Source organism: Equus quagga, chromosome 17, assembly GCF_021613505.1.
Source record: "Equus quagga isolate Etosha38 chromosome 17, UCLA_HA_Equagga_1.0, whole genome shotgun sequence".
Lineage (NCBI taxonomy): Eukaryota > Metazoa > Chordata > Mammalia > Perissodactyla > Equidae > Equus > Equus quagga.
The window spans coordinates 54130675-54274853 of NC_060283.1; the positions used below are offsets into that span (position 1 = coordinate 54130675).

A 144179-nucleotide genomic window follows, 5' to 3' on the forward strand; every position below is an offset into this window, starting at 1 on the left:
CATTCATTCTAATACCTACTATGCCGTTGGTGCTGTTCTGGGTGCTGGGGATGTAGCAATAAATAGACAGAAATCACTGCTCTCTTGGAGCACTCATTCCATAAAGAGATACAGATAATAAATTAGATGAATAAGTTAAATGTGTAATATGTTAGCTAGTGATAACTGCTAGAAAAACATAAAGGTGGTAAAGTAGGTAGAAAATGATCCTTCAAACCAGACCCTGGTGGACTTGTGATGTGAATGTAAAAATCATGGCAAAACCAGCGTCAATTCCATACAGCAGTTCTAAGACACACTGAAGGCACAAGGCAAGACTCAGTTAGTTCAGAGTAGGCATGGAACTGGGGAAAGGGATTCTCCCTATTTGAGCAGATCAGTGTTGACATGGAGAACCTTCCAAAGGCAGCAGCGAGAGACAGTTTTGGATAGGAGGGGTTGTGGGGCCCAAAGGAGTGAGGATGTCAAGACCTTTGGGAGTGCTAGGCTCCTGAGCCAGGCAGCAGAAATGACTGCAGGGCTCAGAATCAGAGCCTGAGAAGAGGGGAAAGTTGGATGTCATATTGCAGCCAATACCACTGCATTTGTGAGTAAGTTTGAAACAGCCTGAGACTTCCACAGGGGGCAGGCGGGAGAGACACCAGAGCTGACACAATGGGGAGATGCACCGAGGCGGCGGTGAATGTCGAATGACTGGCTTTCTGAGTGCAATTCAGACACATATGCTGGTTGATATTCCTGTTAAATTAATGAGTAAGACAAAAGTGAAACTTGCTCCTCAATGACGTGAGTGAATTGTTTGCTGAATCAGTTTTGAATACTGCAAAAAAAATCATCTATTTTTTGTGCAATACGAGAGCTGCAGACATGACATACTAATCTGTATTATTAGCATCTTCTTCATCTAAGTCTAGAATAAACAAACAGCAGAACAATATATCAAGCCCTAATTTGTAGCATTGACCAATATCCATGGTATAAATACTCTTACCATTGCTGATTTCAAGCTACCAAGGTGATGTGATGAAACGTAGAGTTGGCAAGAAATGTGCAAGAGCACACCATTATGTACTAGAGCATTCTCACTATAGAGATTTTAAAAAATGTAAATAACATCAGGAGGCTAGATAAGAAAAAGTCGTACAATATTTAGGAAGTGATGATATTAAGTATTCTTACCTTTGCTTTAAGAAACAATTTATTTAATTCTAAATTTACATAATATGATTTTTAATAAAGGCTATGTTTAAGAAACAGCTAGAAAAAAATCCCTGCAAATTTAATATTGGTTCTTGTGGGCGTGCACAAACAGCTCCCACACACCATTGGTGGACGACAAAACTATGCAAAGGTGGGTTGTTATTATTAATAATGCAACTTAATTTTTAATTCTCAGGCTCAAGTTACCCTGAAAAGGTAAGTTTTTAAAAAAAATATTTCAGTCTTTTAATTTTGCTCTATTTGCTTTTTGATAGGACTTGGGCTTTTCTTTGAATATCTAAGCAACATATTTCCAAATATCTCTTCGGGTGCATAAATGGGCAGATAATAATCTCAGTTATTATTTGTTGATTCCCTTTCAGAAGGTGATTTTTCACTGATTCCTCCCCAAATTCTAGGAGTTATTGCATTCAGCTATTATTGCATTCAGCTACCTGCTATCCATAATCACCACATCTAATACGTATTAGGTTGAGCCAGATAAAATTGCTGTTATCTGACCATTTTTGATCCACAAACCGTAATTTCATAGGTGTCAATCTAATATCTTTGGTCCAGTCAAACTGGTGCTATCTACCCTATACTTTGTGTCTCTGTGTGCAGGTGATTTTGCCCATTTGAAATAATCCATCTCCTTCCTTCTACTACTTTAAAGCTCTCTGTCTTTAGACAACCCCCACTCCCAGCTCTCCCAGAAAGATAACCATGACCACTCCAATCTTCATTAAGCAATTTTAAGCATTCTCTCCCCTGGGCTTTTATGATACTTATATTGCATCACACCATTGAACACTTAATTATAATCTGTCTCATACTATTTGTACTGTTTCTTATATTAGTCTTGTCTGTAACTACACAGTAAATTCTCTGAGGGGAGAGACTATAGGTTAAACTTCTGTAAGCTTACAATGCATAATTGTACTGAAAATCAGGATGTACTCTGGTATTTCAACTGATTTGCCCCTAAACAATGTCCTTTGAAGTTGACCTTAATTAAAACAAGGTTATGTAGGTTCTTAAAACTTGAGCTTTGAAGTCAGGCAGACCTGGATCTATTTCCTCATTCAGCCACGTTACAAGCCTTGAGTCCGTGAGATAGTTATTAAAAAACCTGACACCTCTTTTCTTCTTCTGTCAAATGGACAGGTAATGGCTCTATACCATTGGTGATTCTTAGGGTTATATGATAAATGTGGATTCTATAGACTCTTTTCTGGAAATTTAAAACCAATGGAATATATTTTTCTCAGTGATTTCAGTCATTCAGGGGAAGGAAAGATTATCATTGCGTATGTCTGGCTTGAGAATGAAAAGTGTTGTCATAGTTATTTTTAAGATAATGTTTTCTGGTTTGACTCAACTTCCCAATCTCTCAACTTAATATCTAAAAATGGCACAGATATATATATTTTCGGGGGGAACACAGACATTTTTAAAAGTTGAAACATACTGGATTGTGGTCTAGTTGAGTATCCAGAAGGATATTGTGGTTCTTTTGTTACCTGGGAATAAATTCTTGATCATTTTGTTATCCTTGAACCTAGAGCTTTTTGCACAGGAACAAGTCCTAGCATTCATTAAGAACTTCTTACCGGGTAACGGCCCACCACCCAACACGCAGAGAAGCCAATACTATGGCGCCTGCTTTTGAGAAAAGAAAAGACATTATTGCAAGGTCGACCAGCAAGGAGACAGGAGACATGGCTCTCAAATCCGTCTCCCTGGGCCAAGGTTTTGGGTAAAATTTAAGGGATTAGAGAGGGCAGACTGGTATTCGGAAGTGCTGGCAGCATGTTTCCATTGGCAAGACTCCAAACAAGACCGTTTGTGTTAAGGTATGGAAAGAGGCTTCCTGGACAATAGACCTCCCTTCTGGAAAGGGTCTACCTGTCAAGTTCCGGTTGGTCCCAGTCATTGTGGTTCCTTGGCGGGGAATCTTTGGTTCCACATGTTATTTCAGGTCAGAATTTTCTCTTCTACACATGCTCCAGCTACATGACTTGCAGTTTGGGCTCTCACTGCCCCTGCCAAACAACTTTAACATTCCGTTGTTGATATCATGGGGCCAGTTTTGGGGCTGGCCAGTGGCACAGCAGCTAGGTTTGTGTGCTCTGCTTCAGTGGCCCAGGTTTTCACTGGTTTGGACCAGGGCATGGACCTATGCACAGGTTATCAAGCCATGCTGTGGCAGGCATCCCACATATAGAAAATAGAGGAAGATGGGCATAGATGTAGGCTGAGGGCCAATCTTCCTAAAAAAAAATTATATATATATATATATATATATGGGGTCACTTTAACCTGGTCCTGTAGCTACAGACTTACTATTTCCAAGGACATTGCTAAGTACATTAGTTTATTTTATCCATACAACAGCAATGAGGTATTTTCTATTATCCCTACTTCACAGATGAAAAAATATATATTATGTTTTGAGATAGTGAGAAAAGTAACTAAACAAAGGCATATGCAAAAATACTGAGGAGAGATTTAATAAACTATCTCTCACAGTGACTTTATAACAGTAACTAAATTTTAATTCAGCTTTCTATGCTCTAAAATGGATTGCTGAAGGGCTTTTAAGGTTATTACCAATATTAGGAAAATGAATCCAATACGAACATGGCATAATTTCCAAAACAGTGTATGTGGATGGAAAAAAAAGCTGAAATGCACTTTCTAATTGATCATTGCTTTCAGAAATAATATTATATAGTTATTTCCTCATTTTTTCCCATGTGTATTGAACACATACTGTGCATGAAGCATACTTACATGCACTGGTTACCTCTTGTCCTTTGAAAGAAATTTAAATTATTGCATGAATTTTGACTAAGCTGATTACAAAATTTTGAAACACAATGCAACCCAAACTAGGGCCAATGCTCATTTCTGAAATGAACATTTTATGTGCAAACAAACAGCTGCTGGAATTCAACAGAATTTAAAACAAGCTGTTTGTAAATTTTACTGACAGCTGTTTTTGGTGATTTTTGTCAACAGAATTTTCCTGCTTTGCATCACAGCATTCTTTGATTATAGTGTCCCCTCAAAGAATAACTTGCTTGCTCTAATCACGTTTACAGAGATTTATAACTTGTTACTTATTCAGTGGTAGAACGTCTCAACACAAAATGTCAGTGAGCCTGTTATAAATTGCTTCTGGCATTCCTACTCTATCTTTTATTTGGCTGGGAGTATTTCCACCTGAAAGTGATAAATTCCTGCTATAACCACTTTATGTGCTTCAGTAATTACACTGTACAGAAAAAGGGGGTTTCTACTGAGGTGTCTCCTTAAAAATAGCAAGCAATAAAAGGCAGTGGAATGGGCTGAACTCTGAAGTCTGTTGCACAAAAAACAGTGACCAATGAAACATCTGTGTCAGACTGAATTTGATAAATGACCAGGAAATATAGAAGATACCAAAACCTTTAAAATCACTGCTGTAGGGACATATTAATGTAACTATGTCCTTAGACTTGTTACTTTTGATCCTGTGACGGAAATTTGGCAGGTGCTCACAAGAATGGAGTTAACCTCCTTTCAAAAGCCATCTCAAAATATCTAGATGCTTCTAGAGACTTGGGTATTTTTCAATAAATGCCAAGGTCTACATGACATCGAGACTGTGTCTATAAGGGCAGGTTAAAGAGACTGCAGTATGTTAAAACATTTCAGTACGGTCCACTGCAGCCAATAACTTAATCAATATATCTATGCATAACTGTACTGATCAGGAGGGGATCCACATTCATCATTACGGCATCCTTGGGTGGTAGGTACTGATGAGCTTTTTGCTGAGGTTTTTTTGCTTTTAAGGGAAGAACAAAATGTTGTAAATGAAAGCTCTCCCAGTTGACTGATCAAAAACTACAGGGATTTTCAATACCAGATCCTAACATCAGGCCAAAGATGGTGTTAGGAATCCAGTGGATACGTTATTTGCGATGATACTAAAAGAGATTATGATCATTAGATAGAATTCAAGCTTTCTTTCAGAGTTATTGCATCATTTTTTCAAAGGAATTGTTACAGTACATATCTCTGTTCCAACAGTCATGGAAGGAGTGGCTCCTGCTTGCTCAGAACATGTACTCTTTCATAAGAGAGTTTTAAAGCAAGTATAACTGGCTGAGTGCAACTCAACAATGCTAAAACCAGTCCTAAAAATGGGAAAATGTATTGAGTGCTTATTGTGAGTTAAGCTTTAATATAGGATTAAAGCTCAGTATAGTCCATTGTGAAGGGATTTCCATTCGTTGTGTGACACTACTGGTTTAGAACAGTTTCATAATTTGTAATTCCTTCTCACAACCGCCCTAGGAGTGTGAGGTTGGTATATTTGAATTCTAAATTTACAAAAGATGAAATTAAGTTCCAAGATAGGTTAAACAACAGGCCCATGGATGCAATCCTAAGAAATGGCAGGTTTGGTTTATAACCTAGTTCTGCTTGACTCTAGAGCTCGATGCACTTAATCGTTGTGCCACATCAGATTCCAGAAAACATAGCACAAAGCTTATGGCTTTAACTTAGCTTAGCAGCATTTTCACATAGGAAGGCTAGCTCAGTCAAAAGTAGCGAGCAGCTACCACACTCCTAGATGCTGTGGAGATTGGTTCCACTTCATCAAATACCACATTCAATTGTTCTTCATCAATTGTTTTTAAACTGCATTTTTTGGGGAGGGAACTCTAGGTCTCATAGAGGTCCTTGCAAATAAAATTTATATCTGACAAAGAGAATGCACTAAAAAAGTCAAAGTAGTCCATCCCACCGCATGACACCATAATTAAAAGCCACAGAAGAGTGAATGTACAGGCTGAACGTGTGAGATATCTTCACCTTCCACAGGAGCAAAGTGTGGGTATTATCTATGTTCCATTCTGCTTGTTATATTTGTTTATCCAAGTGAATATGAGAAAGATTTACTACTTTGTAAAATACTTCACAACACAACAGAAGACAAAAATTAGCATTTAGACTGCTTTCAATAAACCATTATATTGAGCCTGTAGATCAGGAAAGAGATCCAGGTCACCTTTGGAGGATAGCAGCACACAGATGATAATCAAAACAATGAGGCCACGGAATGGAGAGAGAAGGAAGGGTAAATAGGCTATAGCAGGATAGTTTGTACGCCTGAGAATCTGCCTCCAGGACCGTAGTGTTCCCCTGGGGTAGGATGGATAATTCTGAAAGAGTTTAAGGTACTGAGGAATACTGCTTAACTGAAAGAGGAGAATAGACTAGAAGTGAAATGGAGCAACAAACCAAATCTTGATGTACTCAGGAGGTCCTTGCAAGGAAAACAAAAAGGAAATAAGACACAATTTGCCCTTTCTGAAGTGGGGAGAGGATGTTGTCGATGCTCTAAGCTAAGACTTTAACAAGACCTATGGATGAACTGGATTTCCCTGGGGAAGTTTTCCTTTGGGAGCAGAGTTCCAGGATTTTACACTTTGATGGCATACCTCATCCTGGATAGGTGGGCCATCTTTTTTTTTTTTTCCTCCCCAAAGCCCCCCAATACATAGTTGTATATTCTTCGTTGTGGGTCCTTCTAGTTGTGGCATGTGGGATACTGCCTCAGCGTGGCTTGATGAGCAGTGCCATGTCTGCGCCCAGGATTCGAACCAATGAAACACTGGGCCGCCTGCAGCGGAGTGTGTGAACTTAACCACTTGGCCAAGGGGCCAGCCCCAGGTGGGCCATCTCTTACCTGCACATATAAATGGGCATGGGAGAAGGAATTGGCTCTTGAAGTTCAGGATCCAGGGCTGAGAGATGAGTTGATTCAAAAACACATATCCTGTCTCCACTGAAAGCAAATCATCAGGTGTAGCAGAGCAGGGCGGGGAGGGAGGAAATGGATGGAGAAGTTGCAAACGGAGAATAATCTTGCTTATTCCCTTGATGAGGTTACTGTGACCACCATCAAAGAGCTGCCGAGAATTTCATGGGCCTTGGAGAGAGGTAATGGGGCAATGACAGAGGAAAGGAAAAGAGGAAAATAAGAGGAGAAAGTGTTACTGAACCAGGGTGCTTTTTGCCTGTCACCTGGATTGCGGCAGAGAGAGGGTTTAATCACGAGGCAGCCATGCGAGGAAGCGAGAACATGAGTTTCAAATCCGCTTCCCTGAAAATAGGGGCTCAGGGATATTAATGGGTTGAGAGCAAGGTGGTCTGAAATGTGGAAATAGATGATTGGAAAGGTGGAGATGGAGGAGAGGTGAGGTAATTGATGATTTGCACAACGGTAGTCAGACTTCATGCCTCTTCACAGGACCTGTGTTCACAAAATGGTGTCATTAGCATGATCTGAGAGTGGAGTTTTTAGCCTCTTGATGTCAAATGGTCACTTATTGGGCATCTGTGTGGGCCCATTTGATGAACTGGTGGTCTCAACTGGCCTGAACTGGACAAGGGGTCCTAATTCCTGAAAAACAGCTCACACACCCATTATCATGGTGACCCAGGCTCCAGGGAGATGCTACCTATAGGAACCCAGTGGGAGTCATGTAGTGTATTGCCTAAACAGCACAGTTAACAATGGGCAGGTGAACAAGTAAAAACTATAATCAGTAATTGCAAAAAGAAAAAAACCTAGTCACTAGCTACCCAATCATCAATGGCTGTTTACCAGTTTCAAAAGAACTCATTGCGCCAGCATCGTAATTCATTTAATAGCATGGTACAAACAGGCCAGTAGCAAGGGTTTGGTCCTTAAAGCATTTTACCAAAATGCGAAATTCTCATTTATTCTATTCACAAAGTTATACCCTAGTGAAAATGTTCAACATTGTTCTATGGTAAGTGAAGCATTAATGGTACTGATTATAAATATAATCATCTTCATATTAACTACTATTTATTGAGTACTTCTGATGTGGGTGATTTAACATTTATCTCATTTAATAAACCCCTAATCTACAGGATAAATATTATCTCCACTTTGCAGATAAGGAAACAAATGTTTAGAGAACTTAAGACTCAACTTAAATCACACAATTATTTAGTGGAGGAATAAGGATTAAAAGTGGGACTCTCTGGCTCCTGAAATCCCCAATTTACACCATTGACAGCAGACACAATCTTTAACAAACAAAAAAAGTTTTTTGAAATTTTATTCCAATCTTATTGTGGGGGATCAGAATTTGCTACCCCAAAATGTGTTTCTTTGACTCGATTATTTTTAAGAACAAAAGACTCAGAAAGAACTTTGACCTTCCTCTCAACTGCCTAAAACAATTCGGGATAGAAGGCATGTCCCAAGAAGGAGCTGTCACCAGAGATAACTCTGGGTGTAGCAGACAGGAAGGCACCTAGCAAGGCCCATTCTAATCAAATTTCTCTCTATAATGGCCCAGCAAACATGTTTACCAAACATTTGCTTTTTCATCTCCATGTAAATTGCCTTCCACCCCTTTAAGTCCTAAACTACTACTTCCAACATCTTCCTTTGTTTTTACCTGAAGATGGTATTTAAAGTGGTGGCGTCAGCCATTTTCGTGAGTTAATCAGTTAATCTTGGTTTCTCCCCTTTATACATATTATTAAATCTGTTTGATTTTCTCCTGTTACTCCATCTCATGTCAATTTAATTCTTAGACCAGCTAGAAAAACTTAGAGAGTACAGGAATAGTTCTTCCTTCCTACAATATTTCAAAAATAAACCAGAGCGTTTTAAACATGCCTTTGAGCAGACATTTGTAACTAGCTAATATTACAGAGAAACTCTCCTTGTTTTTACTCAACTCTTACACTCCATAGCTGGGGAGAAGACAGAAAAGAAAGCACCTTTCTTCAGAATAAAGGGATTGGTACCTTGAGCGTCATAAGCTCACGAGCAAAGCTTTTCCAAGCTCAACAGTCTGGAAACAGCACTGTTTATAAACAATGCTCAACCAAAAGTTTCTGGGTTTTTGATTTTCCCTCGGTTAAGTTAGGCAGAGGGTCCCTAGAATCCTTGCTCCGGGAAAGCAAGGACTCGTTTTTCTCTTTTCGGTGCCTTTATCCCTCCCGAGTGGCCCCACGGGGCTTTCCGCCAGGAGGAAGGGGCGTTCCCTGGACCTGCCCCCTTTCCCGCCAACCTTGAGCGCGCTGCCGCGCCCCGCCCACAGGCTGCGGCCCCGCCCACAGGCCCCGCGGCCCCGCCCCTAGGCCCTGAGGCGTGCGGCCGCGGCCCCGCCCCTCCCGGGCCCGCGCGCTGAGCCGCCGCGCGTTTCCGCAGTCGCGCCCCGCCCCTCGCGCGCCCCGCCCTCCTGGCGTCCCGCCGGCCTAGACGCGGGAACTGCTGGGCCGGGTCGGTCGCAGGCCGGCCGCGTCTCGGTCGTTGCCCGAGTCCGCTGGCCTCCCGCTCTCCGAGGAGCCTTTCCCGCGAAGGCGAGGCGATGCCAGGCAACCGGCCGCCGAGGGTCCGCTCCGGGAACGAGCCTCGACCCGCGCCCGCCACGGAGTCGGCGGGGCCCGGGGCCTGGGCCCACAGCCGCGCCGCGCTCGACCGGCTGGAGAGGCTGCTGCGCTGCTCGCGTTGGTAAAGAGCGACCCTCGAGGGGGCGGGCGCGGGGGGTCTTTTCAAACCTCCGGGTTCCTCCTTCCATGCCCGCCCCACGGTCGGGCCGGCGAGCAGAGTTACGACCCGCCTGGGCCTCTGGGGCTCGTTAGCCCCTCCTGGGCCCCCATTCACATCCTTTTTGGGCGGCTCTCTGGCCTTTTCTTGCACCAAACCCGGCTAAGACGGTAGTTCTCCAACTTTGGCGGGCTTAAGAATCGTCTGGAGCTGTGGTTCAAAATTTCGATCTCTGGGCCCGCCTCCAGTTTGAATCTGCAGAGCTGGGGTGGGGCTAAGGCATCTGCACTTTTTACTGGCTCCGGGTCCTTGTGAAGGTAATTTCAGAAACTTACGCCTAGGGCTGCCAAGTTTGAAGAGGCCTGCGAAGTTTGAAGCAGCTGTCACTCTTTGCTGAGCTGGCCCCTTTGACTTTTCCCCGTAGCAGCTTTTTTTGGGGGAGAGGGGAGAGTTTTGGCGACCCTTGTTGGGGGTAGATTGAAGATGGCAGTGTGATGGACACCACCATTCTATTTATCATTCAATTTCTCATTTCCTTGTTTTGGGCAAAAGACTGTAATGATCTGGGGTTCCAGCTCTTAGAGATGCTATTTATTATCATTTTTTGCTGTTTGTTTTTCTTCATGCTGTTACACCGTCAAGTCCTCTCGGTTCAGGGTTTTTATTCCATCTGAAGACATCGTTCTGACCAGTACTCCTTACTTGTCTTTTTCCTGTAGCTCTTCCTAGTATAGAAACCAGAAGGTTTGTAAAACCCAAGAAGGGCTTGTCTCATTTTTCATTTCTTACAGAAGCGTTTATTGAGCACCCGCCCTCTGCACAGCTCAGTATTTCTGCATCGGTATCACCCTGGCAGGTTTTCTTTCTGCTTGTAGCCGTCTCGACCATATTTCTTTTTTGGACTCTGTTTTGATGTTTGTTTTCCTTCTGATTTTCAGCTTGCAGAACTTAATTATACATAGAGTATAAGTAACATAGCAGCTTTTTCTTTAAAAATGAAAATGACTGAACTGTCACCGTTTTGCACTTCTATTTTGTTTTACGAAAACCTTAAAACCTGTGACAAAATGACGTCATTGCACTCCTTAGAAAAGTGGCACTTTTGCTAGAATGAATACATGAAGATATTCTGAGTTGTGTGTGTTTTCCCATAGCACATGGGTCATCCATTTGAGATTAAGAAATTTAAATCTGACTCTGTTAGTTGCTAATACAAGTGATGCTAGTCCCACCTTAATAGTTCAACAAAAGTTAGATATTCCTACCTGACGTTTCTGTATGGAAGGCTCTAGGGCAGCAGCTGCGCTTCGCTTACCTTGTAGAGTCAGACTGCCTGAGTTCAGGTTCCAGCTGTGACACCATCGAGTGGCCCAAGGCATTAACTTCGCTGTGCCCAGTTTCCCCATCTGAGTGATAATAGTGCTCAGCTCATCCTCCTGTGAGGATTCGTTAATAATAACAATAATAAATAACTGAGCACCTGCAAGGTGCTGGACACTGTTCTAGGCGTTGGGTATTAGTGAACAAAGCAGACAACCCCTACCCTAAGGAAGCTGGCATTCTGTGGGAGGAAAGAAACTAAATGAAATTATGCGTGTAAAGTGTTGAGTATTGTGGTGGTTTTAGAATAAGTGATAAATAATAGCTGTCTTATAAAAATTTTAAAAAGCATAAGTTGCTTGCTGAATGCTTGGGGGAGACAAAATACGTGATCTATATTAATAATCTGTAGGTGGTCCTGGAATCTAATAAAGCCAGTTTCACTGTTTATCCCATCTCAAATATTTTTTCAGTTTCTAATGGAAGTGAGCAGATAATAAGAGCCAAAGGACTGAAAGGCGATATCAGTAACAAGGTCCAGACTTTTCGTATAACTCATCCAGTTGGCTGGAGGATGATACTGAATTCCAGTGGTTTTTTAAAAAAAGTAATATATGAACCACTGATGGATTAACTAAATCTCATCTGTTCTTTGAATGCATATTTTAACATAGGGCTATGTAAACTTTTTCTGTAAAGGATCATATAGTAAATATTTTAGGCTTTGCTGGCCACAGACAGTCCCTCTTCTTCTTTTTATTTTTTTTGGTGAGGAAGATTGTCCCTGAACTGACATCTGTGCTAGTCTTCTATTTTGTATGTGGCACGCCACCACAGCATGGCTTGATGAGTGGTGTGTAGGTCCACACTTGGGATCTGAACCCATGAACCCCAGCTGTTGAAGTGGAGCTCACGAACTTAACCACTGTGCCACTAGGCTGGCCCTTATTTTTGTTTTTTTACGACCGTTAAAAACCATTCTTAGCTCAAGGGCTGTGCAAAAGCGGACCACTGGCTTGATTTGGAACATAGGCAGTAGTTTGCCAAATTTTGTTTTAACAGGTAAAATGTCTTAGCTTAAAAATTATTTTTGGGGGCTGGCCTGGTGATGCGGCAGTTAAGTTTGCATGTTCTGCTTTGGTGGCCCATGGTTTGCTGGTTTGGATGCCAGGTGTGGACCTGTGCACCACTCGTCAAGCCATGATGTGGCAGGCGTCCCACATATAAGGTAGAGGAAGATGGGCATGGATGTTAGCTCAGGGCCAGTCTTCCTCAGCAAAAAGAGGAGGATTGGTGGCAGATGTTAGCTCAGGGCTAATCTTCCTCAAAAAAAAAAATTCTTTTTGGTGTAAAATTTTATGTCACATGGGGTTTGATATTTAGAAATGATTTTGTGTTCCTCTTGGTGTTTCTGCACATTTGACACTGTCTGTGTCAGTAAAGCACGGCCAGTGGCTCCTTACCTATGGGGAAAAAAGCATTCTTTCCACCTCTGCCTTTACTTAGTAGCGACCTGACATCATTGCTTGGAAAGAGCAACTCAGGATGGTCTGCTTCTTGCTTTTGCTACCAACCATTCAATGCAATGTCATATTCTTTGAAATTGTCAGTATGTCCTTTTACAGAGCTTCGGAGTTCTACCCCGCGGGCCAGTGGTGACCCCGATTACCCTCACATTCAGCCAGCAGCTGTCATTGTCTGGTGTTCCCAGCTGTCACCTGCCTTGTGTAGCACACTGGATCTGTCTTATAGCAAGAATCTTGTGGTTGAGGGTGGATTGGCCACATTACAGGGCATCCTTTCTTGACGTTTAACATAAGTATGGCTCCAAGGTGAAGCTGATGAAATTGTTCAAGAGGCCACATGTGACATTTGTGTTAGGTCCAAGCCTTGCAACCAGAGAGAAACTATTTAAAGATTTGGAAGAATGAGACAGGAAGACTATCATATGAGAGGTTGGCAGCAGGCATAGTAATGTGTTCCTAAAGGAAGCAGGAGATGATAATAGGGGCTGCTCTGTAAAAGCCCAGGTGCCATATGATACTATTTTGTGAACTACACTAATTAGGTACCTCTTGACTTATTTTTGGGGGGGGGCAGGTTGGTATCTATGACAGTTGTATCTTGGAGTTCTAGTACCTTTTAAATCAACTTTTAGTAAAATGTCAAAAAGTAATCTTGTGATTTTTAGGATAGGTGATTTTGTTTTTTGAATTCTCTCTTGTCGTTTAAAAGGTGATGAGGATTAAAGTTATCTCTTATATTTTGAAGCAGCATAGTTTCGTGGTTAAGAGCATGGATTTTGAATCCTGACTTCAAATCCTGACTCGGTGATTTTGGACAAATTATCTCATCTTAGTATGCTTCCCTTCCTTCATCTGCAAAATGAGTTAGTAGTAGTTTCTACTTTGTAAGGTTGTTATGTGAATGAAATGACTTCATATGTATTAGGTACTTAGAACAGTGCCTGTTATGTTCTAAGTGCTGTGTGAATGTTTGCGAAATAAAGGGGAAGTTTCCTGACCCCAGCATTCAGCTTTTGCCTTTCTTGAGGAGCTTTGAGTGTTCAGAGGCATTTGGACAGGCCAGTGATCCGTAAACGGGACGAACACTCCCTCCGTTTGCTCTGGTGCAGGTTATTCATCAGGACCACAAGCCGTCACTGAGGGCATTCATTAGTGGTGAGACATTGTCTACCCTTAAGGAGCCTATGCTTAATTATAAGGGATAAAGTGTGTGTACAGTCCCGGGCACGGTTACGGTGAGAGCCCAGGGGATGCAGAGGAGTACTGGGGTGGAGCCAGCGGAGGAAAGCTTCATGGGCTTGTGAACTGGGCCTTGGATAGATTTTTATAGGTGGGCCGGGTGGGGGATTATTAGCAAATAACAACATGCTAAAAAGTATTGCAGAGTAAAAGGGGAGTGGGTCAGGTGGTCAGGGAGTTAAGACAGGGCCGGACTGTAGAGTGGTTAGTAGGCTAACAGCGGACTGTTCAATTGGTTCATATAGTTTCTTAAGGAGAGCAGTTCATGTAACTTTTCTGAGACTTCAGCATCCTCATGTATAAAATGAGGAAAATGGGTGAATTGATTTTTAAGGCTCCCTCCAGTTCACAGATTCCATAATTATTAGTGTCCATTGGATGCAAAATGTTGTTTAAAACTTTTGACTGAAGTTTAATATTCATATGCCAGCCCTGTTGGTCCAGCGGTTAAGATGCAGGGCTCTCACTGCCCAGCCCGAGTTCGTTTCCCATCAGGGAACCACACCACCCGTCTGTCGGCTGTCATACTGTGGCAGCTGTGCGTTGCTGTGATGCTGAAAGCTATGCCACCAGGATTTCAAATACCAGCAGGGTCACCCATGGTGGACAGGTTTCAGTGGAGCTTCCAGACTAAGATAGACTAAGAAGAAGGACCTGGCCACCCACTGCCAAAATTATGGCCATGAAAACCCTGTGAAGATCAGCGGAGCATTGTCTGGTGGTAGAGTGCTGGAAGGTGAGAGGATGACACAAAAAGACTGGGGAGGGTTCCGCTCTCCTCTGCGCAGGGTCGCTAGGAGTCAGAATCCACTTGATGGCACTTACAACAGCAACAACATACGTACAGGAAAGGGCACAGACATTTGCTGTTCAGCATGTATCATATATCCCTCCAAACTGTGAGCTTTATTTACTCATGTGGTATTTTGCTTCTTTGATTGATGTCTCTCTCCTTCAATTATACCACATGTTTCATAAAGACAGGTTCACATTTGTAGCCACAGTGCTGGACACATGGTTTCTTAATGTTTGTTAAATTAACACGTAAAAGAATTTAGGTTAAATTAGGATCACATTTAAGGAGACTTTGTCGGTGGAAGTACCAGAAGAATGTGGTTAATTCTCTGCAATCACCAAGAAGCCTCCAGAGGTCCCTGGGGTTAATAGCCTATCGTAAACGGAGGTAAGGTCTCAGGGCAGGTATGAAAGGGACAGGTCTTTCTCCCTGGGCTTCAGAGCTGGAACTGACATGCACAGCTCCCTTACAGACCTGCACACAGCTGGTGTTATATAGGGCTTTTGACTGCCAGAAAAACTTCCCCGACACTGAGCACTCTTCCCTCCTGTCCCCTGTAGCATAGGGGACGGGCTTGCAAGTGAAGTTATTGGGGATAGAAGACAGAATAACCAACACAATTTGATTTGGGTATACATGATGGTCTCTGTGGCTTATCTGTTTCATATGGTAGATTCTATTATAATTAGTCATTGATAATTAGAGTAATTAATTAGTCAGTAATAGAATTCTATTGCCCATTTGACTTTTGGGATATTTGACTCACTGATTTATTCAATATTTGTTGACACTAAACAAATAGACATGGTTTCTTATTTTTCCCATGTGGGTTACTTGGATCCGGTATATAAAATAACTATACAAAATAATGTGCTTCCATGTCGTTACCCATATCCCTTACTTGTTAACAATTGTGTTTATTCTCCTAAAGATAAACATGAGAAATTGTTTAATTGGCTTGGAGAGCCTGTGCATTTTGGTGTTAAATATGTTGCTCCACACTTAAAAATGCCTTGGGGATTTTCTCAAATGCACAAGCACCGTGGTAGCTCTCTTGCCTCATATTAAGTAGCTGTTGATATCTCATGGAAGCTCAGGGAGCCATTCAGTTAAGAAATAGATCTTCCTCGGTGTTGTAATCCCAACCAAATTTTCTTTGCAAAGAAAGTTTTATATCAATAGGACCTTCTTTTAAAAAAATTGTTTGTTCTCTCTACTTAGTTCTTGCCCAAGTTATAATCCTCTGGCTGCACCCATCTCTCCAAAGCAGCTGCGTCTGAAGTGGGAGACATGTGAGTGCAGACGGGAAGGAGAAGAGGAGCTGAATGTTCACGGCACAGACATCCTGCCACCATGCACATGTCTTCTCGTTTTCTCCTGGAGTTTTTCTTTCTAATATGTATGCATATCAAACAAAAAATAGGGAAAGGGTAGATAGAATTGTTAACGTGCATGCATTTCTTTGTGTAGTCTTCCATTCAGGTCTTCACTAAGGACTTACTGAAGTCCTGCTGTTCCTATGGCGACGTGCTAGGAAGCTGTGTTGGGGAGCTCAGAAAAAAATGAAAGTCGGGATCTCTTGTCTTTAGGGCTACAGTCTATTTTGAGACAAAAATAAATAGATAAATAAAAAGGAATCAGGCAGATCAAAGATAAAGTACTTTGTTTTCAACATTGATTTCCAGAGCCCCCAGCTGGTTGCCGTCTCTGTGGAACTTTAGAACATTTTGTCCCTCTCTGAAGTCATATAGTCACTTGGTTTATAAAACTACACAGCAAGATTATAAGCCCCTTAGAAAAGGGCATAACACAGTAACTTTGTCTTGTCTCATGGCTGGGGCAGAGTACAGATTTTGCGTAAGTGATGGCATGGAAACTAAAATCCAAGAATTCTTGTGCTTTTTTGTTTTACCATCCTGGACAGTATGTGGATGCTGTGTTGGGCTTGAGTAGTTTCTGGGGAGGAGGAAGTGTATTCTAGGCTGGAGAAAAGAGTCTGATCAGTCCTCGGCTTGGAATGGGACTTGGGGTATTTGAGAAATGTGACAGACACTGGCCTGAGGAGCACACAGGGTTTTCATTGAGGTGCGGTGATCAAGAAGGGTGCCTGGCTTGGAACTTACCAGATGGTGAAGAACTTTTTAAATAGTAAGTTTTTAAAAATTGAAAGTAATGCATGCATATGTCAAAGAATTAACACGCTATGTGGTCATTAAATATTTGTTAAATGAATGATGAGTAGGTCTGAATTGTTTTCTTCAAGAACCCACTATTTTCTTGTGTATCCTTTAGAAGTTTCTCTATAAAAGCATTATATACTTCAGTTGAGAAGCTAACATACATCAGGTAGATGTGTCATGATTTGTTTAACCATTTCCTTCTTGGTAAAATTTAGATGGTTTCCAGTCTTTTGCTGTAATAACCAGTGCTGGAGTGAATATGCTTTTCCATGTGCTTTTACATTTTTAAAGTTGCTTATTAAAATTAGACATGAACATAGTTGACAAAGTCAGTAGGACAAAACTGTAATGAAAACATTCTTTTGCCTCATCCTTATCAAACTTGAGTTCTATACTCCAGACATAGTCTCTTTCATCTTTTTTATTTCTTCAAGTATTTACTTCTACATTTCCAAATAGTACATTTTTATTGCTATTTCTTGATTTTTTTCATTTTAAACATTATTAACTTTCTACTCTGAAAGATGAATTTTTTATTGTTATCTGTAAACTTTCTACCATGGAACATGATGATACAGAATTAGAATTACAAAATAATTTTCAATCTTTTTTTTTTTTTTTTGCTGAGGAATATTAGCTCTGAGCTAACATCTGTGCGAGTCTTCCTCTGTTTTATATGTGGGTCACCACCACAGCATGGCTGATGAGTGGTGTTGATCTGCACACAGGATCTGAACCAATGAACCCAGGCTGCCAAAGCAGAGTGCACCAAACTCCACCACTAGGCCATGGGGTGGGACTGTGAATCATTATTTTGAAGGCCAAGCATCCTTTATTACCCTTGAGATGTCTTATGCTATTTTGATTTCGTTAAAAGAAAATTTATATGTGACATTTTAATTTTATTATTTCTTAATCTCTCAAAGCTTTTGGTATGTTGTCTACGTATATTTGGTGTTTCGAAGTTTCAGTTTTGCAAGCATCTGAGTGCATCTCAAGGATAAATTCCTGGTGGTGGAGTAGCTGAGTGCATTTACAGTTTTGATAGATATTCCCTGGTTGTATTAAAAATTCTTTTATTCTAGTATGTCTTCTCAGCTACGCTCTAGACATTGTCAGGAAGTCTAGCTTTGACACAGATGAGTGCCACCTTCTGTGTGGTGTATCTACCCTTTGAGCACTTCCATGAAAATTCTTTTGAATTTGGCACTACCATCTCCCAGCTTTGGCTCTAAGACTCCCCTCCCCACTTCTTCCCCCGATATACACACTGCACATGCTTTTCCTTCACTCTTCCAATGTCTTTCCTTGTCTATTAATAGCAACAAAAAATGCATTCTAACTCACTAATTAGAGTAATTAGTGCAACTGATCAGTTATTCATAGATATTAGCTTTCTTGCTAATTACAGTGTACTACCTTATTGCCAGGGTGAAGGGTACAGACTATAGATAAAGCATTCAGAGTCATCTTACGAAGGAAATTTAAGTTTAGAAACAGAAGAATTAAGTGTTGAGTCAAATATTGCCAGAGAAAGCAGAAGGCTGTGGACCGCATGCCGGGGGTGGGCCTACATTGAGAGACAGGAAAAGCAGCAGCTAAGGAAAGGCTGAAATAGCATAAGAAAATGCCAAAAGAAAATTAAAACTCCGTGGAAGGGGAGGTTTCAGGAGAGAAGGCGAGCTCAGTGTTATTTCACAGAGAGGTCGGGAGAATGAGGGCCACAAATGCTTGGCAGAGCCGTTTCAGCAGAGTGCTGGGAGTTGAAGCTGGCAGGTAAGGAGATGGATTTAGCGGGTGCAGAGCACTTATTTAAGACCTCACACGTGTCTACAAGAAGAGGAAGAGCTGGAGCAGAAAGTGGAGCGGGAGGCACGACCTAAGCAGCTGTTTTTAGGTGGAAGGAGAGATTATCTGCACGTGTTGAGGTGCAGGTAGAAGAAGAAAGGCGACCATAAGGACGAGAGTGGACTCCTGTAGGAGACGGGGAAGATACGCGGTCCAGGGACAATGGAGCAGCATGTCTTAAGGAGGAGGAACGACTGAAGGAGGGCTTTTCCTGGAGAGAGGGGTAGATTATAGCTGAAGAGGTAGGATATGAATCTGCGTGGTGAAACGCTCACACTGTGGGCTCCACTAAGGTTAATGGGATTTAGGAGCATGGAGAGTGTTTTGAATAACCATCTATTCATTTGTTTGTTTACTCACAGAGCATCTAATACATCCCTTTGGTAGAGGTACAAAGGTGAGAAGTTACCAGATAAATGTATAGAGACATGTTTGTTTATCTTTCTATTTATAATGGTTATTCATAGCCTGAGAGCAGGCATGGAAGGGGTGGACTTTGGGGTTTATCTAGCATTATAGATTGGCATCCCTGAGTATCTAAGAGATCAGCGGAAGGATGGTGGGGAAGATGGCCCTAAAGTGGTTAACTCTATGGCCTGGGCTAGATAGGGAGTCCAGGGAGCTAATGGACTGACTGGAGTTCTCTCGGGGTGGAGAGCAACCTGACGATGGGGGATTGGTCAGGGTGATGGAATAAAAGAGATAGCGGGAGGATATTTTGATAGAAGGAGGGGAGATAACACCACTTTTGAGATCTTAGAGGCAGAGTTTGTAGGGAAGTAGAATTCAACACACTTGATGGAGAGATAAGAGATTAGGTTTGTAAGTCAAATAACAAACAGAAATTATAGAAGCAGCATGAACATTGTAACAGATATCATCTTAATTGCCAGGATCACAAAAGCAGCTGGCACATCCAAGTCATCTTTTTATCACTATGTTCTACTTAGTGTGATAGAAAAATCAAATATTTTGAGTTTTTAAAAAGTAATGGGCTTTATAATGTCAGTGAGCACCATTTTTGGTATCTTGAGAATAGCACTGTGGGTGTACACTCTGTTTTCAGCACTCTTTTTGAAAGCTCAATTTCACTTTAATGTTCCTATCTATTAAAATGTGCAGTGTGATACTTTTGATCTTTCAAGAAATGTGGAAAACTGTTTTTATTGCCATGTAGTTTGTGTACAGAGGTAATTGGATAATAATGGTGTAAATACCTAAAGGTCCTAGGGTTAGTGTAATAAACCAAGCACAAAAATGTTCATCCTTTAAAAGCTTTATTTCTCCTGTTTGCTCTTGCTACCTTAAGCCCTCTGAACATAATGGCTTGATATGTGTTTATTAGTAAGTACCATTTACCGTTACCTTTTGAGGATTATCGAATATCGCAGGTGTTTTGATGGGCAGTGTTGGGAATACTTGTGTTTCTGTGCCATGAATCTCATTCATCTGCAGACTGCCCACCTGATGATTCATTCCTGTTTGCAGTTGCTTAAAGAACAAGACAGTTAACTTCCTGTGAACTGAAAGAAGGGCTATACTTGTGACAAGGCATCTATGAAAAATAGGTGACTACTTAACAATGGCCAGAAACCAAAGTTTTCTTGTGGGACACCATAAATTCTTATGGTCAAGGTGACCAGATGTCCTGGTTTTCCTGGGGCAGTCCTGCTGTCCCAGCATCTTATCCAGTTATCACTCCCCTTCATTCTCAGAAATGTTCTCTTTTGGACAATACGTTATATGGTCATCCTGCTTGAGAGTCTCATTTTGAGATTTATGGTCTACCGTTGGAATCATTAGGTGAAGATTTATCTTAGTAGTTGAAAGAAGCAACCTGTAAGAGGTTAGCCTGTAAGAGGTTTAGAAATGCTTGAACAAAGTTGCTGCTTTCTATGACTTCACAGTATATACATTATGAAAAGTGTTAGAATTTGTACTGAGTTTGATACTTGCTATTTGAATTCGGTGGGTGTGTGATGATACAATATTTAACCTGGATGAATACATCCTTAATATCTTCTGCTTTGAGGAAGAGAGCAATATGGTAGTGTTGGGCTTTGGATATATGAAATGTTGGGTATAAAATTTTTATCTAACAATGACCTAAGTCTTGATTATTTTCTTTTCTTCAAACAGCACTAGTATTCTGAGGGAGCCTGTGTGTTTAGGAGGATGTGAGCACATTTTCTGTAGGTAAGTAATTATGTATATAGTATAACTCTATTTTTTCCTAGGTCATAGTCATGTAATCATATTGATAATAATGTTACATTATGTTTGTGTAACTCTCATAAACTGCAAAGTAACTTACTGTACATTATCTCAGCTTGATCCTCATACCTGTCTTAATTGACAAAAAGAAAATCAGAGCTCATAGAGGATGACTTGTCCAAAGTTACAAAGCTTGGTAAATAGCTTTGCTAAGCCTGGGGAAAAAACATTAATATGTACATATTATATAATTCAAATATGTCTTTTTTATTTTTCCAGTTAGTTTTGAATGTAAACTTTCCAAATTATGAAAGTCTAGTTCTTAGAGTTATTGTATTAGTTTCTTAGTGCTGCTGTAATGAAGTACCAAAAACTGAGTGGCTTAGAGCAACAGAATTTTATTGTCTCAAAGTTCTGCAGGCCAGAAGTCCGAGAGCAGGGTGTCAGCAGGGCTGGTTCCCTCTGAGGGCTGTGAGGGAGAATCCATCCATGCTTCTCTCCTGCCTTCTGGTGGAGCATCATTGCTTTCTGGCAGTTGGGCGTTCCTTGGCTTCTGGATACACCACTCTGATCTTAGCCTTCCGGTTCACATGGCATTCCCTCTCGTGTACATGTTTCTCTGTGTCCAAATTTCCTCTTTTTATAAGAATACCACTTATATTGGATCAGGGCTCATGATGATGATCTCATCTTAACTTGATCATCTGCAAAGACCCTATTTCCAAGTAAGGTCACGTTCACAGGTACTGGGGATTAAGACTTCAGTATCTTTTCAGGGGATGCAATTCAAGCCATAACAGTTATTTCATGTTATAATATGAAAGCCCTGGCTTATAGATTAGAATATTAGATTTTCATCTCATCCTATTTCTTAATTCAGGAGAAATCAATTAAAGGACTGAATATCTTAGTTTAATTGTCTGTGAGACAAGGTTAATATGGCCTCCTTCGAATCAGTCTTTTAATTATTTCAAGTTACGACCGACTGTCTGGCCTGAGCAAACTGCAAGATGAGGTTGAAGCATATATGAAAATAATTTACTGTGTGATTTCAGTGGGTTGGGGATGTGTGGGAGGCAGCTGTGCTTGGGGTCCCAATTTGGTTTGTAGAAACGTAGGTCTGCTATAGGGGGCATACCAGCAGAAGGATGGGGTAGGAAATAGTACCTGTTGCTTACCTGATATCTCCCTTTGGGTGATGAAAAGCCATCTCAGACTTGATGTGCTCAGAGCAGATCTATCGATCATCCTCCCCTTCAACTTGTGCCTGCCTCACTCATCTTCATAGCAATAAATGATACTACCGACTGCACAGGTGCTCAAGGCAAAAACCACAAGTCTTATCTGATTGCTCTTTTTCTTCCTTATCTCACATCATTAAGTTCTGTCAGTTCCACCTCAAAGTGTGCCCTGAATCTTGAATTTCCCTTTTTTTCTGTATATTAACTGCTGTTTACCCTATGGTCCAGGTCACCATCATATTTTCTCTCCTCAGACTGTTGTAGTAAGTTCATAACTGGTTGTCTTCCCCGTTTTTACATTCTTGTCAGAGATCTTTTAAGAATGTAGATCATCCATATCATTACCCTTCTTAAAATCCTTCTTCAGTGGCTTCCTGTTACAATTAGAATAAAACTGGAAATTTGCACTAAGGTCCACAAGACCCTGTACAGGCATAACTCGGAGATACTGCAGGTTCGGTTCCAGACCACTGCAATAAGGCGAAGAGGGAAATAAAGCAAGTCACACGAATTTCTTGGTTTCCCAGTGCATATTAAAGTTATGTTTACATTGTATTGTAGTCTGTTAAGTATGCAATAGCATTATGTCTAAAAAGAATGTACATACATTAATTAAAAATACTTTATTGTTAAAAAATGCTAATTGTCATCTGAGCCTTCAGCCAGTCATGATCTTTTTGCTGGTGGAGGGTCTTGCCTCCATGTTGATGGCTGCTGACTGATCAGGGTGGTGGTTGCTGAAGGTTGGGGTGGCTGTCGCAATTTCTTAAAATAAGACAACAATGAGGTTTGCTGCATCAGTTGACTATTCCTTCCGTGAACGACTTCTCTGCAGCACACAATGCTGCCGTTCAATTACATCTTCAGGTTCCGCTTCTAACTTTGGTTCTCTTACCGTTTTCACATCTACCGTTACTTCCTCCACTGAAGTCTTGAACCCCTCTAAGTCATCCTTGAGGGTTCTAATGAACTTCTTCTAAACTACTAATGTTGATATTTTGACCTCTTTGCACGAATCATGAATGTTCTTAATGGCGTCTAGACTGGTGACTCCTTTCCAGAAAGTTTTTAATTTACTTTGCTCAGATCCATCAGAGTAATCACTGTCTATGGCAGCTATAGCCTTACAAAATATATTTCCTAAGTAATAGGACTTGAAAATCGAAATTCTCCTTGATGCATGGTTTGCAGAATGGATGTTGTGTTAGCAGGGATGAAAACAACATTAATCTCATCGTACGTCTCCATCAGAGCTCTTGAGTGACCGGGTGCATTGTCATTAGCAGTAATATTTTGAAAAGAGTCTTTTTTTCCTAAGCAGTAGGTCTCAATAGTAGGCTTAAAATATTCATTTGGTAAACTGTGTTGTAAAGAGATGTACTGCATCCAGGCTTTGCTGTTCCATTTGTAGAGCACAGGCAGAGTAGATTTAGCATAATTCTTAAGGGCCCTAGAATTTTCAGAGTGATAAATGAGCATTGGCATCAACTTAAAGTGACCAGTTGCATTAGCCTCTAACAGGAGAGTCAGCCTGTCCTTTGTGGCTTTGAAGCCAGGCAATGACTTCTCCTCTTTAGCGATGAAAGTCCTGTCTGTCATCTTCCTCCAATATAAGGCTGTTTTGTCTACTTTGAAAATCTGTTGTTTAGAGTAACCACCTTCCTTAGTGATCTTAGCCAGATCTTCTGGATACCTTTCACAGCTTCCACATCAGCTCTTGCTGCTTCACTGCACGTTTATGTTATGGAGACGGCTTCTTTCCTTAATTCTCATGAACCAACCTCTGCCAGCTTCAGACTTTTCTTCTGCAGCTTCCTCGCCTCTCAGCCTTCACAGAATTGAAGAGAGTTAGGGCCTTGTTCTGGACTAGGCTTTGGTTTAAGGGAATGTGTTGTGGCTGGTTTGATCTTCTATCCAGACCACTAAAACTTTCTCCATATCAGCAGTGTGGCTGTTTCACTTTCTTATCCTTCGTGTCTTCACGGGAGTAGCACTTTCAACATCCTTCAAGAACTTTTCCTTTGCATTCACAACTTGGCTAACTGTTTGGTGTAAGAGGCCTTGCTTTCAACCTGTCTTGCCTTTTGACCTGCCTTCCTCACAAAGCTTAATCGTTTCTAGCTTTTGATTTAAAGTGAGAGATGTATAACTCTTCCTTTCACTTGAACACTGAGACACCATTGTAGGGTTGTTAGTTGGCCTGTTTTCAATACTGTGTTTCAGGGAATAAGGAGGCCCAAGGAGAGCAGAGAGATGGGGGAACTGTCAGTTGATGGAGCGGTCAGAACACACACAACATTGATTGATTAAGTTCGCTGTCTTATATAGGTGTGGTTTGTGGCACCCCAAAACAATTACAACATTACAGGACCTAGTTCCTGTCTGCTTCTCAGACCACTGCCCTCTAGTTCACACCGTTCTAGCCACCTTCTCCTTTTAGCTCATTAAACGTGCCAAACTCACTCCTGCCCCAGGACTTCTGCACTTGCTATTTCTTCCATCTGGAATGTACTTCTGCCAAGTTTTTCTGAAACTTAACTTTTCATCAGTTACACTTCAGCTCAAATGTCACCTCCTCTAGAAGGCCTCCCACGATCCCTTTATGAAATGATGCCTGCTCCCTGTTCCTACTCCATAGCAGGCGCATTTGTTTTGTTTCAGCTGATGCACTTGCTGTATATAATAGATCAGTGACAGAGCTACTTGGGCCTAACAAACTCCATGAAAGTATACGTAAAGCTGTGTGTGTGAGAGAGTGTAAGAGAGAGAGAGAGAGAGAGAGATCCATACCTTTAATTGGATAGAGGGGTCTGTGACTTACAATGGCCAAAGAGATATTATGAGAGGCATGAGGACATCTTAAAAGAGAAAACAGTCGTCTGTTTATGACACAAACACAGGAAAGAATGGATCCAGTGTGGTTTTGGTTCATTTTAAATGTATCACGCCAAAAACTAGGGCTGCTGTTTGTGTTCTTGGCAGATTTGGAGCTATGTAAAATGGCCGAGCAATGCTGTTAAGTACCATGCCGTTTTTTTTTTTTTTTTTTTTTTAAAGATTTTATTTTTTTCCTTTTTCTCCCCAAAGCCCCCCAGTACATAGTTGTATATTCTTCGTTGTGGGTCCTTCTAGTTGTGGCATGTGGGATGCTGCCTCAGCGTGGTTTGATGAGCAGTGCCATGTCCGCGCCCAGGATTCGAACCAACGAAACACTGGGCCGCCTGCAGCGGAGCACGCGAACTTAACCACTCGGCCACGGGGCCAGCCCCCAGTACCATGCCGTTTTTTAAAAACTGGTTTGGCTGTATTTATCCCAATCTAACTGAAGCGTGAGCGTGCGGGGGCGTTGGAGCGGCACAGACTTTTCTCTCATTGACAGTGTGGTGGTGCTTTCTGGTACGTCCATGCCAATCCCTGATAAAAGTTGTACATGGACTCTAAGATAGAAGTCGTTGATGACACCTGGCGGGGGACTCCAACTTTGCTCTCAGACCACTTTACACTCTTGAAAATCGAGGACACCAAAGAGCTTTTGTTTGTGTGTGTGTGTGTGTGTGTTTACCATATAAAACTGAGACATTTAAAAAATACTAATTCATTTAAAAATAACAATAGTAAGCCCTTTACAAACTAACATAAATAATGCTTTTTTAGGAAAAATAAATATTTTATAAACCAAAGGAAAAATAGAAGAGTGGCACCGTTTTACAATTTTGCAAATCTCTTTATTGACTTGCCGAAGAGAAGATGGCTAGATTCTCATGTCTGCTTATGTATTCAGTCTGTTGGGGCGTTTCCGTTGAAGCGTGTGTGTGTGTGAAATCTGGTTTTACACATCCCTATAGTTGGAAAAGGAATATTTTAATAACCTTTTCAGATAATTATGGCTATTCTTTGATACTACACCACCACTTGTGAAGTGCCAGTTTCTTCGGATTTGTTGGTGTGAAATCTAAAACCGTATCAATGAACTTTTTTGCTCTGTTCTGTTAAATTGCATCCGTTTTTCCCGCACTGTGACTAGATCTTCTACCCAGCATGACTTGATGGCATCATACATCGGTCATTGGAAAATACTGACTTGCTGAGTTGTGCAGATCTATTGAGATATTTCCCCAAAGTTCTGCATTAATGTATATAAAATAATTGGAGAAGAGTCATGAACAAACATTATGGAATATATGAACTAGACTGATCCGAAAACTAGTGTGGTGCTGGGTCAGTGTCTTAATTAACTGGATCTCATTTTCTTCGTCTGAAAATGAGTTTGCGGTCCTTGATGAGTGGATTTTGACTATATTTCACTAGTGTTCCTCAAATAAGTATTGCACAACAGTTGACAATTTAAATTCCTGAGGAATCGGTTTACATATTTTACTTGTTGGAGTTCCAAGTGAGCAAGCAAACTCACAGAAGTCCCTTTGTTTGCTAGAGAGTTGCTGTTTATTGAACCCAGTGATCGGGAAGGTCCCTCCCAGCCCCGGTGTGGTTTATAGATTCATTTTACAACCTTTATTGAGTTACTTTGTGGCAGGAATTACGCTAGGATCTAAGGTTGCAAAGATTAGCAATGCCATAGGCTTTTTCTGAAGGAAGCTCATGTTGTAAGAATCCTCTGTGCCTACAAATGAGTGAGTCACCTGACAGGGATGTAGTGTTTGGGGGAGATGTGGCTTCCGCAGTGGTTACATTACCCAGTCTTGCTGGAGACCACTGGCAAGGCTACGGAAGGGTGGGTTTGTAGGTCTCGTTTCAGAATTCACAAATAGGCTTTAGGGGGGATTGTGAACCCCTTTTCTTACAGGAGCTTGTGTATATCTTCATTAGATTAGCAAACACTTTGTAACCTCAAAGTTAGGAAAACCCTTCTAACTCCTGGACAGATAACCCAAGGTAATTTAATTGAGTCTACAGGTTATAAAATTGTCTGGAAGAATCAGAGAGCTTTTCTCAAAAACTGCGTTAAAGCCTTTAGACACTTGTCCAAAAACAAGACAAAAAATACCTTTCCCTGTCTCTCTGCAGTGATTTTGGGGGGCTCCATGCAGTGCAGTGTTAGGGTCTGGGCTGGGCAAGGTTGCGATCCATGGCTGCTGTGCATTGGGTACTAAATGTGTTTGTTTATCTCTCCCTCTCTACTCTCACCCTTTGGAAGCTATAGAGTTATTTGCAGGGAAAAATTAGGTAGACTAATGTCTGGCCAAGTCTCTTCATAGCAAATTACGTAAGCAACTTTAGATTTAGATTTTGTGTGTGTTGTATATCACACTCTTTCAAAAACATTATTTTAACAAATGTTTTATAATTGACTGTTGTTTGTTACAACAACCTCTTCATTGACTTCTGTTCAGACTCTTTATTTTTTGGAATTCCTTTTCTGCTGCATGTGTTGATAAATCTGTATATTTTTTAATCCTTTTTAAGTAATTGTGTAAGTGACTGCATTGGAACCGGATGTCCAGTGTGTTATACCCCAGCCTGGATACAAGATGTGAAGATAAACAGACAGTTGGACAGCATGATCCAGCTTTGCAGTAAGCTTCGACATTTGCTGCATGGCCATGAGCTTTCAGGTGAGAAAAATCACTGTCTCCCTCTGGTAAATAACTGATGAATTCATACTCGTCACATAAAGTATGTCAAATATGAATGACGTATTTCAGATTTTAAGATTCATGGTGTTTGGAATCATTTTGAGAAGTGGCAGACACCTTAGAGGTAATTAAGTCTGACTCCCTCATTTTATAGATGAGGAACCAAGGTGCAGAGAGATTCAATGATCTTGCCTAAAGTCACACGTGTCGTTAGTACCAGAAGCAGGAGAAATGGAACCTGTTTCTTCCCATTGTCAGCCCAGAGACTTTCACCACCTGCACTGCCTCCTTTTTACAATTATGATAGTTTCTCTATAATATATGTGGAATAGTGATTTTGTCCTTAATAATAGTGATTTTGTCCTTAAACTCACTTAAATATACTTTACAAGATAGAATACAACCTTTTGTGGATTGCTTTTCTAGACTGAATTAATTAACACGTTTTGAAAGAGCAAAAATCTAATATTCATTTTCTTTTCTATTTAAATGGGGGTTAATGTCTTTCAAATTGCTCTTAGACTCTGTGTATTAACTATACGTCTTCCCATTGTGCGTTCTGCTGAGAACCCACTAGCTGTGGAAAGAAAGTAAAGTGTTTTCAATCTTCATAACTACATATTAGAGTTAGCTTTTTATTGACCAGATTACGCCATTTTAGCACGTGTTTATAGGAGAACCTTGCCTTGACTGCCAGGATGCCATGAATGATCGATAATGCTCACAGAGAATGGTTGGGTTTATGTTCATAAATCTTTTGATCTTAGATTTCTGGCTTGATGTATTATTGTCAGCTACTAAAGGTGCAGCTGATTTGACAAAATAAGGAAACAAGGCAGATACTTTGAGTCTTATTGACCAGGTCTTTATTTTTAAGAAGAATTTCAGTCATAGTCCACCTATGAAAAGTTTTCTTCATCTAGTTATCAGTTTGTTGTATTAGACTCCATTCTTTTATGATAAAAGGTGCTATCGTGATAAAGTTCTACTTATTTTCACATGTAAATATGCGTGTATGTTAAAAAGTACTTACCTTTTTAAAAAAGTCATGTTGTGTTATAAACCTCTTTAAGAGCACAATGAGCAAAATTTCATTGTTTAGTTCTCTGTATTCTTTTCCTTCTTTTTCAAAGGCAGTGCTGAGAGTGTTTATTTTCTAGTTTAAAAGATTGGGGTGTGATCTGGCTTCTCACCCCCTCCCCAGACACACACACAAACACACAGTATCCTTGATGGAAGCAGGAATTCTTAATCAGGAGTCGTGCATCTTCGGCAGTGTTGGGGTGGGGGAGGGGAGGATTAGTGAGCCTCTTGAGTTAAGGGTACAGTACGGAAAAGTTCATGTCTGTGTGAAAGTGGCTTTCGTTAGATTCTTAAAGATGTGTGGTCTGTTAGGAATGTGGGCTATGTGTTAAAATTTGGGGTGCTTCCTTGTGGCTGTCATGATTTGCTTTGATTCTTCCCCAGTTGCTGTACAGTAATATATTAACTTGCCAGGCTGCCATAACAAAGGAGCACAAGCTGGGTAGCTTATGCAACAGAAATTTATTGTCTCACAGTTCTGGAGGCTCGAAGTCCTAAATCAAAGTGAGGGTAAGGTTGGTTACTTGGAAGGCTGTGAGGAAAGGATGTGTTCCAGGCCTCTCTCCTTGGCTTGTGGATGGTGGTCTTCATGTGCACATGTGTTCTCCCTGTGTGCATCTTTGTGTCAAATTTCCCCTTATTTTAAAAGATTTTATTTTTCCTTTTTCTCCCAAAGCCCCCCGATACATAGTTGTGTATTTTTAGTTGTGGGTCCGTCTAGTTGTGGCATGTGGGATGCTGCTTCAGCATGGCCCGGTGAGCAGTGCCATGTCCACGCCCAAGACTCGAACCGGTGAAACCCTGGGTCGCCGAAGCAGAGCGCGTGAACCCAACGCTTGGCCACTGGGCCAGCCCCCCAAATTTCCCCTTTTTATAAGAACACCATTCATATTGTTTTAGAGTCCCACCTTACTCATCTTTACTAATTACATTTGTAATGACCCTATTTCCAAATAAAGGCACATTCTGAGGTACTGGAGATTAGGACTTCAATATATAAGTTTTGGGAGGGACACAATTTAACCCATAACAAGTAATGTGACTTTTTTTTAATTGGAGTATAGTTGCCATACAATATTGTATTAGTTTCAGGTGTACAACATAGTGATTCTGCATTTATTTACCTTACAAAACGACCACTCTGATAAGACTAGTAACCATCTCTCATCATAATGTGACATTTTTAATGGTGATAAAAGGGGGAGCAGAGTAACCCTTGATGGATTGACTGTAGTGGATTATGGCATACTGGGGTGTGGGGTACCATGGAGTGCAAAGAAGAATTAGATGACTCCTCAGGAAATTTTACTGTGGTTAGTGATGTTGGATCATGAGAATGGTTTTCATATTTTGTGGACCATGGAATATGAAATGCCTTAATATTTCATCATTAAAAAGAGATATTTAGGAAAATTACTGAGTTTAGAACAAGTTTTTGTGTGGGACCTGAGGCCTTTGGAATACTCTTTTTCATTTAAGAGTGAAGGTGGAGTCTGGGGAGAGAATTATAGTGCTTCATTTTCCAAAGGCCATTTGTGTTCGTTTTCTTTATTAAAATGAGTAATCATTACATTAATCCTTACCATAGTTTAGCAGTGCTGGCTTTACCATTTTACTTGTTTTAGGATGAATTGAAATTTCACCGTTTGGATACAGTATAGTCAGAATTTCAGGAGGCAGAAAGTCACCTTTAATCCCTCTATTCTGTAGATGGGGAAATTGAGGACCCAGGTTATGCAGGGCGGTCATATTGTTAGTTCTTGCTCACTGTTTTATCATTTAGCACAATGCTTTCATTAGAAGTATAGGTGTTCGTTGTATTTGTTGCATTGAGTTGGAGAAAAATTGGCAGGGTTAAGACTAATTTATATCCCAGAGACCAAACTTAATTAAAACTATTTTAAAACAAATTCTTAGATTTTGGTTTCAACAATTCCTTTTATAATGGTAGCATCCTACTTTGCTATTTTTGTAAAAGATGATAATCTAGAGTATAAACATATTGAAATATAAATTTCTGTCCAGATCTGTAATTTCCATGATGCAAAGCTTTTTTTATTTATTATCAGTTGCTTCATCATCAACTTTTCCTCCCAAGGCCCCCCAAAACAAACTAGTCTTGTGGTATTTGAGGGTTCTTTGGGGGTATTTCCCTTTGTTTCTTTATAGTTTAACTATTCAGTGTATTTTATTCAGTTCTTTTATGTTAGCTTATTATCTAGCAGGTATTTCTAAAACTAAAGTGGTATGAGGTGAACTAGGTGAATAGTAGGGGGAACTGACAGTTGGGGACAGATGATGGCTGACCCTCTTTGTAATGAGGAAATTGGAAACTGATCTCATGACATAAGGGCCTTCGCTTAAGTGATCTCTGAGGTCCAGCTCCAAAATCGTATCGTTCTGTTAAATGCTCAAGTGTTGAAGATGATGAAGTGGAATGGTTGGACATCTCTCACATTTTCTCTATTTTTTTTTTTTTTTTTTTTTTTAAAGATTTTATTTATTCCTTTTTCTCCCCAAAGCCTCCCGATACATAGTTGTGTATTCTTCGTTGTGGGTTCCTCTAGTTGTGGCATGTGGGACGCTGCCTCAGCGTGGTCTGACGAGCAGTGCTATGTCCGCGCCCAGGATTCGAACCAACGAAACACTGGGCCGCCTGCAGCGGAGCGCGCGAACTTAACCACTCGGCCACGGGGCCAGCCCCTCTATTTTTTTTTTTTTTTTTTTTTAAAACTCTGTCGTTCACACTTTATCTTCCAAGTGAACCTTGTTACTTGCATTTACTATAAAATATATAATTACTGTAATTTAGGTGGGTAATTAGGAAGAACTTGTCAAATCATGGACATAGTATATGGTATCCTGGCAATAAAGAAGCCTGATTTATGGCAATACTTTCTAAAATGAGCTTCTAAATACTTGAACAGATTTTTCTCGGTTCAGTGTGCTTTAAAGAGAGGAGATTGTCTGTCATGATTTTTTCTGACAACCATTTGTAGATAATTTTACCTTATTCTTTGTAACATAATCTGCTTTCTTCTAATGGAGATAAATTTAAAAGTTTTTATTTTCTCCTGCCCCGCGTCATATTAAATCAGACCTTGCAGGTGCTGGTCAGATTCTGTGAAGCGTATGTTGGTGTTGGTGACATTTAAAAAAATACTTTGATTATGCTTTCAGAGCATCACAGTTTCCTTTTCTGGTTTCAGGAGAGATGCTGGTCTTTCTGCAGTGAATTACACAGTGTTTCATTTATGCTGTGACTTTTTTATAATAGATGAAGATGAGCGTTTGAGTAGCTGTGTTGGTGTTGTTTTTTTAAATAGAACTGAATACTTCTTAACTCACAAAATAATCATTCTTCAGTGAAGGCGTTAATGTTGCACAGATGGTAGCAAAGTACTTCCCTTTGATTTTTAATAAGGGACTAGTTGTCAAAGAGATTTCTCAACTTCTGTTGTGAAAGCTATAATAGAGAATAATTTGAAAGGCACACAATGTACATGATTATAATCCTTTGATGTAGATTAATGATGGCTAAATCACATTTTCTAATTGCCTCCCTTTTCTATAGTTTATTATTAAATTTCAAGGAAAAAACTTGGCTAAGTAGTTCCTTAGCAACATGTGCATCTCTGTTCCTCAATATTTTGTGGTATACTCAAAAATATTTAAATTCAGAGAATAGATTCTTTTAAATGTCATCATTAAGAAATTTACTATGTAGAGGAAGGATCAATATTTTTCTTCATGAAATGAATCTGGTAATTTATCATGCTTAGAAGCGTTCACCCATAAAACTGTTGTAGCTGTTAATAGTATGATTTATGTTTCATTGGTGGTGGTGGTTTTGCTTTTTACAGTCTTAACTTCGATATGCTGCTTAAATTCCAGACTTTACAGTCCTGTTTGCTGCTGTGTCCTTGCTTAGCTAGGAAAAGATACATAATTAAAGTCTTCTTGAGTACATTTATTATTACTGGATGATGAGTGAAATTATTGTGTACATATAAAGTACATGAATATATGCTCTTTTCATTTACTTCTTTATAAGTTAGAAAATATGTACACCTGAGTGTGAAATTTGTTGTCTTTTCAGATTTAGATTTTTTAGTCACTTGAGTAATGTTCTTGCTACTTATAAGCCTTGATTTTCATTTAAGTGCCTAATCCTACATTTTTTAAGTTTTATAAGCATTGAGGACTTCAGGCTTTGACTTGTTTTTAAATGAAAATGTCATCATCTATGTTAAAAAAGTCAAATACAAGTTTTTACAGACTTCCACAGGATTAACCTTTAAGTCTTTGTAATCCTGAGTCTTTCTTGTAAAGTACGTTTCATTTTGACCTTTCCTCTAGACTTGAGATTGTATCAGAAATGGCTTGGTTTTGAAATCTACTTATCCCTGTAGAGAAAAGACCTTTGTTGATTCGAGACATAAAGTCTCTGTGTGAATGGAAACCCCATTCTGATTGCTTTGATTTCCAAGATCCTGTCCTAGCAACACCCTGTGGACCAGGCGATGTTCAGCTGGGACACAAAAAGGATGTCCGAGGGTCTCCCTTCTTCAGATCCACAGGCCTGCTTCCAACTGGGTTCACCGTCTGTCTTTCCAAGGTGATAATTCCATTTCCACCAGGAGGGAGGGGTGGGTGGTTACTGTGGAGTGAAGTTCGAATTCTTTTGCTAGGCAGGGATCATGTCTCTGAAATTTCTAGAGTTAAATACTAATTATTTGTATTTCAAAATCCATTATTTTTTGTTTTTTCCTACCTGTTCAAGGTGCTTTTGCTTGGCAGATGTATTTATAAAGGTAGTACTCTGGTACTCAAGAAACGAGGTGAAGGAAGAATAGGCAGAAGAAGAGATTCTGAACTTTAGAGAAGATTTGAGCTTTTAGTTTACTAATTTTGTTTAATAATTTTAAGCTGGTAAAATAAGAAAATGTTCTGTGTGAATAAAATATCTAAAAGGAATTAAAAAATATTTCATAGCTTCCTTTTCTCTTGCTGATGTTTTAAAACATGAGAATGTTGAAAAGAAGTTTATTCCCAGAAACAATAAGAGAAATGAAATTAAGATTATGTTGTGTCTCTTAACTATTAAAACCTCTCAGGAATAAGCACTCTTGACAATTTTATATTACACCTTAGTCACATCAGACACACTTATTTCCCACATGGTGGATGTTTCCAGTCCTTAGGAGTAAGATGCATAAGTGGCTGTTGGTTTTCTTCTTAAACTAACTTAGTTTTAGAACTCGGTTTGTTAAAATTTTTCTTTAGGTTCTGTAATATAAGAAAAGTTTTACACAGAGTTCTCTCTAGCTTAAGTGAGAAGTGACTTCTCTGGAGAAAAAAACATAATTCAGTTAGTTTCCTTTTTCTTCTCCTCTATTATTTTTTTTGGTAGAACAAATAAAACATATTCAAAATGTCCAGTTGGTCAGAGGAGAGTGGTAAGTCTGTGTTAATTTGGAGAGCGAGTATGGGCAGTGTGGAACAGTTTGTTAATTGTCTCAGGCGGGCTGGTTTTCCATCTCCCTGTCTTTCCTGGGTGCTTTTTTGTGCCACAGTGTGTGTGGAGAGAGGAGCACTGGGTGGGGAGGCGGGAGACACCCTCCGCCTCCTGTCTCTCTAATGTTAATTCTTCATCTTAAAATGAGAGAAATGCACAAGTGAGCCTCACGTTTTCATCTAGCCCTTAAAATGAATTCTCACCTCCCTGGAATAAATACCCGTCAGGATTTAAGAGAGGATATCAAATCATTTATTCATCGGTATTTGCTGAGCACTGTTTCTGTGCTCACCACCGTGGGCCGGCCGGGGTTGGTTTTACATCTGTATGGGCTGGGAGGAGGGAAGTGTAAGGGAGTATTTTTTGAAGAAAAATGAATGAACCTAAAGGCAAAACCAAAATAAGACAAGGTGAAGGGGGTTGCTGGCAGAATCAGAAAGTGGGTAGCTGTACAGCTCATTCACTGTTTCCTGAGCATCTGTTAATGGGCAGGCCTGGTAGGTCTAAAAATACACCATGTATAGAGATTGTGATACACACAGAACAAAGAAAAACTCCACTACCCTACTGTTTCACTTCTGACGCCAGATGTGTGGGTTTTCAGCACATGAACCATTCTGTGACACCTGTTGGGTGTCCTGCAGTTTAACTCAGTTCTGACACTGCCTACCTGGAGATAGCATCGGATCTCACAGGTTGAGAGCTCAGTCCCACAGGACCGCCCCCATCCCCTTCAGATGCCGGTCTCAAGTCCAGGTTGTGCTTCTGACTGACAGCTGTACATTGGAGGTTCCTCCGGCCTCCTGGGGTTTGATTAATATGCTAGAGTGGCTCACAGAACTCAGGAAAGCATTTACTTACTAGATTACTGGTTCGTTATAAAAGGATATACCTCAGGAACATCCGGGTGGAAGAGACGGACAGGGCTAGGGATGTGGGAGGGGGCGCGGAGCTCCCCTGCCCTCTCTGGGCGCACCACCCCCTCAGCTCCCTGCGTTCCCCCGGGAGTTCTCCCACCCTGTCCTGCTGGGTCTCTATGGAGGCTTCACTGCAGAGGCACGACTGGCGAAGTCATGGCCACTGGTGCCTGATTCAGCCTCAAGCAGTTCTCCCCTCTTGGAGATCAGGGAGCGGGACTAAAAGTTCCAGCCCTCTAATCATGGCTGGTTCCCCTGGTGGCACCCAGCCTCCATCCTGCAGGGCTTTTCCGAAAGTCACCTTCATTAACATAAACTCAGGTGTGATTGAAAGGAGCTTGTTATGAATAACAAAAGACACCCACTTCACCTTCATCACTCAGGAACTGGGCACACAACTAAATATAAGAAAAGATGCCCCTGTGGTTCTTACATGGGAAATGAGGAGGGTTTGAGGAGCTCTGTGCCAAGAACAGTGGATGAAGACCAAATCTAATTTCTTATAATAAGTCACAGTATCACATATAGTGTGTACGTAGTGAAAACAGCCCTGAGTTCGAAGGCCAGCTCTATCACCAGCCACGTATATGACCTCACACAAGTTGTGTTTTCTATTTGTTTAATTTCCCTAAGAAATATCGGAGAACGTTCTCTTTGCAACTGATTAAGCAGTGCGAAACTGTGCAGACTGAAAGGTGAAAGTCCTGCTCTACCCTTTTCCCCACCTGAAAAGCACAAAATCCCTTTCTTTTTCAGAGGTAGTTTTCTTTGTTTAACCTAGTCTTTCTTTTATGACTTATGAAAGTATTTGGACATAAATGCAATAGAAGTTTTAAAACATAAACGGGATTGTGCTACCCTTACAAGTGTCTTGAAGGTCTTTGCATGTTAGTTGATATGTACAATGGCTATATAAGATTTTATAGTGTAGGGCCAGCTCTTGTGGCCTAGTGGTTAAGTTCAGCACAGCACACTCTGCTTTGGCGATTCCCAGGTGGGGACCTACACCACTCGTCTGTGACCATCCTGTGACTATCCTGTGATGGTAACTCACATACAAAAAGAGGAAGATTGGCAGTGGATGATAGCTCAGGGTGAATCTTCCTCAGCAAAAAAAAAAAAAAAGAAAAAAAAAGATTTTGTAGTATAAATGCTCCATGGTTAACAGATCCCCAGTCTTTGAACACTGACTGCACTTTTCCCTAATTTACGTTATTACAAATATTGCTGCGATTAACATTCTTGTACATCCATGTTTGCAGGCACATGCATGACTATTTTGTAAGATAGATTACTAGAGGTGAAATTGCTTTATGAAAAGATATATACATTACAAATTCCTCGATTTGGTTTGCTAATGTTTTATTTAGCAGTTTTGTATCTTTAGCCGTTATGGGCCAAAGGCCCATATGGATTCCTGCACACACAGTGGGTTGTGATAGAGGAAAGGAACTCTGAGCTTGGGGAATGGATGTCTTCGTAGGAAGCAGAAATAGCCCTGCGTGTCTTCCTGGGGAGACACTGCCACATCCCTCAGAATTGCTTGCTGCAAGCATAGTCCTGAGAAATGGCCCCCGTCAAGAGCAGCCAGGCCCTTGCCTTCTTGTGCTCCTGCAGGGATGGGGGTTCTCAGGACCCCTGGCAGACTGTCTCTCCCAGCATCAGGGTTTCCTTAGGTGTGCTCAGTGCTATAAGCCAGAACCTTGTGAGCTGTCCTTGTCACCTTGTTCTTGTATTTATTTCATCACCAAATCCTGTAAATTTTCTCTCTTAAATATTTTTCAAATCTTCTTCTTTGTCTGCTGCCACCTCCCTAGTCTGTTATCTTCTACTTATGCTCCTGCTTTGGCCTCTTAACTGTTATTCTTGCATCCACTCTTGCCTTCTTCCAGTCTCTTTTCCCACACTACAGCCAAGAGTGATCTTTTAAAAACGCAGATGTAGGCATGACCACCTGACTTACATGGAACATTTGACGATTTTCCCTTGCTCTTAGCGTAGGTATCGAAGTTTTTAACATTGCAGCAAGAATTCGCGTGGTCTGGCTATTGCCTATTTTTATAGTCTCGTCTTTATACCACTTTCTTCCTTGGTCTCTGCAAGGCAAGTATACTAACCGTCTTTTAGTTCCTTAAGTTATTATATGTCCTCCCGCTACTGGGCCTTTAAACATTTTATCATCTCTCCCCTACCTCTAGGTTTAGTTATTTAGGGTCTTTTAGATTTTATATTTGATGCTTTTTACTATTTCTTCTGCTAGAATGCTTATCAGAGCTCCTATGATCTTTCTCTTGGATGATAGCTACGTAATTGGTCACTGTGACCACTCTTTTCTTTCTAAAGTTCCTCCTCCCACATAGCAGCCAGAGTGATCATTCTAAAATGTAAATTGTTATATCCTTTCCCTGAATTGAGTCTGATCCAGCTTGCTTTACCTGGATTATAAGATCCCATTCATTCAGCCAGTAAATATTAATTGAGCATCTACTATGAGCTAGACACTATGTAGGTACCAGAGATAGGGAGGGTTGAGGCACAAGCTTGCCTTCATAGGGCTTATATTCTGATGGGAAGAGACAGATAAGACACAAAAACATAAGTAAAGTAAGTGGGAGGTGAGGGTATGTAAGTTTAAATAGAGTGTCAGATGTGGTCTCACAAAAATGTGACATTTGAGCAACGACCCGAAGTTGGGGAGATAGCGAGCCATGCCAATATTTGGAAAAGAGGCCTCTGGGCAAAGGATCAGCAAGCGCAAAGGCTCTGAGGCAGAAGCAGCTTGGTGTGTTTGGGGAACAACATGGAGGCTCAGTGGCTGGAATGGTGAGTAAGGAGGAGAGAACGGGTGATGAGATCAGGAAGGAAAGGGGTGAATCAAGATGTATTTGGCCTTGTAGACAACTACGAAGATTTTGACTTTTATTCAGAGTCAGAGTGGAACTCTCTGGAGGGTTTCATTGACATGATCTGACCAATTATAAAAGGACACCTGGCTGCTGTGTTCAGAATAGACTTAAGGGGGAGGAGACAAGCACATAATCAGGGAGATGACTTTGGAGGGTATCATAATGATCTAGTGAGAGATGAGATTGTCTTACACCATGGTGGCAGGAGTGGAGGTAGTAAAAAGTGGTCACATTTGGGATATATTTTCCAGGTAGAACTGATAGAACTTGCATTTTGCGTATGATAGCAGAGGCAAGTTTGACTCTAAGGTTTTTTGTTCTAGGCTACTGGATTATGGATATGCCATTTACCGAAATGGGGAAAAACTGTAGGAGGAGCAGGTCTGAGGGGCTGTTCAGTATGAGATAGCTCGTTAGGAGGAGACTTGCAGGTAGTGCTAGGGAGGCACTTGAATATTGGAGTCTGGAGTTCAGGGGAGAGGTCTGGGCTGCACTTACACATTTGGAGTTGTCAGTGTATATATAGATAACGATGTACATATATATAAGGTCACTGAGGAAGTGACTGCAGATGGAGAAGTCCCAAGCCCTCCCACTTCACAGGTTGGTGGAATAAGGATTATCAGCAGAGAAACCCGAGACTGAGCTCTTTATAGAATGCTCTGCTCACTTGTCTGACTTCATTTCCCTCCATTTTCTGCTCCTTCTCCAAGCTCCAGCCACGCTGGCTTTCTATCCGTTGAATATGTGCTAAACTTGTTCCCATCTTAAGACCTTGGCACTTGCTCTTCCTTCTGCCTGGGAAACACTTTCCTGCCTCCTTATGTGGCTGCTTCCCTTTCATCATTTACCTCTCAACTCCGAAGTGAGCTCCCCAGAGAGGCCTTCCTTGATGACCTTAGCTAAAGCAGCAAGGTGTTTGTACAAGAAAATGTGACCTTGTCTACTTAGGGACAATAAACAATGACTCTTATTTTTTAACTCTCATGAATCTTTATGTTTTAATTCCTGATAATAAATTTGTATTTTTTAAAAAACTTCTTTTTAAAGTATAACGTACATATCAAAAGTGTATAGCTTAATGAATTTTCACAAACTGAACTCACCCAGAAGAATAAACAGTATTCTAGAAGCCTCTCTTGTTGTCCTCTTCCAGTGACTGCCTCCTTTTCCCAGAGGGATAACCACCTTTCTGACTTTACACATTACATTAGTTTTAGCCATTTTTATCTACTCGTTTGTATCTGGCTTCTTTTGCTCAGGAGTATGTTTGAGTATGTAGTTATACTTCATTTGTTCTCATTAGTTTTGGTTTTCATGACTCGAGGTTATATGAGATGGTACATTTGTCACTGTTATCTTTAATCCCCTCGGTTCATTTTCTCTGAAATAATTTTAGAGCAGGTAGTGTGAGTCCTCCAGCTTTGTTCTTCTTCAAGATTGTATTGGCTATTCTAGGTCTTTTGCTGTTCCATATTATGGTTTCTTTGTTTTTCCATGTAAATTTTAGAATTAGCTTGTCTGTAAGAAAACCCTCCTGGACTTTTCATTGGGATTATGTTATAGTCTGTAGATCTATTTGGGAGAATTGACATCTTAATAATATTGAGTCTTCTAATTCATGAACATGGTATGTCTTTCCATTTTATAGGAGTTCTTTCCATAAATGTTCTGTAATTTTCAGCAAAAATAACTTTGTACATATTTTGTTAGATTTATATTTGAGAATTTTTTGTTATTTTTGGTACTAGGGTAAATGATACTGTTTTTTAAAATTTCAGCTTACATTTGTTTGTTGTTAGTATATAGAAATGCAGTTGAAGTTGAACTTGGTATATTGACCTTGTATTCTACGACCTTGCTAAAGTCACTTGTTAGTTTATTAATGTTTTTTTTTTTAAAAACTTCCTTGGGATATTTTACATAGTCAAGTCAGTTGTGAATAGATGCAGCTTTGTATCTTCCTTTACAATCTGTGTGCCTTTTATATCTTTTTCTTACTTTGCTGTGCTGTCTAGGACTTTTAGTATGATGTTGAGTAGGAGTGGTGAGAGTAGATATCTTTGCCTTGTTCTTGATAATAGTAACAAGATAATAGGAACAAAACAGTAGTTCCAGTCTTTCACCATTAAGCTTGATAATAGCTATGAGTATTTTTGTAGATGCCCTTCATCAGGTTGAAGAAGTTCCCTTCTGTCCATAATTTGCTGAGTCTTTCTTAAAATTGTGAATGGATGTTGGAGTTTGTCAAATGATTTTTTTCTGTGTCTGTTGAGAAAATCACATGGTTTTCCTTTAGTTTGTTAGTAATATAGTAAATTATATTGATTGTTTTTCAAAATTCTTTTTTTAGATTAAGCATCAATTAACAAGTCTTAGTTTTTTTTGACTATTATTTATTAAATTCCGTATCTGTCTATTTATTTAGCATGTGTTTTCTTCATGGCTTTATCACCATCAGCATACTGTATGTTCTATTTATTTGCATATTCTGCCTATCCCCAATGGAATATACATTTTATGTTTTATTCTCTGCTGTATCTCCAGTCCCTGGAACATTGTCTGGAATAAAGTAAGATTCAGTAAATATTTGTTGAACGAGTAAATATCTGCTCTCAAGGAGTTTATAGTCTAGGAGGGAGAAAGAGGTATACACATAAAAGGAGAACTATAAACAGAATTTTCTGGGAGCTCAAGATGGAAGAGATTAATCATGTAACAGATTTCTTTTGCTTTTTTTTTAAATTAGATTCAAAAGAAGATACACCTGGGAAAGGTTTATTTAATGATGCAGAACATAAGAAGAATTCAATAAAAATGTGGTTTAGTCCTCGAAGTAAGAAGGTCAGATATGTTGTCACTAAAGTTTCAGTGCAAACCCAACCTCAAATGATAAATGATGAAAATAGTCAGCAGGCCTCAATGTATGAATATGTTTCTCCAAGTCCTACAGGAGGTGTTTCTGAGAGGGCTAAAAAGGCTTCTACAAGATCTAGAAAAAAGCAAAAAAAGAAAACTCTAGCTGAAATCAACCAAGAGTGGAATTTAGAGGCGGAAAAAGAAGATGGTGAACTTGATCCCAAACAGGAATGTAAGGAAAAGCTGGTCTCCTTCTGTAGCCAACCATCTATTATTGCTAGTCCTCAGATAAATGGTGAAGTAGACTTCCTGGCAAGTGGCTCTGTAACAGAATCTGAAAGTTTTGGAAGCTTAACTGAAGTCTCTTTACCATTGGCTGAACAAATAGAATCTCCAGAGATTAAGAGCAGAGATGAAGTAGTGACTCCTGAGAAGAATCTCTGTGAAAATTATCTTTCTTCTAAGAAATCCTTGCCATTAGGTCATAGTGGAAAACGTGGTCGTCGCAACAGACTTTCCAGTCCCATTTCTAAGAGATCTAGAAGCAGCATTCTGAGCACTGGTGGAAGTTTTGTCGAGCAAACAGTGCTCTCAGAAAACCTCCCATTGCCTGGCTGTTCTTCACCACCTTCAACCAAACTTAAAGTTGATGACGCATTAGGGAGTAAAAACAGTAATATATCAGATGAGTCTCTTAGTCTTTCACCAGGAACACCCTCTGCACTGAATAGTCCAAGTTACAGACGAATGATGACCAGCCCCTCAGCAATGAAGCTGTCACCCAACAGCCTTATGGCTGCAAAAAGAAATCATAGAGGAGAGACTTTGCTCCATATTGCTTCTATTAAGGTAGGATGCTTATTCTGAAATACAGTTTTGGAGTGAGACCAACAGTAAAACAATTTGCTTGGGGTTTGTGAAAAATGACATAAGACTACTAGGATAATTAACCTGCCACAGATGTACTACTTCTGAACCAGAGAAGCAAAATTCATATGGACTGCATCCCCACCTCAGTTAGAGCAGTGGCCCCTGGGCCCGGGAGCGGGATCTTGCAGGAGAAAACCAGTATTTCAATATTTCAGCTTCTACTTTACCCAAGTGCTTTTGTTTTTGTCTATCCCATAATGGTTTGGTTCAGTTTTCATTATTTTGTTTACCCATTCTTCTCGTGCTTTTTGAATATAGACCATTGCCAAGTTACTGCTGCCAACATATCTTTATACCTAGCAAAGGAGCTAAGGGCAGTGTGAGAGGCCACAAGCTTCTGTGTATGTTTGCCAGGATTTGGAAGGTTGAAAGATGTGGTCTGAACATCTCTCCAATGATCTAGAAAGTTGCTTGTCAGAAAAGGCTACTGCGGTTCAACACGAAGAAGCTTCCCCGTGCCCCACGGCCAGCTATTCGTTTTACTAGCCTGTTCATTGAAGTTAATTCTCTTTATTTATTGCCTCAAAACCTGGGGTGTGGCAGTGTTCGTTTCTTGGGACCAGGCCCGTTCGCCGAGTGTGAGGTGTACTTGCGCGGGCTGATCTCTGAAATTGAGGCAAGTACCACACGTCAAGGGCAGTAGTTAGCGCCATAGCTTTACAGACTTTGATCTGTTATTTCGTGCAAGTGTTATGAAAATATAATATGAGAGAGCTTAGAACTAAATTAGGATAGTTTTTATGATGTTTCAGTAAATTCTTTGGGAAATCCTTGGGTCTTTTGCAAGGATAGAGAGCTTTGGGAGGTCTGGAAGGAACCTGTGGAGGCCCCCAAATGTAAGGCTGTTGAGCAACGTCAAACATCCGGGAAGAAGATGGAGCAGACGTTGGGTCCAGGGATTCCTGTGTTGTTGTGTGGAGACAGGGAAATGCACAAAATGAGTTTCTCCCAACCGTTAGTGTTTTATTTTTTTTCCTTGCTTTGTCTTCCAATAAATGGTGAATGTAGATTATATCTGATGCCAGTCCCGGGGGAGCGTGCCACATGAGTATGCAGGGGGTTACATATCCCCTGAACAACTTGAGTTTTCAGAGTTGTCTCTGGTTATATTTTGGTTTGATTTTTGCAAAGCATGATTTTAAAAATCAGGCTATATTTTGTTTTATATGTATAATGCATGCATAATATACACTATTATAATCCTAACACTATAATGTTATTAATACTTTATAGACATAAATAGCTAGCATGATGATAATTATTTTTGTTTGTTTTTTCTGATTCATACATCAGAATGTCAGCTGCTTCAGTTTCTGCGTTTTGCTTTCTGGAAATTACCTTCACACCACCAGGCAGGCATCAACTTACACTGGTAGAGAATTTTTTTTTACTCGTAAGAATAGTTTGTCTTTCTTAGTGAGGATCTCTAGGACCTAAGTGTCTAGGCTGTGGTTTGGCAAACTGTTTTTTAGAGTAAATATTTTTAGCTTTGCAGGCTACATAGTCGTAACAGCCATTCACCTCTGCCATTGTAATGCAAACGCGGCCATAGACAATATGTAAACCAGTAAAGCTTTGCATACAAAATTAGTGTCTGGCCTAGAGGCCACAGTTTGCCTATCTTTGGCCTAGGCTGTGGAAAAAAGCCCAGCAGAATCTTAAGACAGGAAAAAATGGTGGCATGATGCTGTCTTGGTGAATTTTTCCCATTGATATGTTCAAGATTACTTCATGCAAGTTTTGTCAGATTGTCAGTTTTCTTAGAATTGTCCTGTCAGAATTGTGATTGCCCATTTTGATTCTCTCGAATTTATGAAATACTGTTGTTGTTAGTTGGCAGATGCTGATATAGTATATTTTAAAAAGTTAATTTATTTCTGTTGTTTTTGAAATCACTAGTTAACAAGTCTTCTCTTTTAGAAATTTATTATGAGTTGAATGTATGTTTCCATCTCAGCTTGATTTTGAGTCAGAACAAATACTTGAAAAAAAACAAACAGTAGCTTTGTCAGATTTACCTCTTTATAAATAGTAGTCATTTCATTTTCTTACCCTAATTTGTTCATTTACAGCCGAGAATGAATAATCTGTGTACTAGAAAACCGAATATTGCAATTATGCTGTCATATTTATGCTCTGTACCCACCTGCTTCAGAAAGGGTTTGAGGTGGCTCTAAAGTTAAAACTACCGTACAGTGGACCAAGGACAGGGACAGAGGACAGAGTTACTGCGCTGAATAATGAGTGTAGAGCTGATGGCCTTTCAGGCAGCCAAAGCAGATAAGGGGAAGTGCCAGGTTTTTGCTGTCAGAGATAGATTTTGTTGGGACTGGCCCGGTGGCACAGCGGTTAAATGCACACGTTCTGCTTTGGCGGCCCAGGGTTCACCGGTTTGGAACCTGGGTGCGGACATGGCACCACTTGGCAGGCCATGCTGTGGCAGGCATTCCACGTATAAAGTATAGGAAGATGGGCACGGGTCTTAGCTCGGGGCCAGTCTTCCTCAGCAAAAAGAGGAGGATTGGCAGCAGTTAGCTCAGGGCTAATCTTCCTCAAAAAAAAGAAAAAGGTTTTGTTGTAGTTGTAGCTGTTGTTTCCCCTGCAGCATCTTGGTGTGCTTCCGATGCCCATTGTTCTCCCAGATTTTAAGTGTGTATGGTCGCACTGTGCATACTCGGTGTGTGCACGGTGGGCAGGGGCCCCGCAGTAGTTTCACTGCTCTCTTGGGCTAGTTAGCGTCCCTTGCTGCAGTTACAGCTTTCCAGACTGATCTCTGAACTTGGTAACATTATTAAAGGAACTCTTTATTGTCTTACCCAAACTTACTGCTGGGCATCTTCATCGGCCATCACCTTTCCGTGGCTGCCACTCTGGTAGAAGCCACTTGTCTGTCTTGCCCTGACCACTTGCAATCACAACCAGTTACCACAAGAGTAGTGACTTAAAACAAGGTGGACTTATTTTCTCACAGTTCTTTGGGTCAGAAGTCTGGAATTTAGTCACCAGGCTGAAATCAGTTTGTCAGCCATGTCCCTTTCTGGAGGCTCTAGGAGAGACCCCGTTTCCCCCGTTATTTGGGTTGTTGACAGGAACTGCATAGTTCCTTGTGGTGGTAGGACTGAGATCCCGTTTTCTCCCTGGCTTTCAGCTGAGGGCCGTTCTCAGGTGCTGGAGACCACTGCAGTCCTTAGTTTGTGGCCCTCGTCCTGTCTTCACAGCCAGCAGTGGGAGTCCTTCGCACATGCCGTCTTTCTGATCTGGCGGGAAAGCTTCACTGTCTCTGTGGACTCCCAGGAGCAGACTGGGGCCACCCAGACTGTAGGATGTCTCCGTCCCTGGTTTGCTTTACAAAGACCCTTTTGCCATATAAGGTAACGTAGTCATAAGTCCTGGGGATTGGGATGTGGTCATTTTTGGGGGGAGTCATTATTCTTCCGACCACAGCAGTGGCCTTGCTCTGCTTTTCTTTATACCTCCTGCGGTGAGTTCTCATGACAGCCAGAGTAGTCTGACCCAAGTCAGATCTTACCTTTCTCTGCTCTGGTATGGGTAACTTCCTGGCCCCCTGAATACAAAACCACAGTCCTTCTCATGGCCTCCGCAGCCCTGCCTTCTTCAGGCTTCTGCTCAAATGCCACCTCTTCAGAGAGACTTTTCTTTTTTTTTTTTTTTTTTCTTCCTTTTTCTCCCCAAAGTCCCCCTGGTACATAGTTGTATATTCTTCGTTGTGGGTCCTTCTAGTTGTGGCATGTGGGATGCTGCCTCAGCGTGGTTTGATGAGCAGTGCCATGTCCGCGCCCAGGATTCGAACCAACGAAACACTGGGCCGCCTGCAGTGGAGCGCGTGAACTTAACCACTCGGCCACGGGGCCAGCCCCCAGAGAGACTTTTCCTAACTTATCTAAAGTAGTAGTCCCTGCCATACCCTTAGGTGTTTTGTTTATCTTCCTATTATTCTTTCCTGACATTGTTTTAGATCTCTTTGTTTCTTGTCTCTCTCTTTCGAATGAGAGCAAGAATTCTGTTTGTTCACTGTTGTATCTTCAGTATCTAAACATTGCCTGGCACATAGTAGGTTGATATTTTGTTGAATAAATGAGTGAATTTTCCACTCAGCCATGATCTGAGCCCCATTCTCCTATCACCCTGGACTTTAACTTTATGAATTATTCAGGTGCATTCATTAGTGCTAACAATACCGGGCATGTGTTCTTTCCTCTGCCTCTTATATCCTTTCCTCTACATCTTTCTCTTTTCCCTCCTGGTCCTTTTGTACCTAACCTTCAAAATCCAGCTCATGTTGTACCTTCTTATAAGTCTTTTTCAGAATTCCCAGAGTTAGTTTCTTCTCTCTGCTCACATTATTTATTTGCATTTACATTCATTTAGGTTTCTATTTATTATATGACTCCTCAGTTAAACTTTGTGATTATCTGGAGTATATTCCTCATCTAAAATTTAATTTCAAAATATGAGTAATAACTCCACGTTTCAAAAATAAGAAAAATATTTACAGTGGAAAGCCTTGCTCCTGTTTCTGCCTCCAGCCACCCACCCTACTGCTGACAAGCCCTCCCTGCTCCCTACCTCTTACTTTCTTGTGTATCTTTTGTGAATTTCTCTATGCAAACATAAGCAAATCTTTCCATATTAGCACAGAGCTTTCTGTACATTTTGTAGTAGCGTAGCTTTCCATGAATTTGCATCTTGTAACTAGTCCCTTACTGATGGGTGCCTGTTTGTTTCTGTCCTTTGGCTTTGATAAACAGCGCTGCAGTGAGGCATCTTTGTTTCATGTGTGAGCAGGTATGTCTTTAGGATCAATCCTTAGAAGTGGGACTTCCAGGTTAATGTAAAGCATTTGTTATCTTGTTTATCTTGATCCCTCCATACTTGGTAATGGAAGGCTCTTACTAAATATTCAGACTGCCTAAATATCCAGGCTGCTTACTATATCATCAGCAGATACAGTTTATATTATCAATTCTCAAATTCTTTTTTCAGCTCAGGATCCTGGGTTTATAGGCCAGCCACCTAGTTTTTGGACAGTCAGCACCTTTTGAATGCAAACCCTCACAGGATTATTCTTGAATTCCTTATTTATACTTTTGTTTTATTATGCTATGGAACCTGAGGCAGAATATTTATTAATGTGATGCCTGGGATGTTGTGAACATTCTCTTTTAACCAGAACAAAAGTTGGCATCTCGAGGCTCTCTTTATTCCCCATGTTTCTATTAGAACATATATGTCACCTATGGTTAAAATGCTACTGAGAGGGGCCAGCCCTGTAGCCGAGTGGTTAAGTTCATGTGCTCCTCTTCGGTGGCCCAGGGGTTTCCCGGTTCGGATCTTGGGCACGAACCTAGCACCGCTCATCAAGCCGTGCTGAGGTGGCGTCCCACGTAGCAGAACCAGAAGCAAGGACCTATAACTAGAATATACAAGTATGTACTGGGGGGCTTTGGGGAGAGGAAGAAGGAAAAAAATAGAAGATTGGCAGCAGATGTTAGCTCAGGTGCTAATCTTTAAAAAAAAAATGCTACTGAGAACATTATGTTATAAATGAGAGATTTTATGAGAAAGCATTATGCCTAAACTAAGATAAGCACTCATATGGTTTATTCTTCTGATTTAATAAAAAAAAATACCTTAGTATGTGACATTTCTCTAGACATAGAGAATTTTGATTTATTGTTCTATTATGTCACCATTTTATTATGTTACCTGCTTGAGAATTTGTAGGTGCTGGAATAAAATTCCCCAAAGTTCTCTAGCACAGATTCTTAAAATGGTAATGAATACTCATAATTCATGCCACGGCAATGAATGTATTATGAAATAGAAGCATGGCTTGAAGTTGTCATGTCGTGATGTATTTGTGATGCAGACATAATAGATAATATTTTGAAGGCAACTGACGAGGCATGACATGCTTATAACATAACAAAAGTGATGAGAATCTCCCGGGTAGAGAGAAAGTCCCTCCTGAGGAGCCTCCTTCAAGGTCTGACTTTGTAAGTCGTTAGACTTTAAGGCAGTTATGTTGTGTGGCGTGTAAAGTCGTGTTGTTCCATGTCCTTCATACCAGCTTCCTGGGAAAGGAGCAAAGGACTCAAGCAAACTGGCATTGGTGATATTTTCAAGATTTTAATTTCTAGAACACCTCTTGGAGTCAGTGTCCATGTTTCCCTGTGTCACCTGCCACCTTTGTAATAGCAATAGCTTTATAATACCAGTAACTTATCATCACGACTAGGCTGTTAGAATCCAGTGGGAAATTATTTTATTTAGTAAACACTGACTAAGAAGCTGGGGAAGTGTTTAATATATTCTAGATCTCCGTCCCAGATGACTCAACGTTTTTTAATGACATCTAGTTGCTGAAAGGAGTAGTTTTAGGTACCTGGTCAGTTAATTTACTTGGAAAAGCTCCATCATTTTCGGCAAGTCATCATTATTGTACTTAGTTGGAATGTCCTGCAGTATTTTTATAAAGATATTTATTAGTGATAGTATTTCAGAAGAGCTAACCTTTATAATAAAGAAAAAGAGTTTTGTTTGTGTGTGTGCTTTTGGAAAGTAAATTATGTTGCTGTAATATGCACAAATATGTGAAGAATCTTTCCTTTGAATGAAAGGTTAGCAATAAGAAAATTCAGTGTGTCACACATGCTTCCTCATTTTCAGCCTTTAAGACATTACTTGAAAGTACCAAATCCATTTAAAATTTCTTATAAGTCTTGGTAAATACTTTTCTTAGATGAATTTTTTTTCTTGCTGTGGTTTAAGAAAATCTCATATTCTTTTAAGTTGTGAGGAGCCTAAAAGTGAGTGCTTATTACTCAGAAAATGTTCTGTTAGGGAAAAAAGTAATTTAAGGAAATCAGAAGCAGAAGTTAATTTATTTCCTGGAAACTTCATATTGGTTCAAGCTTACCTAGTTACTGTGGACCCTATCTAATTATCATAATTTTATTTATGTGCACGACTCTAAATTTACATAAAGTAGAACGATAAAAATATGACAAACTTTTAAGTATTAGGGAGGAGAAAGCAGATTGGATATAAAAAGCCAGCAGGTTGCAAATCAGCTGACATTTGTGGGAAGCCTAGGGGTGGAATGTTAACAGAAGACGCCTTTGATAATGTGAAGAGGTGACATGAAAGAAAAGCGCCGCTGTCTAGCAAGCTTACAAGAGATTCTGCTTTTACTCTGTAAACTGTCTCTGTATTACTATGTGACTATGCCCGTGTGAGGCTTCCATTCCACAGATATGTTTATAATATTTTGTGGGCTTCATTAGGTTAATGTATTTTTGTGATTATCATGTAGAATTAAAATGGGGAAATTTTTGAGAAGGTTTTTGTGGATACTTTCGTGTTGAGTGTTGGGAATACATGGTTCTGGCAGTTCATCTGCCCCAGTATTCATGAGATTGTTTAAAAAGTTCACATTGGTATCTCGACAGATGTTCCTGACTTCACTTGGAACTGACTTGAACATAGAGCAAAAGATGCTACATCCATGTTAACTTGTACTAGAGGCGTATGGGCCCCTAAAGAACTATGAGAAAAGATTTTAAATTGGAACTGAGGCAATATATATGTTGAAATATATATAATACTAATTTTTTTGTCCCGTTAAATATTTCAGGTCATTTTGTTAATTTAGGAACATAAAAATTTATGTTCCTTGTGGATTTGGCTTTTTTTAGAAAACTAGGTAAAGTACCATCTTAGATTGGCTGTTTTTGAGAGGTAGCCCAAACCATCAATTAAAGCAAATGTTGCTGGTTTCAGGGGACTTACTGACTTCTGCATTATCAAGTAAATAGAGGACAAAGCTCATTTCAGAAGAGTATTGGGGCTGAGAGTGGGAGGGGAGAGATTTCCTCCTTAAAGAAGCACTTCTCAAAACCGGTTGGACACAACATTGTCAGTTGTAAATTAACTTTTGTTTGTTTAGCCTTATTCAGAGTAAGCTGTCAGTTATTTTTGGAGAAAATAAGCCTTGCCTCTGCCTAGAAGAATATCTTTGAGCAAATAAGGTGAATATGAACTAAATTAATGTAGATTAATTAAGGTAAGTAGAGTAATTCCAAGAAGACAGTTTTTTGGCAGTTTTAATGTTGGTTTCACTGAGCAGCCTTCTTGTCTTTAATTTTGTTTTAAACAATACTCAGAATCCATTTTCATGTATGCTTAAAAAGGATGTTTTCCGCAAATGAAATGATGACTTTAAAATTTCCTTATGGGGGCTGGCCCGGTGGCGCAGTGGTTAAGGACGCAAGTTCCGCTTCGGCGGCCCGGGGTTCGCTGGTTCAGATCCCGGATGCAGACATGCCATCACTTGTCAAACCATATAAAGTAGAGGAAGATGGGCACGGATGCTAGTTCAGGGCCAGTCTTCCTCAGCAAAAAGAGGAAGATTGGAGGCAGATGTTAGCGCAGGGCTAATCTTGCTCAAAAAAAAAAAACTTCCTTATGTTTTGTGGTCTTTGGCTTGTGTCCTTTATTTGGTATTTTGAAATGAATTTTGATATGGGTTGCTGAGAGCAGAGATTTTGCATTCTGTATTCAAGGATGGCCCATATCACTTCCGTGACTGGGTACCTCAGAACAATTCATACATACATAGCTTACTATTTATTAACTCATAAGCAATAGGTATAAGAGAAAAGATTTGTTTTATTCTATCTAGAAGAAGACAGAATCTCAAAAAACAAACCCCAACAATCTCAATATCTTATTTTCCTGATGATTTTTAATTTCTTTTTATTTTTTCATTGTTCTCCTAGGGTGACATACCTTCTGTTGAATACCTCTTACAAAATGGGAGCGACCCAAATGTTAAAGACCATGCTGGATGGACACCATTGGTAGTTTTCCATTTGTTTGTTTTTATGCTCATTCTGTGTATGTTTTATATCATTATTATAGTTATTCAGTGGTCTATTTATTATCCTCTGCCCTATACTCTCTCTTTTTTAAACTGAAGAACTTATATTTTCACCAAGAGAAAATGATTTTTTTTTCATCTAGCGTTTCAATTGTGACAGGCAAGAAGTTGGCTACCTTTTGACTGACTACCTTTAGGTTTAGGAATCCAGTTACAGGATATTGCTGAATTTAGCTAATGTATGGAGGTGACTGCTGCAGCTGACATCAGCTCCATTCTACAGCATTGCATGTCGTTGGAACCAGATTTCTTGGAACAGAGAAGTCAGAGGCACTAGGTATAAGAATGTATCACAAAGAAGTGATTCTTATTGAGGATGTATCCTAACCTCACTCATATCCTATCCAATTGCAAATGTATAGAGGCAGTAGAAATCTTTGCTTACATTGAACATTTTTAAGTCTTTGCTTGTTCTTACAGTCATGCGCTGTGTTTAATGATGGTTCAGTCCACGACGGAGCGCATATGTGATGCTGGCCCTATAAGATTAGTACCGTAGAGCCTAGGTGTCTAGTGGGCTGTACCGTTTAGGTTTGTCTAAGTGTACTCTGATGTTCTCACAACAACGAAATCGCCTGACACATTTCTCAGAATGTATCCCCATCGTTAAGCAATGCATGACTACTAAAAATGCAGTGTGAAGTATAGTCTGGAAAAAGAATGGCGCAAATACGTGGGAACAAGTGCTGTCTGGACTAGTTAGGACAATAAGCATGCGGTTTGCAGCCATAGAAGTGTCAGCAGATGAGGTGGATGCCCTTACCCTGTGAACTGCAGATTCAGCACAGAAATGGGGAGATTCTCATTAGGCCAGGTGCAAATACGGGTTTAAAGTTCTGTACAATGACTTCTTGCCAAATCTTTAAGCTCGGAGGGTTTAGTCTGGATCAGAGGCACTTTATTGTTTTGACTCCACAGGCTAACTAACCTTCTCAAAGGAAGGTTAACTTCTTTTTTTTTAAGCCACTAAGGCAAATTGTAGTCAAAGTTGGTGAGTTAGGCGATCCGATGCCTAATTTGGATTCCTTTCTCCTAGAAATAGACCTACAGACGTTTAGTGTGGTATTGCTTATGAATTGATTAGATGTACTTAAAAAGCACAGTATCCTAGAGATTTATTAGAATACAACGTAATGGCGTTGTTAACAGTTCATTAGCCCTAAGGAGAGATTTGTATGTGAGGCATCTCTGAATATTCCTCTGTTACCAGTTATGTCATTCATTCAGTAAGCTCTTTTTGAGCACCTACTCCGTGTTGCTTGTGTTATCATTGACAACAGCCATACAGTAATCTGTAGCTTCAGCAGATAGAGAGGCTTGTCTTGTAAATGCTCTCTAGGATATTCACTTTGTTGGACGGTTATATGTATGTGCGGGTGCACCACTGAGCATGTTGCTAAGTGCCTGATTTAGTGAATTCTGTTCAGCTTTGGAGAATTTCAGATTTTATGCATGATCTGGTTGTTAAATACTTTCTAAGTCTTTTTCTTCTTGTTGTTTTTAGTTTATTATTGTGGAACAATTTAGGAACCAATATTGGTTTAAAGCTGCATTTTCTTCTTAAAAAAAGAGCACTTGATCCAAGGCTCAAATGAATAGCATCTTTTTCCATGAATTGCATAGATCTTGATCCCCATGTATCTTATCACAAAGATTATTAGTAGTGGCTTTTACTCTCTCAACAACTTAGGTCTGTATGAGTATTTAGGGAAGAACCAATTTCCTGACTGAGGTTCCCATTTGTTTTTCTAGAATGTGGGTTTATTATGACATCTATTGCTCTTCCTCATCACTCTTCTCACTCCTTTTCTTTTTATTTATTTAATTAGCATGAAGCCTGCAATCATGGGCACCTAAAGGTAGTCGAATTGTTGCTCCAGCATAAGGCCTTGGTGAACACCACCGGGTATCAGAATGACTCACCACTTCACGACGCGGCCAAGAATGGGCATGTGGATATAGTCAAGTTATTACTTTCCTATGGAGCCTCCAGGAATGCAGTGTAAGTAGTTTAACTTAAAAACACATTTTTTAGTTGACTTGTTTTCCTGAGTCAAGGTCTGTGATGAAGCAAGACTTTAATAAAGTTGATGGCTCTTTTTCTTCTCTTTCCCAACTGAAATTAGATGTGACCATTATGTTCTGGATTTAAAATCAGCATTCATGCCTTTTTCCTTTATGATAATTATATATTTACACTTTTAGAAACAATTCTCAAATTAAGAAACAATTGTCAAATTAATTTTGGAAGCTTTGATTTTCTGCAAAAATTCACTTAGTTTTTATATTCTGTGGATTGATTTGGACTTACTAATAAGAAAAGAATTAGAAGCATAGAAATAACTATTATGTCTGCTTCCCAATACTTGAGAATTCTTATAAATATTCTATTCCTTTTATGCTGTTTCTGTGTATTATAACAACAGTTAAAATATGTACGAATTCAGACGTTGGACAAGTGCAGTTGAATGATTTCTTAGATTTTCACGTCGTTCAGATGAAGCTCTGGGTAAATTGTTTTGCTGTGTCAGGGCACAGAGATGCATTAGTAAATGCTGGCGGCTGCATTTTAAAATTACTATTGTTAAGAGTGTCACAAGCAAGTGCCAAATGTGGCTTTTATATCTTTAATCTATAACTTGGTTCATGTCTCCCTATATATTATTGTATTCTTTAATGAGGTAGTTGAAATGAAAATGCAGGAATTGCCTCTCTGTGCCTCTGTTGCTTCTATAGGTATGGAAGGAGCACACGAAAGTCAGGCTTACTCTGGTTACAGAGGCAAATAAGAATTTGAGATTGCTTCTGGGTTGTAATTTTTTATAGGTAACCATATAACATAATTGAAAAGCTAATAATGCAGGAATGTGCCGTACCTTGGTGCTGTTAGTCTCGGTCAGTGTGTCTAATAGCCTTTATTTCCCATCTCATGTGATGAGATAGTTGGGGCAAGCTCAAGGGACGCATCTTCTTCTGATTTTGATTTCTCTGTTTTTTTTTTCCACGTGTGCATACACACACAACATACATACACACATACGCATATTAGGTCCGTGTGTGTGTGTGTGCATTTATATATATGTGGACCTAACAGATATGACCCTCTTGTGAGTGTGGCAAGCCATTTGATAAGGCAAATGGTTGTTTGGATCAGGTGAGACTGAATAGTTTCCATCCTTGGGTTCTTAAATCAGTCATGACTACTTTAATGAATGTAGCACTGGTCAGGGCATTAGGGAAGCCAGCTTTTATTTGTGACTCCATTATTGACTTTATAGCCTCAGGCAGGTTAATTTCTCTGCCTTGGTGTCTTCACCTATAAAGCATGGGTGATGCCTGCTGCTTTTCTATTTCTTCAGAGCCTAGTATGAGGATTAATGAGCCAAAACACAGGGCCCGCCTTGTGGTTGTACACCATGATTCTTCACCACACTGTGAAGCTTATTAATATACAAACTGTGGGCATGAGGCAGGGAGCGAGTCTGCCTTCACAGGTGCCTTCTCAGATGGATGTGTTGTTTTAAATCGGCTTACCTAGTGAAGTGGCAGGTTTAGGTACATCTATAGCCCAGCACTGTCCAATAGATCTTTCTGCAGTGATGCACATGCTCTGTATCTGTGCTGAGCACTCAGTAGCCACTAACCATCTGTTGCTATTGAACACTTGAAATGTGGCTGTTGCTACTGAGGAACTGAACTTTAAAATGTATTTTATTTTAAATAATTTAAATAGCCACATGGGCCAAGTGGCTACTGTATTGGATAGCTGGTCAATAGAGTTAGGATCGTGGGGAAGGAGGGTTCATTTGAAGAAAGAGGTTGGGAATGATGTTGGATAGAGGATAGTAAGGCAGCTGTAGGGCAAATGCAGGGGGTGATTTAACCTCGGGTCTAACAGTGTGGGAGCTGTTCCTAAACTTGTTATTCCTCCTTCTCCGACTGTTGGTCATATTAAAGATTTGCTGTTTTTTGTTCTATTTTAAAGCAGTAGTTGTTCATCTGAGAGGCTTCACCAGTTTTCTAACTGATCTCTTCTTTGAGGATTACTTTTCTTTAATCATTCTCCAAACTGCAGCCCAAGAGCTTTCAAAAAATACAACTCTGGCCAAATCACTTATTTGCTTAAAACTCTTCACGGGTACTTCTTAATGTTTTTAAAATAAGAATTGACTTCAAAACGTGGTTTATAAGACCGTGGATGGTCTGGTGCTGCCTACACCTGCAGCCTCGTCTTCCCACAGTTCCTCCTGTCCCCTTTCCTTCAAGCATTCTTTGCACTAGCCTTTCTAAATCTTTATTTCCTTAAATGTGCTAGGCTGTTTTGCCTGTTAGCCTTTAAATAGGCCTTCCCTTTGTCTGGAATAGTCATTTTGGTGGCCAGTTTCTCATTCTTTGGGTTTCACGTTAGGTGGCCTTTCCTTCGGGCTGGCTTTCCTGATTCTTTTGTCTGTCTTCGGTGCTTCCTCCCTGTCATCGAACTTAGGTGGCAGTATATTTGCTTCTGATCTTCTTGTTAGGTTGTATGCTCTGTGTACCAAGGATCATGTCTTCCCTCGCAGGTCCTGCCAAGTGCTTCACATGGTCTGCGCCCACATTTGTAGAATGAATTAGTGTTTACATGCATGGAAAGATGGTGTATTTTTTCCTCTCTTTTGATAAAGGGTCAGATGATATGAAAATAGGAATTGCCTCCCTCTGCTCCCAACTTCACTGTAAGTGTGAAGAGAATGTCTAAAACCAAGTTTCCATAAGCTGCTCCTTTTCTAGGGTGGCGGAACTGGTTCCTGGTAGATCTCAGAGTGAATGATGTCTGCTCCCTGGTAAGAATTCTTAGTCTCTTGCGCATCGGGCATCCATAGTATGGTACCGTTTATAGGATCATGGCTACCCAAAGTAATTTCTACAGCCTTGAAATATTTAAGTTCTATTTGTCTTTCTGCCAATGTTCTCTATATTGGCTTTCTAAAGTTGAGTACTGACAGGTGAGAATAGATGAAATTCATTCCTGTGCCTCCTCCATTTGTTTAGGGGAGGATGGGGACTCAGTTGTTCTACTCTTCTTTTTTTGCCTGAAGCTGTTGTTCCATTTAAACCATTAATATCTCAGACTCTAGAATCTGAGTTGGCAAAAATGTTTTCTTTTTTTTCCTCTGCTTGTTACATTACTGTTACTCTTAATGGAATCCTTCTCTTAATAACCAGGACTAGACTCTTCTCATCTCTGAAAGAAGGGTAGGAATCAAAAATGGCAAAAGCTATTCTTCTGTCTCTCCTTCTTTAGGGCTTGGTACTTGAATAATTGAAGTTGTAGATAAGTGGGGTCCTTTCCTTTATTCTAAATTTCTAAATGACATCCGTTAGCTCTAGAATAGACATTTTGGCAAACTTATTACCTCAAGGTTGGAATCTTCTTTTTACTTACATGCTTTCCTTTTCTGAGTCTCCAACGAAATCCTCCTATGTTTCCTCACACTCTCTCCATTGCTTCCTTCACTTCATCTTCTCATTTGTTTCGTCTGCTACTTGTATTCTAGCAGGCGTGAACAGACAGGTACAGCACCAATTATGGTCAGTGTGATACGTGCCCTCATAGGTCAGTGCCCAAGATTCTCTGGAAGTCTAGAGTCGAGGCTGTAAATGTGACTAGAAGACGTCATGAAAGACTTTCTAGAGAAAGAAGCACTTCAGCTGAATTTTGAAGAAGAACAGAGGATGGATTTTGAGAAAGAGGAGATGATGGGTGCTAACATCCACCAAGTTCCACCAACATAAAACCAAGTTCCATTTAGTTCTAGGAGCTTCTGTTAGTGACACAAGACTGGAATGAGAGGGAGGAGGAGGAGGTAAGAGGCCAGAGAAGGTGGACAGGGCAGTGAAAGGCCTTGTGTGCTGAAGAGTTCACATTTTAACTTGAAAACTCCCTCCTCCATGCTGGACGGGAAGCTCAGTACAGAGCTGTGTCCAGTGATCCAGGGGAGGAGTGAGAGTCTGAATTAAAGTAGTGACGGTAGGGATGGGAGGTGGAGTGGAGAATTAGGTAATTTTATCAATTTATTTCTTCACGTGAAGTTTGATTTACTGTATTAAGTTTCAACTTAGGGTTTTGATTGAAATTGGTAAGTGTATAGATTATAGTAGGTTTAATAAAGTTGATTTCTCACTCAGGACCATGGTATGTTTCTTTGTTTAAGCATTCTGTTATACATCTTAGTAAAGCGTTAAATCTGTTTCATATGTGTGCATATATACACATGCACCTATTTATTGAGATTATTCTAGGTATTTGGTTCTTTTGTTGCCCAGGTGAACTGGATGTTCTATTAATAAATATAACTTGTTCCTGATGTATAGGAAAGCTGTTTATTTTAGTACTTTTCTCTTAGATCTAGTCAACATCTAATTCTGAGGATCTAATTATCGTTTATTAACTTTCACTTCTTACTGCATTTGTCAAAGTTTCCAGAACAATAGTATAAAATAATGGTGATAGTTGGCATACTTGTTTTATTCTCATTTTTGAAAAATATTAATTGTAGGTTTACAGTCAATATTAAAATTAATATTAAAAATAAAGATCTTCCTTTCAGTTAATTTACAATTTTTTAACAAGATTGTATTTCATTTTATTAAATGATTTTCAGCTTATACTGAGATGATCTTAGACTTTTTGCCTGTTGATGGTGTTAATAAATTTTTAAATATTAAACCATGTTGTGTTCCTGGGGTAAACTTAACTTAGTGTAGTATGTTGGTCTTTAAACAAGTACCTCAGTTTGCTAGGGTTTTATTTAGGATTTTTGTATTTGTAGTTATAAGTTAAAATGATTAGTAGTTCTCTTTTTCGCTTTTGCCCTCAGGTTTTGATATTAGAGTTATACTCATAGCTTCTTAAGGCAGGCTGGGTGCTTCCACCTCCTCTGGTCTCCGAAACATGAGTGGAGTCTCTTACAGAAATACCCCTTCCCCCCGACCCCGGCACAATGTTATCGACTTTGATAATTTGCATATTGTATAATATTTGGAGAGTTCTCCAGTTTTGTTGCTGGTAGTTATCTCTCTGAAATACTAATGTATTAATAGTAGACTGTAGATACTAAGGAGAAAATGGACTTTTTTGTTATTGAGTTTATTTTTAAATAGTCCCTGTGGACTATAAAAATAAAGTTTGCCTATTTTGCTCTTTCATCTGAGGCTGTGATCTTTAGGAGGGTGCCCATGAAGATCATCTTACTGATGCTTAGCAAAGGGCACACCAATGAGACAGGGTCTGAGAAGAAGTACTGTCCTTACTATATTTCTCGTATGTATCTCAGAGTGTCTCAAACTCATAAAGCTTCAGGTCTTCCTTTATATATTTTTTAGTCAAATGTTGTGATAGTCTTTGGGTACTGAATGCTAAAAAATACTATCTTTGTTTCCACATCCTTCAGGGCCCTGTAAGCCAAAGTAGGCCTGTAAGCCAGCACTGGACGTACCCGTTGCTTTTCATTGCACTATAGACATAAAGAAGTGATGGTTAATGGAGTTCATATTGAAAGCATGTTTGATAAACGGCGCACGTCCTCACACCAATGTAGATTCTTCTTACTCAACATTTGGTGCATTTTGATTGACTTCAACCTTTTCTGCTACTGTGAGAATTTCAGTTTGAATTAGTTCAATTGAGGGTAAAGCAAACTTGTGAAGAGGAGTAAAGATTTTTATAACTTAGCCCTGGGAGAGAAGAAAACCTGAGACGAAGGAAATGCAGCCTTAGAGTTGTTCCAGGTTAGAAAATTCTGTATTCTGGTATGTTCTGGTATTAAGTTGTCATGAATGGTGCTAAGACCATATGACTTTAAATATTGGAGAGAAGGCTCAAGAACTATCTTTTCAGTATATTTATAAAATGTAAGCGAGAACATTTTTATAGCTCAGGAGGTAGGGAGAGTCAACAACTCAGAAACATAATTAGGTGTTGAATGTCTGTGGAAGACCAGGCATAGGAAAAGAAAGAATGGAGTATTATTTACTGCAAAGCCAGGTGAATTTAAAAGCATCTTATTGAATACTGGTGGAGGGAAATCTTGAAACCTTATAAGACAAGGCATGATAACTAAACCCCACATCCATTCTAATTAGATATATTATTGATACTCTTTATCTGCCATCTTCATTACTTACTTTAAGAAATACAGGACTTTCACGGGTCACCAGTGAAGGCGCCTCAGCCCATTTTTCTCCCACAGAGGCTGTGATCTTCAACTATGGATTTTCCTACTGCAAGGAGTATGGGTCTTAAGTCTTTCTGATTATAGAGGGAATATGTGTACAGTAGAAGGCTATATATCTACTCCAGACTTTATCTTTTGTTTTGATTTAATTTTAATGTTCTAACACCTTGCTGTTTTTTTTAAGTCACATTTTATTTAAAATACTTTCTAATATGCTTTGAGCTTTTGCTGTGCAAACTGGCATTTTTAAAATGCATCTTGCATTTGAGTACAGTATTAATTCATTTAACTCTGAATTTACTTGTGCTTTGTATGAGAAACTTACCTCTTATGAGCTAAAATAGGAGTCCCATTGCCCATGAGGGAAAATTAGAGCCTCAGGTAATGAGAAAAAGGTTCATATCTTCTTATATACTTCTTTGTTGCCTGTTGCCTGAGAATACTTATATTGATAACTGTTCAAAACCTCATCAGCTGTCTTTCTTCACCACTGCCTTCTCTGCATCCCAGTGTGAACCTAAAACGAAAACTCCTGCAGTCACGTCAGAACCATTTTGGGTGTATGCAGAATGTCATAATGTCATTTGTCCTTTTTCTTTTTTAACAGATATGTAGAGTTTAGGATTTAGTACTTGGTCTGTCATTAACAGAGTTTTCCGTGCAAGGATCTAGAATTCTTAATTAGAAAATATTATATGGACCATTGGACCTATTAATTGTCCCATTGCCCTAGTTAATTTTTTAAAAATTAATCTCCTATAACAGAGATAATTTATGTGTTATAGCTTTTAAAAAAACAAGTTGCTCTTTTGAATTTCTGTGCTTTTTCCTCTTTCACAGCAAGCCAAATGACTTAAAAAATTAAAGTGTATGTGTTTGCAATTTCATGTTTATTCATAAGGGGTTACATTCACGGACTGCCTTAGTATCCTGTTGTGCATGATAGGGTTAGCATTCATAAAAATGCCGTCCCACATGTGTGTTTGGGATTGAACGATCTGTGTGTGCAAGTGCAAGTTTAAATTTGCCCGTCTTTCCTCCTGCCCTTTTACTAGTGGTGAAACTCACCTCGGGCATCGTTGTAGGTGGGAGGCTGCCATATCTTTCTTGAGTAGAAAAGGACATTAAAGGATTCTACTCAATTCTGAGCTCTGCCCTTGGGGTGAAGCTGAGACATTGAGCACCGCAACTTAATCCTTTAGTAAGTGCTTCCTTTTCATCAGTCTGAGTGATCCAAAAGAAACCTAGTGAGGAAAAGGATTTTCAAAGTAATCTGGTTGATGCTCTCTCTTTACATTGAACCATACAGGAAAATGAAAATCTACTCCTATTTTAATGTTGCTGAGAAACTAGGCTTCTGTACTTTCCCTTAGTACACATCCAAATTATCCTTTCAAAGCATGCATGAAAGGCATCATCAAATTGGCGAAAATGAAGAGAAGAGGTGAACGCTCCAGGTGTAATGTATGTTCCCTCATCTTCATTCTGTATCTGTCTTCCAAAAATGAAAATATAGTAATATTAATAGCAGGCACTTACTGAGTGTTTACTGTCTACTAGGCACTATTTTAAGTGCTTTTTGTTTTTTTCTTTGTTTGTTTGTTTCTTTCTAAAGACCCAGTACATGGTTGTATATTCTATTTGTAAGTCCCTGTAGTTCTTCTCTGTGAGCCACTTCCACTGCTTGGCAACTGACAGACAGGTGGTGTGGTTCCATGACCAGGAAACAAACCCTGGGCCGGAGCAATGAGAGTGCCAAACTTTAACCACTCTGCCGTCCGGGCTGGCTCTAAATGCTTTTGATGTCTTAATTTATTTGGTCCTTGCAACAATCCTGTGAATATAGATGAGGAAAGAGAGGCACAAGAGGTTAAGTAACTCATCTAAAGTCACACAACTCCTGAGTGGTTAATGATCATGTAAAATGTTTCAGTAACCAGAAAAAACCAACATTTTTAGGATTTAGTTTAGATAAAAGCATATTATCTATATGTAATTATGTGGGATTCACTGAATTATAGGGGACTTTGTTGAGTAGGGCGTTGAGGGAACTGAGCTGTCAGAAGTGGTGCCTGTGAAAGGTGCTAACATGCTGTTGTGCTCTGCATGTGCGCTCAGCGGTGAAGATGTCGATGGTTTCCAATATTCGGAGAATAGTTTTAATTGTATTGGTGTCGCATGGACCCATGTAGTTTAACTCGTACACCCTGTGCCTTTCTGTCTTCACAGCTACGTACTGTTTTTGTCTCTAATGACCGTTGCTTTAGGCCTGATTATTCATCAGTTTTCCATATTGTATTTGGCTCTGACACACGAGCATACAGCGATTAGACTCTTCAGCCTTGATAGAAGGCTTTCTTCCATTAATTCCATCCATTTCAACAATCGCGCTGCTTAACCCCACGGACCCTTCACATTCATGCCCCACATTCCAGTTTCTCATCTCGAGCTCAAGGCCGTCTTGTTTGCTGACGTGTGCTCTTTGCCTCCTTCGGGATCCCTCTCACGTCTCACCTCATACTTGGGCTTTAGTTTCCACTCTAGCACTTCTATACTCATCTCTTGAATGAGTATTTGTTCTCAGTAGGATTGCAGGCAAGGACAGGCTGTCTAAGTCTGGGTACCCCTCCACAATACCTAGTTTAAGTGTTAAGGCTTTAGGTTAAAATATGTCAGGAAATAGAAAGCATACTATATTTAAGAACATTTAGAAAAAATCATTCTGTAAGTTCCCTTGGTAACCCATTTGAATAAATAGCAAATTAAATCATTGGTATGTATTCAGAATCCATGATGTTGCAGTAAATCTAAAAAAGTCTTCTTTCCTATGTAGTAATGGAGAATAACTGACTTTCACTGTCTTCAATTAATAATCTGTCACATTGATAGTCCCTTGTGCAAGTGACAACATGTGATTTTTCCTCTATGTATGTAAAAAGAGAATAAATTTAATTATGTACATTTTAAACTGATTTTTCACACCAAGTCTGTAAGCAAAGTATTAATTCATTCAAATATATCATTATGGGGAAAAAAGTTTTATGACTTTTTTGTGCCTACATTATAGACGAGAAATCTTAACGTGTGCCCTGTCTTCTCTTGCTATGGTGTTTTGAAGCAAAACTAGTGTCTAATTCCAAATTTCAGTGGTCCACAACAAAGCCAAAATGCACCAGGATTTCATAGACTCCATCTCCCATGCTATAGGGCTGAGGTTTGGCTGATTATCTTTCAGTCTGTAGCATTTGTAATGTGCCGTTCTCCAGTAGCAATAAGGGGGCCTAAGGGTTTTAGCGACTGTGTGTATAAGCAGAAGCTGTCCGTAATCCCTGTGGAGAAACCACATGTTTAAAGACCACATGAGGTAGTAAGCCATGTAGTAAAGACTCTAAATGTAAATTAGAATCTTTCTAATCATTTTATGAAGCTGTTCTTTAGATGGTAAAAGCATCTTACTTGTTCAGACCATTGTTTTATTGGTTATTTTTTGGTTCAAAGTCCTCACTAGCTGATGGTGATACTTTAGGAAGTACTTTCATGTGACAATCTTTCATGTTGTCATAGTGGACTTTCATTTGTATTTGTGTAAAATAGCTATACTATAGTTACTGAGCATTACAGTGCATTTGATTGGGCTCTTAAATTTTATTTCTTTGAAGTGTAAAATCTGCATTTATCTTTGTGAAAAAGTCCTTATGTATGCAGTGATTTTTTGATGGCATATAGTGTGGCTTTTTTATTGTTTATTCATTTGTGTACTTGGTGGTGTAAGATCTAGAATATTGGTTCTTAGACTTCTAATTTTTGATTGTCATATTACAGCATATGTGTGCAAGGAGATTGTGTATTTGGCATGTGGGCATAATAATTTAGAGAATGAAACTGAGAAGCATCATGTGTAGTAAATGAGATCAGCTACCCTTTGAAGCAAGCTGATTGTCTGCTCTAAGTGTATGGGTCTTCCCAAATTCCAGCACAGTGACTCGTATCACTTTGTTGTAAATCAGAAAGCTGAAACACAATTGAGGTATTATACCTTGGCTAGAGAAAGACTCTTGCCAGAGGAAGGTTACACGTTATTGGACCTGGCTTAAAGGGGAATCTGAGAATATGAATTTACCAGTGTTTATCCAGCACCGTCCCAAAAAGAAAGAGTGGCTGAACCTGATAGTCATGAATAGCAGTCATTAAAGAAACATTTGCAAGACTGGGGATTCCGTTCTTTCCTTAATCCACTAGCCTGTTTTTCCTGCTAAGCCATCGAAACATCTTTCTCCAAGGTTGTCAATGGCCTTGTCTCTAAACCCAATAGATGCTGTATCCCTCATCTGTGCACCCTCCATGGAGCCTCAAACAGCTGGCAGCTTCCTCCTTCCTCTTCCCCTGCTGATTCACTGTTTCTTCCCAGATCTTTTTCTATGCATTCAACACAAATTGAAAAACTGGTATTGTACTATGTTTATCATTTTATATCCTGTTTAGCACATTGCATTTTCACATGAACTTTAATGGCCATTATATGGATATACCATAATCTTAAAAACCATAAAGGATTATAAGAGAAATGCTCATAGAAAACTTTTGGAGACAGTATAATATATTAAAATTATTTTGAAACCATATGTAAGGAAGTGGAATGGTAGACAAAAGTCATAATTTTAACAAGTTACTTATAATTGAAAGACTAATGATGGGCAATATTGAATATTAGTGGAATAAACAAGGAAAATGTGACTTTTCTCAAGTCATTGGAACCTCTCTCTCTCTGTTTTCTCATCTACGAAATAGCAGTCGTACTGGATCTCTAAAGTCTTGTCCAGTGTACTGTTCTGTGGCTTTTGAATTAATACCTGCTGAGAGGTCTGCATCAGCTTGTTCTCTGAACCATACCACTTTGTTCTGTGATGGCTGTGATTATTATAGATTATAGGGTGTCTACTTATTAAAATTTTTTTTTTTTTGAGTAAAATTAGCCCTGAGCTAACATCCACCTCCAACCCTCCTCTTTTTGCTGTGGAAGATTGTCACTGGGCTAACATCTGTGCCAGTCTTCCTCTTTTCTGTGTGTGTGGGACGCTGCCACAGCATGGCTTGATGAGCGGTGTATAGGTCTGCACCCAGGATCTGAACTGGTGAATCCCAGGCCAGTGAAGCAGAGCGTGCAGACTTAACTGCTGCACCACTGGGCCGGCCCCTGAAATTAATTTTAAAAGTGCCCTGTTCACTACTTTGTTAAATTCTTTGTTGTGGGGCATGGTTTTCCTTCTAGTGGATCTAAATGCCTAGCCTATGAATTTATCTAATTTCTGTATTTGTTTATATAGACTACAGAGCCTATAATAGCTACAGTAAATGGTTTTTATTTGCATTTGAAACCATCTCACCCATAGTGATTAATGATTATGAGGCTATGTTTTAAAATATGAATATGAATGCAGAAGAATGCAGAGTTGTGAAAAATTCGTATGTTAGTAGCAATATAGTCAATTAAAAATGCTCCCTGTAATGGTCTTGTTTCAAATTGAAATTTCACGTCTTTTTTCCATTGAATTCAGCAGCTTATGTTACTTGATCCTTATGCCTTACGTGTATTCAGAGTCATTTATTTTAGTAAAAATTGTATATTATTGAGGAAGTTGAAGAAATTGTTCCATTAGTGCATCCATTTAGTTAAGAATCAAGTCGTACATTTTATTTGCTTAAACCTATCTGTACTTATTTTACCAGTAACATATTTGGTCTGCGGCCTGTGGATTATGCGGACAGTGAAAATATGAAATCGCTGTTGCTGCTCCCGGAGAAGAATGAATCATCATCAACTAGCCGTTGCTCAGTAGTAAGTATGGATTTAGCTTTGGGAAATTTATGTCTTTTATTGAAATTGGTTATGAAAGGAACATAATAGAAAAATTTCCAGTTAGCAAATTGCTTTCATTCACCAAACAATTATTGAGCACTTCCTGTGTATTAGCTACTGTGAATTCAAAGACATAATCAGAATAAATCTATCAGCAAATATTTATTGACCCTCCTCCATATCTTAGGCAGCACTCATACCACAATAAACATGACTGATAGAATTTTATTCTCGAGGAGCTTGCAATCTAGTGAGAGAAAGGAGAAAGACAGACTGTCAATACATAAACTAATATCAACAAAAACTTTCAGGACCTTCTAAATGAGTGCTTTGAAGAAGGTTCTGTAGAGTGTACTTGAGTGGGGGTTGTGGGCTCCAGAAAAGGCACTGCTGTAGTGAGGGGCCTTGAGGAGAGACCTTAAAGAACCGATGTTTGACTGGAAACCTGAATGATGAAGAGGAGGCATCCAGGTGAATAGCTGGAGGACAAGTGTTTCAAGCAGAGGGAACACCAGTGTATAGGCTCCTCAGTGGATGAGCTCAGAGTGTTGGAAGATTAGAGAGAAAGTCATTATTGCTGGTGACTAGTGAGTGTCAAAGATTAATGGGAGACCACTGAAAGGATTTAAAGCATGGGAATGATAGGATTTGGTTTATGCTTTAGAAAGTTCCCTCTGCTCCTTTGTAATAAAGAGACTGCAGGGATGGGGCAAGAATGAAAGCAAAGAGACCACTTGGGACTGTTCATTGGAGATTATGAGAAGTAATGAGGTTTAGTATATATTTTTGAGTTAATGACAACAGAGCTTTCTGATGGATTATGTATGAAGTGTGGAGAAAGAGTAGAATTAGTATGACTTTAGCAGTAGAATAGATGGTGGTGCCATTTGTTGCCGTGGGGAAGGAAAGCAGTAGTTCTCTTTGCCAATGTTATGTCTATAAGGCATCGAATGGTGATGCTGAACAGGCGTTGGATAGGTGCTTCTGTAGCTGAGGAGAGAGGTACACGCTAGAGATAAAGTGGAAAGAATGACTATTCCTTGGGAAGCTAGAGTTTAGTTGGTATATAGATGTAAGAGAATTTCTTATGTACTGTCATAAATTTATAATAGGAGCCATAAAAATGTACAGTAGAATCATAGAGAAGGAAGAAGCTGACTTCAGGAGGGATCTGAAGAGCCTCACAGAGAAGGTGGCAAAGGTGTCTAAACCTTGAAAGGTGAAAGTTTTAGCAAAGTATCGAATGGAATGCTGTTGGCTGTAAATAACAGAAAATTCTTACTCAAATGCTTAAAGACAGTGTACTATCTTATTTAAAGTAATCTCCATGTAGGCTAGCTCTCCATTTGGGTAGTTGAGCAGGTAAGTGGCTGCACCAGAGACCCAAAGTCTGGCTGTCTTTCTACTTTGCCCTCTTCAGCTTGGTGGCTCTGACCTCAGTAATCTCCCTACTAGTGGTTATAGGGTGATTGCCATAATTCTGGGTATGACAGTGTCCAGCATTACAAGAAGGACTAAAGCCTTCCCAGACGCCTTCCAGTGGACTTCCTCTTATGTCATATTGGTCAGAACTGATCACATAGCAGTTTTGACATACTTCATGATTGAAGATAGGGTTAGTCCTTGAAGAGTGGATATCTGAACAGAATTCGGCTTCTGTTAGTATGGAGGAAGTGAGGAATGGATTTTCGTTGGAAAGTTTAGGTGAGAGGAGCATAAGACATGTTAAAGAGGAGTTAAGGGTAAAGAGGTAGGTTGGGATCAGGTTGTAAAGGGTCTTGAAATCCCTGGGGAGAAGTTGAGCCTTTATTTCCCTGGTTCATAGGGCACCCTCAGTGTTTTCAAATGGATTGGCACTGTGCAGAGGGTAGTTGGGAGTGGGATGAGACTGAAGACTTGTTAGGAGGCTGCTGCAGTAGAGTCCAGGTGTGAAATGGTGAGGACTGGACCCATAGGTGGTGGTAGTGATGTGGGGATGGAGAGAAGAAGAGGCGTTTAGAGAGAGAGGGTTGGTGGACTCACTGTATCTTAGCAACTGCTCAGATGGGGAAAAATAAGAGAAAGGGGTGAGCTGAGGTCTAGGACCATTCAGGGAACACTGTCTGTCTGGTAAGAGCAGTGGAGTAGTGATTGATGCCATTGTTTAAGATACAGAGGCCACCCATGGTATGTAGAGTTTGATGTGGGCATAGAATTTGTCACGGGTAGTTGCCTTTATGCTTTGAAACTGTACCTTCTGCTCTAGACTTCAGCCCTGTAAGTGTGCTCCATGCTATAGTTTGGGTAGTGAACTGGAAGGGAACCTAGAAATCAGCAGGTTAATTATCTCATTTTACAAATGAGAAAGCTGAGACCTAGTATGATTTGCCCAGGGTTAAGCATCCTAAAAAAATTTTTTTTTGGAGTGGATCAATTAGAACTCAGATTTCTTAAATCTTAGGTTGGTACCCATTTGGTCTAACCATATGTAACAACTATAAATTGCCATTTATTTTATTCACTTGGACTTGAACTCTTCTGGCAGAACATAGCATAACTAAGTTGTCATTTGCCAATGTTCCTTTTATGTAAAAGCTGGAGAGGATTATTTTAAGGCGTCAAAAATAAAGATCTCTTTATGGTATTCTTGTAGTGTGGGGATGGCAGTGCCCTTCAGAAAGAGGAAAGTGATTATCCTTCTCTCAATTCAACTCTCCAAATACTATTGCTTTGTATTAAATGTAAGAAATCTATACTTTCTGCATGTCACATGGACATGACTTGTCCCCCGTCTTAATGGGAGATGCTCGACTAAGGAAAAGATAATGAATGATAACAACTACTAAGTTGGAAGGGTTGTTTCTTTATGTGTAGTCCTGGAGATCTAAGCTCTGGCGCTTGCCTTTCCCCAGCCACAAGCAGACTCCCCTTCACTCATTCTTTTTCAGCCACATGGGCTGCCTTCCTGTTTCCTGAAGCCCCCCTCATCCTCTCCTTGCAAGTCCTTAGCACTAGCCGTTTTCTCTGCCAGGAGCAAATGTAGGGCGCCAGGCGAACATGTGGCATGCTTCCTCACTCCCTTCAGATGTGACTGCAGTGTGGTCTTATCAGAGCGATCTCTGTACAGCTGTATTACTCTGTACTCTGTACTCCCCTGCTTTATTCTACCGTACTACTTATCATCTGACCAAATTCTTTTTTGTTTTTATTGATTTTCTTTCCTCCAAACTAGAATATAAACTATGTGAGGGCAGGGACTTGCCTCTCTTGTTTACTGCAGTGGCCTCAGCACTGAGAGTAATGGCTGGCAGATAGTGGGTGCTCAGTCAGTGGATGTCGAATGCATGAATGAGCACCGGGGGCCCTTCCTGATGCGTGCTTGCCCCTGAGATGAGCACAAGTGCTTGGTAGCTGAGTCTGAAATCCTTCACTCAGTAATTCCCAGGCCATCCTGGAACTGCTGCAGGAGAACGTGCAGAAGGGAAGGGGTGCTGTGTGGGCAGGATTTGAAGTCGTCTGCTGCCCATTGAGAATTTTGTTTCCAGTAAGATGAATGGTTGTTGGAAAGCACTGCCTTAAATCTGAGAAGCAGTCTCTGAGCAGAAAGACTTGAAAAGCAGCTTGCCATGCTCATTGTGTGATTTCTCGCCCTTCTTCCCTTTGAGCAGCCTGTTTATCTTTTGTATTCTGTCTATAGTTTTTTAAATATTAATTTTGATCAACTCAGAATAACTAATTTATCTAAGAAAAAGTTCCAGATCTAATTATTCCTTAAATGAGAGTTTGTTTAATGCCACTGTGCACAGTATCTAATCTCTGCAAATAAGGTGTTGACCCCTCAGGATGTTTTTTGAGCACCTTCGGAACCTCATGCTTCCGAAGACCGCTGCTTATTCAAATCAAATGCCGCCTGCCCCCTGCGTCAGACACGTGGCCTTGGCAGCTGTTTGCTTTGTGTGGTTTTTTTAAATAGCATTCCTTAACTACAAGAAATTAGTGCCAGTTTCTATTTTTTATTCAAATTTAAAAACTATGATAGGAAAATTCTTGACCCACTTTGGTGTTTTCCTTGGATTGGTGGAAATAGTATCCTATGCTATATTTAGAACTGATATCTTTTCACTGTTTTGTACAGAGAGCTAATTTAGGTGAAGTGGAGTTACATAAATGGAAAAGTAATGTGTTCAATTTAGAGCTATTTTTGTGGCACTTATTTGTATAGCTGACACGAATGTTTAAAATGCTGTTTTTTAGTATTATCATCATATAGTAATTGAATGATCCATAAAGTACACTGAACCATTTTCACGTTATGGAGTGTTTACAGTGTTTGGGTTGGACATGGTTACATCATCTTAGAGTTTAGTGCCTAGGAAAGATACATGGATAGAAATGTGTTGTAAATATGTGTGTGGCGTACATAGCATGGCCAGTAAAACCTTTGCACCTTGAACCTTAGAGGAATAAGTAATTCAGGAAGCTGAACTTTGAAGTGCTGAATCTTGCCATTTAGAAAAACTTTTTATAAACGTATTTTTAAAAAATATATACATACTTGCTTATTAATGCATAGTAGAATCTCATTTAATATACTTTGAGTGAATGAATCTTGAGATCATGTGTTTAGAGATGTAGCCAGCAGTTTCCATGTAATATTGCAGGCATCGGACTGGATAAATTAAATTCTCTCTACTCTGATATTTGAAGTGAATATTTAAATACCAACCTTCTCCAGTCTAGCTGCTGAACTGTACTGGTGATTACTCCTGCAGTGTTTCACTCATGTTCTTCGGAGCTTCTGAAAGCCCACATGTCTGTATGCATACACGCTCACGCGTAGGAGGGCCCCGTGTCTTGTATTTGAAGATTGAAGTGTGTGGCTTTCGATCTTTTGTACAGTACTGCTGATTCACCTTCCCATTCTCTGCTGGCTCATTGTTTTTCTCCTGTCAGGTAGCTTTTGGCTAACTCTTCCTCCAATTCCATTTATTAAATTTCTGTTGACTGCTATTGAAAACACTATCTCAGTGTTTCTTTGAATCTTTCACTTCCAATCTCTAATACTATCCATGGGTACCTTCTCTTTACTTTTGGCTTTTTTGTCTCCTCTCAGTTCTAAGTCTTTCTATTAAAGTGAACATATATTAGTCTTTGTTAGAGCGCTTCTTTCCATTTCATGGGCTGCATTGACTTATTGCTGTTGGTGGATCTGATTTAACTCTGATATTCCCTTGTCTGTTTTCATTCTCTTGATTTTGAGAGGTAACTTTCTATGTTAAAAATGTGTTTTCTATCTTTGAGATCAGTGCTGTTCGAGTATTCTTTCATTTTTCAGACAGTCTCAGTTTAAACCAAACAGACCAAGTTGAGTTTAACTGTATTGGAATAAGTGACTGGAGGGGAGAAAGGAAATTGATAATTTTAAGTGAGTGGTTTGGGTTACTTAAAAAAAAAAGGCTTACTGGTGACAGAGTGAAGTTGTAAAACCCTGGAAAGACTGAATTTAGAATCAAGAAACAAGATGCCCTGGGTATGGAGAGCCATCACAAGTAGCATTTTATGGGGGGAAGATAAAGAAATAGAAAAATAGTTATTCAAATGCATTGAGCTTTAAGCTTCAGAGTGACAATTCAGTGGAAATTATTGGGAATTGCTAGATAGAGTAAGCTAAGGAAAGAAATTCAAGCTTACATCAAGTGAAAGTCATTTAAATAATGTTTTCTCTAGTCTTTCAATGTTTTTAACTGTGGCATCTCCGTTTTCATTAACAGATGAGCACAGGTCAGCACAGGGGTGGACCTCGTGTGCTTATAGGCAGTGGGCTTTCTTCAGAACAGCAGAAAATGCTCAGTGAACTTGCAGCAGTTCTTAAGGCTAAAAAATGTACTGAGTTTGACAGTACAGGTGAGGTTTTTTTAATTTATTTTCGATAGAAAAATTTTTTAAATAGATAATCCCTTTGATAATTTATATGTTGTAACCATTGGGATACGACTGTATATTGTAATAAATCTAAAAGGTTTTTACAGTTATAAACTACTTAGAGGTTTAATTTAGTTAGGAAATGTAAAGTTTAAAGCTTTGCGCATATTTTAAGACAGAACAATGTGTCAGAAGAGCAATTTTGTGAGCTTGCTAATGACAAATAAATTATAATGCAATGTAGTGCTTTAATTCCTTAGTTATAATTTGAAAATAAAAGAAAAATTTGTTTTTGCAACTATGGCTTTAAGATACGTAGTTTGTGATCTGATTTTTTATGTTGGTGGCCAGGTTGAGAATGATACTAAATAAAAGAAGTCTTATACCTAAGTATAAATATTGTTGCCTTAGAAGAAAATTTGTATAAGTTTGTAAAATGTAGACTAACTGATTATGAAAAGCAGACTAGTTAAAAAACTATTTTGGTTTCTATCTCTATTTCTCTTACTTCTTTGTATTCTAGTAACTCACGTCATTGTTCCTGGTGATACGATTCAAAGTACCCTGAAATACATGCTTGGGATTCTCAATGGATGCTGGATCCTCAAATTTGAATGTAAGTGTTGGATTGAGAGAATTACAAAATGAATTAAGTAGAATAATTTCATTTTTCAGAGCGTACTACTGCCAATAACTTTTAAGGAAGTTACGCTAATTTTCTTACCTCTGGTTAGTCACTGCATTTTGAAAAAGCTTCTCATATTAATGGTATCATTTCGATGTTCTTAGTAGATGTCCACAGTATGTTCTGGTTTTAAAATCTTTTTTTCTTGGTGAAATCTGGCCGTTTGTGACAACATGGGTGGTCCTTGAGGGTATTATGCGAAGTGAAATAAGTCAGAGGGAGAAAGTCAAATACCATATGATCTCACTCATAAGTAGAAGATAAAAGCAGCGACAAACACACGTAGCTATGGAGATTGAGTTGGGGGTTACCATAGGGGAAGGACAGGGAGGGCAAAAGGGGTGATTAGGCTCACATGTGAGGGGTTGAACTATAGTTAGTTTTTGGGTGGTGAACATGATGTAATGTATACAGAATTCAAAATATATTACGATGTACATCTAAAAGCTATATATTGTTATAATCCAGTGTTACTGCAATTAAAAAAAATAAAATTTAAAAATAAATTTAAAAAATCTTTTTTCTATAATAAACTATTTTAATAGAGTAAATGGATTACATAGTAGACTTTTAAGCTTTAGCAATCCATATTACTATTAAATGATATGTTTAACTTAATACGACTATGAAACAAAAATAGTTTATTGCTTTCCCTTTATGATGTCTGAAAACTTACCTGTATAACACCCTTTTGCTTTCTTTGCTAATCTAGTATATTTTAGGAAGCTGTTAGGAAATTTAGACTGCCTCGTATCACCTGATTTAGGGCAGTTACTCCAGCTGTCATCGAAGCCTCCCCTGGAAATGTGTCCCATCACCCTCTTCCTGTTGGTTGTCAACCCCCACCACCTTCAGAGCTGCCTTTCGTCCTCCAAGGTCCCACTTATTTGCTTTTCTTAACCTTAGATTCACTTCGGACTTAAAATAAAATAAAGAAAGCTCATACAGGGTTATTTTCTACTTCTCAGTAACTAAAGTATCTACTTTTGATACGATGGTTAACATAGGACAGTGGAATGACCTTTTCTGTTAACTAGTTGCTTAGCAAAGAATAGTGGCTGCAATGGGGTTCCCTGGGATGTCTTTGAGGATACAGTTGACTATCTTGATTACACAGTGCTACACATATGATTGAATTTTATAGATCTGAACACACACTCACACACGAATGCATGTGTAACTGGTGACCTCTGAATAAGCTCTGTCGATTGTATCAGTGTCAAATTCTTGGTTTTGATATTGTGCTGTAGTTGTGTAAGATGTTAGCCCTGTACACCGGAGCAAGGATGCATGGGACTTCCCTGTACGTTTCTGTGCAACCTCCTGTGAATCTATAATTATTTCCTATTAAAAAGTTAAAGAAAAAAGAATAGTATTTTTAATGAAACTTTGTTTTTAAGAAGCAAATGATGGATTAGGATTAGTTTTAAAAAACTGTTATGGCTTTGTGCTTTGAAGGTTTTATGGTAGAAATGCTTGATTTATCAAGACCTTAATTGTATTATTAATTTGACCTGTAGTTTGAAATTAGTTTGGTTTGTAGAACAGCTTCCTTTTAGCAATTGATATTCATGTCTTTTTTAAATGCAGCTACCACTTTTCTTGTGACGTTGGTCTCCACGGTGTGGTCTGATCCAGCTAAGTGGCTACGACTGGTGATGCCATGCCATCTGTTGTCATCAGTGTCTGTTATTAGTCTCTGCCAGTCATGACCAGTTTAAGAGATGTGTAAGCAATTGGACCGATTGGCCATTTATGTAGCAAAAAAAGTTTCTCTTTATGTCTCACTCTTATTTTTGAACCTTCTTTTTCCTTTCAAATCTGTGGCAACTTTTACTGGGCCTCACTGTTTAAAAAATTGATTTAAAAATGGTTCCGTGATTGTAGATGCTTTTGTGCTGAACTTGTGCCAGAAACCTTGCCAGTGGTTCTAGGAAGGAGCTGATTTTCATAATAATAAGGTCTCAGTAATAAAGAAGCCGTGTGAAGTTTTGAATGTTAAGGCGTTTACCACTTAACGTTAAGTCTGGTTCTTGTGAATATGCTGAACTTGCATGTGGTTGCATGTCAGACTACATGATTTGTTTCCATAAAATCGCCGTCTTTGAGAAATGGAAGTTTTGTCACTTTAATGGCTTGGCCGTGTCATTTTTATAGAATCACTGATGGGCTTGAGCTGACTTAATAGTGTGTTATTGGTGATCCTCACAGCCGTGAATAAAGTACTCTCATATCAGTGGCTCTTCTAGGATAAAGGATGGATGGAATCTCTTATTGAAGTTTATATCCCCATATTTTCTAATACAAAGTCTAAAGAGAAATAGATTCAGGGTTTGAGATAATTTAAGTAGTTACTGAGTTTATAAAAAGAAAGCAAGAACCCTCAAATACCTTCTTTTCTAATATATATTTCTCACAGTTTCTATATTGTTCTTAGCGTCAGGCAGCTCAGTTTGATTTAAAAAAATGTTCAGAGCTTTTCAAAACTAGTTGAAAACCATCTATATTAAAGAATGATGAAGTGGACCAAAGCTTTCAAAATTAATTGTAGAGATTGATGACTTTGTAAAAGTAGATCTTATATTTGAGGATATCCATTAGCTTGCTGGTAGACAAAACCTTTACTGGCTTAGCTATATAGAGACTTTAATATTGATTTCTTATGGTATTTTCTAGTAACCAAGTAAATTCAAGAGGAAATTTTATCTAAGCTTTCTCTGTAGATAATTGACTCATTTAACAAATTAAACAAATTTAAACAAATTAGAAAAAGAACTATACAAAACAATTTGGATCCATTGGATCTAAATTTGACTATTGGAAGTTTTCTGTTTAAACGTGTTTTGTCTTAATTAATTGATATATCTTATTTTCCTACATTATTTAGGTAGAGTATCTCACAATGTCACAGTTAATGAACTTAGCATGAACATTCAGAGAACAGGCTGTAATTATACTGTTGTACCAACCATTCGATCTCATCATATTTATTTAACAGATCTCTTACAGAATGGTGTTTGTCTTTATTTTACAGAAATGAGAGAAATAGACAGAAAAAGTTCCTTCTTCAAGATTAATTTTCTGGCTGAGATTCTGCTTTAGTCCTAGTTTTGCTGCTGATTCCCCCTGTACAGGGTGAATTTGGTAATTAAAGAGGTGATTAGAATGAAAGAGTAGGCAGCTCTGTTGGTGTGATGGTGAGGACTCTGGACTCTGAATCCAGAATGAAAGATAGAAGATGTACAAGTAAGTCATTTGATTCATCTCTTAGAGAGAGTGTGAATGAGGTGGAACTGCATCCTGAAGATGTAAACTGGCCCTCAGAAAGATAAAATATCTTTTGTTGACCTGTTTTTTTTGTATTTTGTTTTCTTGGTGAGGAAGATTGGCCCTGAGCTAACATTTGTGCCAGTCTTCCTCTTTCTGCTTGAGGAGGATTGTCGCTGAGCTAACATCTGTTCCAGTCTTCCTCTATTTTATATGTGGCACACTGCCACAGCATGTCTTGATGAGTGGTGTGTAGGTTCATGCCTGAGGTCCGAACCCATGAACCCTGGGCCACTGAAGTGTAGTGTGCGAACTTAACCACTGTGCCACTGGGCTGGCCCCTGCTGACCTGTTCTTTTAGTACACTGCTTTCAAAATTTTCGTTAGCCTGACCTTTTTCAAAAGATTTAATTCTGTGCCCTCATTTCTCATCTCGTGGTGAAAGGGAGAGCAGATGGCTGTCATCTGTTCTTTGATAACCTCTCCCTCTTCCCCTCTCTCGTCTAAGTTAAAGTCAAATTGCTGCCGTGAAACTTTTGAAAGTCCTCCGTACCTGAGGGCGTTGCTGCAGGAACATGCCAGCATTTGAGAATGGACTTGGTTCGTGGGGTGAGAAAGGGCCAAACAGGGTGTTCTTTTGTTCTTGTTTTCGATGAGGAGGATGGAACCTGAAAGACAATTATTACATCATCGTTTCATACATAACTTCATAATCAGATTAACAAACACTTTTCTATTAAAATTTGTTTCTTCAAATGGATACTGAGAGTGTTGTGGAATTTTAAAAATAAACTGTAATTTTTATTCTATTTAAACTTTTGTAATTATCAAAAATATATTAAAGGATTTCTGTCAACTAAGATTGTTTAGGCAATTTCACGCTTACAGAAATCCTTTACCAAAGATTCTCTTTCTTTTTTTTTTTTTGTGAGAAAGATTCACTCTGAGCTAACATCCACTGTGAGTGTTCCTTTTTTTTTTTGCTCAAGGAAGGTTAGCTCTGAGCTAACATCTGTGCCAGTCTTCTATTTTGTGTGTGGGTTGTCACCACTGCATGGCTTGACAAGTGGTGTAGGTCCGCACGTGGGATCCAAACCTGAGAACCTAGACCACCGAAGTGGAGTGCACCAGACTTGACCACTACACCATGGGTCTGGCCCCTACCAAACTTTCTCTAAGAATAAAAAAAAATTAGCCTCCTTCAGTCTGGTAGTCCTGCTTCTGAGAATTTACCCTGAGCAAGTAATATAGATGAAAGACGAAAACTATTGGCATTGTTATTTCTAATAGCAAGAAGTAGGAAGAATAACTTAAATATGACAGAATTAAGAAAATTCTGGAATGCTTAAAGATATTCTCTGAAAAAATTCACATTTTATAGAAGACTAAAGTATTATGAAAAAACAGGATTGTTTAAATTTTTTAAAAACGCGAAACAATTATATCTTTGCTTTCAACAATATATAAATGTGTGAATGCATACAGACAAAGAAACAACCAAAAGAAAATAGCAGTCGGGATCAGTTTTATGGTGAAGGGTGATAACTGGGCTTAGAGTGGTGATCACTGTGAATGTATACAAATAGCGATTACAGCGTACACCTGAAATATATGTAGTGTTGTATACTAGTTTTACCACAATTAAAAACAATAGTGGCAGATTATTGGTAGGTATGACCTCTTTGTTTAGAACAGTCTTGAAAGCAGTGTGTGTCCGTTAAATGAAATTCAACTTCTCCTGGAAGAAATTCAGCTTCTCAAAAATGCTAACAACAAAGTTAGAAAGTATATCTACTTTTTAGTGTTTTTCAAAGATTAATTGGATAGGTAAGGGCTTCAGTCTCAAACAGGAAAATTAGAACCTATGTGTGTACATTTCTTGATCTGATACACCAGATCTTTTATACCTGTTATTCAGACCTCACAGATATATTTTAATATAGTGATTGGCCTAATCAAAGTGGAAATTGTTACATAAATATTTCAGCTTTAAAAATATGACTAAAAAACACCACCAAGAATGAGTATTTAAATTGTTAGAAAACTTTTTGGACGTTAGGCTTGAGTTTGGTCTTTAACCCATGTCTATAAAGAGAAGGATTATTTTGATATTATTATTCATAATACAAGGTTTTAGAATTAATACCCAAATTTTGCTTAAGAAAATTTTATGATACAGTAACATACTTTGCGGTAGAATTTGATCTGCTTGCATTAAGTAAAATAAGTTCAGCGTACTATCCTATGAGGAACCATGTTTTGATAGATAAACATGCTTGTAATTAGAATATTGGCCTAAAAAGTATCGCAAATAACCAGATGTTAAATGGTATTTGTACGGAATTACAAAATCTAATGATCTGTGATGTCTCAAATCTAGATGTTCCTGACGGTGTGAGCAGAGCACTCAGCAGTTACTTTACATTTCCAGCCTTCATCTCTTTGTCCTTTCACTCTTTACTGTAGAATTTCATAATACTGGGCTTAGTATTTCTTTTACGTGCCACCCAGTTTTTCAAAAATTGCAACAAGAGTATGAGTGGTGGTTTTCCATTTTTGTCTTCGTAGGTTTCCTCTTGTGACTTGCTTTTTTCTAAAGGTTGGTGATATCATAGCCTATTTAACTAAAAAGCTTAATATCAAAGCACTTAAAAAATAATTTCTTTTGTTTTTATATCCTGGGTGTTCATTTTTAATAGATTCAGAAGGGAAATTTTTCAAAGTTTATTTTACTAATATGCTGTTATCTTGAGTGATGTAAGTGCCTAGTTTGGATCTAATAACATATTTGTTAGGACTTTTAGTTTTGACATAGAGTTACGTTTGATTCTGTATTTTATTTTTTTTAGGTCATTTGGTGTTGGCAGAGTGATATTTAATTCTGATTTTCAGTGCTATTTCAGCTACAAATAGCCAGTTGCTCCAGAAGAATAACAGTTCTTGAAAATATGGATTTATTTACTGCTCTAGCTTTTGAAGAGAGTGAGCAAATTCTGTGGCCTTCAATGGAGGGGTAATTTCCCCCTCTGGAAATTTAACAGATCTCCATTTTAAAGCTTTATTCTGTCTTCACTGGATTCTCTAATCATTTCTGTGTAGCTGTAGATTCAGGAACTCCTTTTCTTCTACTCCTTCCCTTTCTAAAACTAGGAAAAGTGACTAAGCTTAATAGAGATCCATGAACGTCATCAGTGGTTCATGCTGCTAAAATGAAAATGTACATCCATTGATGTCTGTGCTTTTATGAGGTAGAAGGTGAGAGTGGTTACTAGAGATTTAGAATAAAAGGATTCCTTTCTGTATAGTACAAGCTTCTTTGCAAAAAATCGTTATAGCCCAGAAGTCATAGCTGCATTAGCATACAGATATTCCAGGCTTTGCGTGGGTAGCCAGAGCTGCCTTAATGACTTGGAGTTGATGACTTTGAGTTAAGCAGTACTTTGGGAATTGTGCTGCTTACCTATGTACATAAAAAATAATAAGATCATGGCAAAAGGACAGCTTACCTGAGATGGTAGGCATGATCAGAATACATGTGGGCTAAAAGAATCTCTTAGTTTTAATGAAACAGGTAATTCATTCCTATATTTTTGCAAAATGATAGCTTCAGTCAAAATCTTAAAATATAATGGAACATGTGAGAAGTACAAAAGATGAAATAAAGCATACATTTTATAAGGATGGTGTCTTGACACATTTTGAAGTATGTGTCATTCTGGCAGATGCAGAAATCACCTATGTTTATATAAATAACAGCTTATTCATGTAAAGTCATTTCAGTTTGGAAATTATTCACTGAGAAAGCTAAGAAATGGTCTCGAATATACTTATTTCTTCAGAAGAGAGGATAAGACTCCATCTTTCTGTTAATATATTTTAGTGGCAGATGATGGAATAATATGGATTCTATTAAGTATGTATTACAAATATAAAATATATTTTGGTTAAATTTTAAGCAGTATCTTTAAATTGGTAGAAAATGGCCTATTTTAAAATCTTGATGTATATCCAGAGATTAAGGATTACAGTATATATTATACTTTAGATGAGTTTATGTTGAGGAATGGTGTGAAATTTCTGATATTTTGTTTAACATGGAAAATAGGTTTAAGAATTCTTGCTGCTGTTTGCTTAACTTTTATTGAGTAAATCAAACCTTAAAATATCATCTCATTTAGGCTTGTTAATTAGGTAATGTTTTGGCTGGTAGATTCTTCCATTTCATTAGTGATATTTAAATTGCTGAAAGTTTATAAAGTATTTCATTCTTGTTTCTTTACTTGTTTAGTAAAGCAGTTCAGTTAGTTTATTCCAAAAGAGGTTCACTAGGAAGTTGATACACATTTGTAATTATTGTAAATGTCTACTAAGAGCTCCTCTTCAGTCTGAAACTCTCAGGGTGCAAATTAGAGAGTGGTAATTTTGGCATCAGTCAGATTGAATAAACTCATTGATCCACTGAAGACAAAGCCAGATATGTTCTTGTTCCCACACCTCCAAGGTAGCCGGCAGTTTTTGCCATTTGGTATAGCTTTTGGCTAATCTCTTAAAAGGCAGAATCCTCCTATTTAGTAGTCTATAAAGCGGTCATGTGATTTAGTGTAAGGTATAATTTATTAAATCTGAGTAGTAGAGAATGGCTGCCATTTTCTTAGATGCTTTATTTTTTTAAAGATTTAAAAACAACTGATGTAGGATGGAGGATGTCTGAGTTCTCATCTCAGTTGTGTCACTGAGAAAGCTGCTTAAATTTCTTAGTACTTAAGTTTCCTTGTCTATGCAATGAAGAGGATGATTAGACAAAGCATCAGTTTAAACTGGCAGCGTAAAGGCCAAAGCAGATACAATTTATGTGGTTTAGTCCAGCATAACCGTTTAATTTTTGTGTCTTTGGGTGTTATGTGCCTTTTCCTGTTTGTGACAGTCTCCACGACTTCCTACTACTTAACCCCAGGCTCCCCACGTGTTCATGTGGTCTGCTTGGCCCTTGTAGGCATTCGAGTTACAACCCGTGGACTAGATGTCACTCCCAGCTTTCAAAAAATTCTCAGTTTTCTATGCTATGAGAGCCACTCTAGCAGAACACTTTGTCACCATTCAAGCATGTTGTTATAGACCTGGAAACTGTTCTTCAGTTTTTAGGGGGAAAAATAGCTATATTTTCATTCTGTTTTAGTTGGTGTTAGGTGACATAGGAAGTTGGCAAATTGTTACTGGAACAAGAGACTATCAGGAATGTGTTCTTTATTCAGCTCATTAATTGTAATTAGAGCACTGATTTTTTTCTACCTATTTTACAGAAATTTACTGAACGACTGCTGTAGGGCTGGAATTTTTGTGACTTGAGGCGTACTTGCACTATAAAAGCACTGGCCTCTTCCCATGGAAGCACCTTGTTGCCTTCTGGTGTCTGCCATCTCGTTGCTCCCGATGCCCTGCTTATCTCATTTGAGTATCTGTTAAGGCTACATTCTCCTGACTAAGACCAGCACGTTGTCAGGATTAATGGATACCATTTTAATATGCTTTTTTTTTTTTGACATTTTAAATAATCAACCAAATAAACCCATAAAATGGAGAAGCAGCCAGCATAGGCACAGCTCATTGGTTTATTTCTGTGGTAGACGTTAGCCAGTCACTTGTTACGGCAGGTATCGGAGGAGTAGTCAGTGTTCAGTCCAGTCCGTGGCCGTACGTGCTGCCATATTCACTCATCTACAGATACTGTTAGGAACACTCTGTAAATATCATTAGGAAATTTAGGAAGGGAACTACATGCTTAAGTGATTAAAGAGAAAGTAAAAATAATACTTTATGTCTGAAGTAATGAGTTTGAGGTAAGTCAGTGATTTAGCTAGTTTGCTACCTTTTTTTAGGTTGGTGTTTAATGTGGGAACAGTGTATGACACAATGTGAGCTCACTGGCAGTGTTTCTGGTATGATATTTTGACCTACTCAAAAATTTTATTTTGAGACTCATTTTCAGTATACAATAAAGCTCATATTTTCATATTAGAAATACTGTTTTTTATTCAGTGAGCAATTATTAAAAATTACAGTATTTTAAAAATATAATTTGCAAAAGCCCAACAATTTTTGTGGAACCATTATATTTATGATAAGTTAGTGAGAAGAATGGGGTTCAGAAATTCAGCATAGCAAACTTGGCTAAATATACTTCTCGTATTAAGAATACTGGGGGAAAGTGACACCAAGGCACAGGCAAGACTCGCAAATTCAGAATCCCGTGCTGGGGATGATAGCTATTCCAAGGTGGAATGTGAGTAGGCATTCAGAGTCCCAAGTTAAGAAAAATTCTGGTCTCTTGACAAAGCACTGCTTTTGGAGAGATGGACTATTCAGTTGTTAAAACCTTGACTTTTACTTATCTGGCAGCATCTTGGAACATCTCAACTGAAGCAGCTCTAAAGCATTTGTAATATTCACATCATGCCTTTTCGACCCCAAGGTGTATCTTGTATACCAGAAAGGTATATTTTAGTGTAAAATGCACAGGCTTTAGGAAACTAAGCAGACTTGGGTTCAGATTCCCATTTTGCCTCTTAATAGCTGAGTGTCTGTAAGCAACTTAATTTCTTTGCATTTCAGTTCCCTGAAATGGAAATAATATATAGCCAGTCCTCATTGTTCCTGGATTCTGTATTTGCGAATTTGCCTACTCGCTAAAATGTTTCGTACTCCACAGATCAGTACTCACGGTGCCTTTGTAGACACGCACACAGCAGCGAAACACTTGAGTCGCCCAACGAGCATGTTCCCAGCTGAAGTCAGACACTGATGCTCGGCCTCCTGTCTCAGCTCTCACACTGTAAACAAGTGTCCTTTCGTCCATCTCTTAGCGCCACGTTTTTTGCATTTTTGTGCATTCACTGTTTAAAATGGCCCCTCAGTATAGAACCGAAGTGCTGTCTAGTGTTCCTAAGCACAAGAAGGCTTGATGTGCCTTTCAGAGCAAACGCTTGTGTTACCTTTCCTTAGAGCCAATCATTGTGTTGTTGGTCATTTAAAGGGAGACGGGTAGAAAGAAAATAGAATGGAATAAATTGGGCTTTAAAGAATTTTTTCTCTTTTTTCTAAAATTCTTTAACCAGACAGTATTGGTGTGATTTTAACATTGGTTTTCTGCTTTTTTAAAAGTATATTCCTTCCAGATTGCTTTGGTTAAGCCTTGTGATTATGAGTATTTTATTTTAAATTATGGAAAATTAAGGTTTCTAGCACTGGCTAGTGTTTACACATTCAGATTATAATTATACGTTCTGCTCATAAGATGAATATTTGGTAATATAGCATTTATAAAATTAGGGTGGTTCTCCACTAATGAAAATTTATGAGAAGAGAGTTTGTTTTTAGAGGATTTACAGGAGTAAGAAGAATAAACTTATACACAGTCAACATAATATACTTAATGGTTTTTGGTAAGTAAATTCTATTCACATTCTGTTCATTTGTGCCCAGAAAAGTAACAATAAAACAACATCTTAATGTTTCATATTTTCTGAATGATGTTCAATTTTTTTTAATATTTCCAGAATATTTTTTAATAGTTCCAGAAATAGGAACTAAAATTGGTTGTGCATTATTTCTCACATTACTCATATTTTTGAATCCCACTTCATTAAAACATCTGAATCACTGATACTTCCAGAATATTTGATTGCCAGTTTTTTTATATTTATACTGGTCTTACATTGTTTTCAGAATCAACTTTGCATTTAGATAGTTTTATTCAAGAAAACAGTTATTCTTGCTTTTACCATATTTGAACTAAATATGAAATGTGAAAGAATATTTTTATTTTTTAATATCTTTCTGACAATCAGATCTGTTCTCACATTTATTTCTTCAAAAGGTTAGCCATTGGATTACTTTGGAATAAGTAGAATATGCCTAATAAATAGGATTCAAACACTTTTTTCTCAAAAGATACCATTTGTTTCAATTCTGTCTCCTCTCTTCCTCCCAGTTCTGCAGATTAACTCATGTAGACAGAGATGAAATATTATGATGTCAGTTTAGGGTTTTAGAGAGAACGTGGTACTTCACAAAGATGAGGTTCTCCTACCTTCTTTGCATGAAAAGCCAATTATTACAGCATCATCTTTTGAGAAAAGAAAAGGCTTTATTGTGAGATCGATTTGCAAGGAGACAGGAGACATAAGCTCTCAGATCTGTCTCCTTGATCCAGGATTTAGGGTGAAATTTAAGAGGGTGAGGAAGCAGGCTGGGACATGGAAGCACTGGCCAGGCCGGTTTTGATTGGAGTGTTTTATACGTTTCTAGTAAGGTTTTAAACTTTTCTGCTGAGGTGTGGAAGGGGCTTACACCGGATCTTCCTAGACAACGGACCCCTCGCCTCTGATGAGAGTCTGACTTTCAAGTTCCGGTCATATTCTGGTCCTTTAGTTCTGTGGGGGGCAGAATCTTTGGTTTCGGTGTCATTTCAGGTCAAGATTCCCTCTTCTGCATATGCTCTAGCTACGTGACTGCAAATTTTCTGAAAAACAACTCAGTCACTCTGTTGATAAGAGATGGGGTCAGTTCGAACTGGGTCCTAGTGGGCACATGGTTACAAAAGTTTAAAAATGGTAATGAAGTCTTGATCAGTCTAAAGTGGACCATTAGATAGAAACTTTTGGAGAGGCTTGAATTTCTTTGTCTTTTCCAGTGATGGTTCCTGCTCTCTTGATAATTTTTATAGTTCAAGAGGCCTTTTTTTTATCATACACGAATGAATTTAATTGTATATCAGATGAAATCCTGGGACTGTTCTGGTAGCTGTATCAGATTAACTGTTGGTTCTGGGTCCCCTTCAGTCAGAAGGGGTGAACTTTGCAGGCCCAGATTACAGGCCCAGCAGTGGTTCTTGTCTTGCTTTGGAGTCATTGCACTGTTGAATTAAGTAAGGATCAGCTACATGGAATTTTATCACTGCAGTTTTCAAGAGTTTTTCAAAATACTGTTCCAGCAGTATATTTCCAGCATATATGTCCAATTCTCAACTGAAAGTACATGTTTATGCACCATAAAATCTTTCTGGTGAAGTTTCAAGCCATTAGATAGCAAGCGATAAAGTACTTTATCAAAACTAGTTTAAAATAGTTAAGAATTTGGACTGTTGCTCTGAACTCTTATAAGTGCTACGTAATTTTTTTTCAATTAGTGCAGATAGAATTCTTTAACATTTACATCGTTAGTGAATTTTATAAAGACTTTTTTCCTTTATATTAACAACACCAGACAGTGAGTAGAAGCCCTGAGTTACTGTACTGACTTTGGCAGTAACCTCAGCTATTAAGCTCCAGCTCCATGGGAGAGTGTGTTAAGTGCTGGAGGATGCAAGCGTGACTGATGTAGGGTTCCCACCCTCCTGGAGTTCCCTCAACGATCAAATTGAGGTTATTGAGCATAATAATCTTAAAGACAGATAGCAAATTGTGTAAAGGGTTTGTTTTTATATGAAAATAATTTATCATAGTATCCGCTTTCCAGAACATTTTTGCATTTTATCCACAGCAACCCTGTGAAATAGATGGTATTGTTATTTTCCTTGTTCTTTTTTTTTCCATAGGCAAGGCAGCTGAAACTCAAAGAGTTTAAATAATTTTCCGAAAGCAAGTAATTGGGATAGCTAAGTCATTTGACCCCAAATCCCAAATCTAGGTCAGTTCTATACCATCAAAACAAGAGCATGATAGATATGTATAGATAAATATATATGTGCCGTGAATTCCCTCCCTTGATGGTGACAGGCAGTATCTCAACATGTGGCCTCCAGATTAAGCTGACTGTGTCCTACCATCTATGAGTGATCTTGGGCTTTCCTGAGGCCACTTCATTTCTAGAGCTTAGCCAGAAAGTTAGTGCTGGCTGTCAGCTAATGGCCCCACTTAGGGCTTAACCAACCAGGAGCTAGTGAGTAGAATGACTCTAGACAGTGCCAGGCCGGGCTCTCTGTTGCTCTTGCTTTTTAATCTGGAATTGTGAACACACTTATGCAAGCCAGCAGAAGAATGTTCTGTTTGCTGTAAAACTCAACCACGTCATCTCTAGACTGGCAACTTCGGTATGCACCTGTCAAATCCCAAACATGACCCAAGCTCTGCTTATTGTTTATTTTAACAAGTTCTGTAGAGCCCTCTTGTGTGGCCAGCTGAGCCAGGTGCTGAGGACCAACACACTTCCCTTAAGGTCAGATCCCTCATCTTCTGACGGGAGGTTGAACATATGGCCACCAAAACGAGCAGTGCAGATGGTCAGCGCTCAAGGTCAGATCGTCGTGGCTGAACTAAACCAGGGACTTTGTGTTCACCTTAATTTTGGTAATTGCTGTAAATAAAAATTTAGATTTTTATTCTTGTATATGAAATAGTGTATTGACTTTGGTTTTTCAGGAAGAAAACTAGAATTAGTGTTCAATCTTATTCGTTGCTCAGTCCTCTAAAGGAAACATTTCTTAGATTTTCTTTGTATGGAAAACCAGTTTTATTACATTTTGTTTTGGCATAAGTAATGTTTCTTTCTCTGTTTCAGAGCAATACTTAAAACAACCATGAAGAAGAAAAATCACTTAGGTTAATTGCTTAATTTCAGTGAGAAAGAAATAATGCTCACTTGCTATTTATTTTGCTTTTATCCTTGTTTTCTACCAGGGGTGAAAGTATGTCTACAAAGAAAAGAATACGAACAGGAAGAAAAGTATGAAATTCCTGAAGGACCACAGAGAGGCAGGCTCAACAGAGAACAGCTGGTATTTTCCTTTTGATGCTACTTTCATTGTTCTTGTTATAACTTAATATTGTTATCACCATCAGGAAGAACTCCTGCCCTTTCAACAAGTACAGGTGACTGATTAAAATTTTAATTGTGCTTATTTCAAGCACTTGATTCTGAGAGGGGGTCACGATGAGCAGTAAAATCCAGAAGGTAATAATTTCGTACTGTTAATGGATTTTTGGCATCTTGAACATTCTCATAAACCTTTCAGAATCTGAGGTAAGTCCCAGATACAGGAAGTAACTTGAAAGAAAACTTAGAGCTGCTGCTCGGATTTAGTCACCATATGTCTTTATTGCCACATACTGCAGGTTTAATGGATAATACTCCATTAGCCTGTTGATATATAGGTAGATGGGAAATGACGAAGAAGAATTTTCATAGAAGGGAACTGTGAAACTTTTTTTAAAATAAAGCACACAGAAGTGTGTTTCATAGCTAACTGGATCCCTAACCCTGGCTTCATAATGCATTGTGTCTCAAGGAATACATTTCTAGAACCCTGGAGGCCACGCTCCCACGTGGCTGCCCTGGAGACCTTAGGTTGGTAATATAAGGGACCTGAATAGGGATGGGCAAAACTGGATAAAAGTCCATGGAAAAGTTGTTTCTCTTATAATTTAATTAAGTTGAGCTTGGTCTCCCTGAAGCAGATGTCAGATACGCTAGGAATTCTTAGGGCTTTAAGTCCTACCAAATGTGAATAAATATTCTGATAAAAGAAGCTTGATGTACAGTTTTCATTTGCTACACGCACACGCACACACACACAGAAAGCACACCTAAAATCTGAGGAGAGTGGAAAGGACCCAAGATGGTGACTCAGTTTTAGGGAAAAAATTGTAAATAGGAAGCCTTTATTTGCATAAGTATTTTTATTTATTTATTTGTTTGTTTGTGTTGAGGAAGATTGGCCCTCAGCTAACATCTGTTGCCAGTCTTCCTCTATTTTATATGTGGGATGCTGCCACCGCCTGGCTTGACCAGTGGTATGTAGGCCCATGCCCGGGTCTGTAACCCACGAACCCCAGGCCACTGAAGTAGAGCGTGCAAACTTAACCAGTACTCCACCGGACCAGCCCCTGGATCAGTGTTTTTCTTGACCCAAGTAGTTCACTTGAAAGACAACTTGTGCCAGCACCTCATTAAATAGCTTCTTAACTGCTTATGATTATTATTTTTATTTCCCTCATTCATATGCAGTGTTTTCAAATATTTTGGTCTGCTTTTAACAAGCTTTTTCTTGTTATTTCAGTTGCCAAAGCTGTTTGATGGATGCTACTTCTATTTTGGGGGAACTTTCAAACACCATCCAAAGGACAACCTTATTAAGCTTGTGACTGCAGCTGGGGGCCAGATCCTCAGCAGAAAGCCCAAGCCAGACAGTGACGTGACTCAGACCATCAATACAGTCGCGTACCATGCCAAACCCGATTCTGATCAGCGCCTCTGCACGCAGTATATCATCTATGAGGATTTGTCTAATCATTGCCCAGAGAAGGTTCGGCAGGGCAAAGTCTGGATGGCTCCTTCCAGCTGGTTTATAGATTGCGTGATGTCCTTTGAGTTGCTCCCTCTTGACAGCTGAATACTACACCGGACGAACATTTCACATTGAACTTACACAGTGTGAGAACCCAGCCATTGCACTGTGTTGATCATTCATATTTTTACAGATAGGTAGACTCATTCTTATTTTTCCCCCCTTAAATTAGAAAGGAATTTTATGCCAGATTAGGAAATCATTCTGTGTTTACCATTTAGATGCTGGGATTGCTTTCAAGGATTTTTCTTTTTAAAACTGACATATGTTTTGATTCATCATGTCTTTCTATTCAAATTATCAGCTATCAAAGATTAATGAGAGGGTATCAGAACTGTTGGTTAAATATACAAGTGGTATCATTACTGTCTCAGCCTTTTAATGTTCTTTGATGAAAAAAATCCATCCTTGCCACCAGCAAAAACACTTCCCATCTTTTAGTAAACAAAAAATATTGTCAAATAATTATTCTGGCTTTATTGTAATGAAAATAGTGTACCTGGTCTAAATGTGCCACCACAGATGTTAAACTATTCTTTTATCTACAATTGTCTTCATCTCACATTGCGATTATTTAGTTTATTATAATTTACTTGAATGTCTGTTTCTCCGTTTTTATTCCTTATTTTTATCTTGTCTATTCATCAGGAAATCATGTTTTGAACCTTAATATTATTGTTCTTTGGTGGTGAAGACCAACATGGGGCTCATGGTACATATTTTTATTATATACACTTGCTTATTGTTAACTATCAGTTTATAACCTTATCTACAATATATGTATATATACTTAGAGCATGTTTGCTAACACATTTTAGTATCGACATTTTGTAGAAAGTCTCACTAGACTAGCAAATTGTCTGTCAAATGTTAATAAGCTAAATTAGGAAGCAGTCTTCTTCCGGTAGACCTTGCTACGTACTGCAAAAATAATTATTTTGAAGGCCTTAATTTCTTCTTTCGTAAAGTTTTTTTTAATTTTAGATTGCTCTGGAGGCAGAAGTTGGGGATTGCTTGATTTAGAACAGGTTGTGTCCAGATGACATGAAAGGCCCTGACAATAAGTCTAGAGGGAGGAATGGCAAGGGATTCCTCATGCTACAGGACGGTCAAGGCTGAGGAGCAGGCGGGGCTGGGAGGTTACTCTGGTCTGAGTGTTCTCATTTGTGAATCAACGAGCTAGATTATAGGTTAGATCATTTTAAGACCTTTTTTTAGAGGCAGAATTCTTTAATAGGTCTTCCTGGAAATTGAATGTACTCATAATGTTAAAACCATGGGAAGGGAGACACTGTGAGACCGGCCAGTTTGGTCCCTCGTGGGCCAAAAACAGTCTGATAACCACTGCATTAGAAGACTGAGAGTCTGAAGTTAGTGAACATTTTAAGATCCATTTATTTGGAAATTTGAGATCTGTTCATTATTTCAAAATAAATTTTACTTTAATTCTTTCTTTAACATGTTACTTTTCATATCAAGAAATATATCATATGAACAGGATAATATACTGCTGACCCCGACCTTCAAGGGTGAACTGGCTCGACTCCCTCTCTCCAGCCAGTGGTGTGTGTGTCCCACGTGTCGTTCTAATGGAGAGTGATGAACACCGCAGCCCCAGACAAGTCGGAGGGGTAGATAATGTCTGGACTAAATAATTGAAGACTCTCGGGGATTCGGGTTGTCACTTTTGATTTATGACTGACTTTCAGTCACTTTTCTGTTGCCTCGGTGGTTGCGACCCTAGGCGGGTTTGTGTCTGTGCCTCTCATCAGAATCTCTGTTGGTAAAAACATGTCTGGGGGCTGCTGCTTACCGTCCTTCCTTCATTTTCTTCGTGTATTCCCCTCTCCCTCTGTCCTATTTTCTTCCCCACAGTTAAGCAGTTTTATTTTTGGTTTCTTTAAATATTTGTTTTGACGGCAGTTGATTGATGTTAAGCTCTTGAAACTTGTACTTTGTGTATAGGTAAACTTGTAATTATTTTCATTTTTCTGTCATAGATCTAAGCTTCCTTTTTGTTTACCATAAATCATTAAAGTTCTTTGTGCTTCCTCTATAGAAGTGACTTATTCTGCGCTGTTAAAGAATAAGACTTCACAAGACTTGTGAGGACGTCTTTCAGCTGACAAAGGCTTATCTTTTTGAACACTAATGCTTTTTAATTAATTTTGGATAGAAATATTTCTAAAGTATATTAGATACTTTATTACCTTAAATAAATTTTTCTGAATGCAATGTAACCTTGTTGGTTTGGAATCATCATTCAGAGCGTTCCTCATCACACAGTGATTCCTTTGTGGTTCTGTTAGTCAGAGGGGCGGTAGCATATCCACAGTATTACACGTGGCTGTTTTCTAGATCTGGTTCCACCTGCGTTTTGTAGTTTTTTACCTGTTTCCCTTGACAGCTGCTACTTTGTAGCTACTTATTTCCATTAATACTTTCCCCTATCTAATGTTTTTCTTTTGACTTGCTGAGGAATGGAAACCATAGGAAGTATATTAGAATTATGACTGAAAGAAGGATCGATAAACAATGTGTGAAGGTTTTAGTGATTTACCTAAGAGTTAGATACTTACATTTTTGTAGATCAGATTCTCTGTTTATTTCAGCTGCCCTGATTTCTTTTGTCTGCTTTGTGAATTTGGCAATTAAATGACCTCTGCATAGATGAAGACTGTTTGGGAGGTTTGATGTTTCCCGTGGGGATGAGAAGATGCGGCTGGGCGGGGGCCACATTACACATTAGCTGTTGTTGCCTCCACGGGTTGGAGCAGAGTCAGTTGTGTTCTAATGGTTCGTGGACCTCATCATAGTCACAAATGTCTGCTATATTCTCTAACCAGAGCACGTTAAAATGGGAGGAAATAATGCTTCTTTGATTGAATTACTGTAAGCCAGTGTTTTGTTTGAAGATGGACTGAACTACAAATTGTGAACTTAATGTATGTCTTTGTAAGTCAACCCTTTTCAAAGATATGCACGTCGAAGCACCTAGTAAATGAAAACTGAGCAGTTCTAATTTTTTTTTTCAGTTGACCAATAGGTATTATGTTTGGCTCCTTACCTGCCTGCTCTCTTATGAATTAGAGATTGTTGATTATTTGTGTAGCTTTCTAAGGTACAGAGTGCACCTTTTGATACCTGGAAGTTTCTCTCCGAATGGCCATGTGGGAGACGTGGGAAAGCAGCTTACAGGGTTACTGACTAACACCCAGCCCTGAGGAGGCGCCCTGTGCAGGCTCCTCCGAGAAGGTCAAGTGAGCCTCCAGTCAGGCTTGCAGACTGGAGTAAGGACAAGCACGGGCACGGCCCTGCACAGGCTGGGAAGTCAGTTGGACCTGGGTGTGTTTCCCATCTTTATACTAACGTGTGTCTACAGTTATAAAGTAGGGAAATACTGTCCCTCTCACCAGGATGTAAGGATGTGTGACAGCTCTGAGCACCTCAGAGACACACCCTCACCTTCCAGCACCTCTGTGAGCAGGATGCACCAGAGATGTGTCTAAGAAAGCAGCTCATTAGAAGGTAGCTTTTGGTAGCACAGCTCATCTCAGTCCTGAATAGTCCTGGCTGTTGTGCCCAGCCCCAGCTTGACTGCTGGCTGTCCTCTTGTCTTCACTCTACTGGTATTAACCTTAACAACAACCAGGACCCAGCTATGGGGCTAATTTCTTACCTCTGACTTCTCTCCCCATCTGTGAGTGAAGTGCCCCCATCTGGATAGCCTCTACTGCCCATACAGCTAAGATTTTGCGTATCTTTCATCCTCTAAATGCATTTCCTTTGGATACCAGGACTCCGTGGCCTCCACACTTAAGAAACGCACCTTAGAAAGCACTGGCCAAACTTCTGTCAGCATTGTGTCACAAGCCCCCTTGCCACCTCAGGCCTTCTGCTGTATGACCTTGGGATAACCTTACCTTACACATCTCTAAAGAAAGGAGTTGATCTTTTCTACCTTTAGTTCATAATTTGTGAGACTCTTATATTTTCATTATTAATACTATAAATTTGTTTACCCCTTTGCCTGGGGCTAAAATAATATTACCAAAATATTCTGCCATTGATGAAATATATAGGTCTTTTTCTGAATGTTACCACTGTGGCTACCTTCGAGTTTTCAGATAACTCTGCTTACAAAAGTATTCAAAAGTATTACATAATCACTGTAGCAAATTGTCAAAGTACAAAAACATGAGGAAGAAAATAGTCCCCAAATGCAGAGATCATAAACTGAAAAATAGTTTTTTTGGCCTTCACAGTGTTAAAAAAACGTACTGAGTGTTATTGAAAGGGCATGTATTCAGTTCTTCACAGTCCCACCACGCATTACTGTCTTACTCCCTTCCATTTTATTCATTTACTTGGGCCTTGGAAATATTGAGTTAATCCATAACCCAGAATAACAACTATTAACATTCTTGTCTTTTTTTCTGTTCTAGCACACACACGTAGGTTTTATAACTAAGGAATGAAACTCTGAATGTAACTTTACTTCTCATATTTTCCCATATAATTAAATATTCTTGTAGATATTTTGCAACAGTTGTATAGCAGCCTATCAACAAGATGTATTGTAATTTATTTAACCAAATCCCTGCTATTGAATATTTGGATTATTTCCATTATAGATAAAGCTGCATAAACATTTTCATAGTAGATTTTACTCCTAGGGGAAGCGGGAGATTTTCTTTAAAATGTCAAACTAAGTCACCATCTGTCATTACCATCTCTACAAAATGCAGTGCACACCTCATACATTTAAATTAAGACCTATAGTTATGCTTAAAATATAAAAATTAGAAAATGAGCTTTAATTGATTGCTATAATTTTCATGAGTTGATGAGACACCCACTGCAATGCAAAAAGTGTGTGTGTGTAATATATCTGATCCCCCAAGACGCACATCTCTAAAGTTAAGGGATGTGGAATTTTGGTGGGGGTGGGGGGGATGTGAAACGCACGGCCCTGGGTATGCATGTGCCTTGAAGTCATCGCCATTCTCATTGTAATAATCATTTCCTTTTTCTATGACTGCTGAAGTTCTGACACCTCGTGGTAAATTTGGATTATTTTTCTGGGCTGTGGAAGTAATGATTGATAAATATGACATTTAATTTATTTTAAAAGGGAATTAATACATTCTGAAAACTAAACGAAATCTGAAGATGTTTTTTCTATTGACCTTTCTTTGGCTGCAGATATGTGGCAGAAGCACAAAGAGCAGGCAATTGACTTTTTATGGAAGTATCCTCTTATTTAAAGTGCTCTGCAAAGAGTCACTAGCAATTACACCTATGCATTTTATCCTTTTAAAAAATATGTATCTGGTTTTACATTTTAAAAGGAGGTTAACAAGAGTCTGATATTGATTCACTGATTTGTACATTGATTCATGGGCTATTTACTGGGAAAGTACTGGATATCACTCTCTTGTTTTCTGGGAGCAAGTGAGGTGAGTGAGACATGGCCAAGGCCCTCACAGGGCTGAAGCCCTGGCAGGAGAGCCTAACGAGGAAGCGGATGGTTGCACAGGTATTGTTGTTGGCCGGGCCGGCCCATGTCACGTGTGCAGGAAGAATGCCCTTGTAGAGACCTGCACACTAGTGGGCATTTCTGTGTCAGGACAGACTTCCAGAAGTCTATCTTGCCACACATGACTCACTTGGCAGAAGAACCAACCAGTGTTTGCTCTGGACGTAGGTATTTTTTGAAAAGGTATCTAGGACTCATTCTTAGGACCAGATAAGTTCATATCCCCATGATAGTCACTAAGCATTTTTTGATTCCCCTTGAGTGATACTTCTACTCTCTGGCAAAAGAGAAGGACATTCTATCAATATTTTATTGGAGAGTTTTTTTCTTTAATTAGGAAGCCAAGGCAGAAATAGGAAATCCAGCTTGCTGAAGGCACAAATGGGAAATGAATTTTTTGCTTTCAGTGTTACATTTTCTATGTTGGCAAATTTAATCTCAAGATAATTTAAACAGTAGTTAAAGCTTTCCAGATTTATTTCATCTACCTTTTTAGAAAATGCATCTTTTTAATATTCATGCTGGTTTTCTATGAATTCAGATGTAGTCATTAGAAAGGAGGTTTTTGTTAATGTAAGAAAGGTTTTCTAAATGGATTGTTGGCATTTAAAAAATTTCCATTTCATAGAAAAACCTTTGTGTATGTAGTTTAAAAAGTCAAATAGTGCTAAAGGATTTGGACTAAAAAGCATGAGTCTCATTCACCCCTCTCTCGATGTCGACTCAAAACCCTCACTTTGTACTCTTTCAATAAGCAGTTGACTTTGGAATTCGCCTTCTATGGAAGTAAGCCTGTGTACTGCATTCTGTGGATTCATCCATCATAGACATCTGTTGATTTCCTACCGTGGTAGATGATCATTTTGGCACTCTGAGCGTCCTTCTTTCCTCTCCCCATCTTCCCAGGAGGGAATTTAAATCTCTTTTGAGGGTTTTCACACTGATGACTATGGAAATATCCCCTGTTCTTCCAAGTGTTTTGCAATGATTGCATTTCCCTTTTTGTAAACCTTTTTGTTTCCCTTGAATTTTTATTAGTTTAAAATGTCTAAGCTTTAGAACTTATGTCTACATCTTTCACTACTTTCTGATGTCTCTGGAAAAGGGCTCACAATATAATTTTCCTTTGAGACAAACCTGTTTGGGCAGTAGACCAGCTTCAGTCTTTGCTAGAAACAGCCCTCCCGCAGCCCCTGCCTTCCCACTCCAGTGTGGACCATTTGACTGTCACATCTGCTGCATAGCTTTCGTCCTGTGACTTCCCCTCCCTCCCAGGTCCGGGAAACCCCTTTGCTTCTCTTCTTTCTTGGAATCCGTTTTCTACCTTACACCTATATTTTAATGGAGTATATCCTTCAGTAGCTTCAGGAGAAAGAGTACAACCTAAATATTTTATGGGAAAATGTTTTCTTTCTGCCATCACCCCTGACTTTGTTTTGGTAAATACTTCTCAAGTGGCAGTTGTTTCCCCTCAGAGTAGGGTTTTGAGGGGTGAGTCAGCTTCTTCCTTCTTGTCTGTGTCCCCTCTGCAAGCACATTGTTTTGACCCTCCTCCCATTTACGAAGTCATTTTCCCCTACCATGCATTGTGTTGAGGGTTACATCGGGTTACGTAATGTGGTTTTCAGGCAGAGAAAGGGGCACGCAATGGAAGAATGCCTTAAATATCTGTACTCATTCTTCTGAAAACCAGAAATTCTTACCTTTTATATATAGTTAATACAACATTTGAGGCTTTGAATTGTTTCTGCCATTTGGAAATAATTGGGCATACCCTGGTTTAAAAGGGTGTAATCTGGCCCTTTGAGAGTAACGTTTGACGAGCTAAGGCAGATTAGTTGTCTGGGGCTTGGAGCAACTTGCTCACAGAACTTAGTCAACCGTTTCTTTTCCAAATGATATTTTTGAGGCTGGACTATCAAGTAGAAAGCCTATTAATCTCCTCTTACCGTGGTTGAGGAAAGAGGAAGAAAGAATAAATTAAAAATATGTATAAACAATGGCTTTATGTCTTTTTATGTTACACTCTGATTTGTTAAGAATTGGCTAGGCCTCTTCACTGAAAGATAGGCTTGTGGTTTTGTGGCATTTCATCTGGAAGAAAATACAATCATTCAACTCTCAATATACCTGTAATTGGGGGAGTCAGGGGCAGTAAACCACAGGGCCTGCTTTGCATAGTAAATAATTCAGAGAAATATGTCCAGGTAGTTACCTCTGGGAATATCTTAAATATGTAATAATTTTTGAAGGAAAAGAATCCATGTAACCAGCAAGAGGAATTTAAAAGTTGAACATTTCCTCCATGGGATCATCCCTACTAGAATCGTCAGTGTGTGCGGTGTTTCAGGAAATTGTGGATTAAAAATCTTGATCTGAGCCATTTCTTTCTCTTGTTTTGAATCATTTCCAAAATTTCGTTCCTTTATAAATCATTTCCGTTTGTAGGTGAAAGCCAGGATCACTAAAAATAGCACATGGCTTCAGTCGTCTCGTTTAAAATGTTAAGTAAGCTCAAAGGCTGCAGAACTGGAGCTCCGCTTTTCCCTCTTGACTCTTAGCTTTTCCTCTTTTCTCTATTGTATACTTGGGTGTTTTCTTCTTGCCACTTCTGTTGCCAGAAGTTTTTAATAAGTTCTTCCTTCATAGAAGGTCTCTGCCTCCATCCCTGTCCTACATCTGGAACAGAAGACTGATGGCACTGTCTGTGGCTTACCTTCTTTTTCTTCTCTGCTAGACTTCCGTTCCCTCCATACCATTATTCTCCTGCCCCTCATTGACTGGTCAGTGGCATTCAGTCTCAAAAAATCTGAACTTCAACACTCTCCACTGAGTTTCTCGCTTTTTCATCCAAGAGGAAAAGATGTTCCACAGGATTCTTGGAATTGTCTACTTTTATAAAGCTATCAGAAATTCATCCACTTCAATGAATGGGACACTACTTTTTAAAAATTTGCCTTATAAATTATTAATTTTCTTTTTTCTTTTCTCCCCATTGTCTCCAATTTGTGTTTTATTTCAACATTTATTTAGAGTAGCTATCAAAACATTACCAAAATCTTCATTTCCAGTTACTGGTCAAAGTCAGTGGTCTTTGTCTCTTATTAAAGAAACTGTGACCTAATTTGTCTAAGCTCCTTAAAGCCAGACTACATAGTAATCACAGCAGTGAATGCTTTGTTGTCATATGCCTACCATGATCAGACTGTTTTCATTGTTATATATGTATTAAAGAATTCTCACAACAGCCTTTATTTCCTCAGTACTATTTTTGTCCATTTTAAAGATGAGCAAACAGGCTTAAACTTGACCAAAGTCACACAGCGCGTTTTAGTCCTGCTGAGAGTTGAGCCCAGATATTCTGACTCAAGAGCCTGAACTATTAACCACTACCTCAGTCTTCCGTAGCATCTCTGAACCCAGACGTGGCTCCAGGAGAGTCTTTGGTGCAAAGAATCAGCCCCTGAGCTCACTGAAGCAACAATTCTAAAGAGAACTTTGAAAAGCAGTGTGAAAGAGGCAACATGCTATAGTGGTTAGTAATGGGCTAACTTTAAACTATAAAAGTTAACTTGAATGATTGTGGCAGGTAATTTTGTGCCTGACACTCAGTCTCCTCATCTGTAAAATGGGGACAGTAATGTCCTAAAGGGTCATGAAGATTACATGAGAACGTATGAAGTGCTTGGTATAAAGAAAATAATGACTACGTGGGACCTGTCTCAGTCAGGAGTAGATCCGTCCCATGGATCTGAAAGGCAGCAGCCCAAACCAGGTAGGAAATTATTTTTCTCTTATGTAACATGAAGTCTAGAACCAAGTGGTCCAAGGCTGGTACAGTGGGGCCCATTCTCTACCTTGCAGCATTGTTATAACGTGTTCACTGTAGCTCTGACCATCTCATCTGCATTTTAGATTGGAAGGAGGTGGCAGAAGAGCCCACCAGCTCTGTTAGCCACCCCCCCAGGGCTGATTCCTATGTCTCCTTGACCAGAAAGTCACATGATCTGCCCACCCGCAAAGTGTCGACTCTCAGCAACAAAAAATGGAACTGTTAGCGAGGAAGATGGAGCTAGCTAGTGTATGTGTGTTTATATATGGTGATTACACGTGTGTATTATCTGCCAGAGGCAACAGCAGAAAGAACAGACTATCATCAAACTAGGGAAGAAGTGGAGTGGCAGTAGCTATAGCCAGTAGCGAACCTAAACAGCAGCTGCAGCAGTAGTGGAAGCCAGAGGGACGAAGTTGGAGAGGGAATGAGAAGATGTTCCTGCTCCATGCATTAAAATAGTAAGACAGAAAAAATGAGCTGGACTGTTGCAAAAGAATGACATGCAAATATATATTTAAAAATGGTCACATTCAGGTCTTAAGAAGTTACCTTAATTGGTTAGGCAGTATGATGACAAAGCCTCTGTGTTGGGCTTGAACTCCACAGGGATTAATTAGCCGCCCCCTCATCCTCTGTCCTTGGCCAACCTTCCCATAAATGAGTGTAGTCCAGACACTAATGAATGTGGATCTTTCAACCTATCTCCATTCCGAGGGGAAAAGGAAACTCAAACCACAAAACATTCACTTAATAGATAATGGACTGATAGCATCGTCTTTGCTTTAAAAGACAAGAGATAGTCTCTGATGATGGACTGTACGTGGTTGGCTTGGAGCATTATGGCCATCATAAGGATCCCATTTGTCATGGAGCCTACTGCACAATGGATTGTTTGCTGGAGTGAGCCTTTCGCATCGGAGGTCTCCTTACCAAGACGATCCAGTGGATGACTTGTGGTTGATTTCATTCTCCTTATTGATCTCTAATGGAGAATAAAGACTTTCAATGCCTGGGTTCCTTTGTTCAAACAATTATATAATCAAAGGTTAATTTAACGTTGGGTGCATGATCAGATTATATTTAGATAGCACTTTGGTGTCATTTCTTTTGACAAAGCTTGAGTTCATCTGAGGATACGCAGATACAGTTATGCCAAGAACATTTCTAAGGCTGAGATAAAACAAGGAAAGTGCACCTACAGAACAGGGTAATTTTAATGTTAGTGAGTATCACTGAAAAAGTTTAAACTGGCAATATTTAATCACTAAAATGATGAACAACAGGTAAATACAGATTTTAGCCATATAATTTATGGATTAAATAAAAGAATCTTCAAGAGTTCCAAAGCAATATGAATGAAACAGAAATATAATCCATGAAAAATGATATCCAGGTTCACTGCTAAATGGTGAATTTCTTATAATGCTGGGAAATGGCCTGGCTAAAAAGGGTAACTGGTTTTTCCCCCATCTGCTTTAAAATATGAAGGTAATGTGATTTTAATATGCCCGCGTTTGAGAGAGGACACTGCCTCTGATCTGATAAAATTCATTTTTACCCTTTCAGAAGATAGGCCATTTCAGAGAAGAGTCTTACTAATTATTAGGCAAAATGTACTAGTAACAAGAGAATGCAGAAAAGAGGCAAAATTTGTCCGATCTAGTGAAAAAGGAACATAAAAATATTTGGAGAAATATTTAAGTGCTGGCTGTCATTGGATTTTACCAAAAATCCAGAACTGAGCCTATAATGTTGCAGGTTTAAGAGTCATCATCGCCCTTGGAGGAAGATAAGCATATTTGCGTACTGCACTTATGAGTCGAGCCAATTTCATTGTGGCATTGATGGAGTTTTCTGGCTTCAGCTGCTGGGTTTTTGCCATTCTAAAGATAAGAGCTGATGTAATCATGGAGAAGCTCCTGATATTTATGTAGATGTGCTCTCTGTGGCTTGAAGGATTCTGCTTTACCTAATTTCAAATCACTGCCAGGCACGATTGGGCCAGTACAATGTTGCTCAATTTCTTGGAGCTTTGCTACATATTTATACCACATAAAAGTCAAAAATTTATTAAATCACTATCTCCTGATAATAAGATCTGTGACCGCTATCTTATATCAGAGCACACTCTCACATCCACGACTTTAGATATTGAACATTTCTGTCTCTATCAGAACAAAGTCAAGTATTTCTGAAACAGGGTTCAAATATAACATTTTGCCAAATATTTGTTTTTATTTTATATATTGAGAACATAGCATGGAAACCATTATTATTTTTTTTTAATTTTAATAAAGAAAGGTTCCTTTGGCTTTATATCATTGCCAACAATTGTGACTCTGAAATTAGGATTTACTCAGCAACATTTTGGATTCATGAGGCAGAATAGCATGCATTTTGCTCTCCTGTAGCAATATTGGTTCTGCAGAGGAAGTGATGGTAAAAATGTTATTTTTTCTGAGTACACTAAGCAGATGTGAAGAAGAAGACACACGGGAAAGAAGTATATGTTCTTCTGAGGTGCTATTTCCGCAACGGCTCTTTTAGGCAGCAACCACACTTTATGTCTCTGTCCTTTGCAATATTCTGCAGTTTCTAATACAACATAAAATCAATTTACAGTTTCCTTTTATATGTCAGCAGTTGTAGGTTCTGCTATCAGTTCTTCAAGTTAGAGTGTATTGTGTGATCTGAATCAGCATGGTACAGCAGCAAGCGCATTAGACCAGGAGTCCATTCTGGATTGATTTCCACTGGGCCATTTACTACCTGTTGACAGAAGAGCATTTCAGACCTTCATTTTCTTGACCAATATCAAAAAATAATAATCTTTGACTATCCTATGGGTTGCTTGGCACATCAGTAATAAATGTGTGTGTAAATTGTTAGGTCCTCCATAGATACAAGGAATTATAATTTAGGAAGCGTTTGACACCATACTAGCCTTTCTAAATTCAGGGCTTATTCTATCAAGGGTAAGAAAAAATAGATGATAGATGTACTTGACCAAGCAGACAAAGTTATTGGCTGTCAGGAGAAATAAGAAGAGTTTTTGACATCAAATAGGTCTGATATTTTAGAGATGGTAGCAACTCCAGAAGCTCTCCAGTTCCAAGATTCAGATTGGCAATAATTATAATATTATTGTCAGAATATTAACAATCTACCTCTCTAAATTTGAAATGTTTTATAGATGCTGTGTAATCCAATATAAATAAAACCAATGATATCTTTAATAAATGCCTTACAATCTATTAAAATCATAGATGGAATACTTTGGTTGTACACCAAGATACAGCTAGTATGTAGTTCTGATAATAATTCAGATTATTTATTATCCTTCCTTCATATGATTTCAAGGTAGTGAGTTATTTCTTGAAAGAGGTTCTTTACATTGTTAAATAAAGGAGATATTCTTGGATAAAAACGTTTTATTCCTAAGCCTCATAATTTTTTTAACCTCACAGAATATAAAGAATATTTTCTTGAGCTATTCATAATTATATACTCTCAGTGGTATAGGAGAATCATAAATTGCAATCAAGAGTAATCTTTACATTGAATTCTCAGTCACGCATAGATTCAGTATCACCTTCAAGAATTAGAAAGGGAGACTTTACTGGCATAGACTATTAAATCCACAGAGCAATCACATGAGAGGGATCTAAAAAATGTCTGTCGTCTGAAGTTTTGTTCTTTACAGTGTAGTAAAGAGATGTAAAATCAAAATTTGGTTCTGAACTTATAAACTTGCAAAACTCTGCGTAACAGTACAGGAAATATGTTCTGAAAAGTAGTCAAAAATCAAAGGTCAATTCAATATGACTAAGAGATTACCAAAAGTGATTTTCCTTCCTTTTCATGTGGGGGCGGGGTTGTTTTTTATTGAATAAAAGCATTCCATCTGTAAATGTCATTCTCCTTAAAATGCTCAGAATGATTTCCAAAGGAGTAAGTCTTGTATTGAGATTTTTACACTGCTTATCAGAAAGTCTTCATTCTTTACAACCCGTTTACTTTTGCCAGTATGAATGTACATCATTTGAAAAGCATCATTTCTTGAATAAATATTTACATGATGACCAGACCTACTAGTCAAGGCAGTACGGATTTAAAGAGAAGACATCGTTTTTGATTCATGAGGAGAAATGCATCTTTCTTGATGATTTGAGAAGACTGAGAATCATTTTAAAAAGACAATGAATATTTTCAGTCTACGTCAGATGAAAACGAATTGTACTTAATTACCGATCTCCCATGGGAGGGTGTGTGTGCTGGTTATATATTACTATATGACAAAACAAAGCGGATTAAAAAATATGTCATACTTCATGAATCCATGGCTTGAATGGACTCACCTGATGGTTCTGCTTTACATAGTATCAGCTGGGGCTGCAGACATTTGTAGATTTCACTGGATTGGGTCATTCAACGTGTGTCATTCACATGACTGATAGTTGGTGTTGGCTACCTAACTCCCTTGTGTCTTGGTTCTTCTCCACTTGGCCTCTCCACGTAGACTTGGCTTAGACCTCTAAGAATATGCCAGCTGGGTTCCAAAAGAGTAAGTATTTCAAGCAGGAGGGAAGACAGTGCAAATCTCTTGAGGCTTGGCCTCAGAAGTTGCATAGCATCACTTGTGCTGCATTCTCTCAATTGAAGCGTAGCATAGGGCCAGCGTAGGCGCAAGGGAGGGGAAACAGAGTCCGAATCTCATGGGAAGGAGGGATTGAAGAATTGACAGCCACCTTCAATTCACAGCAGGGGGAAAAGTCTCCACGTTTGGTGAGAAATTGTCATGGCATCCTAAAAGCTGTTTCAGGTTCTGCCATTACTGAGATGATTGCTTGCCTTTTCTAAATATCTTTCCTCACTGCTTAATGATTCAAAACAATTCATTGTATACATAGAACATGACTTTTTCATCTAGTACACAGCTTTGGAAAAACATGTTTTAAAATGGCTGCAGAATAATTACCGTCAGCACATAGAAGAAAACTGAAACTGCCTGTGCTCATTGTTTAGTTAGACTTGGGCTGACAGCAGTTTTGATCATTGTTGCATATATTCTTCATGGCATAGATTTCTATTTCTAAAAGAGTTGTTGCCTCCTCTTAATCGTTCTCCTCTCTTTCCTTAGTATAGATTTATAATCTTTTAGCCTAACTAAAAGACTACGTTGCCGTTAGTTGTGGGATTAGGTGCCAATGATCGGTCACAAGAACTGTTGGATGAGTCTTTCTGGTGTCCTTTCATTTTACTGTTGGAAGTGGATGGATTTATTTGCTGGCCAAGGATCACATGCAGATATCATGGAGTGGGAAGCTGGAAAGAGTCTGGTTCCCTAAGGACACTGTGGAGAGCCCCTACCAGCCCAGGGCTGCCAAACTTGGCATTTCTTCTATGGGAGAAAGATAAACTTGGGTCCTGTATAAACTACTTCTATTTTGGATTTCTTTGTCGTGGTTACAAGGAGCCACGCCTAATTTGATTTGGTTCACCTGCTAAGCAAGTCCTTCATCTTGGACTTAAACATAATGAAAATATAGTCAATGTTGATAGATATCTTCTCTATCGGTGATGTGTTAAACAGGATTCTTGGTTTTCTTGTTTGCTTTTTGGCCTGGCACTTATTTAATGGTTTCAATGAAAGAAACATTGTGCCTGCATACATGCTCATTTACATGCACGGACAATTAAGGAAACCTTAAAGCTGGCCTTGGGTGATATTCTGGTGTTTGTTTGTGAAGATGTAATTGGCCAAAGACTACACCAGAGAAAGTCGATTCTTTTATCTTTGTTTCTTTGGTTATCAGAGCACTACTGAGAGTTCCAAGCAGAAAACGAGTAAGTCCAATTAAAATTAAGTAGAAAGTTAGATATTTTAACATTAGTGTGACTAATATAATCAATGGTTGATACAAAGAAACATACATTTTTATGAAAATAGAAATATTTACATATAAGACTGAAAATTTATTTTCTTCATTTGAATTGTGTTTTTATGCTCACGGTGTGGACTACTTTTTAAAATAACAGATTTATTGACATATAATTCACATACCATAAAATTTACCCTTTTAAAGTATATGATTCACTGGGTTTTAGCATATCCAGAGGTATGCAACCATTAGCACCACCATCTAATTTGAAAACATTTTCATCACCCTAGAAAGAAACTTCATACTCATTAGCAATCATTCCTCATTTAGCCCTACCGCCTGCCCCTGGCAAACACTAATCTACTTTCTGTTTCTATGGATTTGCCTACTCTGATCATTTCATATAAATAGAGTCATACAATATACGGCCTTTTGTGACTGGTTTCTTTCACTTGGCATAACGTTTTCAAGGTTCACCCATACTGTAGCTTTGATCAGCACTTCATTCCTTTTTACGGCTGAATAACTTTCATTGTATGGAGATACCATATTTTGTTTACCCATTCATCAATAAATGGATATTTGGCTATTACGAATCATGTTGTTATAAACGTTTGTGTGCAAGTTTTTGTGTGGACATGTGTTTTCATTTCTCTTTGGTATACATCCAGGAGTGGAATTGTTGGTCATGTGGTAGCTCTATTTTTAATCATTTTAGGAACTGCCAGACTGTTTCCCAAAGCGGTTGCACCATTTTACATTGCCAACAGCAGTATCTGAGGGCTCTGATTTCCTCACATCCTCCACAACACTTGTTATTATCTGACTTTTTGATCCTAGACATTCTAGTGGGTATGAGGCGGCATCTCATTTTGATTTTAATTTGCAGTTCTGTGATGACAAATGATATCGAACATTTTTCACGTGCTTATTGGCTATTTCTATACTGTCCTTGGAGAAATGCCTATTTGTATCTTTTGCTCATTTTTTAAATTAGTTGTCTTTTTATTATTGAGTTGTAAGTTGTAAGACTCCACTTTGGCAGCCCGTTGTAAGAGTTGTAAGAGTTCTTTATGTGTTCTAGATACAAATCCCTTATCAAGTATATGATTTGCAAATATTTTCTCCCATTCTGTGAGTTTTTTCACTTTCTTGATGGTGTCTTTTGAAAGAAAACTTTTTTAACTTTGATGATGTCTGATTTATCCATTTTTTCTTTTGTCACTTGTGCTTTTAGTGTCATATCTAAGAAACCATTGTCTAATCCAAGGTTATGAAAATTTATTCCTGTTACCTTTTAAGACTTTTATCGTTTTTGCTCTTACATTTAGGTTGCTGATCCATTTTGAGTTAATTTTCATATTTGGTGTCAGGTGGGTATCCTGCTTCGTTCTTTTGCATGTGGATATCCAGTTGTCCCAATACCATTTGTTGGAAAGATTATTCTTTCTCCATTGAATTGTTGGCACACTTGTCAAAAATCAATCAATCACAAATGTAAAGGTTTACTCCTGGACTCTCCATTCTATTTCTTAAATCTATAAAACTAGTCTTATGCCAGTACCACACTGTCTCGATTACTGTAGGGTTGTAGTAAGTTTTGAAATTGGAAAGTGTGATCTCCAACTTTGTTTTTTTTCAAGATGGCTTTAGTTGTTCTATGTCCATGTCTCTTTCATTTTCATATGAATTTTAGGATCAGCTTGTCTATGCAAAAAACAGCAGCTGGCGTCTTGGTGGAGATTGCATTGAGTCTGTAGATCAGTTTGGGGAGTGTTGCCATCTTAACAACGTTAAGTCTTCCAATTTGTGAACATGGGATATGTCTTTCATTTCTTTAGTTCTTCTTTCACTTATTTCAATGATGTTTTGTGGTTTTCTTTAGTGTATAAGCCTTACACATCTTTTGCTATATTTATTTCTAAGTATTTTATTCCTTTCGATGCTACTGTAAATGGAATTGTTTTCTTGACCTCATTTTCTGACTTTTTTTTTTGAGGAAGATTAGCCCTGAGCTAACATCTGCCACCAGTCCTCCTCTTTTTGCTGAGGAAGACTGGCCCTGAGCTAACATCCATGACCATCTTCCTCTACTTTATATGTGGGACGCCTACCACAGCATGGTTTGATAAGCGGTGAATAGGTCCACACCCAGGATCCGAACAGGCCAAGCCCCGGCTGCCAAAGTGGAGTGCGCAAACTTAACTGCTGAGCCACCAGGCCAGCCCTTCATTTTCTGACTTTTTATTGTTACTGTATAGAAATACGACTGACTTCTGTGTATCAATCTTGTATCCTGCAGCTTTCTCATATTATATCACTGCTGCAAACTAGTTCCTTGCTACTAACTGGTTCTTGGGGCATGAATTATTCCAGAGTAACTAATATGGACCACAGATCTCAATCATTTATTCTATCTTTCTGTCTTTCATTCTGACAGTTGAGTTATTCTTATTTGTGTTGAGCTACAATTTGTAGCCCAATAGCTAATACTAGTTGGTGCTGGCATTTTCTTAAGGTCACAAGAATAAGTTGACTTACTTTCCATGTAGTGACTCATCATTAGTAGATTGGCCCTCTTTCTTCTATCTTCTGCCACACGAATCTTTCTCTTTTCCTGATTAAACAATCTTAGTTGTTTTAGCAGATTTTAAATTTTTAGTTATGGTAAAATACACATAACAGAGAATGTACCATCTTAACCATTTTTAAGTGAACAGTTCAATAGTGTCAGGTACATTCACATTTTTGTGCAACCAATCTCCAGAATTCTTTTCATCTTGCAAAACTCAAACTCTATACCCATTAGATGACAACTCCCCATTCCTCCCTCCCCTGAGCTCCTGTCTCAATGAATTTGACCGCTCTAAAGACCTCATATAAGTGGAATCATACAATCTTTGTCTTTTTGTGACTGGCTTATCTCACTTAGCATAATGTCCTCAAGCAATTCTTTTATGACAGGATTTCAAACCCATCTCTGTCACTCTTCTCTGAATTCTCTCCTGTTTGTCCATATCCCATTCAAGAAGGTAAGGTTCAAACAGCACATATTAATCCAGGCATAGTCTGAGGGACAGGGAAGAGAACTCACTCTGAATATTGCATTTCTAATAAAGAATATGTGAGATTTTTTGATTGCCTCCTGCCACTGTTGACTCACGTTGAGCTTTGCTATCAACTCAGACTCCTGAGTCCTTTAAGCCACTTCTTCCCTGCTGCCCCTCCCCCACCATCGTGTATCACCAGGCACAAGAAACATTAGAAATTCCATATTAAGGTCATAATGAGATTTTTAGAAATCTGCATAGGATCTGCATGATGAATGAATTTTCTTATGCAGTTTTTTCTATAATAACATTTCATGTTTTCATTAAACTCTGATCCATAGGTAGAATGAATGCAATGACTTTGGGAGGTAGAAAATAATAAAAATTATTAATATTTACTGACCCTGCTCTCCAAATGCATGTTCTATAAAGATTCAGAATTACTATGCTGAGCACATTTTTTTTTTTCACTGAAGGCGCAAACATATGAAGTTGAATCTTTTCTTTGCAAACACATATTAGTTTGCATTTAGTAGGCTAGCTGTTCTCAAAAATGACAGCAAGCTACACTTATATGTCTGTGATGAAAAGGTTTGTGAACCAGGTATGGGTCATTTGTTACTAGCAAGAGTACCAAAATTTATAAATGAGTTACCTTTTGTTAAAAATTAAGGTAGACTCAAGGCTATCTCTATCACCTGTCTTCTGGTATGGGAGAAAAGAGTTGAGTTTCAATTCATTAGCTAGGTGGAAACTGTACACAACTCACTGCCTTGTCCTTGAAATGCAACTATTATTAATGTATTGATAATATCTGAGGATATAAATCATTTAAATCCTTGTAAGTTGCATCCTGAATTATTTTTTAAAAATTTTACCAAATAAGTAAATTTATAATAAGGAAGAAAGTAAGGATAAAGAAAGTATAAAAAAGAATGTGAATCTTAACTCTGTATTACATCCATGGGACTATTTAAAAATTCTTATGTCTCAGCTATTTCTTTGTTTATTTCAGCAAAATCTGTATGACCATGGTAATGTGAACATCATCCATTACATCTGTTAAAGCTGAAAAAAACATTTGAGAATCACTAAGGTAGACAATAGGATAATATATATCCAGGAATACACATATATTTTTTTACATGGTAAAAATATTTATACATGTATATGACCGTATTTTATGAGACACCCGCAGCATTGGTATTTAGGCAAGTAACTACATTGTACTGGTCAAATTCCCTAAAAATGTAATTCACTGGCCCCTGGTAGGGTGGAATTTTTATAAAGTAGTCCTTAAAATAGATTGCATTGCAACCTGTGAAGTAGTATTAATTATTAATGGTATTAAATTTATCTTTGAATTTGGAAACTTGTTCAGCAGTTACAATTTGCTGAGTTTCCCCCTAAATACATATAGCTTCTCAAAGCTGTGTTGGACTTTTCAAATACTATCAGCACCTTCAGAAAAATACATATTACTGAGACATAATACATCTGCTAATAAAAAATAATTTACGTATTCATTTACCAATAAACAGGGAGAGAGAATTAATCTGTACTTTTTTTACTGAGAATTACATATAAAAAATATAGTCAAGGTTCTCAAATTGTGTTTCCAACAGAGTATTTCTTATTAACTTTACTTGATTATAATTTTCATAGTTCAACTAGCTTTTTCTTTTCTGATCTTTAAGTCATACTACAATGAAGTCATATTTTATTGATAAAAGTTTTTTTCTAATTAAATTATTCTAGTTAAATTGCATAACAATCTCATCATCCTCTTAAGATGAGTGCAGCTTTTTCTGCTGCTTCTTGGCTTCATTCCTTTGCTTTGTTCATCCACTTGTACACTCTATTGTTTTACCCCCACTGTCTGATCATAAAGGAGGCACATGCCTCCTTTAGCCCCTACAATCTCAGTTATTTCAGAGTTTGAGTTGATAGAGTAAAGCTTGTTACTAAATGAGTGGAAATTAACCTGCCCATTCACTGAAAGTACCCAGCATTCTTACTGCGTAGCAGGGTTTCAGTGTGACCATTTGCAGTTCTCTAGGCAGTTATTGAAATTTTTCTTTAAGAGATCATCCTCTTTTTGGTGAACACTCTCCAGATTGCTGGGCTGGCTGGACTGGTGAGCTCTTGGTGATGCCCTCAGGGCCTGAAGGTGGTGTAGCTTGCCCCTTTCCTGTGCTGCCATGCTTGGTGTCTTCCTGCTCTTCTCTGGATTATTACTGCCTGGAATCTCTGCAGTAAGTTTGAAGCCAGGCGCCAGAGGGTTATTGTAGATATTCAATAAGAACATAATTACCCGGGGCCAGCCCTGTGGCTGAGTGGTTAAGTTGTGCACTCTGCTTCGGCAGCCCTGGGTTTCACCAGTTCAGATCCTGGGCGCAGACCTAGGAGGGCTTGTGAGGCCGTGCTGAGGCTGCACCCCACATAGCACAACCAGAAGGACCAACAACTATGTACTGGGGGGCTTCAGGAAGAAGAAGAAAGAAAGAAGAAAATTGGCAACAGCTGTTATCTCAGGTGCCAATCTTTAAGAAAAAAAGAACGTAATTACCTTTTAACCTTGTTCCCAGCACAGACAGAGGTGAAAAGAAGTTAATCTTGTTAATTTGCTGTTTTCTTATTTAACCTGAGAGGTGACTCAAGGGTCACAAGGATTTAGGAGCTTGTTTTGCAGAAGAAAAGGAACGCTTTTAAGGAAGTTACAATCACCAGATAACCAGCCCCCATTGACACCCATAAGTCTGATTGCCCAAGGGCTTATCTGGAGTGAAAGAAACACAGATTTCTCCTAAACTCCTCCTCTCATGCCCCTTAGCTCTATAAACCCCTCTGCTTTCTTCTTTTGTTAAGGTGGATTTGAGAGAACCTATCCTCACTCCTTCTCATTTTGGCCAATTGGAATAAACCTTTCTCCATCTCCAAGTACCAGAGTCTCAGTGATTGGCTTACTGTGCATGGGCACATGAACTTGAGATTAAGTTCAGTATCAGGTTCTGCTCTTAACTGCTCCCTTGGCACTTCACTGTGCTCATCTGTTCTCTTCTTTCTCACTTTTCATGTTGCTCTTCCAACTAATCTGGCTTTGGTGCCAAAAGGTCTGATTAAAAACAGTGCTATAAAAGTTTGCAGATTTCCTTCCTTATGGTTCTTGAACCAAGCACACATCACCTTTTGTAGTGTTCCCATGTTTAACTTTTAGCAGCTAATATCACCACTGACACTGGTTCATGCTATTTTTTGGCCATGCCACTTTCAGCATGTTGGTTCTTGTTTTCATGCTTGCCCCAGCACGGACATAAAATGGCTGCCACAGCTCCAGACACTGCACAGTAGTCTTCCACATCTGGAAGAGTGTCTGTGCCTTTATAAGAGCAAAGAAACTCCCTAAACTCCCTCATAAGTTATGCCAGCAGAATTGCCTTCCCATCTCAATGGTCAGAACTGTGTTGTTGGACCAATTCTGCAACCAGTCACTGGGGAGGGAAATGGAATTGCCATGATTGGCTTATACCAAACAAGATTTTTTCCCAGAATTGGGGAGGAGCCCAGCTTCCCCTAAACACACAGATACAGATTCCTGGGCAGAATCAAGGTTCTGTTAGCAAGAACTCAGCCATGGGATTGGCTATAAGGTAGGCCACAACCACGTCTACTACAGGAATGAAGATATTTGATTATACTCATAAGAACTGGGGCCAAATAACTGAGATCAGACTTTAGGAAATATGCTATCTAAAACCTTCTATCAGGCCAAACTATCCAAGTGTCCTTTTGATTCCTGTAGCAACCATTGAGGTAGCACTCATTGACACTTAGCACAGCTAACCTTTTGGAGTTAGTTATCCTCTCATGTCTACATTCTGTTTCCCCAGCTAGATGATAGTGGTAGATAATATTTGTCATGTGGCAATCAGACAAAGGACAATTTAAGGATTAAGTCCATAACCATGTTCCTACTCTCAGTCATGCTTCCACATAGAGAGTGGAGACCAGCCCTGAACGTGGGATGAGCTCTGTCAGTTCATCTTGCCTTTTTCTAATCCAGAGGCTGCAAACTGCCAGCTGTGTGTGTGTTAAGTGTAATATTTGATTCACTATTACAATGTTTTGGAAAAAGGTTTTGAATAGTTATTAATATTTAAAAATTGAGAGATATTATATAAAATCCTGGTTTCTTACTTCTTTTGAAAAATCTGATGCTATGATACCACTGGGTCTATATCCTTCGGGGCAGCAACTGGCTTGGGCTGTCCAGTGCTGGCCTTTTTGGAATGGAGCCTACGCTCTCCTGTTCTCCATAGTTGTCCCCGGACTGTGTTCTCTTTGCGCTAAGAGCGTTTTACCTATGTAAGGTGCCTGGTTGGCCCCTGTAGCATTTACATTTGAGACTGCTATTCCAAATCCTTCTGTGCATTACTGCCGTGTTAATTTTAAAAATTCTTCTACTTTACACTTTCAATTGTTTCTAGTTATCTTTGAATAAAGTTTTCAGCCTCCTTAGTAGCATTTTGTCCCACCAGATACATGGAGATTCCCCATCTCCATCACATAAACCCTTACCTTGTCATTCCTCAAACAGTGATCTCCCCACCTGCTTCCATGCCTTTCATCAGAAAACTTCTGTGGCCAAGAACACCTCTGTGATAGCTGAACAATGTTCCTCTTTCCCCAAAGATGTCCACGTTCATGTCTGATCCCCGGAACCTGTGAACATGTTATCTTACATGGCAAAAGGGGAATTTGCAGATGTTATTTGGTTAAGGATCTTGGGATAGGGAGACTATTCTGTATTATTGAGGTGGGCCCGATGTAATCACGGCGTCCTAATAAGAGGGACACAGGAGATCAGACTGGGAGAAAGCAACATGAAGATGGGAGCAGAGATTGGAGTGAGGCAATGCAATGTGGCCTTTAGAAGCTGGAAGAGGCAAGGATTGGATTTTCCTCTGGATCCTCCAGAAGGAACCAGCCCTGCTGATGCTTGATTTTATCTCTCTAAAACTTATGTTAGATTTCTGATCTCCAGAACTACACGAGAGTAAATTTGTGTTGTTTTAAGCCACTCAGTTTGTGGTAATTTGTTACAGCTGCAACAAGAAAATTACTATAACCTCCTTCTCTATCTTTGCTTATAAACGGTAGCTTCTCCTTGAAATGCTTCTAGTCATTAAAGCAATGCATGATCTCTCACGGAGTTTTTGTGTCTGGGTGTTTTAGTTCCCCTAATAGATTGAGAGCTCATTGAAAACAGGCCCTTAGTGATTCAATGTTATGTTTTTCCCAAGATTTAAGTGCTTGAACACAGTTCATAGTTAAGAAATATTTGTTGAGTAAAAGAGAAGACTAGGGATATTGGTGGCTAAAATGGTCACGAGAAGCCATTGTAGGGGGGCAAGTCTAATAGGACGCTTCAATAACAGTAGTTTATATGCCTCAACATCTTGGAATGTTAGTGCATCTAGATGACTTGCCTTGGCCTGATGAACCTGAAGGAGAGGAGGAGAGAGAAGGGAGGAGAGGAGAACGTGATTAACATGGGAAGACTGGATTTCCTCTGCTTCCCCTTCAGTTTGGGTGTGGTATGGATCATGAAAAGCCTACATTGCCTATTAGAGCACCAGGATTTTGCTCAGTGAGTTTTAAGTTCTACTGCTATTGAGGGCTCCTCCTAGATGACATAGATTATGGAATTCTAAAGGCATTTTTCCGTGTAGAATCTTTGGTTTAGAAGGCTGCTCCACTCTAGAAATTATAGATTCCCTTAGCAAATGAGGTCAAGATAATTTTTCTTTGTCTTTCTGACACCCATTAGAGTAGGCTTTAGCTGTCTAAGTGGGCAATGTGTTATTTCAGTGCAACCTAGACATTGGCATCAGGCACAAAGTGTCCAGGGAAGGTTATGCATTAGCATAATGTCACCGAAGGTTTGTGTTCCTGTATTAACTGACAGAGATGGGCAATGATAGGATGCCAGGCAGCTGCACTGATGACAGAGCCTCTGAAAATAGAGACTGCATGTTCTTTCAAGATGACATCAGCCTTCAATTATAGGAAGGTGGGAGGACACCCAAAGGAAGGAGACAGGAGAAGGTGGGAGAAGAGCTGCCGAGGAGTGGGGAGGGTAGAGGGTAGTGTTTGATCACTGAAGGGAAGAGAGAAGCAAATGTCTTCATTATGTTAGACTTTAGATAACAGAATGTGAAACTTGGCACAAAAGGATTAGGTTAATGTTGTTGCTGTTATATTTTTGTGTTCCATCTTGTTGATCACAACTCAAAATCTTCTCTTTTATACGTGTAACCAGAGAGAAAAGTGCCCTAATTCTCTGGCCCTGTGTAGTTTCACAAGAGTAATTTCTACATTTGCTTCTTGCCCATTCTAATGAAGAACTCAGCAAGTGGTCCAGTTCTTCAAAAGAATCTGCTTGTGTGTGAACATCTTAAAGTGTGACATAGACATTACTTGATATTTTATAGAGGAGATGATTTGTGTGTGTGTGTGTGTGTGTATTTGTGTGTGGTGGTGAGGGAGTGCTTATACTGCACAAATCATCAGCTCTATCTTAGCAAATACTGCTACATTCATATTCTCAAAACTGCTGAAACAAAGGGCTCTCCAATTAATAGGTCCCACCAATTTTAGAAGGCAGATAGTGATTACCTTTTGTTATTTATGCATCCTTTTGGGGTTGCAGCCAACACTGAAGTGGCTCATTGTCTTAGGTTGGGTCCTCAGCAGCAAACCCCGAGATGAGATCTTGAGTGAAAGTGATTTATTTAAGATGTTTCCAAGGAGAAACTGGAAAAGGAGTGAGGGAAGCAGAACATAGAGGAGGAAGAAGCCAAGCAAAGGTGTAACCTCAGGAGAAGTCCTAGACTTGACCAGATCCTGTGCATTATAATTTACAACTCCTAGTTTCTGACTTGAGCCAAGAAGACTGGGCTTCCGTGCTCTGATGCTGCCAGAGCCAACCTGAAGGGTTGGAACCTGAAGGAACTGTCATGTACTGAAGGCTCTCTGTATGTGCAGGTGAGGGACTCAGTAGCCTGAGTGCAGTCTCTCAAAGAGGAGGTACCACTGTGGGCCCTGAGAGGCAAGTGCACTTTGAAGCTGGGGTGAAGGGGCATGAAGAAATAGGAAGAGGGATCCAAGAAGATACAGGCTGAACAGTAACAGTGACTGCTACTCTTATTAAAGTGTTCTTTCTAAATAGTGAGTGCCCTCTCCAAGAGGAATTCTTGATGACAACATCTCTCCCTCCTATTTTATTGTTATCGTTCCTCACCAAAAGATTTCCCTGTTTTTGACTATTATAATGGGAATTAACCAAAGCAAATTGCCAATGCATAGAAAGTGGGATGGGCTTTATGGGTCAAAAATTGCTGTCTACATAAGCTCTTCGTTCTCTAGATTCCATGTGAGTTCTTTGCCTAAACTGACTTCCTGGATTCTGGTCCTGCGATCCCAAGTGATTAATTGTGGTATTTGTGGTGTTTTTCTGGATAATCTATAGCTTCTCTGGTTTTGGAGTGACATCTTGACAAAATGCTTTCTTTCCATAAATCTCTCTAGTTTTAACCCTGTTCTGAATTACTAAGATTCATTCCTCCCTTGTTAATGATAATGATGATGACAGTAATAAAAGTGACAGCTCTCATTTATTGAGTGCTTCTCTGGCAGTTCAGATATAAAGTCTCACTACACTCTCACATTGACCCTGAGAATGGGTATTATTATCTTCCTTTTGTGGATGAGGAAAACTGAGGCTAAGTAGGAAAAAAGAAAACCAATAACTTTCCCAAGGACCTTCTACTCTTTCCATGTGGTACCTTGGACTTAGCATGTCTAACAGCCTCACACCTTCTTACCTCACATCACCACTCATGCTCTCTCCTGGGCAGCTGGCTTTTGAATTTTATGTAACTGAGGTAAATTAAAGGCAAATACAGGTTTGTTTTCTTCAAGGTCAGCAGTAGGCAGTCTTGTTTAGTGAGGCCTACTGATGAATGACAATCCATTGTTTGACCCCTATGGTATGCAGACTGTCAACTAACAGTACAAAAGATAGCTAGCTGTTCTTTTTGCAGCCTAATGTTTTTTTGAATTGATGGCTTCTGTCCTCATTAGTGGCTCTTAGCAAATCAAAAAGGTGTTTTAAAAATCACTCCGAGAATCCAAAGAGCAAACACAAGCACATTTTGATGTATTCATAATGAGGCCAGCTACTTCAGTTAATAAACAGGCCACAGCACTGTGAACAGAAGTGCCGCCCAAACGGTCCAGACAGATGAGTCTAGTGATGTGGAAGGCTCCTGGGGATTGACGTTGCTGCTCTGCCATGACTCCTATGACACCATTGAGAGGTAGGAGCAGGGAAAAGATTGTCTGCACTGGGACCAGGCTGGGCTGCTTTTAGCTTCCTTTTAAAGTCTAGATTAAAGCAGCTTTAGGTTATTATCTTCTTTTCAAAATTTAGCCTGGGATTTGATTTATCTGTCTCTCAAAGTACCTTCATTTACCATCATCTCATGATGATCTGGTCATCAATTGTTGTGTAACAAACGGTGCCAAACTTAGTGGCATCTTTAAGAAAAACTTTTATTATATCTCACAATTGTGTGTGTCAAGGGTTTGGGCAGCGCTCACCTGAGTGACCCTTTCACACCGTGTGGCTTCAGTCAGGGTGACACAGTTAACCTCTGGGCTCTTGAAATCACTCAATTGAAGTGAAGAATGAACATAACTGAAGTTAGAAGAAGTGAATTGGAAGATCAGCTTGAGGGACTCTCTGTGAAAGCATCAGCAAAGGGTACAAAAATGGGAAGAATGGAAGAAAAAGTAAGAGAGATGAAGGCTAGAGGTAGAAATGTCAATGATTCATTAGTATTAATCCCAGAAAGAGAAAAAAGAGTTAATGGAAGGAGAAAATATCTAAATAAATAATGATGGAAACAAGTTCCACATACAAAAGTCAATCACACATTCTTCTGCAAAGGACAATAAAAACTAAGTAGAAAATATGATATCTTTCGTGATAGCAGCAGAATCTATAAAATGTTCAGAAATAAAAATAACAGAGTGAACAAGATCTTTAAGTAGAAAAAATTTTTAAAGTTGTTAAAGTTAGTTAAGTAGACAAATTCAGTCAACAGGTATAGTATATTCACGGATGAGATCATGGAACATAGTAAAGACCTAATTTCTCCTCTAAATTAATCTTAAATTCAATGCAATTCAAGTTAGAATTCCTGGAGCATTCTTTCATGAATTTGAGAAACTGGGTTTCTAAAATTTATATGGAAAAATAAAAGTCCATGAGTAAACATAACTTTTTTTAAAGAAAAAGATTGGAGGATATGTCTTATCAACCCTTGGTATCTATTACAAAGAAAGAAAAACAAGATGGTACTCGTGCAGGAAAAGAGAATTGATTAATGGAACAGTACAAAGATCCCACAAATAGATCCACATATATATGGGAATTTGGTATTTGACATTCATGGCACTACAAATCAATGGGTATTGGATGGATTATTAATACACGATGTTGGAAAAACTGTCCCTCTATGGAGTGAAAAAATGAAATTAGACTACTACTTTACACCAATGGACCTTAGATGAGTTAAAGACTTCAACTGGTAAAGATAAAACTAGAAAGCTAAGTAAAATAAAACATGAGAATATCTTTATGACCTTCAATTGTGGGAGGATTTTTTAAAAAATCAGATTCTCCAAAGCATAAACCATCAGGTAAAACTTCATGTGTTTGATTTTTACTACGAATTAACTTTTTCTGTTTAGCAAAGTTTACTGTAACCACATTAAAATATGATGATTCAGAGAAGATATTTACCATTTCTAAAATGTAAGAAAGGATTAATACCTAGAACTTAGAAGAAATGTCTGCAAATTAACAAGGAAAAGGAAGAAAACCCAATAGAAAATTAGGCAAGGACAACAACTAGGTAATTCAGGAAGGGGAAACCAGATGGCTAAAAAATATATGAAGAGACGTTCATTTATTTTAGCAATTAGAGAGTTGAAAATTAAGTTTATGAATACCTTAATTTTTGCCAAACATCAAAAGTGAGAAAGTCATGGTGAGAATGTGGAGGCCATGGTAGACAGAATCCTCATATTCAATCACTTAGGGAATACCCTGGTAGTGCTTAGTGATAATAAACATGGGTGTACCCTTGGATCCCAGAAGCCATTCCAGTGTATGTATCTCAGAGAAACTGGCACACACTCATAAAGAGATGTGTTTGAGGAAGCTCACAGCAGCATTTTTATTGGGCAACATTTGGTCCTTGATAGATAATGGTCTCTAGGGCAATAAGACTTAACCTGTCAGATGACCACATGGTGCAATACTACACTGCTATCAGAATTAACCAAGTAGATTAACAGATAACAATGTGGTTAGAACTCAAGAACACTGTAAATAAAAAACAGTCAATAAATAATGAGATTTAAATCTAGTATCATTTATGAAATTTTATACAACACAAATATTTTAAGGATGCATATTTATCTAAATACACATAAAAATGGGATATTTGAGGGCATATTTTAAACACAGTAAAGTAGGTGGCGAGAGACGGGGAAAGGGAATGGAATGGGGACAGAGAGACAAAGCAGATCGATAATAGAATAAAACACAATAAAGTGAACAAATGCAATGATAGAGTGCCAGGAGCAGAACATCAACTTAATTCCCTGTACCTAAGATAAAGGAAATAAAGGCAGACTGCAAAAAAGAAAAAAGAAAGAAAAAGACAGGAGGAGCAGAAGGGCAAGTTAAGCTGCAGGAAAGGACCTTCTGGAGTGGGGGGTCTGAGTCAAAATCCAGGCATTGCAGTGACCTGCAGAGCAAATCATCAGTTTATAATTCCCTGAACTTCTATAGTCCTTTCATTCATTCACTCATTCACTCAATTCATAGGGAATGTCCGTTTAGAGTTGGTATTGATGATGATAATGGGGATGACAACAACTATACTTCATACAAATAGTATTAGAAATATTAACAAAACAGGAAATAAATCCAATACCTTTCTTACAAAAGCCTCCAAAAATATTGTACAATTCTGTTGACTGCCTTCCAACTTCTATTAAAAGCGAACTGGTTTTGAATGTTTTTTACATTCATTACAGTCATAGGCAGAAGAGTCTATTTTCTAAATGATGCTTAATCTAAATGTTGATTTAATCACAGACACTAAGGATTGAGTAGTTGCGTTTTCTCTGGCTTGCAGATCTTCAGTTTCCACTGCCTGTAACACGCCATCAAACCAGAAACCAAAAAGCGACTCGAGCATGAAGTCGCACAAGCCTATGTTCTCCTAATGAGTCTGCTGTTACCTTGCATCTGGCAACTTGGGCGTTGACTGACTGCGTGCTCAGAACCTCTTCCCACGAAAGCCCATTGGTAGCTGTTTTGGGAAATGCGAGACAGGTTTCTTTCCAAATAGGAAAACAGACCCAGAGAATCAGTCGGTAATATTTGAGATTTTCAAAAACTTAAAAACTGTGTGCCGTAATTCTGATGATTTTTATGGCAATTGTTTGGTTTCAAATTCTAGAGTCTATGGAAATCACACCGAGAAAGAGGATTGTAAGAATTCTAGTTATATTTACTTATTTAGTGGGATTATAACGAAGGGACTTCGTATTGCTTCTGAAGCGTATTCCTTTTGGGGGTAATCACATATAAAGAGGGAGGTTTGGGGACCAGATACGCAGAGAGCAGACACCCGGAAACGATGTACATCTTGCCTTCAGAGCGCTGTAAATATCTTCCTCTCCTGCGCTCTCGCCTCTGCCTGGGTGGGGTTCTGAGAAAGCATGGACGCCTACGGTTTTCTCACTGTGCCTGATAATGGAGAACTGGATTCCACAGGAAGACAAGTAATAGAATTATTCTGCCTAAAAAAAGTCCCTTATTTTATTTTTGGGTATCTGTCTTTTGAGTACAAAGTGACACTAAAAACACATCTTAAATTTTTCCCAAAAAAACTACATATCTGAAATGATGATCAAGTTATTAAAATAAAAAAACCTTAGTAGCAGATTTATTTCCCCAAAATTAAAATACATATATATGTATATTATACACACCTATATATGTATACAGACAGAGATGCATGTATGTGTGTATTTATACACATAAATGTATTTGTGCATATAAAATACTGTAAACAGTTAAATTATTCAAGCTGTTACAAACTGGCCTAAGCCCATTTGTTCTGTGAAAAGTTCTGTTTTGGAAGCTGTCTGTGGCGTCCAGTGCTCAGAGGGAGGTGAGGGGCTATTGGTTCAGTTTGCTTGGACCAGACTCCGTTAGTACCTGTTATTCTGTGTCCCTGTGTCCCATTGAGATTAATATTTTAGTACTCTTAAAAGTGTCCTGGTTTGGATGATAAATTGTATCATTTATTATATACACTTTGGTCTCCTCCCTCACAACCTCTTACTGGATAGTATATTATATTGGAAACAAATCTTAAACCCAATTGTGTCACATATAAAAACTTTTATTAGCAAGCAGGCACAAAAACAGTCATAACACCTGTTCTGAAAACTTGATGGAGGGCCATTAGACCCTTTGGCAGTGCTGAAAGGTTTTGTGTGGATTGAAGCTTAAATAATTCTGAGCGCTCTCTTTAAGGAAGAAACAACACAAAATTCCAAACATGAAACTAGAGATAAAAATGAGTATTTATTTAGAAGGAGAAAAGAAAAGACAATATATCATACCTTTTTATAGAGCTGACAGACATCACAAATAACACAAAATTCAGACAAATAGTATAATATCCTGCCTGAGTCTTTGGACATTTCTTCATATATTATATAAATTCATATGTATATGAATATATAAGTTATGAATTATTATTTCATTTTATCACCAGGTTTTAGCTTTTTAGATTTACCTCTTTGTTGAATTTTTTGTTGGCTATTGTAGAATTTATAATACATATTTTTTACTTATCAGAGTCTACCTTCCAATAATATTATACCACTTCACATATAAGAGCCTTAAACTCTGTCCTTCCATTTCTCCCTCCTGTCCTTTTGGCTATCATTGTCATGATATTTCTTCATATGTTATAAACCCCACAATATATTGTTATAATTATTTTTAATAACTTAAAAAATTAGAAAATGCAAGTTGTATATTGTCCAAGATTAGGCTTGTCCAGCTCTTTTCTTTCCTCTGTAGATTTGAGTTTCCATGGATATCCTTTTGTTTCAATTTGAGAAACTTCCTTCAACATTTCCTGTGAACAGGTCTGCTACTGACAAGTCTCTCTCTTTTTTTGTTGTCTGATAAAAGACTATTTTGTCTTCATTTTTAAAGTATAATTTCACTGGATATAGAATTTGAGGTTGAGAGTTTTTTCCAGATCACTTTGAAGACGTCATTCTATTGTCTTTTGGCTTGAATTATCTCTGATGAGAAATCAGTGTAATTCCTCTTTGGTTTTCCTTAAACTAATGTACCTTTTTTCTCTGATTGCTGTTAAGACTCTTTTTATCCATGGTTTTTAGCAATTTAATTGTGATGTGCCTGTTTGGGGTTCCTCATGCCTATTGGATCTCTGTAGGTCTATAGTTTTCAACAAATTTGAAAAATGTTGCCCATTATTTCTTCAATTTCTCTTCCTTCACCCCCTGCTCATTCTTGAATTTTAATGTTTTAATTTCATGTGTAGTAGAACTCTTGATATTTTCCCACCAGCAACTGTTTGCTAATTTTTCAGCTTTTTTTATTCTTTCTGTGATTCAATTTGGATGGTTTCTTTTGCCATATCTTCAAGTCCGTGTAGTGTCTCATCTGATATTAAGCATATACAGTGAATTTATCATTTTAGATACTGTACTTTTCATTTCTAGAAGCACCTATTAGTTCTTTGTTATAGGTTTCATTTCTTTCTTATTTTGTTTATGTTTTTCTTTATATCCTAGAACTTATTTATAATAGCTGTTTTAAAGTTTTTGTGTGCTAATTCCATTATTTCTGACATGCTGTAACTTTTTCTTCTGGTTACTTTTTTTTCTCAGTTATGGATTACATTTTTCTGCTTCTTTGCATGTCTAGTAATTTTTGATTAGACGCCAGACATTATAACATGACATTGAGAATTGAGATTTTCCTGTCCTTTTCAGAAAGAATGTTGAATTTTGTTTTTCAGGCAGTTGAGATAGTGTGCCACTTTTGAGGCTTGTTCTTAAGATATTTTAGGGCAAGTCTTGAGTATCCCTTACTGCAGGTCTAGATCAGACGCTTACTAAGGCGTGACCCTTCTGGGGTCTCTCTCGAATGCGCCAGTGCTTCTACTAAGTCTCCAGGTTGGTTCGCTGGAACTTACCCTCTGTGATCACTGAGAATTATTCAGCTTCCAGTTGCCCTGTAGTTTTTCAGACTGAAGAGGTTGCCCATGCAGATCTCTCAAGCTCTTCCTCTGTTAGCACCTTTCTTTCCAGTATTCTGCCCTGCAAATCTCGGCTGCCTCTACAAACTTTGATCTTTGTCTCTTTCAGTCAACAAGAGCACTGTGGCTTGTTTGGGGTCCCCATTTCTGTGCTACTGTCTGGAAAGTGACTCTGGGCAGAAAGCAAGAGCAACAAGTAGGATTCACCTTATTTGTTTACCTTCTCTTGGGGTTTTCTGTCCTGGGCTCCCTGTTTTTCAGTGTCTGCAAACACTTATTGTGCATTATGTTTAATTTTCTAATTGTGTTGTGGGGACATTCAGATACTATTTAATCCATCTTGGCTGGAGACACACATCAAACTCACTGATCTTATCAACAAAAAATCTTTAAAAATATATTAGATCGCTACAAGAATGCAAATCTTTATATTGTTCGCTGATATAGTCCAACTGCTAAAAAGGCCTGTTATCATGTAGTTTCTCAATAAATATATATATATATTTTAGGTTTTTTTTTTTTTGAAGATTAACCCTGAGCTAATGGCTGCCAATCCTCCTCTTTTTTGCTGAGGAAGACTGGCCCTGAGCTAACATCCATGCCCATCTTCCTCTACTTTATATGTGGGATGCCTACCACAGTATGGCATGCCAGGTGGTGCCATGTCCGCACTCGGGATCCGAACCGGCAAACCTTGGGCTGCCAAAGTGGAATGTGCGCACTTAACCGCTGCACCACTGGGCTGGCCCCTCAATGAATATTTTCAAATACATGAATAAATCAATAAAATCTATTTTGTAAACTAACATGACCTTTGGTTTTGATTGGAAAGCAAGACTGATGCTGAGATTATTTAGTCTCTTTGTAGAATGTAGGCTTTTGACTATCGCTTTTAAATGCTTACTATTATTAATAATTATTTAAGTGTGTTTGCCTGATTAAGGCACTTCAAATATTAACTGCCCCCCCCAAGGGTACAGGAATAAGTGAAAAATATTGAATGTGTGTATATATACCACACTATCTATGTTGAAGTCTCTTAAAGATAAGTACGGACAACATAATACAGAACAAAAAGGTAAAAATTCTCCTTCCTGCCCTTCATTTTTATTCTCTCAATCCTCTTCTCCATAATTATTATTATTTTTTATTATCGGCCTGTGCATATACCAGTTATATATACATGTCTAATCCCCGTTTTGTCCCACAAATGATTATGTATTGCATATATTAAACTGTACTTTTCTATTTTCATGTAACTATACCTGTTAAGGAGAATTCCATAAATTTTGTTTTAACAGCTGCCTAGTATTTCATTGAATAGATACATCATAATTTACTGAAAATATTTTCTGTTGATGGTTATTTAGTTTTCCCCAGTTATTTGCAGTTACAAACAGTGCTATAATCAAAAGCTTTGCATATATATGATTGTGCTTTCATGTGCCACCAATGCCATCATACAATTGCACAAAGTAGCAATAAAAATGTACTGGAAACCAGGTAATGAACAAGTAAACCTTCAATACAATAGTCCCTTATTGCTGCATAATAATTGCATCTTCCAAAATCATTACAATAAGGAACTTCAGGCACACAAATTACCCCAAACATTGACACTGCTCTGTAATATACTCCTGCCTCTTTGCAACAGGCTCTGTGTAATAATATGGGGTATTACCATAGAGAAAGTCCTTTTCACTAAGAAAGCAAATTACATCCTTGCACTTCTTTGGTCTCTGGATTAGAAAGAAGAAAACTCGAAACTTTAAGCCTTTTGTGTGTGTGTGCAAAAAAAAGAAGGACCTCTTGTAAATGAAGAGGCAGAATCTTATTTGCATTTTCCTCATTTTTTGTCTACTGTGTAATTCATTAAATTAGCTGTTAGCATTCACAAGGGAATTGCATTTCTCTTGCTTTGTTTTCTCATTAAGTTGTCTTGGGATGCTACTTCTGACAAAGGAAACTCTTCTTTGCAATTCTAAAACACAGGATCTCCTTGCGTTGACAGAATTACGGCAACACATTCTCCCTGAGAAGATGAGGCACAAATACTTTTAACATGCTAAAAAATCCAACTCTCCCAAAGAATAATTGGGGGTCATGAAGTCCTTCAAATACTTTTCTTATTCCCCAATTAACATCTTTGTGTGTTGAAGAAATTCTCAGTGGAAGCCTAAAGACATTATTAAAACAAAGCAGAAGCTTGGATTTTGTAATGTAAAGATTCTAGATAGACTCATGAGAGCCAGGACGTGGAAAAATTCTTAACCACTCACAATGAAAGGTCATTTTGTATGACATTGGAAATGTAATTTTCATAAGGATTTGATCCTTAATTGGTTTTTCCTTATCAACACCTGGAGGGTTCCCCAGACCTTGCGTACCTCATAGGGTTTCTTTTATACTAACTACTCAAAAAGTTCAGAGCAGGTGATCTTAAGATCTTGTTAAGAAGGAGAAGAGCCAGAGGACCAGTTCTCTGGGAGAGTCTGCTGGATTTTGCGTTCAGTCCACAGTGCACATCTTAGCAATGGGAAGGGATACAGGATGGCTGCAAGATGAGGGAGGAGAGATTGAGACCTAGATTTTCTGGAGAGACAGTAGAGCCACTGTACTGTACTGTAACTGTGGGAAAAATATGGTGACAATCCAGGAACTGCCTCTGTTGACACTCCTCTTGTACCTTCACTGCCCTAGGGTATGTGGTAGACTGTGATTTGACCAGCACTGTGATGTCCAAATAATTGGGACTTGCTGAACACAACCTCTCCCCTGATATCCAGCTCCACAGTAATGACAACTATAAAGAGAACACTGACAGCAAGTCTTTGTTATTATTTAACATTTATAGAATGTCAGGAGTGTGCTTGGTGCTGTGAAAAATGAGGAATCCAATGCTGAGATAGCTTGATGTGTTTATGTGTCAAGTAAACAGCAGCAACTGGACCATTTAGGTTATCCTCATGAAAGGGACGTGAGAAATATGCTGAATTCAGTAGTTTGTTTTTCTTTCCCTCCTCGCTTTTTCAGCATTCTTCTTGGATGTTTCATGTACTGTAGCTCAGTGGTTCTCAAACCGCTATTTTATTGGTCACACAGATCAACCCTGGTACAAGTGGTAGAAGATTATACAAGGATGTCAATACAAGGAGGCGGGATCATTGGGGACCATCTTAGAGTCTGACTACTGCATATTTGCTGGACCAGGCACAGCAAGGGTGAGGTTTATCACCTACTCCCATTAAGCATCCTACCCAGTTGTCTAACTGTACCAGTGCTGATCAATGAAAGGGGGCAAATAAAAGTCAGTACTCTCACAATGGGGCATTTCTTGAAGATGACTCTCTAGGGTCCGCAAAATCCGTACGCTCTGATGGGCATGCACAAGGGCCCAGTTTGAACAGCAAACTTTTCCCCAATGGTAGAGGGACAATGTTTAATGTTCATTATCTCTATTCTGCTTTGGCGTGTTTAAAATATAAATAAACACCTTAGGACTTGTATCACACCCTCACCCACATCTTGGCTTCTGAATCTTCCTTATAATTCTACTATATTATTTTCAACTCTAATCCACCATCTGAAGTAATAACTGATCACGCCTTGCCAGGAATTATGCTTGAAAAGGAAACATTGATTATCCAAGAGATCATGATGACATCCGGAAGCTGGAGTGTAGTCCCTCTAATGAGCATGAAATTTTTGAATAAGAGAAGATTGTTTTCCTTTGACTCAGAGCATAGGGACTATTTTGTTGTTTTTGTTCTATCATTTACTTTTTTAACTTTAAAAAAAAGTTTTATTGAGGCGTAGTAGGCAAATGATGAACATGTTTAAATGTACAAATTGATTCGTTTGTTTTTTTTTTTTAAGAGAAAGTTTGTTTTATTTTTTTTTGCTCGGAAAGATTCGCCCTGAGCTAACATCTGTTGCCGATCTCCCTTTTTTTCCACTCTCCGAAGCCCCAGTACATAGTTGTATATTCTAGTTGTAAATCCTTCTAATTCTTCTATATGACCTGCTGCCACAGCACAGCTTCTGACAGACGAGTAGTGCAGTTCTACGCCCGGGAACCAAAGCTAGGCTGCCAAAGTGGAACACACCAAACTTTAACCACTAGGCCATCAGGGCTGGTTCAAAACGGATGAGTTTTGACATATGTTTACACCCATGAAATGATCCTGAAAATCAAGATGGTGAATGTATTTGTCACTGTTGAAAGTTTTCTGGTGGAAAAAGTGTGGGATACCCTGCATCCCTAAGCAACCACTGACTTCCTTTCTGTCACTATAGATTAGTTTGTATTTTCCACAGCAGAGTTTCTCAACCTCAGCGCTATTGACATTTTGGACCAGCCAATTCTTTGTTGTAGAAGACTATCATGTGCATTGCAGGAGGTTTATATGAAACCAAGTCTCGACTCACCAGATGCATGTGGCGCCCCAGCCCCAGCTGCAACAACCAGAAATGTCACCAGACATAGCCAAATGTCCCCTTGGGGGCAAAATTGGCCCTGGTTGAGAACCACTGTTCTCAGAGTTTTATATAAATGGAATTATACGGTGTCTACTCTTTCTTGTCTGGCTTCATCCCCTCTGCATAATTATTTTGAGATTCATTCCATAGGGATCCTTTTCCTCAGGCTACCTCATCAGAAAAATCTCTGAGAGTGAATGTTTTGTTGTCAAAATAGGTAGTGTATAGAGAACTGAACAATATAGGAGTCCAAAGTCTTGGGTTCTGATTCTAGCATTTCCACTTACTAGTGATTTTATATTAATGATATGAAAATATTCATCTTGCTCACTTTGCAAGATTACCGTGAGGATAAAGTCTGAGCTATATAACACTAAAGTATTAGTGTTTGCATTCATTTCGCAGAGTCAATGCAAATATAAGTATTTGTTTATCAAATAATCTAAAACGTGTCATCTAATTTAAATTTTTTTGTAGGGTGCTTGCATTTATAATGTGTTCTATGTATTGTGACACAAAAATTAGTTTGTTTCCAAAGAGCCTACAAGAATGTGTGGTTAAATGAAACAATGCAAATATAGAAATATGAATGATGCACAGAGGTGGCAGAGAGAGGAAAGAGTGATGGATTCCTTCAGGGAAGCATCTGAACAAAGATTTCCTGGAGTTGGTAAAATCTGGGCTGAATTTTGAAGGATGAATGGGATCTTACTGGTGGACACTGGAGAAGGGAATTCCATAAAACAGGTAAACATGCATGCAAGGAGGCATAAAATGGAATGGTGTATTTGGGGAACTGTAAGTAGCTTAGCATTGCTGAAGTACGAAGCGAGATGGCATTTAAGTGGTAGGACGTGAACAATAAGCACGAGTCAACCAAGAAGGAAATATTTATCTCACAAATGAGTTTGGACTTTATTTTACAAATGACAAGAAGCTAGTTAAGTGTTTTAAGCAAGAAATACAAACCGGTTAGAGTTTTGGAAAGATCACTTTGGTGCCAGTGCAGAGAATTGATTTAAATGCCTGTTCTCGCTACTGAAGTCTAGGGATTTTTATTTCATCAATATTTTATTGTTTCATTGTCATAAATTAACATTGATTTGTGCAATTATGTTTCATTGCTAAATGGGAAAAAATGACTTCTTAAAAGAGAGAAGTAATTCCCTAACCTAATTTCAATTTAAAGAGCCAGATAAATATATAGAAACTTTTTTCTTTTTTAATGGGGCTTCAGTTCAGTAATGACAGTTGGAAATACTCTCTGCCAACATTGAAACATTAAAGGTCCCATGTGGCTTCAGGGTGAGTGGGAGCGCGAGACACCATGAGCAAAACAGCTCCGACCGTAGTGAGCAATGGGAAGCCGCCTCCTCTGGGGAGACTCTCAGCCTAGTCTGTACCGAAGAAAGAAACCAGATTCACAAAGAACAACACTCTGTGTCATAGTTTCAAAAAGATAAAATTCTCAACTAACAGAGATCCTTAATATTTTATCCTCTTGGGCAAACAGTGAGACTCCTTTATAAATCTGCGATGTCCTCTTGTCCTGAACCATCACTGTGACCCTGGATGGATCTTGAATGTCTTCTTGTACAGTCCTGTGACCTCTTCCGTGTTATGTCATTGGTGCCCTTTTCTGATGGCCTTTGAGTAGTTTGCTAACTTGTAAGTACACATTCCACCCTTTCCTTTTCTGGTGAATGTCATGCGATCTCATTTTGCTTCACTGAATGTCATGTCGCATTCTCTCCCCTGCTGACACAAAGCAAATCTTGGAGAGTCTTAGACTGAGCTCACGTACCAACCAAAGCCTGTCATGTGGACGTGTTAGGGAACTGGATACAGTGGCCCCTTCTTTCTCTGCCCCTTACTTCCGGCAGAGCAGTTCTTGTAAATAGCAAAGTCCTGTTTTTATATTCTGTGCCTGAACTGATTTCCCTACAACTGTACTGATTTAGCATATCATGTGTGGGGCTCTTCATTCTCCTGGAATAAAAAACTGGATATTAGAAAACTTAAGCAAGACCAGAGGAGGAAAATTAGGATGAGAGAAAAAATCTGGGGATGAGGAAATGAAATTCAGCCAGGTCTGAATCCTAGGCTCGCTGAGGGATGTTCCTGGAAACTTGACTTTTCCAAAGTCAGTCTTACAGTAAACACTTTGGGTCTTGTTGCAGTATTTCTTTGCACCTGTTGAGTACGTAAACACAGAGTCTAGAAGTGGCAGGTGGGAGAGAAGGCCATGAGGATATAAAAATTACCTCACGAAAACGCACAGGTGAGCTTATGCCTGGCAGAACCCTCACTCTGGGAAGAGGGGTAGGTGGTATTTGCATCTATTACTCCTATGGGGAACTTTGGAGACCTGGAAAACTCTTTTTAATAATTATGTGTCTGTGAATTTCCGAGTATGTGCTGTTAAAGGACTTCTCAATCCTCCAAACACAATTGTGGCTACTTTCCATTAGTCATGTCACCACTTTGTTGAAACGCACATGCACAGTCATATGAAATCAATAGAAAGAAATGCTACTCTAGGAAAACAGAAAAGATATGGGAGTGCGAAGAAGGAAACATGATAAATGTCTTCAAATATTTGATTGCCCATCATGAGCTAGAAGGAGTAGATTGTTCTATGTGTTTTCCAGTAGTAGAACTAGGACCAGAAAGCAGATTCTGGGTCAAGATAAGGAAGACTTCTGTGTAATAGAGAATTTAAGCTGGTCACAAGCAGCTTTTTACCATTGGATGCTCAAATAGAGGCCTAATAATGTTATGTTAGGTCACAAGAGAGGCTTTCAAAATTGAGTCAAACTAGATGTCTTATATGTCTCTTGGAAATGTGGTATTCTAGAATTCAAACAATGTGATAATCTCAATGTCAAGACTGTGAACTATGATCTCCATATAGTTTTGTTTTTATCATTGGACATAATCAAGTCACTACTAATCTTTGTTTGCATGAGATCCTCGAGTCTCCTCTGTGACTGTTGTCATTTTTTGTGTCCAGCAGGTATTTTAATTTCGTCTTTCATTGGCTTATTTGTTCATTCAATGGTTTATCCAACAAATATTGTTGACTTCCTCATATGTACTAAATACTGTGCTAGGGACCCAAAGATGAAAAAGACACTGTACCTGTCTTGTCTTCATGAGGATGTGAGCCTATGCTCAACTGCTACCAAATTTGGAGCTTTACCTTTAAATGTATGTGATGCTTTGGGGATTTTTTATTGGTTGTTTAGTGTTCTTCATTCAACCTGATGGTTCTAAGCAAGAATGAACTGAAACAAATGTCCCAAGAGTTAAGTGAGAAGGCATTTGAAAGACATCATTCAGTGCCATATTTAAATACTTTCTTCTTGACCATGAGTGAGTGGTTGAACTTGTCTATGGTCAGTGCTTAAGGGCATGAGTCCAGGTTCAAGCAGCAAGGTTCAAATCCTGCTTCCTCTGCCTATTAACTATGACACTCAGTACCTAAATTTCCTGCATCTTGATCTTTTCCTCTGGAAAAGGAAATTATTATAGAACATAATTATGAGAGTTCTTATGCATAATAGAAATAATATTTGTGACTTGTTTACCACTGGCTTCACATATAGTAATTACTGAACAAAAATAAGCAGTTACTGTGGTACCTTAGATGAGGTATTCATCTGTGGTAATTTCTATTTTAGTACTTATTGCTTTAGATTTTAGTAACTGTAGTTATCTGTTTAGGTGTCTTTCTCTCTCACTCAACTGTGAGATTTCTAAAAGCCATGACCTTACCTTAGTCTTTACTATATCTTATCATTATGTTGCTTTCCAACGTTGTTCATGTCAAGGTAAATAATGAAAATCTTAATCTTAGGTGACCCACAGAGAAATGAAAAAGGCTGACCAACCCTTGGGCTCTAATGACTCCAAACTGCGCATCTTCTCTAAGAGCTAAGAGCATCAGTCTCTTGCAATACCTGGTACTGCAGCACATGGATCGGAAAGCTCTGGCCTTGTCAGGTACCAGTCACAGCGGTAAGCAGAGAATAGCTCAGTAACTGTTCTGTTGATTTTTTTTTTTATTGAAAAGACTTGCACTCTCCAGCCCCATTGTTGGGCTTAGAATTTAAACATCTTTTTCTGTTTTCTGCTTTCTGAGTGTAAATTCTATATCTTGAATTCTTGAGCTTCTTTCCTAAAATTTCCTTCACGAGAAATGTGATGCTTGTCCAGGTGCCTGGAAGTTTCCAAGGTGGTTTAGGTCCTCACTTTGCTCCTTAATTACCAGTTACTTGCATGTGCACACTAATTTTTAGTGGGCCATCAGGAGCAAGACATAAGGATATATAATATCTAGGTACAAATTTCTACCTACTGTAGCTTAAAACTTTATGGTAATTATCAGACAGAGATGTTTATTTCTCTACTTCTCTGTAGTTCACGAAGAGGAGCATTCTTAAATGCTTTAAGCTTCTTGCCTCAACAATTAGTTCTTGTTATGGAGGTGGAATGAGCTAATTGGTTGGTAAGTGAAAGGCATTGATTTACAACTTTCTATTGGGTGGAGGCGATATATTACAAGTTATTAGGCATGGAAGATCCTGTCTCTTGTTGCTATCCTTTTCCTCCTGAACAGTGCTAGGCAATGATCCTCAGGAAGTGTGCATACTTTTAGACTCCAGCTTTTTCTTGGGTAGACCGTTCCAAGGTGTAAACCAGAGTGCAGGGTGCCAGGGTGTTCTAACAGGTCCATTTGGCTCCTACGCCAAGCCATTCCCTCCAGTATGCCTTTATCAGAAATCAGGTTGACATTATGGCTTCCACCTCTCTGATTCCCGGCTCTGAATTCAGGCAGAAGAGAGGATTGTCTTTATTAGGCCTTCTAAAATGCCAACAATAGTCAATTTCTATTTATTAATATTCAATCTAGATTTTTAAAAAATCTTTAAAATAGAAGTGATACATATAGATGGTAAAACATTCCAACCATACATATGAATAAAGTGGAACATAAAATCCTCTTTCCTTCCCCTTGTCCTTTCTGACAAAGTTACCCACTTTTTAAATTAAAATTTTTGTGACTCTTCAAAGAAAAAAGCTCATATGCTTACATAGGTTTTTATGTGCTTTAGAAAATGTACACAAAAATTTTGAGTTAAGGAATGATTTCTTAGATATGATGCCAAAAGTACAAGTTGTAAAAGAGAAGATTGATAAATTGTACTTCAAACTTTGAAACTTTGGTGTTTCAAAGGACATCATCAAGATACTGAAAAGATAACACAGAAAGGAAGAAAACATTAGCAAATCATATATATGATTAGGGACTTGTATTCAAAGTATCTGAATAACTCTTATAAACCAATAATAAAAGACAACCCAATTAAAAAATGGACAAAGGATCTGAATCAACGTCTTTCCAAAGAAGATATGTGAATGGTTAATAAGCGCATGAAAGATGCTCAACATCTTTAGTCATTAGGAAAACGCAAATTAAAACCAAAATGAGATGCTACTTCACACCCAGTAGGATGGGTATAATAAAAAAGATGGACAATAACAAACGTTGGTGAGGATGTGGAGAAAATGCAATCCTCATACGATGCTGGTGGGAATGCAAAATGCAGCCACTTTGGAAAATAGCCTGCTAGTTCTTCAAAATGTTAAATATAGAGTTGCCATATGACTCAGCAATTCCATTCCTAGATACATACTCAAGAGAAATAAAACATATTTCTACACAAGAACTTGTACACAAAGGCTCATAGAAGCATTATTCATAATAGCCGAAAGGCGGAACAACTCAAATGTCTGTCAACAGACAACTGGATAAATAAAATGTGATATGTCCATACAATAGAATATTATTGGTCTTAAAGAGGAATGCAGCACTGATAGGTGGTACAACATGGATGAGCCTTGCAAACATTATGCGAAGTGAAAGAAGCCAGTCACCAAAGACCACATATGTATGATTCTGTTAATATCAGCTGTGCAGAATAGGCAATTTATAGAAATAGAAAGTAGTTTAGTGGTTACCTGTGTCTGGGGAGAGGGAGAATGGTGAGCGGTTGCTCATGGGCACAGAGTTTCTTTTTGAGATAATGAAAATATTCTATCATAAGATTATGGTGATGGATGCACAACTCTGTATATATATTTAGCATCATGGAATTGTACAGCTTAAATAGGTAAACTTACAGTATGTAAAATACATCTCAGTAAAGTTGTTCAAAATAAACAAAAATGTCTACAGATATAATTATGCTATACACACTGCTACCTTACCTTTTCGTGTAACACATCTTAGGATTTTTCTTTTTCCATATAAGAATGTATAAAGCTGCCTATGTTTTTAAATGATTATGTAATGTTCCAAATTATGGGACACTTGATTATTTCCTGTAATTTGAATTCACATCACAATTTACTGAAGTTAACAAGAGCTTCAGGGCTGGCCCAGTGGTGTAGCAGTTCAGTTCACACGCTCTGCTTCTGTGGCCCTGGGTTTGCAGGTTCAGATCCTGGGCACAGACCTACAGCCTGCTCATCAAGCCATGCAGTGGTGGCATCCCACATACAAAACAGAGGAAGATTCACAGAGATGTTAGCTATTAGCTCAGCGGCAATCTTCCTCAAGCAAAACGAGGAAGATTAGTAAGATACGTTAGCTCAGGGCCAATCTTTTTCACCAAAAAAAAAAAAAAGATCCTTATTCTTGGCCTGTCCATAGCCTACAAATTGACCACAACCAGGGCATGAGAAGCATTTAGAAGTGATACAGGGGCTGGCCCAGTGACGCAGCGGTTAAGTTCGCACATTCCACTTCTCAGCGGTCCGGGGTTCGCTGGTTTGAATCTCGGGTGCAGACATGGCACTGCTTGGCACACCATGTTGTGATAGTCATCCTACATATAAAGAAGAGGAAGATGAGCATGGATGTTAGCTCAGGGCCAGGCTTCTGGAGCAAAAAAGAGGAGGACTGGCAGTAGTTAGCTCAGGGCTAATCTTCCTCCAAAAGAAAAGAAAAAAGAAGTGATATAGCAGAATATTAGGGAAAAGAGATGGGTAGGTTTTGTTTCTGTTGATGAGGCCAGGAATATTGGTGAGGAGGCAGGTCAGCTGCAGGCCACTCATTGCTTCCTGAGCCTTCCCTCCTCTGACCTCATAGTTCTCCGGATATTAAAACTGGACCAGCAGGCCTGCCCCCAGTATGATGAATTTCTTCAGGGTAAACTCAACGCACCTGTGTGGCTGATGATTTTGCTTTTCGATTAGATTTGCTTTGCATTTCTTCGTGGAAGTCTCTAGGTCTTTAATATTTTATATCTTATTTTAATATTTTTGCCTCCTTTCCTGTCTCAGGTCTGCAAGTTTATTTTTATTCATAATTGAATCCTTGAAGGTGGTAACTACTCTTTCTTTTCTGAATATTTAGAAATATATTTTGCTGTTAAGTTTCTGGTAAGCCCTTTTATCAGGTTAATGATATTTCTTCTATTCCTTTTTGAATAATTTTTCTTAAAAATCACGGATGGATGTGGAGCTTTACCCGATTTGCAGGGACATCCATCCTAATGGTTGAATATGTATTTATTTTTTTCTCCTTTAATTTGTTCATGTGGTGAATTGCATTAATGCATTTCCTAATCTATTTTCAATCATTCATTTGGCATTCATTTCACATATATTTATTTAGTGCCTTCTAGGTGGCAGATGCTGTTCTAAGCACCAGTGACACAGTAATAAGCAAAACAGACATTATTCTTTAAAAACATTGCTAAATGCAATCTGCTAACATTTAAATTCTTTTTGCATTTAGATTTTAGAATCTATCTCAAGAAATATTCAAATGTACACACACAGTTATATTATAAAGAGTGATCATTACAACGTTGTTTGTAGTGTGGACATGTTCATCTGTAGGAGAATGGTGAAATATGTTTTACTTTCTCCTCAGCATAGAATGGTATACAGCAGTTCTAAAGAATCATGCAGCTCAGTTCACACAAATATGGAGAGATTTTTAAGAAGTCAAGTTGCGGGATTTATGTATATGTAGTATCACATGATTTTTGTAAAAATGAAAGAAAATCTTCTCTGTGTGTTCCTACTTTATACAGGCATAAAAGACATCTGGAAGAATATGAAACAACAAGTGATTAACAGTGAATTCCTTTGGGATATAGGATGAGCGGTGGGGAACAGATTTTCGTTTTTCAATGTATAACTTTGCTATTTGATTTTTTTTATAACAGGCAGGCATTATTGTTATATACAAAAGGAGAAAAATTAATGGTAGAGCTTAAGGACTGGAAGGAGGGCGTAGAAGAACACTTTGAACATGACGCCACGGGTTATTACTCAATCGCCAGCAATTGAACCGTCATGGTTAGTTTCAAGCAGAATGGTTTTTACTTCGTATCAGATGGCGTATAATATTATCGGAAAAGCCAAAGAAACAGGTGGAAGGTGGAATTTTCAGGAGCAATTCCCAGCCCCAGGGACATACTGCCTCCTTTGTGATCAGGGCAGCTGCCACCGCTGCTACAAGAGCTCCAGGCTCAGGAAGCTGGGGAGCGGGACTGCAGACCCATGCAGCTTCTGCTGTGGTCTGCCTGCATCTGTCCACGCAGCCTGGCTAACTCGCCATTCAACACACTTTCAAATTCCAGCCTCACATGAAGGCCTCTGATTGGCAGAACCTAAGTCTCATCTGGAACCTAGCTGCAAAAGAATCTAAGAACGTAATTTTCAGCTTTCCAAACACGCAGTATAGGAAGATGTACTAGAAAGAGGCTTTGGATATTAAGCAGGCAAGACGCACCGTATCTGCCACAGTGAGCAAATAGCACGTTGCTTTTCAAATACAATAAATGGCTGTTTTCCCACAAAGGCTGGGAAGATCATTGATTCACTGGCAATTTTTTTTTTTTGCGTTATATAAGATATTTATTGTAGAAAAATGAGAAAATAAGCAAGCACAGATAAGCAAGAGTAAACAAAAATCATTTGAAATTCCACCAATGTTAACACTGATGTATGACCTTTCAAACACCTGCACAATCTTCCTACACACACTTTAAAAAAATAGAATCATATCACACATCGGCAGAATCTGTTTTAAAGGTGTAGCAAAGCTTGAGGCAATGTTTAAAAGGTAAAGTTAATTAAAAATCAGAAAACAGGTATTGACTTAATAACTTAATTTAAAACTCATTGAAGTAACAGACACTGAGTTTAAAAAAATGAAATTCACTTTTAAAGCACTTTCCTCAAGTTAAAAAATAGGCCATCTTTTTTTCATTTTTAATGAACTCTAGTTTTTGACTCAATAAAGTTTTGTTTTTAATTAACTTAAAAAAATTTTCTTTTGGAAAACCATCTCCCTCAATGCCTTTACTACCCTGGTACTGGGGAAATTCTGTACACCGTGAAATTTTAAAACAGTGAAAAGAACTCTGTAAATCAGTGGTTAACCATCTACGTGACCCACACAAGCCACGAAACCTCTCAGCCCCTTGCTTCAATGTTTGTACAGGTCCAGAGCCGTGAAACTAAACGTTCTGGGAAGCGTTTTCCATCCTTAGGTAAAAGTTGCAGTCTGTAGAATCCTGCCTTTGATTTTCAGGCCTGCTTTTAGGGCCAGGTGACCTTGAGCTCGTGATGAACTGCTGGATGCCCATGTTTATGAATCTGATCGCTGAGATTAAACGTAGTTCCTATCTACTTCCTGGAGTTTGACGAGGCTGCCAGCTCCGTCGCAGCGAACGTCCTATGTACATATTATGACTAATTAAAGTAAAGACAGCTATCTCTTGGACAGCTCCAAGAGATAGCTAAGCAGAATTCTTGAATTTTAGTGTGGGTTTTAATCTTGAGACAACTCTGGGAGATGTAAAAGCAACAATGACAAAATTTCAAGATAACGAAAGAGCATGGGAATGTATTTCAGATAATGGATTACAGGACCACTCCAAATGATCAGTTCGTCCGGCAGTATAGATTACTCTATCTGTAAATCTACCAGTCTAGTGACTCACAGAGCAAATATCTGCGTATATCTGGAAAGGTTCATACAAATTAGGTGTGCTTATTTCTGTGGATGGAATTACAAATGATTTTCTGAATTTTCCAAGTTGTTAATTAAATTATTTACCTTTGGTGAGCACATGATATTTTTGTATCTAGAAAAAATACAGTCAAGTGGGTTTTTTATGTTTTAATGAAAACTGTGCTCTGTTGCATGTATTCTGAGTCTGGGGCAGGTGGGTGGGGTCACAAGGAAGAACAAGAAGGTGCCTGTTAAATTATTCTCTTAGTAGAGAGAGACGAGAGAAAGAGACAGAGACAGAGACAGAGAAGACAGAGAGCAGAAATTTCCAAGATCCTTTCAGTCATTCATGACTCTAACTTCTCATCTGTCAAATGACCTTGACCTTTGCTCTTAGTTTTAGATTTAGGAATCAATGTCCTTCTCTCAAACTCATTGGTCCCCATCAAGTGTTATTTTCCACCCTCTCACTGGGTGAAGAACTTCACTCTCTTCCTCATCTTCATCATTGAGCAGTCATTTAACCCCATCCTAGCGTGTGCAGCGATGGGTGCTGGAACGGCCGAAGGAGGAGGTGACAGAGTCCTGGATGAGGCTTTCTGCAGATGTCACTCTGTCAATAGACGCTTGTTTCTCACTGTCTTCAGTCCCACTCCTCAATCCATTTTACAATCTCCTTACCATCGTTTTCTGAAGCACAGCTCTGAAATTTGCGCTCCCTTGTTCAATCATCCCAAGTGCATCCTAGTCTAGGGAAAAAGAAAGGAATAAAAAAAATCCTCCAGATGCTTTACGGGGATTTTCAAGGCCTTCCTTGTCTGTGTCCTGACCCACCATTCCAACGTTGCTCTTTCTTCCCTCTACAGTCTCGCTCCTGCTTGCTGCCTCTGCTCATGCCAGTTCCTCAGACTGCCCTTCACTACCTCCACACATCCGTGTCCTTGACATTTAGGACTCAGCTGAACTCTAGAAAGCCATCCCAAATTCCTTTCCTTGAAAGACTCTACACCTTCCTCCTGTAATAGCTCCTGTAACACCCCATCCTTTTTTCTCTTGGGCACTTACTGCCTTCCACCATATATTGTGGTTTTTTTGTGCTCTCTGGGAGCCCAGCCATAAATACATTCTGTCTGTGATCTGACTTGGTATTTTCTGTTGTAGGCTTGTAATAAATATTTGCTATTAAAGAATAGGATCCCACATTGTTTCTGGGTTGGATCCCACCAGGGTAGCTATACAGTGGATGCCTATAGAGCTTTTGAAAAAAAAATTAACTTCCCCAGGCCACAGAAGCATCATTCAGTGCACGAGTGCTACAATTTATTAAATGACTCTCTACCAGACTCAGTTATTTTCTTTAAGATGAGTTGCCCATAGTTAACACTACACTTTCTTTTGGGGGATTGTGAGCTCTTTCTTGGTACTAGCCCCTAAATCCACATGGTTGTCTCTGAAGCTAGAAAATGGTCAAGTAGTTTATCATGGCTTTTGAAATTGCAGGTAATGGAATAAATTTTAAACTTTTTATCACATTTTGCCCACTGTTTCTGCTCTGCCTCTTGCGTCTCTGATTTATGGGTTTATAATTTTCCTTCTTGTACAGGTTGGCTCTAGGCTATTTTTTACAGTGATTCCATTGGGGCAGCTGCTGACCTCTACTGATGACAATCTGTGAGTGCTTGAGGAAGTGGGTGAGAGTTTGGTGAGAAAGAGACAAGGAAGACTTTTTCTGTGGGGAAGGGAGTGTTTCATCAAGGACACTGGAAGACCAGATTGCCCCTCCCTGGAGTGATGTAAGCCATCTACCCCCATCCTGTGTGGATACCCTGAGTCAATGAAGGAAATTCCAAGTCAGTGGATGACCACAAAATGACTGATATTAAATGTCTCCACTTACCAGCATGAACTTTCAAAATAAAAGATAAATTCAGATAGAGAACATAAACTCACATTTGTTGAAAAACTAAGTTTGTGGTCTGAGATTTGGACCCATTATATATATATATATATCATATATGTCACTCTTAGAAGATTTGTTTACCTTGAGTCTGATAAGTTCTGGCTTCCTTAATCAAGTTGATTTTCTAAACTGAAGAGCTGTGAGTAAGTCCCTGGGTAAAGGTGACTTCATCAGAGATGTGCTGTTCTTGAAACCTTTTCTTGGTAGCCTGGTAGCCTTCCCTTGGTTAGCCTTTGACCTTGTCAACATGACTCTCTAGATTACTGCAGGAAATACTAATGAGGAAAGGAGAGAAGTGGCATTGATGTGGGCATGGTGACATGTTATAGAGGTGGTTTGTTCTGGTTACACATGTGGTAAAATTCTAACAGTAGCTTGTAAATATTTTTATGATTACAAATTTCTATGATTACAGTTAAAAATAATGTTTAAAGTTTTTGTTGAACAAGTACATGCAACATCTACCAAATTGTTTCTACAAAATTAGCACTGGATACTCTTAGGAAAAGAACACTCATTCTTTTTCCTGTGGTAGTCAAACAATTCATGTGAATGTAGGAAAATTAGAAAAAAGAGAAAAACATGTGAAAGAAAATAATGCAGCAATATGTTAAAACGATACTCCTTTTATCATTGAGTTTCAGCAGAAACTCAAAAGGCTAAGAATGATACAATACATATCCTGTACCCCATATCTAAAAGTGAGATGTGGACCACCTATGCAGGATGCACTAAGAGATGGAGGAACTGGTCCACAGCATTAACCCAGGGTGATCTCCCATGTGCAGAGCGTAGAAGAATTGACTCTCTTTTTCCTCTCCTTAGCCAACCAAGATAAGAGATTTCAGAAGATCTACTTGAAACACTTGGTATTTGTCTCCTGGAGTTTGGTGAGCTCGGAACTGGGGCCTGATACCTTTCAGGAGAAATCTTAAGCTTAGGACTAACCAGAGGTGCTGGGACTGAGCTGCATTTCCTTTGAAGGTGGGACAAAGCTGTTTCTTTCTTGGGGAGCAGATCTCATTGAAAGGAGCAGCCTGGGATTATACTAAAATAGACCCTTCCCAGAATATCATATGAAGGGACAGTATGACCCCAACCTGGCTGTGCAGTGCTGGAAGCCCAGGGGTTGAGGGGTGTCAGAAGTGTGATAGAGGAGCAGAACTGAGGGTGTGAGAGGGAACTATAATCAGAGGTGCCCAGAAATAAATCTCTGAGGAATTGCAAAAGATTTCTATGAAAGGAACAGTCAGCTCTGGGCTGCCATTTCCAGAGGGCACCAATGCTAGATTATAGTGAATTATTCAAGAAAAACCTTTCCTGCATACTTACCTCCCCTCACTTTCACCCTCATGAACCCTCCAGAGGCCCCACATTTTAGTTAGCAAGTTGTGGAGGACGCAAAGAGAGCTGTCATCTGTTTTTCACTGTGAGTCTTTGGGCTAAGGTGGACCCAAGCATTATTGCTCATTTTGGGAAAGGAGATACTTACATTGAATAAGAATTTGGAACTTTAATGTTACATCTGTCTGGGGTCGTGTGATTCTCAAATTGGATTGGAGTTTTTATTATCCAGAGAAAGAGACTATTCCTTTATTATTTGAGTCACAAGAAAAAACTTGGGGAGCCTCATGAAATTTCATCCCAGGCACAGGGCACAGTAGATTCATGGAGTAGATTTCTAGGAGCAGTACTAAGAAAACATGGTTGGTTTCTGCTTGCTGTAATAGTGAAAATTGCCTGAGATGACAACCATAACAGATAACTAGTGCATGTTGGTTTATTTCTTTCCAGTCTTTTTTTCCCCAGGCATTCATATTGTGAAAACAAAATTGGGATCATATGTTGATTACAGTGTATGTTTCCCATCTATTTTCCCTAATCCTTTACTACAGTCTTAAAAAAAAGTCAGACAACAATAGCAAAATCCTTTAAAAAATAAATTGGGGGAAACTTGGAAGAGGTAAAGCCATTTAATGCTATTAATTCTCTATAAAGGTGAAGGCAACTGCATAATTGCAGAATGACTACATTAAGGGCTATGGCAATGCTTCGCGAGTCAGTTTTGCTTGCTGCATTTTGTTGACAGAAGAGAGGCACTACAGCATATGAGAGTTTTACACTCCATTTCAGTCCTGTGTAGAACCTGGAGTATGTGAGTCCCTGGTCTGTCCCCTTCACCACGAGCCATCGGTCTCTGTTGTATCAGAAAAACCTGGTAATTGCAGCAAGACGGTAATCTTGGCACTATTTCATTAATTATGTCTCTTTCCCAGCTGGTGTTTTTATTTCCGGAATGTTTTGTCTTTCTTGTGCAGACTTCATGCCTCTTGGGCAGGGACCACATTTTCTATTTCGTCTTGTGCTATTGCCTAACAAACACTGAAATATGATTTAAAAAATGAATTTGATTCACTTAGTTAGGATTCATTTACAAAGATTGACAATGCCACAGGTATTTTTCAGCCTCTTGTCTTACAAAGATAGTATGCTTTGAAGTTAAGCATCTCCTCCTGTCAGGGGCACCTGGGCAAAGAATTTATGACTTTTTTGTAAATGAGAGTGCAGATATTAAAGATATTCATAATTAGAAGAGCCCACCTCTTTCAACTAAGGTGTGATTGAGAAATATTGTCAAAGTTTCTTTTTGTTTCTATCACAGTTACAAATTGACAGCCTATGATAAGCTTGTTTTATTTCATTTGCACATTTAAAAAAGTTGAATTGATAATATATACAAATCAAGATTGTATTGTATACAAATATATACAATCTCGTAAAAATTTAAGAAAAAATAAAACAAGAAAGAGCTAGCAACAATCAACTGAGTGGCTATTTTGCTTTCGGATAGGGCATGCATGCTTCATAATGCCACAGTCTCCACCACTCCCCAATATATTACCAACTTTGAGGCAATATGTTATTTGTCATTTAACATGGCTTGCATTTTTTTTCTATACTCATCCTATTTCAATCATTAATGTATCTTACCTTGCCCCTGTAAACATTTTTTATTGAGTTCATAATAGTTTACATCAATGTGAGATTTCTGTTGTACATTATTTCTCGAGTGTCACCACATAAGTGCTCCCCTCCACCCCCTATGCACCCTCCACCCCCCTTTCCCTGGTAACCACTGAACTATTTTCTTTGTCCCAGTACTTGTTCATATTCCACATATGAGTGAAATAATCCCTGTAAACATTTTAATTTCCCAAGACCTGCTCTTACCCACGTGGTCCTCCGGATCTGTCTGTTCAGCAATTATGAGGTACGAATCCAGGTGTCTAATCAATCATTGGCATCACTAAATGCTGCTGCTTGAGAACACTTAAAACAGCAAGATCACAAAAGAGTTTAATTTTCAAAGAAACATCCAAAAAGGACTTGAAAACAATAAGTATCTTTAAAGTTCCTTACCAATAAAATAAAGACAGACCCCATCTTGAAGCAATAACACCGTTGGCAAGCTCTGAAAGCAAGTGGCTTACCATGTAATTGAACATGCTCCTGTAATTCAACTAAGGTGTGTACCTCCAGCTTCTAGCTAGAGGACATGCAGAAAGAGGCACCTGCCCGTTTGTCTACATGTCCCTCCGGTTGATAAAATGATGCTCAGCTCTACTTAAGTCATTGCTTATTTAAGTGGTTGGAATTCTGTGTTTCTTTTCAAATCCCAGCTGTCAGGGGGACCATTTGTCTTTATAAGGACTTACGAAAGGTGATCACTCACTCCCAGGTCCCTGAAAACTACGTTTTAGACCAGTTGCTTATTCTTCCAGTTTAACTTTTCATTAGGAAGTGTAGATATGACTCCAGAATTTTGTTAAACTAGTTTAGATTTTAAAAGTGAAGGTCCTGTTTCATTCTTTGCTAGCTTCTTCCACTTCTAGCACCTTCTATCTCAGGAAATTACATCGATCCCTCCAGTTGTTCAAGTCAGATATCAGGGAGTCATCTTGGACAGTTTTCTCACCTGGACCAACCTCATCCAATCAAGTCCTGCTGATTCTACTTCTTAAATACTCTTGACTCATCTGCTTTTCTCCTCAACTGTTGCCACTCTCCTGGTTCAAACCACCAACCTTTCTAGAAAAACCTCCCAACTTGTTTCCATGCAATGTCTCTTGCCCTTCTCTAGGCCAGTCTGCACAGGACGACGGTGGCTTCCCATTACCTTCAGGACAAAGTCCACAGTAATTAACATCTCTCCAAGACCCTCCACTTTCACGTCTCCTTTTCATCTTAAACCTCCTTCCTTAACCAGTCCTTCTTCATACTTGTGGGTACTCTCATAGCATCCCATAATTTCCCTTTTGAAACAACTATCACGTTTTAATTTATTTGTTCAATATCTTGTTCTCCACTAGGCTATAAGCTTCATGATTCTATTTGTCATATTCACAGTTGTAACTTCAGTGCTTAACACAGGATCTGGTGCTGCTTAGCACTCAAATACATTAAAGAAACTGAACAAGAAGATGTGAGGCCCTGTCCACATAAGAAATATGTATGCAAGGTGAAAATCCAGAGCAAATTGGTTCTTTAGTACTAGAAAATTGTGCAGTTTTATTACCCAAGTCAAGCAGAAAAATCACAAAGTGCAGAAAAATGAAGACAATAATAATCACTCCCAATCCTCCCTTTGAAATAAATAAGAACTGTAAATATTTTGTGTAAATCATGTGTTTATTCTATGCATATAGAGATGTAGATAGCAGTTGGTAATCTCAGTTTTTCGTGTAATATATGATGAAACCATTCCTATACTTTTAAATATTCTTTCAAACATTATTTTAATGCCCATGGTATGTATGTTTCATGATTGATGCCCACATTCTTGCCTATTATGAAACTTTTAGATTGCTTGCATTTTTTCTTTCACTTTTATTTATACCTTAAATATCTGTTTATTAAATGTCATGTCATGGCTAGGCCCTTAGCTTTTGGAATGGCTAGCAAGGATGATATATTACTGAAAAGTCTTAATATTGAGAAGTCCTACAAGAGAATCCTTAAGAGGTTTAAATTTGAGACTCGATTTCCCAGACTTGGACTATAGCTGTGTCACCAACCAGTTGTGTGACTTTCAACATGTTACTCAACTTCTGGGTTCTTTAGTTTCCTCGTCTGTAAAATGTAACATGATGCCAAATCAGGCTTTCTGTACGTCTCACTTAGGCTATTTCAATAGACATTTTTTTCTACGTTCCTTCAATGCTCCTTCCAATCCAGTTCACAGTCTGTTTTCTACGGGCTCTTGCAGCACAGCACAGACATTTTCACTCTCTTGTCCAGGCATCACCAGCACTTTCCTACATGGGAAATATCTGCAAAGTATTCAAGCCTCTCCGTGTCCGAGCTCTCACTCTGCCTCTTCGGTCTTACTCCATCTTCCCTTCCTGCTCTGTACCTTGACTCTTGTTGGTACTTTGGCGTTGGATGCTGTTCCTCACCTCCGCTCCTCCTTAGGCTTATAATTAAGGACACAGCCCAAACTTCCAGGAAGGTATTTTTAACTCACTTTTCTTGAAGGGCCCTCTTCCTTCCTCTGCATGCTGGTAACACTTTATTTTTACTTCTCTTTGGTTACTTACATTTTTTCAGTTGCATTTTGTTATTTGGGGGAAGCTCAGCATGTAATGACATGCATACCATCTGTCTCTGATCTGGCTTGGTATTTGCTACAGGACCATGCCTTTGTAGGCATGCAATAAATATGTGCTAAATTAATGAATGGATTCCCAAGTGTTTGGGGACTATATCCCTCTATACTTTAGAAGAGAAATTAACTTTTCCAGTCCATAGTGTTTAGCTCACGTGGGTGTGATGACAGTTAATGCAATATTACATGCAAAGCGCTTTCATCTAATTTAGTTGTGCTTTATGTGGTACCATCTTTTCCTACACCCTCTCTTTTTTCTCAAATACTCTACCCAAATGGATTAAAAAACAGTATTTTTCACCAAGGATTGCTAGTGGTTTCTTTCCTTTCTCTACCTCCAAGTAAGCACTCTTTTGGTAAATAGGTGCAGTGGCTATTTCCATGGCTCTCCTCATTGCTCTTTCACCATCACATTTGCTGCCTGGCTGCATTCTGGAATATGCTATCTGTCAATGCATAGCAAAAGACGACAGTGAGGACAGGGTCATGAGCATGGTGCTCCATTTTCCTTGAAGAACAGTAATCTCACGCGCTTGAAGGATGGTTGCCCACGCTTTGGGTTGGCACCAACTATATAACTCTAGGGTCAGGGAACAGACAGCAAAGGAAATTGACATGTCTTCTTACCTTAATTCATGCTGCCTGTGCTTCATGAGGCAAAGCTGGATCAATTTTCCTCGGACCAACGTCATCATCAGCATCTCAGTCCATCTGCCTCAGAGTTAGGGCAGAGACCACCCAGATTCTAGCATGAACTATCCAGTAGTGTTGATTGTGAGTGTTCCTTGTAAACACTGAGACTCAGTGGGAAGGGGGAAGGGTGTACTTCAGGCATTGCTAGGCAGATGTGTTTGTCAACAGGAAATCATGGAGGACAGTTAAAAAAATATTTAAAAATTTTTTTTAGTTGAACGTTTGTGTATGTAGCTGGGGTAGCCTATTATGCCACAATAGTAGCTTGTGGCTCTGTTTAAATGCCAAAATCAGGGCAACAGTCTGTGCAACTCTCTGTACAGATGGCATCTCACTTGCTCCATGGCATTTGGATAAATATCCAAATAATTTCCACATGGTGTAGCATTGATCAGGATGACAATGAGCCTCGTCAGTTGCATCTGACAGGGGGAGTCCCCCTTCTGTTTGGCATCAGATATCAAAAGCCAGAAGGAGATGGGGGGAAAGAGAGAAAGGTTTGGGCCCTGCTGTCAGAAGGTTTGGTCAAGTTGAACAAGCGTTCAGCAGCTCCACTGCTGGAAGTCAAAGGATGGATGCAGAAACCGGGATTTTTCTGAGAACTTGAAGACAGAACTCCAGGTAGCTATGCCTCTTTTTTATTAGGACCCCATTTTTCTACACAGAGAGAATTAAGAGAGAACACACATCCGTTTTAGACTTCAGGAGTCTGGATTTATTTTCTCTTAATCAACACAAGCCCTAAAACTTGCATCTTGCTGCACTTTGGAGTATCATAAAACATACATAAATTTCCCATGGCATGAATATTTCTCAAATATGAGCATATGGACTAACTCATGATACTGAGTTAAAAAATTTTAAATCAAGCAATCAAGAGAAACAAGGAAGTTGACATTATTGTTTTATAATGGGGGTTTGAAACTAGTAATTTAATTATTAACTGGTTCACGATTGTAGAGCAATCGGAAAGCATAAAATGCTATGAAAAGTCTATAGCAGAAACACAATGAGGTCAGACAGTGCCTTTTGAGTACATCATAAAGAAAGCAAACGCACGAATGCGGCTTGGAATTTTCCATTTAATAAAGGTAGGACTTCGGAAACTCTTAAAATAGTGCCTGTTCAATATAGAGCTTTGTCTCCTGCCGCCCCTTGCCTCCCTATCCAGCCGTGATTTCACTGAAGCTGGTGAACAGCGGTAGGTGGCAGCCAGCACAGCCCAGCAGCGCCCGTCCTCCTGAGGCGTGAGAGGCATCTACGCGGTGCCACGTCACAGGCCCCGGGGGGTCTTCCTGCCACACACGCCCAGAGCAAAGGCACCAGCTACTCCTGATGCTGGAGCTTGTTCCTTTGGCCTCAGGATGTGATTTGCAAATCCTGTTTGGC

General features: G+C 38.9%; 1 protein-coding gene across 1 annotated transcript; it reads left to right on the forward strand.

The window, feature by feature from the left end:
• Window positions 1–9535: 9535 nt before the first annotated feature.
• On the forward strand, window positions 9536–89417 carry BARD1 (BRCA1 associated RING domain 1). The gene is made up of 11 exons (XM_046642793.1): window positions 9536–9760; window positions 20845–20901; window positions 27585–27733; window positions 40928–41886; window positions 50769–50849; window positions 52759–52931; window positions 64870–64978; window positions 70750–70882; window positions 71424–71516; window positions 85526–85623; window positions 86905–89417. Exons 1-11 carry the CDS (start codon window positions 9618–9620, stop codon window positions 87235–87237), a joined length of 2328 nt encoding a protein of 775 aa, XP_046498749.1. The 5' UTR covers window positions 9536–9617; the 3' UTR covers window positions 87238–89417.
• The last annotated feature ends 54762 nt before the right edge of the window (window positions 89418–144179 follow it).

Excerpts from the sequence above, each read along its gene's own strand:
- BARD1 (XM_046642793.1), top strand. The coding sequence starts at position 9,618 with ATGCCAGGCAACCGGCCGCCGAGGGTCCGCTCCGGGAACGAGCCTCGA. Across the intron at positions 9,761-20,844 it reads CTGCTGCGCTGCTCGCGTTG|CACTAGTATTCTGAGGGAGC; the intron begins GTAAAGAGCGAC and ends TTCTTCAAACAG. Across the intron at positions 50,850-52,758 it reads ATGCTGGATGGACACCATTG|CATGAAGCCTGCAATCATGG; the intron begins GTAGTTTTCCAT and ends TTATTTAATTAG.